We start from the raw sequence: 144,179 nt of genomic DNA on the forward strand, positions 1-144,179 counted from the left end.
ATTCTGTTGGCAAAAAAGATATCTCATTTTCAATTTAATATTAAAAAATTGCTCACATTAATTCTCCTCAGTTTTCCAATATACATGTATGAGCTGCAGATTGAGCTGTGCAATTCATCATAAGTGTTATTTGCCAATATAATGTCCAGACTACTGACTCTGACAAGAGGGAACAACTTACTTGATACTTTACATCCTTCATATTCTCAGTTCCTTACTCCCTATGTATGTTACAGTGTAGCAGTGTTATTTAGTTAATTAAAAAATAAAATAAAATAAAATGTATGTAAAATGGTTGCTATTGCCTGCCAGTGTCTTTTATAAGCAGTAGCGCAAAGAGTATGTGATGTTCAAAGCAAGGGAATAGCAAAGACTAGGAGTACTGCAAATACATTTTACACTGCCTGAATATCAGCCCATGAAATGTGTACATTTGTTTTTCATCAGGTGATTTCACTTCTTTACTCAAATAGTTTAGTTGTTAGTATCATGCAGATAGGTGAGAAAAATGGAAATATTAGTTTAAAAAATATTACACAAACATGCCAAGAATGCTTCAGGTAGACCTCTGCGCAAATGGAAGAATATGGATAAAATGATCTCTTCATCAAATTACAGCTGTCCAGGATGTCTTTTACCTCCAGTTTTTCAGGCAGTGTCCAGATTCCATAGCCTAGCTCAAGACCTAACTCTGCTGTCTGTGTACTTAAAACTTTTGGGAAAACCTGAATAGAACATATTTATTAAAAACCCAATCTGCGGAGTGCCAAAATTAAGTTTCACTGAGACTCCTGCTTGTTGCCACAATGCAAACTTATATTATCTTTCGAAACAGTAATGGGAGAGTCAACATAGACCACATTGAAAGAAAGAACTTGTTTTCTTTTGGAGTTTCACTGGGTATTTGCTCTTCCATAGCCCAGCTGCATCACAGATGCCATCGCTGTGTGTCCTCCAGGTTAATGTGGTCCCACACATTGATTGAAATTTGGCTGTGATACTGTAGATGAACCAAAGAAACTTTTTTAGTCTCTAAAGTAGGAAAGATATTCAGGATATTCAATTTTGGTGTAGAATAATGTGCTTAGAGATTTCAGGCTTCACAGAATGTCACATAAGTGTAGGATTGGTTTTGGGACTGTTTTTCTACTCTAGTGCAGTCTTTGTTTGGCAGAACCATGGTTAGAACTTAGCCCTCCCATATTACAGGCAATATTGTACCAACCCAAATATGGGCCTGTTGCAGTACATACCACAAATACAGCCCTTAATTGGACTACAAAAATCTGTTCAGTCAAGAAGGAAGACATGTTCCAGACACAGGTAAAAAAAGGAGTTTCACAGGGTAGCACAGAGAAGTTACACAGGCCCCAGTGCCCATTTCCACCTGTGCCCCTGTGAATGCCAGCACGGCTGCAGCTGCCACCTGAGAAGCAGCAACCAAATTTATGATCCGATCATGCTTCTCTCAACCAGGTCCAGGTTTTCCTTTCTTACAGACACAGTGACTTTTCTTACCCCTCACTTCTGGATCAATAAAACTAATTTTCTGCCTACTCTACTGAGAAGCCCTGAGTTGCCTCTGCCACCAGCTTAGTTTTTACCACTTCAAAACTATTAAGAATAAATAGATGGGGATACAACCCAGCCTACAGCCTGAATAGCAATTTGCCTTTCTTTTTTTTAGAACTAAATACCAAAGAGATTTTTTTCTGTCCCTGTTTGTACCATATGCTGGCTTCTCATACACAAAGCAATTCACTGGAAATAGAACTCATCTCGTTTTTTAAGTACTTTCATTCTTTACATTAATCAGAAGTTAATCAGAGTGAGTGGGAGTCTCTCATTCCCAGAATGGCCCCAGAAAGCATTCAGGAAGCAGGAGCTACACTGGTACTCTTCTGCAAAAGGTTGCCATGACAAGAGAACAGTTCCTTCTGCTAAGTCTTTTTGTCTTTTTTTTCATTTTCTTTTTAACCAGATTGTTTCTGAGGTCATCTTGGGCAGCCAACACTAAGTGAGAGAAGAATGAGAAGCTCAAAATCATCGTAATAATATCAAAATAGGCTAATTTTCACATTATGTAACTAAATGGGAAAGGAAGGAAATGAAGATAGCATTGGATGAAATTAATGTAGTTGCAGCCCACTGTAGTCAGAGTAATCATCTTGTGTATGATTTAAAAAGGAGAGGCTGTTTTATTTTTTTTTAATGGATCCGGCTGCAAGCAATTTTGAAGAAACTAAGTAGAATCAGTAATGATGGCCTAAAAAAGAAGCAAACGTCTGTTTGTTTCTTTCTTTCTGGGAAGAAATTAAATAACTAAATGACTCAGAATTTAAGATAGTCAGACTCCACAAACAGAGCATTTGATAAGTCAGTTCTCCATGAAGTGATTGAAAGGTGGTGTACAGAAAGATTAACTTCAGCCTCATAATTACCAGTCATCACCATCATCCCCCAAGTAAGTGGGAAAAGACATCTTCTTTCAGAATAGGGGTTTTATCTGCCTGCTGGGATTTACATCCTTGGGCATCCCATCTCTCCACTGTGGGAAACAGAGGAGTAAAAACTTTTGTAGTTAATGGTGGGTTTGATTTACAACCCTGGAAGAAACTTGGGCTGGTGTAATGACAGAGATATATAAACCTTAAGCAAGAGATTTACAAAGCTATGTTTCCATAGTTATAAGTAAGAATAGGCATTGGGTGTTATGGTGGAGTACTTTAAGAATAGTAATGTGATTTTATAGTTTAAGTTAAGAATTTAAATGTTATAATAGAAGTATATGTGTGTATGTGATCTGACAAATTATTGGTTAAAACACAGCCACATTGAAGTAAAAGGTACTACAGGTGATAGGCCATAAAGTCAAAACAAAGCTTCATTTTAATTGCTCATTGGATTAGAGAGTTATAAATTGCCATGTAACTTTGAAACTTGTGACTACCCTTTGTTATGGCGACTTGTTAGTAAATCTCACACCTCTGAGACTGATGTCTTGTTTGTTGTTTTAAGTAATAAATCGTGTACAACTGTGACAGCCCCATCTCTTTAATAAGAACTCCAGCGGCAGTGAAAGCGGTACCTACAAAAGGCACCAACACTCCACTTTCGTCATTTCCTCACTAAGTTATCTCTCGTGCTTATCACTCCTTCTTCACCTTCAACTGCTGTAGAAGTTAATCCTGATGATTCTCACATAAACCTTCCAGTTTATTAATAAAACTACTCCTAACTTTTAAAAATTATCAAATAATAGAACCAGTTAGAAACTACAAGCAACATCCACCAAGGCCCAAATTTAGGAACAAAAGCAGGTCCTGGTCAAACTTGCAAGCCAGTAAAGGGCTGAAATATACTGCTTGTCTAACAGGGATCCCTGGCTGTTCAGGCAACTGGTCTCTGGTATCTCATTTTCTCACACTGAAGTCTCCTTGTGATCCACACACCAGGGAATTATCTCCCATCTTGCCTGAAGTGTACCCAGCCCTTCACCAATGTACTGCCATAGAAGGAGGGGGGGGAGGTGAGAGGGGAAAGGGGAGGAGTTGATTAATTTTTCCCAAAAGCTTGTAGAACATTACTCCTTTTACCCCTCCAACTGAAATAATTTCAACCTGCCTGGTGTGATTTACCCATCCTTAAGGACTACAGTAATCAAGTTGTCCTTCAGTAAAATGTAATTGTCACCTCTCCTCCACTGCCTTGTAATACAGGAAGGACTACCCATAAATGCTGGAGAGGATTTAAGGCTGTGAAACAAATCCTCATGCAGCACCAGATGTCTACCTCTCAGTTAAATAATTAAATATCTCTTTCATTCCCTCAACAAACTGGTTGCCTTTGAACATTTCTTGATTGTCCCTTGCTGTCCTTGTTGCAAGGCAATGATGTGACTTTCATATTGAGTAATCCCACTGATGGCAACAGGACTGTTCAACTGCTTGTACAGTCTTTGCAGATACAGTCTTGACTTGCCCAAATTCCCACATGATAGAGCTGTCACACACTGGACGACCACGATTTACTTTCTAAAGTGAAAAAGGAGAGAGACAATGGAAGAGAAAGGAATTATAATGGCAGATTAATTTCCTACCAGCAGACAGATTATAAAGGGTAATGTTTCTTGGACCTTTGTGACTGCACCACTGTGTAGCAGTCTGAAATGATGAGAAAATACAAACTATTACAGAGAGTGGGGGTCTTTGGCCTGCCTGTTCAATGGCCTCACTTTTTTGTTTTGTTTTGGTTTTTGTTTAAGGGGAGAAAATTCATTGTTTGCCTTGAAGATTATTAATTTTACTCTGAAATTACAAAAGTATGTCTGTCAAAAAATACTCTGGGATTTGTAGATATTAGATTGCTTGTATTCAGAGTACTTGTGACTTCTCCAAACTATTCTGCACATATGAACACTTCTTAGAAGGAAGTATAGAAATGTTTTCTTAATTCTTAGCACTGCTAACAGTTTAAAAATGTCATCCTTCAATAGCACTTATCAGCAGAGGTATCACTTCTCTTTTCCCATTTTAACAATAATTCATCTAAGCCATACATCAGTTGGGCATGGCCATGCTGAAACTAAATGTGGAGAAAACCGTAAGTTATTCAGCTGGAATATGTTATGGGTAACTAGTTTTCAACTAAACATTAGTTTTCATAAACGTGTTCTATCCAGTGGGTAAATCAACTTTTCTCCAAAGGATACTTTATGGATAAAGTGCATTGTCAAGAGGTTGTTCTGCTGTGTTGCTGAGATAAACGGTATGAATTTTATTGTACCAAATTCATTATTCAAATAAGACAAACAGAACAAAAGACCAGAGAATTTGCAGGTGATTTATTCCATGAATTGCAGCTGTGAATTGTTAGCTACTGGAATGTTGCTTTGTTGCTTTCTTTCATTGACTACCTGTTGGAAATATTCTGATGTTAAAAAAATCATTCTTAATCACTCTTAGTTTTCCATTTACTCAGGATTCTTTCCACTGAAGTGGAATGAATTTTATTGGACTATGGCTAAATTTTCATGTTTAGGTACAGCACCATACTGACCTTGAGTTTACTTATGGTTTATAGTACAGATTTTTATTACAAGAAATACAGATTTCACTTTTTTTTTTTGGTTTTTTTTTTTTTTGTTTTTTTTTGTTTTTTTTTTTGTTGAGTTACCCAGACCTTAAAATCTTTCATTTGGACAAACATTCCTACCAATAAATCATTCACTAGAATGATCAGATAAGGTGTACATGAAATATGCATGAGCATAATTGAAATGAGTTTATTTAAGAGCTCCAATGTGTATTTGTAGACAGCTTTCTGAAGCATTCATCCACCACTGCTGAAAATAGCATAATTATTGAATAAAAATAAATGACACCTGATAAATGTAGCGCTGGAGGAAAATTATACAAGATATTACTGGGATGACAAAACTTTTCATGGAAAAGAAAAAACCCACCAATTAATTCACTGCATATCCCATGCTGAAAATGTTCTTACTTGTCTGGGCAAACACAAACTTGTGTTGTTAAAAGGGGAGTTAAAATCGGAAGGAAAAATGCATGGTAGAGTCATCATAAATGCCAGTAATTCAAAATGGGGAGACTGAAGATTGTTTGATAGAATTGTGAATTACCAGGGTGTGTTCCAAAGGAGATTTATTCAGTCATTGGTTCTTTATACTCTACAGCAACACTGATTTCACATTCATCTTGTTTGCTCTTGTTTCTGAGGGGGAAAAAAAAGAATGTTTCGTTTATTATATTATTTATATGCTTTCACCCTGGATTTGTCATATTCCTCACTTAAAAAAAAATCCAAACTAGTTATTTGGTGAGACTTCAAAGCCTTTTGCAGACATTAACTAGTTAAATTTCACAACACTTCTCTGAGGCAGAAAATTATGTTTTAGAATTCCCAATTGTTGAATAAGGAAACTTAGGGACAAAGGTTAAGTGATTTACTGAGGCCACAGGAAACAGTATAAGCAGTGGAATAAGAACTTGTTCCAACCCATTCCTGTGGCCGGTAACATACCAGAGCACAGGACAATTACAAAATTTCACACACTTTATCCATAATCTCCCTTTTTACTCCTTCCCCTTTCTACCCAGATAAAAAACCATTTTCAGCGAAGCATTATTCCATATAAAGTACTTCTATTTCTGTCATCTTGTTTCTTCAAACAGACTGTTTTTTTACTCTTTTGTTTAAAAGGCTACATTATCTTATTAGGTAAGTTAGTCTTCCTCTCAGGAATATAAAGTGCCTGTGGATACTGAAAATGTGACCACCACCAAAGTGTCCAAGAACCACACTAACAGCAACCACAAATGATGGCTCCACACCTTTGTTGGAGCCTTTGGAATGATGCAAATCAAGTTGTAAGTCAAACCAAATAGCTTTTTTCAAAGCTAAAATGTCATTTCATTGAAAACTGTTCCTGAAATAAACTTAATTTAAGAATATATTTCCAAATATTTTAGACTGGAAATTTTGAAGTCAGATTAAATTTCTGTTTTCTGACTCAAATGTTTACTTATGGATTTAAAAGACCAATATTAATATATTAAATAAAAATCTTCCCCTCTCCTTAGTTTTATTATGTTTGTTATGGTTGTAATAAATAGGATAAGCTCTGGATTTATTTCTGTTACTCTTATCTTTGCCTATGTCCCCCCTCCTTCCTTTCATGTGTCCCTCCGTTAAATTTTCAAACCTTCCTTGACTTCGGAAGGCAGAAGGGAAAAGTGAAATAGTGTGAATAAGCTACCACACATCCTGAAGTATTGAGAAAATGGTAAAAAATTACAAAGACAAAAAAGAAGACAAAAAGCGGATGCTTCATAAATTAAAGAAGGTTTTGAGGTAAAGTGACTTAAAACAAAAATTTTCCCTGCAAGCACATTTGAAATGAGTATTTTTAAATTGTTGGGGGGGGGGGAGGGGGGGGGAGAGGGGGGAATCAGGCAGGGTGTCTATTTAAAATTCACCTTGAAACTTTCTTGAATGGAAAAGGTGAAGAGTATTTTGGGAAGCTTTTTCCATAAAGAAACCTAAGATTTTAGGTGAATGGGGCAAACTACACAACACCTTTTAGAGCATTTTTACTACGTTCACCAATAATAACTTTCATTTTTCTACATTCAGGTAACTTAGTTTGTTTATGTAGGGCACATCAAGAAAAAGCAGTTATCAAGAAGTTAATTTTTCTATAGTCTTTGCATAAACTTGTTCTAACAGGCCAAGCTTACTTGAAAAATTTCCCTGCCCTTTCTGCAAGCGTCTTTAAAATACACAGTTTGTGTAAGCAGTGTGTTTTGTCAGACAGTTCAGGCTGCCTAGAAACAGCCTTTCCTGAGCAGGAGCTGGAGACAGACCCTAACTCCTCAACTACATGCAACCTGCACCAGGAACCTGAAGCATTCAGTGAGGCAGTGCTATGTGACAAGCACAGCAAACATAGGACTGGAGTGAGAGGAGCTTGCAGCAGACATCCCAGGAACCCCTAGAACATCAGCTGGGCTTGCACACATTTCAGCAGTGGTCAGGGTTGTCCTCATGCAGGCAGAGATTTGTTGGGCTCTGAGAATCTCTCACAGGATGCACAGCCCCTCAGTTGTTTCTCCCATAGCTTCCAAGACATAGTAAAAGCCACTGACAGCATATTTTAAGTTTGTACTGGATATATGTGGATCTGTCAACAGCAAAACAGGAAAAAAAAATGCTTTCACATAAAATTCATTTTTATTTCAGTTAAATTGGAACATTAATTTCTTGAATACCTTATCACAGCAATATGACAAATGGGACATAATGCTTTCAGTACTTGGTGGACTTTCCCACATGATTCACTACAACATATTTTAAATAATAGCAAATTCCTTTTAAAAATTGATTCATTTAGATAATACCACCAACAGAAGAATCACCTGAAGCACACATGAAGCACTTGCTAATAAATGTGTTGGTTAAATCCAAAGATTTAGTTTTAAAAGGCATCTGGAACATGTGCCAGAAAAACGCAGCAGGCTTCCATCTGTACTTTGCTTCGATCTGATACAATTAAATGGACCTTTGTGTGACCTCCCTGACCTATCCAGAACTCCCACTGGCTTTCAAGATTGACAGTAATGCCAGGGAGAAGCTTATAAAACAGGGCAAATCTGCTAAGGCACGTAAACCCCTTTTTCAATAGTGCATCAAGCATTTTGGCACAGATCTTGGAAGGGATCTTAGCAGTAATAAACTTCCTAAAGACCACAGCCTCAATGCCTAAGTTTCCCAGTCTTTGACATAACCTACCCAGCCAGGGGTCTTAAGAGTCTAAATGATAAACAGGCCTAAGGTGCTTTGAGATCCACAGGCAGAGTGTGCCATAAGCATTTAAACAAGTACATCCTTGACAAATCCCAAAAACATGCCAAAATCCTGACTTAGGACTCTACTGAGTAGAGTTTATAAGTCACAGAAAATGGACAGTGACTGCGGTAGTAAGACAGTGTTTTGTTTTGTTGGACTGTGGGTTTTGTTTTGTTTCTTATAATGCTTCACATTATGGCCTTCCATTGAGCTGCTTTGTGTCCTTAGCAGCAAAAAGCCAGTCTAACTCAGTATTGGGGAATTATTAATCCCAGGGCACCATGGAGTTAGTGTGGTCAGTCAGGACCAGTGACTATTCTGTAATTGAAGGTCTCTAAGAAAAGCTTTATATGGTTTTGACCTGCCATGAATGCATCTCAAGGGCAGGGTTATCATGCTTTAACTAAACATTTCACTTATGAATGCCTCTGCTGTTATCTAAGTTGTTGATATCAAGTTGAAGAGTGAACCCAGGGGAGTGTAGTCAGAAGAGAGCAACACAAGAACATGGAAATAATGGTGAGAGATAGAAAGAATATTAAAACAGAACAGAGAAATTGAATGGCAAGAGATGAAGAGGAATAGGATATGCCTTGCAAGGGGCAAGTCACACAAGGCATGAAGAGGGAGGTTATTTTGGAAAACGCATTGAACCCACCTCCATTTCTATTTACAAGCTGATTCAGCAGTGCCTGTCATTCAAATCATGTCTCAACAGCAAAGGAATTGTTGTGAGAAGCAAATGAGAAAACCAACAGGTGCAGAGAACATGCTGCTACTGCTATGTTTGAAAAAAGAAATAAATTACAGGTCTCACATTTAACATCAACTACAAAAAGTTGAGGTGGAAGAAACTGCCATAAGAATGTGAGCCAGCAAGCTCCTATCCCTACAGTGGTTTGGTGGTGCCTTTTTTTTTTTAACTCATCACACTTTCCAGGTAGAATCTCTGTCTGTGTGTGTGTATGTGTTTGCATGCATATGTGCATTTGTCTTTTGGGTTTTTTTAATCCACTTTGCCAAATTTCTCACTGGTTTCTCTAATGAAAGGTCTACTACTGGAAGATAGAATCTACTTTCTTCCTCTTATTATTTTAAATTACATTTTGTGAGCTGCCTAGGGACTTTGTGGCCACAACTGTCCTATTTATTTATTCTTCCTTTTTTCTTTATTATTATTACTATTATATAGTAGTAGTAGTAGTAGTAGTAGTAATAATAATAATAATAATAATAATAATAATAATAATAATAAAACCACCCAGTGAATGCTGTGACTGAAAATACAGAATGCCTTAGCCCACACGACTGGGGCAGCAGAGCGTGTCTGCATGTGAGGGAGCATGGCTAACCTCACTAACTAGCACATTTTTTGCCTTTTCTACAGCAAACCGGTACAGATTTCATGTGAGCTGTGCTTCTCCAGCAGCAATAGCAACAGTCACCGGGTGCCAAACTGATATCGCCGCACAAGTCCCCGCCCTTTAGTCACGGCAGGCACCCACACACCCGCACACCACTCGGGCAGCAGGCAGAGGAGTCTCAGCCGAGCCCGCCAGCCAAATCCAGAGGTAACACGGTGAGAGGAAACCTCACACAAGCTGCAGTTAGCGAACTGCCATATGCCCTGACAAAGCTACTGACAGCAGTGGCGAGCCCAGGGAGGGCTTTTATCATTAGCCCCTCACCCAGCAGTGGAGGAAACTCATTTAGCCCCATGCTGGACTTTCATTAGGAGCGACTTGCATCAGATGGTCGCAGCGTTCTGGCACTGGTGTCGCCCGGTCCGTTGCTGGAGACGTGGCCATATCTCACCCCAGCAGGGATCCCCAGATTGGAGTGGCTCTTTGTCGACAGATGCCAAGAGAGCAGCAGTAGTAGTGACAAAGGCAGCTTGGTTTGCTGTTATCTTTTATGCTGGCATGTTGCAGCCCTGAACTTTTCAAGAGGTGGCTTTTTACAAACTACTTATTCCTGTTGCAGACAGAAAGGCAGGGAATTTATATAGATGGGGAGAAATAATCTAAAATAAAATATGCTTGAAATTACCACTTGAAGCTGAAGCAAGCAGCAAAGCAGATGTCACTGACAATCATTATTTCTAACCTTGGGACTGTAATAAAAAATCAATGAAGCAAGAGATGTCAATATTCTAGTAACAAAGATGTGATACCAGCACCCTGTCCTCCCAACATCCTAGCTGCTTGTGTTAAAAATATACAGAAGTGGAAGCATAGATGTCACAAAGAAACACTTTTCTCTTTCCAGAAGTATCCTATCATTTCAGGACAACTGTTTGCATTGCTTGCAGGAGAGGATTTTCAAGGAGAAGTGAACCAAAACTGTATTTTTTGACACTGAGCTGTAAATTCTTTGAAGAGCATAGTGACTCTTGTCAAATGTAATTAAAAAACCACCAAAACACCTTGACTGTTTCACTGCCTTCCTACCTGCTTCCCAGACATGGATATTCCATATTTAAATCCCTCACACATCTTGCAGTTGACTACCTTACCGTGCAGATACATTATAAACTGATACGGGCTAACAAAGAAACCTCTAAATAAATCTCTTGATTTTTATCAGTGCGTTTTAATGAACTTCTGCATTTAATTAAAAACAAACACACCCAAAGAAGAAAATGAGCTTTTTAAAAATCTATAGCTTCCCTCCCTTACTTTTCCCATCACCATGATAGAAGGCTGTCCTACACCGTTTAATGGGTTTGACTTCAGGGAAGGCAAAATATCAGTAGCTCCTTTTTATAGTCATGGAACAAAAAAACAGTATGAGAGACGAGGTCCTGGCTTCTTGAGCGGAGACTGCAGCCCCGATTTGCACTCAGAGGGGCTGATACAGCCTGTGTGAAAGGCAGGTACTGCGGGCCATGGGACGAGGCAGTCGGGAAGCTGAGTTGGGAGCTCTGGGGAGACTGGGCAAGGGGCTCACATTGACTTGACCTGGTGCCTAACTCCTCCCTGTTTCAGGCGGCGACCCACAGCCCAGCACCCTCTCCTGAGACAGCAGCTTTTCATTCCCGAAAGGGAGTGCTTCACCTTTCCATTGAACCAGTTCTGTGCCAGTACAGCCCTGCTGCACCCACCGTGTGATCCCACGGGATGTGAAAGCCTCTAATGTCCGGGCACCGACTGCAGCAGTGACCGGTGCTGAGCCGGGCAGGCTCTGTCAGGCCTCGCTGACCCAAGACTAAATGGTTTTAATTCACTTTTTTTTTTTACAGCTCTTCCGTAAGCCAAAAGCCCATCGAGGCGGACAGCCGGGCAAGCCGAACCGTGGCAGCGGGGTTCAGGCCCATCCTGCCGCTCCGCTTTTCAGAAGAGATCGCGCAGGGGGAGCGACCGGCGGCTTTTACCATCCGCTTTATTATTGCAATATTCTATTTTACTCCGTTCTCCCCGAGCAGGCCGGGCCGGGCCGGGCCGGGCCCGCGCAGGTGGGCGGTGTTGAGGCGCCACCTACCGGGCGGAGGCGGCAGCGGCCCCCCCTCAGCGGGGCGGCGGGGCGGAGGTGGAGCTGCCGGTGCGCAACCCTGTCCGTACACACGGACATTACGCAAAATCAGTAAATACATCGCTCCTTTATTTCAGCAGAAAGACTCCCCGAGCCCTTCTGCCTGGCCGCGGGGCCCGGCAAAGGTCGGAGGCGCCGCCGCGTTAGGGACTGGGCGGCGGCGAGGGGGGCGACACACGGGCAACGTGGTTCCTGGTTTTAATTGCTTCCATTTGGCCTCAGCCGGGGCTGGGAGCGACGCGGACGTAAGCGAGTGTGTCCTGACCACAGGAAGGAACAATGTTAAACATTTTAATTATACGGGGAGCGAAACAAAGTAAAAGCAGAACAATGAAGAGCAAACATGAAGAAAGGGAAGCTAATTAATGGAACATTAACGTAAGAATTTAATGCAAGCAGGCTGAATCTGTTTTGCAGCATGAAAGGAAGGAAAACAGTGCTATTGTCCTGGAAAGAAGTGAGCGCAGCCCAGCTCCCAGCCTGTCGTACGTGGCAGGGCTGCCGTGGCCCTGAGCTGGTTGTTTTTACTGCAGAGATGTTTTTAATACTCAGCATCTTTAGGAATCTGGGAACCAACTATCTAGCCTTGAAATCCGTGGAAATGCCAAGTATGCAGCTGCTCATTCTGATCTCCACTGGTGAAGTGTAGCTCAGGGTATACTCTAAGCTACCCTTGCCGCTTGCCACAGCTTGCTACCTGTACAATAAGAGACGTTTTGAAAAGGGCCATCCAGTTTCCAGGACACAGTTTTTAGCACATACCGTACTTGGTTATTCTTATACCCCCAATGTGGGCATTTCATGAGGGTCAAGTTAGCCCTGGTACCCTCTGTGGTCAGCAGAGAGGTGAAAAAGAGGCTATGCTAATGATATATTGATATAATTCTAATATACTAATAATACCAATGTGCTAGTACTGTGCAATGTGCTAATATGACTGTAATATATAATAATGTGATGCTAATGCCAAAATTTGCCTTTTGCTCTTCCATGGGGAAGAGCTACTCTCTTCCACTGGCCTGCTGACCACAGAGGGAACCCGGGGAGACCACCTGGCTGGTTTACCTGCTCAGCATTGGACCACAGAGCTGCCAGGAACAAGTAACTTCCCTTCGAGGACCCCCTCTAAAGTCTGTTCAAGTTTCAGGTAAACTCTTTCCTATTCCAAGCCTCTTTGGTTTTCCCTCATATGTGCATGAGTACAAGAGATGGAGCTCAGGTTAAGGATCCTTTGCTTATTTGTCCCAAATGCTGTCTCAGGTTGTGTGATAGTTAGTGCTGTGATGAAGTTTTCATTACAGTCCCTGAACTTTAGCCAGGTTTGCAGACCTGCTGGTGACACTTAAGAAAGTGCAAAAAAATCAAAGCATTTTCAGCAGAAAGCATTCACATGTCATAAGAGAGATACTTTAACCAGAAACTTGCAGTTCTTGGCAGACTGTGGCTGGTTTAGTTAAGTTTCCATAAATCAAAGCACAATGCACAGACTATGAACATCAAAAACATCAGAATCCCACAGACAGGTATGTCAGTGCCTGGCAGCTTTGGCCAAAATTTGCAAAAGGGGATCAAAGAGCTTCTACTCAACATTTAAGATTTAATGTAAATCATAGTCATCCTAGTGGGGGTTTTGCAATTGCCTTTACTAGGAAGCAAAGTCATCCTTCTGTGGGGAGGCAGGAAACAAGAAGAGTCATCCTTAATATAAAAGGGTGTCCTAATATATTCTGCAGTCACTTGAACAAGTAGTTGTTTCGTGTGTTGTTTTTTAAAGCAGCTAACTAGCAAGTATCACTAAGTAGGTATACAAGCAAGTCAATAAAGCAAGCAATATGTTATTTCATAGTTGGTTTTTAATCATCTTAATATGCTTTTATAAAATGTATGTTCATAGCAAATACACTATAGATTTGAGGAAGTACTGCTAGTGAACAGTGAGGTGGTAAATAATAGAAACTGCACTTGTTTAAAGTTATAGCATACTTTTCCAAATTTCATTGTGATGGGTAGACCTGAATGTTTTCCACTGAATAGTATGCCACTTCAGGGACAAGTGTTGGGCTTTTTATGCAATGGATGGATCAAAGCTTGAAGTCTCAAGTCTTCAACCTTTGAATTTCGCTTGATACTAGACCTAGGCCAGGCTCAAACTAACCTTCCCCCAAATCTAAAAAACTTGCAATTTAAAAGCTGACTGTTGCCCAGCTTCATAAAATTTTAAATCCAGAAACATATGGAGTTCTGATTCTTTCAACATTATCACCCTAATGCAGTGTCCCTGGATATGGGAGGAATACTTAAGCATTGGAGACTGATTTCATTAACTTTTTTGTGTCTCCCATCTTTTAGTTTATTGCATCATAAACATCTGTATTGTGTAACACTCTATGTAAAACTTCATTAAAATAAGCCATTGATCATGGAAACCAGAGTGGATATGGATAACCAGATTTTTTCTGTTTCTACTGGAGATCTTAATCCACCAAAATTAATGTACCACCACAGAAGGCCTGCATTTGCTCTTCTGCTCTACATCTTCTAACCATATTCACAGTCCATTTCAGAAATGAAACTAATTAACCCAGCCCTTGTCTTTTCCATTCCATTATCAGAATGAATGAAGGAGGGTGCATAAAACTATTTGGAATGATGGCTTTGTCAGGAACATTTCTTCTGACTCAATGTTAGAAGATATGCCAGTGAAAACAGCTGTCAGATGAACACAGTTTTCAATCTATTCCTCAGAGGTTTACCAGCTTCACCTTCTACTATCCTACTATCCAGAAATTTTCCCTTCGAGCCACCCAGTGGAAGACTGTTTTGACCATTCCTCTCTTCCAGGAGTTCTTGAGAAGGTTGCAGGGGCCAGACCAGTTATCCTGATGGTAAATGGAGAAAAATCCCTGCGCTTTTCAGAGGAGTCTAAGTGGGAATGTATCTGAAATCTACAGTGCATCAATGGTCTCTTTTGGTGCCGGGTCAAAGCTTTTGGGCCCAAATGTTCTCTTGCATGTAAATATAGAAGTGCTTGCAAAAAAGGGAAGAAAATTTCTTCCTAGCGCAGATCATGTACATAAGCAGTAATTCCAATCACTCCTGGAGACTCTGTGGTGTCAAAGCCTTCCTTCTGGACAGGATTAGACTCACTGTATTCTTCATTGAGGATAACAGATTTCAGGTACAAATACAGCTGGTAGGGCAGAGGGCTTGGCATCACTTCACTGCAGGCAGCCCAGCTCTAACGAGAGGCTCTTCTAGACCCCAGTAGAAGCAAACTGGTTTGCATTTTCCTTGGTACATGCTCTGTACCATAACATTATCACAACCTCATGCAATGAAAGTGCAGAGTTGATGAAAGCTCTGCAATGGCTCTGTGGAGGGTAATGAAGTGTCAGCAGCAAGAAGCAGGAGACATGTATGAAAATATTCATCTCTGGCCTCATCTGTTGACACCTGGCAGGACTGATGCATGAACATGGAAGGTGAAGGACATAAGCAGGCAAGAGACTAGCAAGGATCTCATTAATAGCTGACATGTGTGGCATCTTCTTTTGGAAGACAGATGAGCAGAAGGTCCCAACATTAGGGATGCCAGTAACAGCAGGTAAACTATAGCAAACTACACAAACTTTGGTGGTTAAGCTTGCTTCAAGTCCAGAAAATGTAGAAAGACTAGGGAATGTTATGTACTGGAACATATATCTGTGGTCTTCATGGTTTTCTCTCAAATGGGCCATAGACTCTCGACCACTAGAAAATGTCTGTCTTCAGCCTAGCTCAGATTCTGAAACTGATAATAGGCTTTGAGGCTACAGTATTGAGGAGAAATAACAGATTTGCAAATCCATTTTACCATCCATCTCACACCTTTCAATGCTGGGGAATAAATGCAAGAGATGCAGGGAGGGTGAATATATTTTTAATGCTTTTTATTAAAGTGCCACTTCCATTCATATGAATGAAGTTTAGCAACAAGACGTGTGTGTGTGTATGTGTCTCCGAGTCCATGTATTTGCATAAGGTATCCTTCAAGAAGGATACACTGAATGGGCTGTCCAAGATGATGAAATAATTCAGTATGGTATCAAGACCAAAAATCTCAAGTGATTACCACAAATAGAGATTCCAACCTTTTGTTTTTAGTGCGCTAGAAGCAATTTTGTCTGTACGTATGATTTTGCAATTTCCTAATGGAATGATGCAATGATCCAGAAAAATCAGGATATAGCAAAGACCTGATTCTAATGTTATTAATTTAAAAGTTTCTAGAGTTTATTTATTGGGATCTGTAGGGATTTTGAATGCAATGAGGTTTTTCAGAGTAAATAAAAGGTACCTCTTAAATGATATTGGCAACTAGCATCACTTATATATATGGGGGACTTCACATGACATCTCCATGGGAAGGACCAATAACTTTCAAAATGCAAAAAACTCTTATCAAATATTCAGTATATTAGCAAATTTTTGTACAGAACTTAAAGCCTATTTCTGGAAAAAAATTTAAAAATAGAGCCTACAAAATTTGGGGCATCTTTGGAGTTTCTCCTTTAGTGTAAAAATAGTAGCAATGGGAGAAATAACCTGGGGAAATATAGATGTATAGATAACATGTAAATTCAGGACATAGTGATGAAAGCATCTCTTCATGTTTTATATGGTTCTAATGGAAAGCAATTGCTAATAAGGAGTGACTGGTTAAATTGTGTCAATGACCAATCCTATTCTGCATGTTCTGCTGAAGCCAAGCGCCCTCTGAGGACAGCTGGAGCTCAGCGAGAATGTCATGACCGTGGTCAAGGTCATAGGTCCTCATGTGCCAAGCAACACAGTCTGTTCCTTATCTTTACAAATTCTTTTTTTTTTCCATGGGGAAACAGACTGGAATATACTCAGTTAGACACCGTTAGTATTTTTAATCCTTATCTCCTTTTGATATAAAAATAAGCTACCAGTTATTTTTTGTTTCATTATTAAGCCCTTGGTTTTTACAAGGATTTCAGAACTTGGCCTAGATTAGAAACAAAAATAGTAAGAGCTCCTTTTCACAAGAAATAAGATTTAAAGGTATTAGGGGGCATATGCCCTCCTTTTTTAGCAATCAGCACGGGGAGTTCTTTTTTCTGACCCTGAAAAAAATCAACTACAGCAGCTCAAAATATGTTTTTATGGTTTATTTTTGTAAATGCTGTTTGTAGTAATATTCCACTAACACACATACACACGAATCCTTTCACAGCCTTTTTCTGGCTAAAATTTGACTTGCTATGAATAGTTGGTAGGCAGCCCAGTGCAGGGGGATTGGTCTGAATGTTGAGACAGGTGTATTTTTGGCTCAGCCAGCGCCCCAGTATGTAATTGTGGTCTCTGCATCAGTTTTTCCTTCTACCCTAGTTTTTCTGTTCTACTTAAACAAAAGCTTTGAGTTTTAAGGCATGACATCTCACTATGTATTTGTAAGTAACCATACCCAAAACAATGGTTTGTACTTGAATTCTTATGCTCCATTAGCATTGAAATAAAAGCAGCCTTTCAATGGTTGCCTCTTCAGACAAGTTGGGCAGTTTTGACATCATGCTTTAATATTAAATTGGACTTTTTTCGGAGCTGTAGCAGTCAGGAGAAAACTATTATGTGTGGGCATGTGAATGAAGGAACAAATGGAAATGGCTGCATCCAGGACTCTGGAAATCATTATATTCATACCATCACAGGCTACCACATTGCACAGTTCTTTCCAGAATCAGAGCCTCAGCTTGAAGGCCATTAGACTCTTCAGATTTTGCAAAAAACAAAACCTGGCTGATTTTTTGGAGGTTGATTCTACATCCTGAACAAGTGCTGCTGCTGAATGTTCAGTGGCCTCATCAGTCTCCAACACTGATGCTGGCCAGTTCCCTTTCATTCCTTGGTGCTGGAAACCGTGGTCTGATGCAAGATTAAATCTCTGTCCTCAGTGAGAGTGTTTTTTGGAAAAGGATGAAGTTCCAGACAATACCAGATGACACATGGCTCAACTACTGTAGCACCTGCTCTCTGGCATGGAAGCAGTTTTCATCTTGATCTCTATGTTAGAAGAATTAAATGTTCACACCCAGTTTTGTGCGGTTTAATCTGCATTTCAGAAGAAAAGTGAAATAGTTTTGCATATTTTTATTACTGTTCAGAGAACTTTCCTCTTCACATTCCATGTCTTCTGTGCCTCATTGCCTAGGCACATTTCAATCTGAGGTGCATTTTTTATCTGGCAGTTCAACAAGGGCCTTCCTTCTCCTTGCACTGTGAGACACGTTAACTCCTCCCAGCCTTTCTTATGAATACACACTATGTTTCCTAGTCTAATTTTAAAGGGGAAAATTTATTTCTTTGTTAGATGTTTGAATTACCTGAGGCCCCTTTATCATGATCCTCTTTCTTAAATATTCTGTAATCCTGCAATATCCTTTTGAAGCATATGACCATATACCGCAGCTGAGATCAGGCATTGCTAGTGATTTATGTAACAACGTTCCATTATTTCCCATATTACTGTCCAGTCCATCTCTAATTCACCTTGGTTGGGTTTGCCAAGAAAAATGGCAATATTGATCATTGCTCTTCTAGCAATTGTCTGCATCTGTTTTGTGTCTCGTATAATCATTATTAAAGGCAGCAAATGAAGCCTAATGAGTTTCAGAAAGCCAAGTTTGGAATTCATAGTACTTTTTTTGTGCAGACATGAAGAGTTGGCTTGTCCACAAACTCAGTTTAGATGCACAAGACTAGATAATTTTCAAAAAAAATTTCATTCAGACAAGCTGAACAAGTGACCTATGACAACATTTTCCATGACCAAATTCCCTGAATCTCTAAACCACATGATACTTTTGCTACGTCTTCCCCATTAGTATCCCTTAGAAAATATATATTTTTTTGTGAACTCTGCCAATCATAGCAAATAAGTTCTCTTTGCTTCTCTTTCTGCACTCCCATCTTACATGTAGCTGATTCACAAGTAAAGTAATCCCAGCTAGAATTGCTAGTGCTGTCTGCTCATTCATTCCTAGATTTTTTTTACTTCAATGGCCATTTTCTTACCTTACCTGGACATGAGGAAAGCTGTGCAAATTGCCTCCAGTTGATGAAATGTGGCAAAAACATGAAAGACCAACAGAAAGACTAGTTTACCAGTAGGCTGCAAAAGAAAAGAGAGCTACCTTACTTTTGTATTGAAAAAATATATATGCCTATAGTCCATAAAAATTGACTATTTAACCTGCTCTTAAACTTCCCAAAAACATTCCCACACCAAGCATCCATATGTGAAGGATTCTGGTTGCTTCATATTTGAATTCCTGAGCTTAAGCTTTGGTCTTCTGGGACAACTGGGCACAAGCCCAAGAGCCTGGCATTTTGTCCCTCTTCCCACATCCAGATAAAAAGCAACTGGGACTCCAGTCTTGCCCTGGAGACTCTTAACTGTTCTGCATGCATGAAAAAGTAAGTTCCAGAAAACAAACTGATTGAAATAAGCTATTTTTCCAACTATGCACAAGATTTTTGTGCACAGTCAGCTGTGTGGTGGGTGCATGCCTGCCTACAGAAATGTGAGCTTGAGAGTTGTAGACCTAGCTAGTAAAAAGGAAGAGTTAAACAAGAAAAGCTTTTCAGGCCTCACAGGTTGTTTTTAATAATCATAATGTAGTTGGCTTCTCTGGAGAAACTGAACTATTTGCCTCTTTCTCCTCAGTGGTTAAAACTACATTTCTTGGGAAAAACTAATAAAATGAACAATAGAACCCTGGAGCCTGTAGAGCTTGGGTCCAGTTTGTACTAAGAGAAAACAAAAAACAACCCCAAAAAAGGCTGTCTTCTTAAATTTTGCCACAATAACCTCATGCCTAGAACCGCAGGAGGAGGTCCACACATAGCTTGGCCATTAATTACAATTTTTGCATCCTTTTGGTTGTATTTTTTGATGACAAGAGCAACTAGAGAAAATCAGAATGGAGAGTTGGGGATCATTCTGAATAACTTCTTGCTTTCCCTGTCTCATCTCTTGGGGTAGAAGCCCCTGGACTTATTTCTTCAATTTCCTGAACATTTTCCATGAAGTGCTGACTTGCAGTCTGCAGTCTGTATCACTTAGAGCAATATTCAGCATCACAAAGGATCAGATCCCATAGCTGAATCCAGCCAATCTGGACTTACAACTTGTCAGCAGTAATCCACAGTGAACAAGGTGACAGAGTACCAAAGATCAGCATGACTGGATGGTTGGCACATGTGTCCCACATTTTTGGGGGCACGTGTATGACTGTGTGTTACATTAATATGCTCTGACTTAGTCTTACGGTAAAGAACTATCAGCCTCCTTCAATAAATTCATTGTGGTTGAGTGCTCACTGATTATCTGTAGGAGTGCAAATACAGCTGTTTGCTAGACATGAGACATTCATTCAGCTCTCTGTATTGTCAAATACGTTATTAGCTAATTTATAGCAGGAGAATCTTTACCTCCAGTATATGTGATGAACCTCATTTGAACCTATTTTGCACCTATTGCTTGCTCTGGATAATAGGTACTGATGTGTGTGAGCCAGAAAGGACTGCTAAACTTTCATAAACATAATGAGCTTCCAAGAGTGGCAATTAAAAAAAGAAATATGCATGAATTAACTTCTAATTTCTTACTGGTAAATGCAATGTATTTCGTGTTGATTAGCAGAGACACAATGCCCATGAAATCCTACAAAACCATTTTTTCCCCAATCATGTTTCAGAAGATAAATTTGCTTTAATACTTAGTGTTTGAAATAGCTCAAAATGAGACATGACAGTCCTAGAAATCCTAAAGCACCAAATATGAATTTCTCTGAAGGGATTTGATCTCAGTTTCATATTCAGCATTTTTTCTCACTGGTTTATTTGGAGCATATAAAAGTATTAATTTATTGCTGCATTTAAAATGGAGAGTGGTGAGTAGCTGTGTTTTCAACCAACTTGTCATTGCTGAAAATGTCAGGGCCAGTTCTTCAATACTCATTGAAATTTTTAGCTAAACAATGACAGATATTTATAGCAAACAAGCAGTAGAAGAAAAGCATGCCTTACATCAATGAAACAGTGCATAACATCACCTCCCTGTGAGGACAGAAATTATCACTTTTAAAGAAATCACGCTGATTTTTCAGGTTTAAATCAAAGATGTGTGATAAGCCATATCTTTCCTTTTCCACCTAGAGGCCACAGGATATAGGAACATATGCCATCCTCACGGGGAGGGAAAGGTTCAGATCAGATGGAGGGAGTCCAGGAAAAAACAATGAGAATTCAAAAAGAATGAACCCAAAGCACATGGAATGTAAAGAAAGACTGGTAGTCTGCTGGTGGTGGTCAAAAGCAACTGCTAAATAAAACTAAGCAGGGGGAAAATGGTAACAATCTGGCTACTTACAAAGGACTGAAAAACATCTTTTCATGTCCACTGAGGATAAAGGAAAAAGTTATTTCAAATAAGAGCAGCTTAGGTTTAGATTTCAGGTAAAACATTTCTTGTGATACAAGTAATGAAACACCAGGATACATTGCCAAGAGAAGATGTTGAATTTCATGCATCGGTCAAGATTTTTAAAAATGCATTGGGAAGACACTTTCATGTATGTATAGTTATTCCCATCAGAAAGGTGGAAGGACAGACCAGATGTTCTGAAACACAGGATCCTATAATGAAGCCTATTTTCTATGCTTCTGTTATGGCTCTTTTTTTCTATGGTCTAGGAGTAAATTAACCAGCTTTAGACCTGAAGATGTTGGAAGGAAAAATTAATCTTACTTTTTTCACATTTTCCTTCTTCCCTTTTAGTTTCTCCTTTCCTGTTTTTCCCTTCTGGATCCATTGAAAATGGAATGTTTTTTGTCTGACTGCTAGACTAACCCTCTGTAACCTTTCTTCCACGAGCGCAAAGCTACTCTTCTTTTCTTTTGTGTTTCCAGAGTACGTCCCTGCAAAGTTATACTAAACCCTTTCTTGATTGTGCATTGGAATTACCCAGTTTACAATGACAGAAATAATTCTATTCCTGCAGAAAATATCAAGATTTGTTCCCAGCTTCTGATCCTCAAGTTAGCAGAAGCAAAGTTTTTATTATATGCAGCTTTGGTCACCATGAACTTGGCAGTTAAAGAGGATTCTCAGTCACTGAACTGCTGTGAATTTTTTTAAGAATCAGACTTATAAAAAAGCTTGATGTTACTTGCTGTTCTTCCAAAAGACCCCAGAAGTTTTGTTACACATTTCAGTAGCAGTAGGACTACTTCACTGTACTGGGAAAAGATTATTTACCCTCCTTTTTTTTTTTTTACTTTGCATGACAGTTCTCATAGAATACTAAATAATGCCAGCAGGATTTAAAATTGAATTCAGAATTATTTTAATTACCTTAAATGTTTTACTTTTTTTCAAACTAAATGCATAAATAGGATCTGCTCAAACATGCCTAGCAGGAGGCATTTAAATGCCTCATGCAGATAGGCTGTTCCCTGCTTCCTTGTTTGGTTTGGTTTTCCCTTTCTTGTTTAAAAAAATCCAGTAGTGAATGAATGAAACATAATTATGCAAATATACTAAATCCAGTTGACAGGCAGGATGCAGGCAATGCTAAAGCAAAACTGGTAAGCTGAGGGCAACATCTACATTTCATTATTTATTAGGGGCCAGATATGAAAAGGCATTTGAGCACCCAGAGAGACAGCCAGTCAGTAATATTTACAAAAACACCTAAGTGAACTAGGTGCATTATTCCTGTACAGTTTTACTAGTGGCAATGTGGGGAAATTAGTGGGGGAAATTAGTGGGGGAAGTTGGTAAGCAGTGGCCCTCCAAATTAATCTACTTTATGAGTCAACAATCGTATGCATTTCTTTGAATGCAAATCCCAAGTGCAAAACAAGTGTCATGCATACATCTACACTCCCATTTTTTTAAATTACTGTATGCTATATGTAAGAAAAGAACATTTTGTGCAGTACATAGAAACTCTGCTAGTGACAGTTTTACCAGTTCATATTGAAATGCTGTAGGAAATTATAGATCATGAGCTATAATTTCAGTGGTAAACCCAAAAGTTATTTCCAAGTCTCTGCAAAGGCGTGTCATAAATCTGGTCAAAGAGAACATGACAAAGAACTTACGTAGTTAGCATTTTTCTCCTGTAAGGAACTGAAGAAAAAATGAAAAGAAAAAGCAGTGGCACTATTGTTTCTATGTGCAATTTATGAAAGACATGATTCTGACACAGCTACTTATGGATGCTGACCTTTGTAAAGGAATAAGGATACAAATCTTCATATGTTGCTGTAGATTGGCCATTATGAACAAATGAATTGAGTGGAGGATTCCAATCAAAATAAACTCTAAAATTTGTCAGTTTTAGCAATTTGCTATAAAACTCTCACAACAAATTTGTTGTCGGGTCCAATCTATTGAACAGTCACATTACTGACTTGGACAATGAATTATGGAATACACATAAAACTGGCAGATGGCATCTTTCTGGGAGGAATTCCAAGCACTTGGGAGGACAAGATTAGTACTCACAGCCATCCTAAAAATGTTACTGAAATACTCCAAAACCAACAATATGAAATTCTAAGGAATGGGAAGGAAGAAAACCAACAGAAAATGTGAAATGGCTGAAGAGAAAAATATCTGGCAGCAATGATGAATTAAAACATCTTAGTATGTTTGAACGTTATATCAAGTCAAAAGACCAGTGTCATTCTGGAGCATGCTAGGTGGCATGCCATAAGTTAGAGATGGATGTCTTTATTCTGTCCTGTGCAGCAGTAACAGGACTTCAGTCAAAATGTATCATCCAGTTTTGAGAATGGCACTTTAAGAAAAGATGCAGACTAACTAGAGTGGAGGCCAAGAGCATAAACACTGCTAAGAGGTTTAAAAATGTGACAGAAGGTTGAAAGAAATGGGTTTGTTTAGTTTTGAAAAGAGCAATTTTGAAAAGAGGAGCAATTCAGTAATCATCTAATATGTAAAAAGATTCTACAATGAGCACAGTCATGAGTTACTCTCCATGCTCACCCAATGTAAAAAAGAAATCACTGCCTTAATTTTTCAAAAGGGAGAAAAAGGTTCGATTAGATTAAATTAGACATTAAAAAACCCCAACTTTCTAGTTGCAAAGGCTTTTAAGGACTGAAAGAGGCTGCCTAGGGAGCTTCTTTACTTCATTATTGAAGACCTCTATGAACAGATTAGACAAAAATCAGATGGTCTGAGAATACTTGACAGTCTCTCAAAGCAGGGGGAGCTGAGTTTTAAAGATGATTTTCATTCCTGCATTTCTATGATGCTACTGCTAAATCCCTTAGAAAATAATATTCTTAAATTACCCAAAATCCATATTTACTTTTTTATGTAACTCACATTTATAGAAAAGATTCAATGCATTCAGAAATTCCTATTGATCATGTCAGTGTCAGATAGTCCCTTTTGGGACACTGTGATTCCAGTTTGGAAGACTGCATTAAAACAAACAAGCAAACAAACAAAATATGGATAAACTCTTTTTACATGTCTCAGAAAATGGAGTAACAGTACGTATCCCTTTGAAATAAAAGGCATGATTTGTACTGATTACAAGAAGGGATTCTGTATTATTCAGGATTGAGATCTATTATGTTTCTTCCTGGAGAAGTGCACTTGGATTATCAGCAGATTTGCAAAAATTGCAAGTCAAATTAAGTAGCACTGGCTACCTATTAAGCTCATAAAGCATGATGTGTACACCAATTTCATGGTTTTTTTTAAATATGAAATGCAGGTGTAATGCTATAATTTTTTTGTTGTTGAATGTAGACTTTTCAGAGCTATTTCTAGAGGTACTGTGTATAGCCTTGTCACTGTATCCTCTTAAACTCATGCAAAACAATAGCATTTTTAGCCAAGAAAATTCTTAAACTTGCACTCTTTGTGATTACCATTGCCAAAAATCCTGCTAAGTAGCCTTATCTGAGCCTTAAGTCATGACAGACAGATTGCAAAGATTAACGTGTCTGTAATCTACATGCAAGTCATTTGATTTAAACACAGTAGGACATGCAGAAGGAAACTTTTCCCAGGTGCCAATGTGCTTTAACTAGATGTTAGTAGGTAATGTTGTAAATATTACAACTACAGACATTTCAAAGGGAGTCAAATAGCCTTTTCCTTTAACCCTCTGCCAAGTTTAATTCTTCCTAAAATTACAGAGTGTCTGTTCTTCAGACATTGAAGTGATCTGCCACATAGATACCAATATGCAGTTAGTAACAACAGCACCATGCAGATCCATGGCAAAAAATACAGCAGCCTGCTCAAAATCAGGTTTTATGTTTATGACTTTCTAAGATCAAGAGCTGCCTCTTCCTCCTGTCTCACTGTCTTTTCCTTCTCATACCTGCTGCATTCAGATCACTTTTATAATAATGATGTTCTCATTGGGAGCATGTGCTTGAGACCTTACTTATAGCTTATAGGCTAATGATTGGCTTTACCCCGCCGAATGTGAAGGTGTCAGTAGGTATTAATAATACTGTGAAAGAGATAACAGTATTTCCATAAATTGACCTTCTTGATGATGACTTCACCCCATTTTCTTCAGTTCAGTTTAATGACTTGAAGAGTGTTCGGTGATGAAACCATTCCCAAGCATAAATTATTCACCACAGGAAAAAAGTACTACTACTTCCATTTTGCAATTTTCCATCAGTGGCTGAACCTCTGTAGGTGAATTGTCTGCAGAGGCAGAACAATTCTCCTGACCCTTTTAAACTTACTCCTACCCTTTTTTAAAACAAGATATCAATAAAAAATTAAATAAGTAGAAAAAACTTCTCTTCAAAATAAATGTTGACCCATCCATTTGTGCTCTTAAAAATTTGTGTGTGTATATATATAGCATGTAGAATAAAAAAAAGGTTATTAAAGGAATTTCATGTAAACGGTATGAGTAGGAAAGATCAAAGAGCTGGACTATAACCAACATGACCATAAATATTTGAAATGCTTGACATTACATACCACACACAAATAAACAGAGAAGTAAATTATAGCTAGTATGTCTAAAGATAAAAATATTTACCATCTGCATCTTAATATTTGCATATTCAGTACTAGTTTTTTAGCTACTTTTCTGAAATTATGATTTTCCTAGTATCTCTCTATTGCTTATTATGTCACACTGCCACATTCACCTGGAATTCGATGCAGAGAAAAAGTCCCTGCCTTTTTGCAGAGAGAGTTTTTCCAGGTGGGATGTGCAGTATCTGCTGTCCTTTTCTGGTGTTTTTCCTGATCTGTTTCCTTGACATCTTGCATCTGCCAGAGGTGGTGGGGTGGAGGCAGCCTGCTGCTGGACCGCAGTGTCTGCTGCTGTCTGAGAGAAATGTGCTCAGAGATGAGTCGTAAATTCTCAGCCAGATCATAAGTATGGGCACCATACAGGGAAGCCTGTTTGCAGCTCGAGGATGCCTGTTTTCTGATTTATATATATATTTTTAATACACATTGCAGCCCTAACAGACTGCAAGTGTGAACTTTTGGGATACAAGGTCTGTTTAAGCTTATACACTATCATGAATGGAAACTACTCTTGAATTTATGCTATGTATAAAGTCAGAGAGCAGAGATTTCATTCCATCAGCACAATTTGGTCGTATGATAATAGGCCTGTAGAGGATGGAAATTCTGCAGAGGTTTTTGTAAATTACTTTCCCACTTAGGCGCATTAAAAGACCAAAACATTTCCTTTCCTTTTACAATGTATCCATTCAAAGATATCCCTTTCCCTAATGCTATTGGGGCAATCATTTTTAAGCCACAAGTCAGAAGGCAGGATATGAGGAAATAAAAGAAAAGCTGTTGTATATATGCATCATAATCTTCTGATATTCAAGGGAATATAGTCTTATATTAGGAACTACCTGGCTGTTCCAAGAGGTCCCAAATTATGAAGATCTAAATCAAACCTGGTAGACCATCATATTTTAGCAATTTGATGGATTTTCTCTAGCCTTTTAGCCTTATTACTGTGTAACCGCACAGAAGTTGTAATTCCTGAAAAGTCCCAGAATAGTAAATGCAGTTCAGATCTGGGCACTTGCTGGTTTCTCCTCTTTGAAAGGTAATTGAATGGGAACAAGTACAAGTGCAATTGAATATGTAGGCTAGAGGCACTAAGTTGCAGCCTCAAAGAGGTCATGCAGAAATGAATTTTTAAAAAGGACTATAAAATTGCATCTAAGATAGATGGGGCGCAAAAGCAATATTTAAATGAAATTGTTATGGATATAAGTCACTTGCCAGGCATTCTAACTATTTCCAACATAAAATATGTTTTCACTTCATATATAAAACATTGTTATTATTCACATCCTGTGTCATGTTAACATATTAAAACTTAAATGTTTAATGCATATATTAAAATTTTGTGTCATCATTAACACCGCTGATGAATACCCTTTAACAAAAATAATGGAAAAGATATGTCAAGGCAGATAATTTTTACAATTAGAATAAAAATATGTAACTTAAAGTGTGATAAGATAGAACCGCTTAATTCAAAGTTTCACAATCCTCTCTCCTTGCTCATGGGAATCCAACTGCCATTTGTTTTCCTATTAAATGACATTTCAAATACTTTATTATAAACATAAATCACATCTCCTTTTGAGAAGGCAAATGACAAACTAAATTTGAGGTCTGACTTGCATTTCTATGCTCTAGCCAGGACTAAATAGATGAGCAGTTGCTATATAGATTGTATTTGATGGATAAACAAAGAGAGGCAGTAAGTTATGGAAAACATGTCACTTGGAACTGACATCTGCCCTCATAACTCGTGAGTGTCTTACCCTGCCGTGTCACCTCCGTAGACATCAGTTCCTCATCCTGGTTCACAACATCCAGGGGAAGAGATTTACTTTTTTTTAAAGTCAAGCTGCCTCCTGTAAAATGCATACCTTTCCCTAATGGGGGATGTTCTGTTCTGTGTGGTCAGGTAGCCAGGGAGAAATGCCCTCAGTACTGGGGATGAGGTTTTCAGAACAACACACAGTTGCACAGGAGTAGGAGAGTGTTGGCAGGGAGATGGGATCAGAGGAAGCATGCTCAGGCTGCCCTTTTTGGGGATGCCATAGTATGGGTGAGACTACGCCAGCCAGCAAGGTGCCACCAGCATGGTCCCAGCTTCTTGGTCACTGAGTGTGTTTAAATGGAACCTTCCAGAGAAATTTTTCTCCGTCAGCAATGTTTTCCTTCCCTGACATAAAGGAGGTGTTGGTGCTGGCAATCCATCAACAGTTCTCCCATAGACCCACACAGACCGAGTGCACTCACAGGTGCCACTGAGGCAAAATCTCTGTTTGACCAGCAGGGAGATACATCTGGGCTAGGTATTTTAATATAGAGACACGGTTAGGTTTGTCTGTACCAAATCTAGATGTATCCTTGGACCCCACTGAATTCACCTGAATTAATGAAAAAAGAGTTCACTAACTAAGGCTTTACAAATGGAGAAAGGAAATCAATTATCTTAATAAAATTGCTGAAAACTACCTGGTGCAACATACTAAAGTGGAAATCCCTAACATTTACATCACATCATTTTCAGCTCTTACATTTTTATTACAATTTTTATAAAGATCAGGGTGTTTGGGTATTTTTTTCCTAACAACACATTTTTACAATGAAGTGGTTGAAAGATTATCTCTACTTTCAGTTAAATATGGTGCACTTATTGATCATACAGCTGTAGAGAAAAAATTTAAGGATGTGACTCTTCGGAGTCCACAGTCAAAAAGAAAAGTAAATAAAAGTTTAAGCTTTTTCTTTTCCTTTGGTAAACTTCTTGGGTTGCAATCGACTTCAGTATTTTGTGACCTGAATCAGGATTTCTGAAAGTTCGACGTTGGCATAATCAATGCTCTTGTTCTGCAAGACATATTGTCAGCACATATTTGGAATGATGCCCATAATTCATTCATGAGTTACACATTCAGCCCAAATATATACTGAAAAAATCCTTTACCACATCATTCATTTTCATGTGGGTGATGTGTATTTATAATGTGTAATGAAGAAACACAAGCCGCTCTCGTACTGTAGTACGCTTTTGAGTTTCACCTGTTATTGTGGGTGAGAAAATTAGTTTAGTCTGATTATTAGCCAAATTAATTGTAATGGGGAAGAGAGTGTCCCACTAGAACAGCAAGAATAAACTTAATTTCACTCTCTTTTTTTGTGATGCAAATCAGTAAATGAGTTTAGATATTTGCTTTCTACCTAGTATCTCTCTGTCCTCCACTAGCACAAAATTATTTAGGAACAGTTGTTCAATGATTTTTTTTCATATAGACAGATCAACCACATTTATTTTCAGAAAGAAAGAGCAAGAGGGCTTTGTAGAGCTTTAAAAATTCCTGTGCATAACTCTCACTTTTAAAAACCTACCTCTTAATATCTTTTAATCTTTCCTCTGTCACTTAGAGACCTTTTTCAGTTGGATCTTTCTTAGAAAATTAAAGTCTTTGAATGTGCTTTGGTTTTGATTTAGGTTTTAGGAGCATCAGGAATATTAAATTTTTCCTTTTGTAGTTTGGCTTAAAAATAGGCTTTTTAAGTCAGCTAATGTGATGGCGATATTCACGATACCTTAAAAAAATCTACAGGAACAACTAATCATGAAACATGTAGATTTTTCCTCATCTTTTCTATGATCAGTTACTTAATGTTAGTCAATCTGAATTAAAAAAAAACCAAACAACCATTATTTTTCTAATGATCAGAGGATGAAAGAAGTTTTGAAGGAAGATTGTTTCTGAAAGAATTCCATGACATAGAAAATGATCCACCAATAGGCAAGAAAACAGGAATATTCAGTTCTAATAACTAAAGATAAAAATGCCAGGAAATGTTTAAAACACCCTGACGTAGCAGAACACATCAGATTCAGGTGAATCTGATAAATACAAGGAATAAAAATTATAACTTTATTAATTGTTTAACATGTCATTTTCTGACACTGAAATCATAAAAGAAAAATAAAAAAGGGCTGCTTTCTATAAAAAACCTCTACATCTTTAATTATCTGTTTTTAATCAGTTAGGCATAAATCAGTAGTCTTAAAAACAAAAATTTCATTAAATATATCTTTATTGTTTGAAATACAAGGGTTACAACTATAACAAATTCTCTGAAATTAAGTTAAATTGAAATTGTCTTTTACCCTGTAATATGTCTAAAAAGGATCACCTGAAATACAATGTAAATGTCTACATAATGGAAAAATAATACCTGTGAAGTTATGGCAGATTTAATAGCATTCATATAAAAATAAATGCAGAAAATTTGACTGTAACTTCCACCTAAGTCATAGAATATATACTTTGGAAACAAAAAACTTTCATTAAAATGCTGAATTAAAAAAAAAAAAGACAAAACCCAAACATGACAGAGCTTATAATCATGGTATCATCATGAAATTAAGGGAAATATATTAACTGTTACACAATTTCCTATAGTCATGCCTATTTAGGAAAAAAAAAAAAAAAACAAACCATGATTTGAAATACTGTAGATGTACATCATGGATTACTGAATAAAAATGCATATGCATGAAAGTGTAGTGCAATTTCAGCTTCATAATGTTTTGTCCTGAGATGTTAATAGGGTAACTTTAAAAAGAAATCAGTCAACATTTGATTATAAATATTTTTCTGGAACATTTATATACTGCAGCAAATAATATATTAAAAGGCTTTTCAAAGGATCATAAGGGAGATACAATCAGCATATTTTATTGAATTCGGTTATGCATTCCCTTATAGATTATCTTGGAAAATCCCAGTGTACATGATAATACAAATCAAAACAGCTGCTGTTTTATCCATTGCACCACAAACAGAGATCTACTGCAGTCAGTGCTGACTACCAAAGTTGTCAGATTAACACACCGGGGCAACTGAGCCAGGGAGGTGATTTCCTCTTCTCAGTGTGAAGCTCATTAGTGTTTCACAAATCATTGCTCCGTATCTATTTTCTACTGTTGAATCTAAAAACTACCTTCTGTATTCATCTGTATATATCCATATGGAACCAGATACACATAAATCGTCACTTTACAAATCTCAGCTTCTTAAATACAGCCCTGCATACCTGGCCTGATGACAGCAGCCCTGAGCACCTGGCAGCTCCCACTGCTGCCAGCAGCAGCAGCTGAATTATTGACGCAGCTTTGGAGTCAGCTCAGGTACCAATGTAGGCACAACACAGGCAGACAGGAGACCATACTCTGGTGATGACACCAACTAGCATAAAAGTCCTAGATTACCTGAAATAAGATCTCTTACTTTCTAAAACAGGACAGTTGCATGCAGACAGGGTACTGGAAATGATCTGTGCCCCCTCAAGTCTCCTGAAACATGCCTTGGAATTGCTTGGGATGATATCGGCTGGTGCTGCTAGCAAGTCCAAAGCAATGGAAGAGCCCAGACTAACAATTAATAGCACAGAGAGTCAGTGTCCAATCCTAAGGAATGTTCCCTGGCAGGTTCAGTACAGAGCGTTCTGGCTGCAGAAACCACATTTACTTTCCTATCAATAAAGTATTAGAGACATATCTTTTCTTCACCAGCCACAGGAAAGTAAAACCAGAGAAAAGCATTTGGATAAGATGAAAAACTGTGTTTCAGTGTTTAATGGTAATAGACACTGAGAGTATAATAAATATTTTTTCCAGACACTGTATATTTCACTCACACTTTAGGCAGCCCAGTGTTTCCTTGGCAAAGCTCTAACCAAACTTCACAGTTTCATCTCAGAATAAATGAGTGTTTAATTAAAAGCTTTCAGTTACAGACAAGTTTGGGTTTACTTCTATATGAATATTTAGTCAGTTAATGTGCTAGAAATTAGCATTCACTGATGGAAGGGTAACACATAGTCCTGAATGCCATCAAAATAGAAAAAAAAGGAAGGAAACTCACAAATCATTATTTCTAGTGAAATGGAAAACATGAGGCATAGTGATTTCAACTAGTCTCCATGTACCAAGGCCAATAGGCTGAGTTGCTCTAAATACACATAAACAGGAATGGGGAAAGAGCCTTTTCACACTCCTGAAGCTTTCTTTACTGGTCTTCTCACATAGGCTTGGTGTGACTTTTGTTTTAAAAGGCTGAGGTCAAATATTCCGTTTCAGAGTTCAGGCTGTTTCCGCCTTTCCCGAAGAGCAGCCACTGTCTGTTATTTCCTGCGGGGTGTGTGCCAAGCCCATCTCAGCAGGGCTGCCTGTCCTCTCTAGAAGGCTTTCCCAGGGAAAGGTAGGCTGACCACCCTCGTGATGATAGCTGCCACTTCCACCACTTGCAGTGAGGAAATTCAGCTTGACTCAGGGAAAGGGGCCCCCTCCTGATTTCCACAGACAGGGATTGCAGTAGTAAGCAATAAATGAATGGGGGAAGCAGAAGGCATTCTGGAGTGCCAGGGGGAAAGTACTTCGAGAGTGGTTGAAGAGGGCTGAAGGGATGGGTCTGAAGCGACTGTGAGAAAAGGGTGCATGAACATGAAACATGGGGGAAGGGTGTCAGAAAACAGACAGCACCATGTAAGTGTAGGCTAAAAGAGAGTATGGGGTGTCCAGGCAGAATACAGGAGGCATTCTGTACATAAAAAATTATTGCAGTGCAATGCCTCCAAGAATAATTGCGGTGCAAAACCTCCGATGAACATGAGGTGCTAATGTGTATAAATTGCTAGTATGTACAGATATATGTATGCATTCTTTTAAAATATACTTATCATTTTACTATCAGTAGGTAATACATATACACTACATAACACATTTTTTATGTATATTTATATTTCGTGATTTTCAGGGTTTCAGCAGTACAGTGTGTTAGCACAGTAGAGCTGATCCACTCTTTCTCCATTGTCCACTGAACAAGCAGAAGAGAAAGCTCTGCACTCTTTTTAGAGTCAGAACACAAAAATAATTTTTAAAAAATGGAGCATCAGTGAGATTAAGAAAGTATGTCTGTCTCTAAAACGAATGGAAATCAAAGGCTGTCCTGAGGGCCTTGAAGACTAACAGGAAAAGGTAGAAGACACCACTAGCTTAAAAAAGTTACCCAGGCTGGGGACAGGGCAGTCATTTCACCTTCCAGTACAGCTGGATATGGTATTAGCAGCTTTTTCACATGCAGGAGTGTGAATTGTCCAGACACCCCAAAATGTAAAATTCAGTGCACTGTTGTAGCCATTTTTCTTGTGTGCATGAGCATTTTATCCAGTTGTCTACCTGTGTACAGGGATATAACCGCATACAATATACAAACACATATAATAGCTAGCTTAGTGCCTGCTGAGCTTGAATACACACACATATACAAAGTATTTATTGAGGGAACCACTGCCTCTTAATCTCTTTTTGCATTTTAATAAAATCAGCCTTTCTGAAGAAGCTAATTGTGTAAAGCTTCTGTATATCATAAATCTCACCCATCTTACTCCAATAAAAAACTGGAACACAACTTGCTTTTAGATTGCTCTGACCAGGAAGACCTGAAGAATGTTCCCCCACTCAACATCATTTCAATTCATCTTTATTTTACTTTGCTAGAAAGTGCGTCTTTGTAACTCCTGGTGCTGGGTGAAGTGCCCTGCTGTGACATGAGACGTCGGGTTCTGTCAGTCACATCAACTGATGTGATGTGACGGAGCCTAATGTGATGGGACCAATGCCCTGCTGAATGTGTACTGTGTCACTGTGGTATTCAGGGGCTGGTTTCTCTGAGAAGAAATGCAGTGAAGAAAGCCAGGCTTTCCACGGCTGATGAAGCTAAATGATTTTGTAAATGAAAGTGCAATAAGGTGTTTGCTGCATATGCATGCACAAGTAACATATTTGGCTTATTTTGTTTTTTTATTTGTTTGCGATGGCAAACAAACAACATCCAGTCGTGAATTTTGCATAAGTTTTTTGTCAATCCTATAAAACTCTGACTAGCATCTACCTGAGGGCAGGACTGGAGTGCTGCCTCTTGGAGTGCTGCTCTGCTTGGGACAAATGCTGTTTCTGGAAGACCCATCCACTACTCCCTTGTCGATGCCACAGTGCGAATCTGCAGCCCTCCTGCAGCCCCTCCATGGTCAGAGCCAACAGCCACTGCTTTTGCTCAGAGCTTTTTCACACCAATCCTACCTTATATCCCTGATTCTCAGCAACAAAACATCTTGAGGCAGCTTGTCCTAGTGGCAATTCCTCCCAGAATGCAAACTAGTCTCTGAAAAAGCACCATAAAGATTACTCAGATCTTAAAAATGTTTTCAGAATACTTCCAAGGAAATAAACCCAGTAATCACCCACTAAGGCATCACACTTAGCAGAAATGTTGGCTTTTAAGGATATGGCTTTCTCTACTCTTTTGGCAGTGACAGCCCTCAGATCTCTGTACCTTGTTCCCATTAGCAGTCCTTCCACATGAGACAGCCACAGGAGCTGGTGAAGGCCATAAAAGAAAGCAAGTCAGTCCTGTCCTCATCATCCGCCAGTAATACAGCTCCCAGTGAAACTGGATGGGTTGTGAGAGTAAATTATCTCATTCTCAAGTCAGCTCCAGGTGAGAGCTCTAGCAAGGATTATTTATATCTTTTGGCCAAGTGCTCCACTCTGTGAAATGTTGACCATCCCAACACTGCATTATCACTAGTTTCGCCATAGTGATCTTAAACAATCACTCTGGCACTAAGCAGCTTTTTCATTTTAAGATAAAGCAAATTTTACATCAATTTTTCAAGATGGCTTTGAGGGTCACCTCAATCACAAAGAAATTGCTGATTAGCTTGTCGCTCCTAACCCCCTCAGTTTCTGTACATACTGGTACCCCTGTTTATTATTCTCATTATGGAGTAGTCCAATAAATAGCATGCAGCAGTGTTGCAGGAACAGGGAAAGCCCTTTGGGTTACATATAGATATGGAGGAAACATCATCTGTCAGGATCCACAAAAATGTGCAAGAAAGATGATATATATCTTCTGGCACAATTTCTTAGCAATGTCAGCCATGTTGCTATTATACAAAAGCGCATTAAAAAAACCCCAAAAAACTAACAAAAAAGCCCCAACTCAATCAAACCTATCAATTTTTATGTAGCTAAACAATCAATTTATGCTCTCACTCTATTTAAGAGTCTCATGAGTATTGTAAGTTCTGTCACTGGAACTCCTTTGTTTTTATTTTACACTGGAAATTACTGGCTTAGGGAAAGGTGGACCAAACACATCAAAATGGAAAAGCAAACCAAAACGTGTGCTTTTAAGGAAAGCAGCATTGGGATTATTTGTTGCTAATACAAAATGTTTTATCTTGGTAGAAAACAAAAAAATAACTGGGTGGACAAGCACAGAAAGAGAGACAGAGAGCAAACCTAAGAACTGGAAATTAAAAGGGACTTGGAAAATATCCATTTCAATGAGCAGAATTCACAAAGACCAAGGTCCACATAAAAAAAAAGAGGAAGTTGTGCATCTCAACAGTCTCAACACTGAGATGGGTGGCAGAGGGTTTATCAAAATGAACTCATACCAAATGGTGCTGCATGGAGCACATGAACACCTTCCTCCACTGCCATACAAAGGTGCCCACCCACAGCACTGAGTCAAGCAGGTTTTTAAAACTCTAAGCCAAGATATGGTTTCTTGTACTTAGAACTATAAATCAGTCTCTTGAATGTAGATGACTGTCTCATTCCTCATGATGGGAAGATGAGCTGGCAGAAATATCATTCCTCCTGAGAAGTAAGTTCAAACCCTTTCAAACTGGGTACAAGGCTCAGGTTTCCCTGTCATGTGCAAGAGCTCCAACCTACTAATCAACTCCCATTTTCCAAAGGGAAGACTTTCCTTTTTGACTGCACCACACCCTCTCCCCCTCAGGCCTTCACACCATGTCTCTGACTGACAGTGACTGTGCACTTGGGTAATGACAGTGCTGCTGGGTGCACTCCTACCTCCCCACACCCATCACGAGGTTCAGATGTTGGAATGGTAAGGCTGCAAAGCACTAGAGGGCTTTGGCTCCACAGTGCTCTGTCCAACTAAGATAAGGGCAACCCTGCACACATGTGGTAACATCACTTCAAGGCTATAAATAAGCTTTGTGGTGTAAACATAGGTTCCTGGATAGGCTCTCCTACCCTTAATAGTTAGGCAATGTAATGTTATTTATTTTTTAATCATTCCCTTTGATTTAATTGCCTGTATGCTCCCTAGGGTGCATTTTAATTGCCAAACTACTACTTTGGATCCTGGGTAAGTAGTTCCACATAAAAGTGAGTCTTGAAATTCAGGAAAAGGTGAGTTCCTCATTGCTGGACAGCAGCTGGCAGTGGTTCACATTTTAAAATCCAGGATTTACAATGTACAGGTGAAATTCTCTCTCATTCATTGGCATAAGTGGAGATGGTTGGTGGTGAGGAGGTTAAGAGGCTGACATCTACCTATTTTCTCCTTACCCATTAATGTGCACACATAGGTGTGGTGGCCATGTTCCAGCACATGGGGCAATCACAGTGCACTGTGTCCCACCTGCATTTCTGCAATGGCTGCTGGGGAGATCAAAGCTTGCAGGCAGGAATTTCCAGGATTGGGCTGTTCGATGCCAGCACTGCTCCTCTGGGATTTAGGACTGCTAGGTGCTGACATCACATGTGCTCTAGTGCTCCAGCACTTGAAGGGGAGATGGCAATCCTGTATGAAGAATGTTGTCAGAGCATCATCAGTCTGTCTCCAGAGGACAAGGAAATATTTTTGTTGTGGACATGGTCTCTGACAGGGTGCAATGAAATCACCACCATCTGCAATGGCTGAAAAAGCTTTGGGAGTTGTTCAGCAGGAGGGTCACTGGAGGGAATGTCTGTGCCTGGGCAAGGAGATGATTTGCATGGTTTCCAACTCCAGTATTTATGACTCTATGATTATTGGTAAGGAATGAGGTAGAGAAAGACACAGCAGTTGATGCATTAGGATGCTACTTAATTTTCATTACGTGTCTCTTCAGATGGAAAATGAGACCTTTTAACCTTCTAGCAAGCTCCCTGCTGGAACCTCCATTGTGGATTCTGTAAAAATGAGGCTGTTTAGACACTTAAGGATGCTTATTCATCCTTTGTGTGAGTGGCTGTTAAATGGTGCTGCTATGTTTATATCTAATATTTAGATACTTGGATTCTGCTTGTGCAGAGGCAGTAGCAGCCCCAATGGGATAGGCAGTACTGCGGAGAGCAGTAAAGATGCTTCTGTCAGGGTATCTTGGCTAGTCTTTGTTCAGAGCAGGATAGCAATTATAAACATAGACTTTGAGGGGTAAGTATGAAAATTAAAGGGTCAGTTACATTTGCAAGGGAAAAGAAGATTCTGTAGCTTGATTAGTCGTAAGGCCATCTCAGATAAATATTTTTTTTCTTTCTGTGATTATTTCTAAGACACTTGACTCTTTGTTACAAGCAACAGAACAAACTCAAGTCTTACTATGATATCCATTCATTAAGTGCAACTTTTCCCTGCTTCTTCCTAAATGTGACTCCTCCTTTAGTTTCAATCTCGAAGCAGTATCATGTAATAACAGAATAAAACTTTATTTCAACTATCTGTGTGCATATAGGCCCCAAATGCTTGGAGGAGCAGCAGAAAATACTATTTTGTCTGTGACTTTTAACAGGCAAAAGAAAAAGTGACATCAATTATATTTGACGTGTGGACATTATACATCAAATAATTACATTTCATGGCTTCTCCTTTTGTGGAAAAGAAATGCCATTATAAAAATAGTTTCCATGGGGTGAGATTTTCAAAAGAACCAAGCATCCACAATTGGGACCAGATTTCTAGAAGGCTTTAGCTTTGGCATAGAAATAAGTGTCCAGATGTCCTAAGAGCTCTAAACACTAGATTGTGAGCATTTATAAAAATCTGGCCTGTATTTAAGAGCATAAATGGGAGCTGAGCTCTTTGGAAAAATCTCACCTCCATGCTGGGTGTTGAGCTGGCTTGAAAAAAGTCTTGGTCTGAGGCTGTTTTGGTGGGGGGATTGTTGTTTGTTTTGGGGTTTTTTGGTTTCGTTTTGTTTAGAGATTTTTTCTGTTGTTTTTAAAAGAGAACTGGTCTTGCATGTCATTAAGTTGTTTACTGGTTTTGTGGAGCTTTTCACTTCTAAGCACATATTTCAGTTCATCCATCCAAACAGTCCAGTTGCCTTTAAGCAATATTGATGTACTTAAAACTAATCATGCCCTTTTCTGGGCTGGAGATTGAATTTACCATTTGAAATACCTCCCTGTTTAGCTGTGAAATGTACACTATCTTTACCAACATGGCCACATGTGTGGAGGAGGTGTGACTGAATGGGAGCCAGTCAGAGTAAAGAAAAGCTTTTTTCAGTGCCTGTGTAACTCTGATAATGTCTTTTCAAAAAGCTCTAAATATTGCAGTTGAGCCACAAATAAACATAAGAAAGTTCTTCTAGGTAAAGTAGTGACAACATTTCTTCTGGACCTGTGCAGCAAGAGTTGAGTAGGCCGGAAATGTGCTGGAGCAAGTCCAGAGAAAGGCAATGGAGCTGGTGGAGGGTCTAGAGAGTAAGTCCTATGAGGAGAAGCTGTGGGAACTGGGGGTGTTTAGTCTGGAGAAAAGGAGACTCAGAAGTGGCCTTACCACTCTCCACAACTACCTGAAAGGAGGCTGTAGCCAGGTGGGGGTCAGTCTCTTCTCACAGGTAAGAAGTGACAGGACAAGAGGAAACGGCCTCAAGATGTGCCTGGGGAAGTCCAAGATGGACATCAGGAAGAATTTTTTCCCTGAAAGGGTGGTTAAGAATTGGAACAGACTGCCCAGGGAGTTGGTGGAATCATCAATCCCTGGACGGGTTCAAGAAGCAGCTGAACATGGCACTCAGCGATGAGGTCTAGCTTAAAAGGTGGTGATCAGTCAAAGGTTGGATTCGATGATCTTGGAGGCCTTTTCCAACCTAGATGATATTGTGATTCTGTGAAAATGGACCTAAACCAAAGGAAACAGGATACTTGTATACCAAAAAAAAAAATACTCAGGCTGTAAAGTCTTTTCAGAAAGTTGTTCTAAAGAACAATGAGAATGGGCACCCTCCATTCCCTCTGAAGCCCGAGTGTTGGTTAGAGCATTGAAGGGTAAGGTAATATATCTTCTATTTCTTTTAGAGGAATATATATCTACTTTAGGTATCAATTCAGCTTTACACAATAATTTAGTCATACTTGTAAATGGCATTCCAACAAAAAAGGTCATCATATTTGACAGCATTGGATTGACTTATGGAAAACTAAGGCTGACTTTCTGGTGTTAAAAATGTTAACCCTTTTCCAGCGGCTACTGATGCCAGGAATCTGCTACAAGTTTCCATGAAAGTGGGAGGAGATAGGAACGTATAACTGCCTATACAGTAAGCAGTTCTTTCAGAAAATCACAGCAAAACTTACTTTGAATCTTGCATCCTATACATAAGCCTAAAAATGTTATCAGATATTGAAAAGGCATGGACAACAGCTCTTGTACAGGATTGAATGGATTGCAGGTCAGGTGATCTCAAGGTTGGCTGATGGATGAGATAAACACCTCTCATCACTATGCTGGATCAATCCTTGCTTAAGTACTAGATTTATGACTGCTTCTCCCATCCATTTTCAGATTCTATCATTGTTTCTGCTTTGGCTCTGGGCCAAATGAAGTTGTTCTTCTATAAGTCAATGTTTAGAGCCCCAGGTCTTGGAGTAGAAAGTGATTTCGCAACCTCTGCTCTCAATTAAACGAAAATACAATTTTTGTGAATCAGTGTTTGTCAGTGTATAGCACGTACTACCTTCACATGTCCACTCCCTGTTCTCAGGGCTTTCAAAAAATGGGTCACTGCAACATATAATCCTGACTGGAATATTTTCTGGAGATGACTTGACCTGACTCTTAATTTCTAATTCTTCAGATCCCAGCTTTTGGTAACAGAAAGAATAAAGGGACAGGATGAGCAGTTCTGTCACAGGCATCCAATTTCGCTTCACAGCTGAAGCCACCACATCTCACAGCCCCCATGATTTTTTGGAAGCATTGCAGTGTTTTCCTTCCACAGAAAACCTGAAATTTCATGGGCTGATGGAGATTCCAATTCAGCCGGCAGCTACTGTGTTGAAATGCCACCCAGGTGTGGGTGTGGCCAAGCTGTGACAGAGAGGTCAACACCTTCCAACATCTCCAGGTCTGCCAATCTCAGAGCTAGAGAAACCCACAGGGAACATTTTTCGTCTTCTACGTAAACTTCTTTGGGAGCAGTTTTTTTCCAGCAGAAAGTTGCTAAGCATTTCCATACAACAGCTTCATTTTGACCATCAGCAGCACTGTGCAGGCAGACTGCTGTGTCAGGCAGCTACTATGAACACGTGTCTTGGAGCTCCACCAAGCTTTTTTCCCTTAGAGATATTGTTCATTTCTGCTGGAGGTACTGAATAGCACGGTAGCTCTTGCCAAAACACTTCCTTGTACATTTACTTTGCATGTATGAAATAACTATTCCTCTAGCATTTATCCACCCCTATTCACCTGCCTTTTCTTTTTTTTTTTTTTAGAAATATATTGTCAGTAGTGAATTAAAAAGGCAAAAAGTGTTGTTTAGCCTATCTGTAGGGAGAACACCACAAAACAGAAAGCATATGCAAAACTAACCCAGCCCAGCACTGACAGCCGAACTAATCATCATAAAGGTATTCAGCATGAATGTCTTTCAGTAGATGGGTCCACAAAACTGTGGTCCACAAAACATGTATGCACACTTTTTTTAACCTCATGTGCCAACAGAAGTCCATGCAGACTTTCTGTGGTCTGGTAAGAAAAAGCTTGGGTGCAGCAGCATGACTCCTTATTTGAGTATCCACATCCACTGATCTCCCTCAGGCAACCACTACTGCAAACTCTCAGACAGGAGCAGAACCTTGCAATTCCAAAGCAGGCATTTAAGTGGGAGGAGCAGCCTTCTCCGCGTCTCCTAAATTCTTGCACAAAACCTTTACTGAGGAAAAAGTGAACCACAATCACAAGTTCTGAATTCAATAGAATTTCTAAATCCAGAGCAAAGTAGTTCTTCTCTCATGCTAAGAGCCTGTGAAGATTATTTCACTAAGCAAAAATCTTGATCTCTGAAAGGCCTGTGAATAATATCACAGCTGAAAATTTTTCGGGGATATTAATTTGCCATCTGAAAACAGATTCACTGATGTAAAAATATCTTGAAAGACAATGATACAATATATCAAGGCAATAATGCAAAAAAGTATACTTAGCTGTCACCAACATGAAGCAATTTGATAAAATAATTACCTGAAATTACATTTACTGGAGTTTTTAAACAGGTATTTTAATTTATTTAAGATTTATCTGGGATGTCAGTGTCCCAGTCTAAGCTGAAATAAAATTTCAGTTTAGATTTGTCTCTTGCATGGAATTTAAAGACTAATTCCTCAGTATGAAAATTACTAATGGAAATAAAGTTTTTATTCCAATGTGTAGATGTGCAGCACTGGGGCCTGCTAGGAACTAACAGAAATGAAGCACTTAAGTGCTGACATAGAGGAGGGGACTCACTTCCTTCTTCTGTGATTTAATCTTGAACTTGAAGAGTATCTTTAAAGGACTGCATATATAAATAATGATCACGTAATGCACTTAATAAGCAGTCATTTGCTGAGTGCTGTCTATACAGTTACTTCTAGCTGGAATGCTGGTCCTGAATATTTGAATTCCCTCTTTTGCCTTTCACCTCCTTCTTTTCTGCCAAGTTGCAATTTCCATACTGGGTTATATCAACAGTGGTGGAAATAATGCTTCTAACTGCATTTCCACTTCTATTAAAAACAAACGTTTCCACATAAATCTGCTAATGTAAGGCATGGTATTACTTACTTACTTTTTTTTTCCCTGTTAATGATGAAAACAAATGAGTAAGATTTATCTCTTTGACAAGTCATGTGGGTGTGAATCTTTAATTAGCATATAACAGGTTTAGACTTCAAGTCCCTATAGGCGTGGGAATCACTTAAAGAAGAAAATCCCACTTGGTAAATCTTTGGCTTAGGAAGCCAAGAATGTTATTTTAAGAGATACCTGTAAAGATGAAGATTGCAATCTTTGTGCATGTCAAGGTAAAAAAGCAAGCTATTTCATCTCCCAGAAACTCGGTGACCATACTTTGATGACAGGCCAGATGGCAGCTGTTCCCCTAGCCTGGTGCCAAGAAAGATGATTGGAGCTGCAATTTACCTTCCGTGGTGAAGCTCAATGCTGGAGCATACCACAGCTGCGGATTTGGCTGCTGCCAGTAGGTGTGTGCACAGTTGGTTTCCTCCCAATTTGGATTCATCAGGTAAGAGGCTGTATCAGTACCCAGCAATTATGAAATTGGCATGCGTTGGATTGTTTACTCACAGTAATATTCCTACTGGACTTTATTAAAACACCATCTGTTGTCAGTACAGACAAAGAATCAAACCAGAAATATCCATGGAGAGAAAGTGTGTATGTGCACGTGTGCATGTGTGTGTGTGTTCAGCTGTGTTGCAGGATCAGGTCACATTTCATATTCTCTTTTCTTCTTTCCTCTTCCTCTACAGGTAGCTTTTCATAAAATGCCTACATTCCTAATCAATTTTTTTCCCCTTTCCTAATGTCACATAGAAAAAAAAAAATTAGAGTGGAAAAAAATAAAAGCTGGTCAAAGGGAAGTTATACCTCTGTGAGTCATGCTGGAATGGAAATAAATGAGTCTTTGCATATGGGTGGAACAACATTAACTTTACTACAAATTAAGGCTGAAATCGTTGAAGAAAAAGTCATCTGACTGAATGATGTTCAGTTAGAACTTCTGAGTTAATGTGTAGTATACAGGGTGAGTAATAAAGGATATTTGCCAATAATAATATCTTTAGGGCTTGAGAAAAAAAGGGGACTAGCTTTTACAATCAGCTGTTTGCTCTTGATTACTTTTTTTCTTTAATCTTTCAAATGGGGATCAGATATTCTTAATACACAGCTGGTCTCCACAAATGGCCAAGGATAATTTTTCCTATATCTACATATAATTCCAGGTGAAATTAATTAGTTGGAATTCTTCATCAGGTAAAACACTAATAAAATATGATGCAAGTAATTAAAAATGCAAATACAGGGAAGAGGGCAGTAAAACTTAGATATGTCATTTCAGTCCTACAAAAAGGCATCTGTCAATTTAGATCTTTAGTGCATGCACTCACACATACACATACACAAAAAAACCCTTTAAAAATAAAAATGTAAACAAGTCCCAGTTCACGTCGTAAGATTAAAGCTGTAATAAAGGCAGAGAACACAAGCCAAGAACATCCCCTGGGAGAAGGAGGAAAGTGCGTTAAAATGCTTGGGTTGTTTATGGACTAAGTGTTTGGAGATCTCTCGGTGCTGAATGAAGGAGTTGGGATATTTTAGAGGACCCACAGGGAGGTTATTTACTACTATGGGGAGTCACTAAAGCCTGTTTTGCTCACTATACCCAGCCATCAGAAAGAAAATATTAGTCCTAATATAAGTGCGTGCAATCTACCACCTGTGGTGGGATTGTGCATAGTCGAGAGGGAGGGGATTTGCCCCAAATATGAGCCCATCCTTGTTGCACTATTTAATTTCATCCTCATGTGGACCAAAGTTCTTCCCTAAGTTAAAGCCACATAGCCATTGCAGAAGTTTGCCTCTGGGCAGGGTAGAGCATAATTTCCATGCCTAAGATATAATTCCCTCCCTTTGTTTTCATCATCATCATCATCATCATCATCATCACTGCTCCTCTACCAAATTACTTAAACCCTGTATGCTTAAGTCTTGTAGCCTACTCTGCCAAGCCTAAAATGGACCCACTGCATTAAAGCAGTAATCTCTCCAGCAGTAATGTCCCCAAAATCTAGGCCCTTGTTTTTTGAAGCTCACGGAGGACTAATCTCCTCAAGTTTATACCAATATTCATGAAATCAGGAGTTACAGTACTTTGTTTTTGTGCTTCAGTTTTATGTATCTATTTTTAATCCTGATGAGAGGAATGTAATATTTTGCCTTGACTTATGTCCTATGTAGAACCTTTTTTTTTTAATCATCTTAATAGTAATAATCTCAGTAGTTAGACACTAGAAGACGTTGCCCAGAGAAGTTCTGGATGCCCTGTCCTTGGAAGTGTTTTAGTGATTTGATTGTCTTCATTTGCTCTGATAATACTTACATGCAAAAACAAAACTTCCCAATAGTGTCAAGCTTTCTGAAGAAGAAGGAAGACAGTTCCCGTAGCAAAATACATTTTTATTCTGTGTATCCAGTCAGTCTCCAAGCCTCCTCTGTGGGGGTGATAGGCAGGGAAGAGAGGGGAAAAAAAAGTAGACTTGCAAAATGGAGCTGCCAACTGTTCCACAACAGATAGATTTTTATGGCCCACAGGTCCATTAGAAATTCAACAGAAGCAACTAATTACAAGAACCAAACAATCCTCCTCCCCAAAGTGCAGCATGCAGAAATGACCTGTTAGGAAGATGGATGCCAAATATGTTTGCCAGCAGCAGGGCCAGAGTTTGCCCCACATGGGAACTGGGAGGGCACCGCTGGCACACAGGCTGCCTCCTGCCCTACCTGTGCATCAACACTTCCAGAATAGTCTGCCACGCTGTGCACTGCAAACATGCTGAGGCTGTATAACATCTGTGCCAGCACTTCTGCATCCTTATAAATCATTTCCCAGCTCTTGCCGGGACAACAAGGAAGAAAATGTTGGCATATAAATGTGAATCACTGTATGTCCTATGGAATAGAATAATAATTGTGTTGATTTACCAGCCATGCACTGTTCCCAGGGATGGCTGGGAAATATTGGCAAAGAAAGGACTGTACATCCAGCAAAAGAACAGATTTGCTGAACTTTATAAAAATGGTTGGAATAATCAGATGCTTCTGTCTAGGAGACTTGTTTCCTGTTAGACTGAGTGTGAGGGCTTCACCTCACTGCTGGTTGAAATGTAATGACTTCACCTCTAGTCATGTTCAAAATAAAAGTGTCCAGAGACATTATTTAATCAGTTACACGGTGAGCATAGATGGGCAATTTTTTCCCCCTCCTATGTGTGGTTGTGGATACCTCTGAAGTCACTGGCTGCATGCATTCCCTGTGCATTTAATCTCAATTGAGGTCAACGTTAAAACTTTCACTGGGACCAAGGTTTTATCCACCAAATCTAAAATAATTTTTTGACCATAACTGTGAAGCCTATGACCCACTTTGCAGGCTTTTGTATAGTTTTTTCTCTCAAATTTTTATTTAAGATAATCTCACTATCATGTTTAGTATCTCACCACCTACAAATGTGTTACGAAAAGAATGTGGTAATTCTAGCACACAGTAAGAACATCAACCTAGAGCTACACCAATGGGAGGAAATGCACTCAATTCATACTTTCTCATTAGCTTCCAGCAAGAACACTTTGTTTAATTTTCCATACCGTATTGACCACAATAAACTATGTAAAGCAATTTTACAAATGTTTCAGGATTTTATGGAAGACTGACAGACTTTTCTTGCATGACAGTTACAATGCTAAAAATTCCTGTCAAGATATACAATGACATTTCATAATACTTTATTCTCTCAAAATTCCCTATGTTCTGCACCTGTACTTTTTGAACACACAACCACCCAAACACACTTAGTCTAGTACATTTCATCACATTATCTGTTCCAGTTGTACTGCTGAAGCTGAAAAACTTTCTTGTCACACCATGCGCCAGGGGCTGAATTCACACCTCAAAGCACAAGCATGAAATATCATGTGATACAAAGTTTTGTTCTAAGGCATCTAGACCTAAGTGTGAAAAATATGCACCACCTGTGAAATAGCACATTGTATTTCAAAGCAATACTGTAGCATTAGTTTGAATACCTTTAAAGTATTTTTTTCTGGTTTTACTTATATTTTTATGACAGATATTTTTGAGGATTTTCTTAGGTTCCAGTATTTTTTCCATGTATATGGCTCTTTTATTGTGAAAGATCCAGACACTTCATAATTTTTGAGTGTGTGCATGGCTGAGAGTAGTAATGTTCCAGATCAAAATTAAAAATTATGCAAAAATAATAAGATTTTTGTCAAAACTATGTCAAACAAAAGCAGGTATTAGGCTCAGTAACAAATTTTCCATAATTATATACACAGAATATTGTGTATTACATGCTACTTTATACTAATCTTATATACTTCATTCTTCTACATTATACAGTACTATTATATACAATTATTATATAGTATTTCATGAACAATCAGTACCTTACTGTGAAGAAGATCACTAAAGGCCGAGGAAAGCAAGGCAAAAAGCATGCAAAGCCAAATATCAAAATCTATTTTTACAATTAAAATAGTGTCATAGTAGCTCTAATGTATAGCACCCTTTATTTTAATGCCTCAAGTGAACAATACCACACTGTAAATTGCACAGCAATCAGGGTATCCAGAATGATAAAAAGATCATATAGTATTTCAAGAAGTTAAACCTTAGACTTTCCAACACATCTCAGACCTAAAAATATTCTTCTTACTTGACATAAATTACTTGAATTCCCATCAAATAATCTAAGCAAATTATAGAAGATGCATTTCAGGATGGGACGAGTCATCCTCTGGCAGTGCTGGCCTTCTCTTTAGTGGAACCAAGCAACTTGTTTAGGCTAGAAATTAAGTTCAATCAACTTTAATTCAGACAAGCAGCTAGGATGCAGGAAGAATGTATTTGGGGTCATAAAATGGAGAGTTCTACAGAAGTTACCTTGCTGTTCACTAGAGATGCAGACTAACACAAAAAAGGAGCTGGGTTTGTTGGGGTTTTTTTGGGAGTTCCTGCTCAAGGTGGAGAAACTGTATACAGCTTGGGGTTTGCAGGTTCATATGCCCAAAGTGAACATAATTTTTAAAAAGGTATGCCAGATACACATGTTCATGACCTCAGAGTCCATGCCCAAGAATTAATTAAGTACAGTTGAAGAAATGGAAGCTAGGTGTATGGGTCTTCACTCTTACCACATCAAAGAAACCTGGCTGACTAGCGCCAGTCTCAACCCATCTTCTCCCAAAGGAAGATGCATTTCCTACTTTTCCTGCAGTTCTCCTACTGTTGATGATGAGTATGTCCCCCTATCAACCACTGCATAAAGAGGTATTCAGTACTTACGGTATCACAGCTATAATTCAGACTTCACACTCTGTTTTCTAATAAGGAATAAAAATAAGAAACCATCAGTGCCACTTGGAAGATGTTTGAAAGCTCTGACAAGCAGATTTAGAGCCAATGGTCAGGCATTTTTGGTTCTCATGTGGTCATAAGTCTCCTTCGTAAGAAAGACACAACTGCACACATTCTGTGCAACACATGGAATGCTGCCTATCATCTAACAGTCTATTTCTACCTCCGAAAGACAACAGGTGAATGAAAATGAACTTAACAGCCTCAGGTTTTCCTACCAAGCCAAACTCACCAGCATATCAAAGATAGGTTTCCATTGGCAATGCAGCCATCAATGAATTTCCAGCTCTTTTCCCAATACCTTATGCGTCAATACCTAATGTCTGACTTGAAATCAAGCTGGTGAGGTAATGTATGCAGAAGTTAAAGGAAAACAATGTCTAGATAAGGCCATCTGGTAAAAGTAATCCTCAAATCCACACAAATAGACCAAACCTTATAAATACTCAATAAGATAATTTTCATAAATGACATAAAAAAATAAGAGACATTGTTATTTATTGTTGTTATTCTAGCTATTTTAAAAAGTCATGGGTTTTTCTAAGACAAAAAGGTGCTAGGAGACACATAAAAAGAGAGAAGGAGAGAGGTAGAGAGAGGAAAAAATACAGTGTTTTTGGAAACAAGTCACTTTATTGAAGAAATAAATATTTCCTACATAAATGAAAATACTAATCACTGCAGTTTGCATAAAAGCTCTGCTTACGGAATCTGAATAAGAGATATTTCTCTAACTTCTGTGTTTTCCCTGTTCTCTTTTTATTCATCATTTATTTGTTCTTCTGTTCTACTGATCAAAATAGAAAAAGGAAAAGAAAACCCAAAAGGTGGGAAGTCAGGCAACTAGGAACTGTAAGCTAAGAAATAAAGCTTTTTTCCGTTTTAAAAAAAACCCCATACAAATCATTTTAAGGAAATCCCAGAATAATCCCACCCATTACCTTGTCCACATTCTCAGCCATTACAAATGGATTTGCTTCTGTTGGTGAAGCTGTGCTTTGCACTGGGATCTTTTAGAAGAACTAACTCTGAACCCTAGTATTCAAATTTGCTACAATTCTCCGTGGCATTCAGGTATGTGGCCCTGGTTGTCATGTCTTCCACCTCTATAGGCATAATGCCAGTAGATACTATTAATAATATGCCAAAATCAAAATGCATTTAGATTCTTAATTATTTTGGTGTTCATATTTTTGTATTTGTTTAAATACAGAAACATGACACGAGATTGAGATGACTTTGAGCTTTAAAAAAAATATTTGTCACTCCATTTTTACGTCTCTTGATCCTCCCTTCTTGATTCCCTGTTTTGTTAATTTATACTTTGCCTGATGCTCTAAGTTCAGCAGTGAAGATATTTCCAGCTTTTCTGGACTGATGGGACCCAAAGTCCTGTTTTACTTTTCTATCTTGTAAATATTCAGACAATTATTGCAATAAAATATGTATATATGTAGGTACTGCACGTTCATTCATTGACTATCTGCAAAAAGCCTAGAAACTCTCTCATGAACATACAATAGAGAAGGGACATTACTTGGTGTTTTCTCTTCAGCATCTCCAATTTTAATGAAAAATCTTTTAATGTGGAGTAAATCCTGATCAGCAATGGAAAAATTCTGCTTCAGAGATTGTTTATTCTGCTTCTGCTACCCCAACCATCAATTTTCATTCTGAAGTACAGCTGAGTTTAGCAGTGCTACAGGGATTTTCTCTGAGGACAACAAAACATCCTGAAGAGAAGCAAATAGCTGTGGTATATTGCTGCTTTGTACCAAGCAGGCACCTAAGTTCACCATTTCTGTTGTATAAGCAGCATTTGTCTGTGCTGTGTGGATGCAGCCTAATGACCAGGAAGCAGATTTTTACCAGCAATTATACTAACATGAGTCAATGGTCATTGGTCAGAGACATGGCAAGGCTCCTCAGATCCTGGTGTTTAACAATAGGCCCTTTGCCTTGAATAATTACAAAACTTATATGGCTGACACATCTTAATTCATGAGATCCTGGTGTGTATAATTGGATAGAAGTATGAACTTGATTACACTAGTGAACTTGCTTTCCAGAGGGGGAAAGAAAGTGATAACAGACTTCATTGTCATCAAAGGGTAAAGAAATGTGACAATCTGGGAACCAGTTTTAGGACCCCATCTGCTAAACCAGAGAGAAATCAAGATTTTACAGTTCTATAAATATTTTAGTGTATGCCATCATTTATGAACTCTGGCAGCTATCATAAAATCTCTCTGACTTTTGTTACAACTGCATATAAGGCCAGAAAATTGCATCTCATGGTAAACCATAAAAACCTAAGTAAAAGCACCATTCCTTTCAGTATATTCTAAAAATATACAACCTCCCTGTCAGTACATGGCAGGGTTGTTACCATCCCAAGATGCCTGTTTCTCTCTCATTTTTTTTTATCTGATCTTACCCTGGTCTTTTCAAACCCTTTTGTATTTCAGTATCCTTTTATGTTCCATAAATAACAGCCATCACAGTATAACAGCTGAAATAGCTTTTACTTTGTCACAACGTACTGTAAGCAAGAGACACTTGGGTGATGCTAATGCCCTAGATACAGGAAGAATTTATGCGGACCTTTTCTCTAATTGTTCCTGAAATGATTTTCATTCAGTGGTGAGTTTCTTTAGAGCCCTGAAATAGAGCTAGCCTCAGAGCAGGTTTTGATGCTTTAATCACCCAAGTAGAAAACCTCCGTAAAAAAAAGGATATAAATATAGAATTATCCTGAGATTAACAATGCTCCTTCGAAACTTAAACTCCCAGTCCTGCCCTGTGTTACAAAAAGTCTCTAAAAGACACAGAGATCATGAATCATCAAGTTTTTGATTGCAGAGGCTATTCTGACATTCTAGGTAGCATCTGCACAGCTTGAATTATAAGACAATATTGTTTAAAATAACCTGCCAGTCTGAATAATAGTAATTTACATTTTATCTTTACAAAGTTTCTAGAACACATTTACTTAAACAGGTTTGGGGGAGGTGGTCTGGGAGGGGGGAGGGTGTGGGTGTGTGGTTGTGTGTATAGCCAAACAAGAGAAGAGACAATCACTCTATCAAAAATAAATACAGAAGTTGTCAAAGACCCTTAATTCAAGAAAGGTATTTACCAAATTTAAGACTGAATTTCAGAAGATGTCTAGACAGCACAAGATGTGAAACTTCTGTCATCTCATTTGCAGAGGCAGAACAGAATGGTGAACATTGAAGTGACTGCATATGCAACTATTTCCAAAATAAATGCACAAATCAGGTTTCTGACATGTTCATTACACACCTGATCTGGGCGTATGCCTTTGCAAAGGAAACTGGCTAAAACACTGCACATGTTGCTTCCCCTTTTTGATCCAACAAGACTTCCTGTAGCTCCCAGTATTAGTATGTCTTAAGACCAGCATTTCTTTTAACCAAACATATGCTTTGATCTTTCATAAAAAATACAGAGTTGTCTCACTTGTGTATAGATGGATATATATGTACATACATGTATTTATAGATGCACATTTTGTGCTGTATAAATCAATATATAGAAGGTATTTTTGGACAGTATGGTAGCTATCAGGCTGCATACTTCTTGTTTCATAGCTCTCACAACAGCACAAAACTCATCTACTGAAAGAGAAAGAGGTAAAATTTAAATTAAGTGCTAAGGGGAATGGCCAAAGTGTAAATAGGTAAAAACTTTATCTGTAAACCAGGAAGCTCCAGTATATTCCATCCTGTGGGATCAGTTCCCACTCTGCCTTTAGCAAATTGCTTTGAACTAGATACCAATTTCAGAGCAAAGTGGTACAGAGTTGTGCTGGTGTTGGCTGGGGTAGAGTTAATTTTCTTCATGCTGGCCAGCATGGGACTATGTTCTGGATTTGTGCTGAACACAGGGTTGATACAACAGAGATGTTTTTGTTACTGCTGAGCAGGGTTTGCACAGAGACAAGACCTTTTCTGCTTTTGTACTGCCATACTGGAGAGGGATTTGGGGGTTGGGAGGAGACACAGCCAGGACAGGTGATCCAAACTGACCAAAGAGATATTCCCTATCATATGTATCAGTATGTAAGGCTGAGGGGATGAAGGAAAAGGAGGGATGTTTGAAGATGTTTGTCTTTCCAAGTACCTGTTGCTTGTGATGGGGCCCTGCTCTCCTGAAGATTGCTGAACACCTGCCTGCCCATGGGAAGCAGTAAATGAATTCCTTGCTTTGCTTTTCCTGTTAAATTGTCTTTATGTCAGCCCACAAGTTTTCCTGCTTTTACCCTTCCAATTCTCTCTCTGATCCCACTGGTGTGGAAGTAAACATATGGCTGAGTGGGACTTGGTTGTTGGCTGGGATTAAACCATGACAAGAGTGCAGGAGCAACACTGGTAATAATCCTAATGGTGATGAGAAAAATATACATATGAAAATATATGTGTGAAAATTATAAACAGCTTCACTTAATACTCTCAAGTTTATGTATATGCTGTTTAAGCAAGAGTATTGTAAGATACAACACTCATTTCCCTAAATAAAAAAATTTCTTAAAAATATTAAAATAAGAAATCAATCAATCCATCAATCAGTCTTTCTGCTGTTGAGAACTGCGACCTTTAAAATTAAGATCACTTTTCCCCAGCTCCTACAGGTTCTAACTCAAATGAAGATTGAACCTTCAATTCTTGGGACCTTCAATTCAATAGGACAAATTCTTCGTGTCCCAGGGGTGGTGTTAGATCACAAGTCCCTCATCATTACACTCTATGCAGAAAGCGTCTGCTCAGATTGCTCTTGGTTTGTGGTTAAGATGGGAAGGTGTCCCAACTCATCTGCTAATGTACATGGGATTTCTGAGGAAGCAACAAGACAATCATTCCAGCTTGACCTCATAACACTTTTTATTGTCCCTTCTAGCTTCAACTTCTTTCATCATCATCATCAGCTCCTGCACTACATAGTAAGCAGTGGCATCCTCATTTGCTTATAAGGCCAACACTGTAGTTGACAGTCAAGAAACAAAGAGCACAAATAAACTTTCAAATGTTCTTCATTTCAGAACAAAAAAACCAAACAAACCACACAAAAATCAAAAAGCAAGTACCAAGTTTTCAGGTGAAAATGTGGTTTACTTTGCTTGTTTAATGATATGGTTAGTCACATTTATTTCTACACTTCACTTGAAAAGCAAAAAAGAGCATGTTTAGTTGTGGAGAAGTTTGTTCAGTCCTACTTTAACAAGATTCCAACCCCCAACTCTTTTCCTTGCTGCAATGTCACATCTGTGTGGAAACTACATGGAAACACCTTTAAAGAACATAAGAAAGAGGAGCCCATGTACTAGCTCACATCACCAGCAATCACTTTGAACTGACACATAGTAATGGGCTGGTGTGAAAATATTAGACTGGGAAATGATGCTGGAGCCTGGAAATGCCTCCACCAGGAGGACAGCAGCCTCAGTCTGGAAAGCAAGCAGTCACCTCGGCCAGCATCTGTGGGTTGGATGGTGCAAACCCAAGCCTTCACTTTATGAAAAAAGTCAGTACTGGTTTCCAGCCAGAGAGGCATTGCCTAAACCAAGCACGATTATTCAGCTTAAGCTTCCCTCTGCACCTCCTGCTGTGTCATGGCTGGACCATCCAAATACTGGCATATCATGTTGAGGCAACTTATTTGGCAAGTGATATCTTGATATTTTCATATGTTTCCATCATCATGAGACCCACCTGGAGTCCTGAGTCCATGGACTTGTTGGAGTGAGTCCAGAGGAGGCCATAAAAATAGAGGGCTGGAGTGCCTCTCCTATGAAGACAGGCTGAGAGAGTTGGGACTATTCAGCCTGGAGAAGAAAAGGCTCCAGGGAGACCTTAGAGCAACTTTCAGGTACCTAAAAGGGGACCTATAAGAAAGATGACGACAAACCTTTTAGTAGGATATATTGTGATAGAACAAGGATAATGGTTTAAAACTAAAGGAGGGTTGGTTTAGATTAGATGTAAGGCAATTTTTTTTACAAAAGTAGTGGTAAAACACTGAAACATTGCCCAGAGAAGTTGTGGATGCCCCATCCCTGGAAATATTCAAGGGCTCTGAGCAATCTGGTCTAGTTTAAGATGCCCCTGCTCATTGCAGGGAGGTTGGACTGGATGACCTTTAAAGCTTCCTTCCAGCCCAAACTGTTCTGTGATTCTGTAATTCTATTTTATTATCATGCTGATAGTACCCAGCGAGGGGAGAGGTCAAGTTTATGTCATGTGTCATTTTTACAGGTGATTAAAAATAACTCAGAAATAAGTCAAAAGATAGAAGTTTTAATGGCTGGGGAGAGATTGCATCAAAGAAAACTGTACATGTGATAAAAATAGATGCTACACCAAAGCTTATGTAAAAATGGCAAACATAATTTAAACAGATAGAGAACAAAATCAGAGCTCATTCCATATTTGCATATTTGCACTCTGGGTGCTGTGTTGAGGCACCTTATTCATGAGCTTTGATCAGAGGATGACATGCGACTTCACTACATTCCACTATTTTCTTTGGGTGAATACCACTCAGTGTAACTGTACTTGATGATCTTTTTGCTAGAAGGGATGTTTGCATTGAAATCTCAAAAAGATGTTAATAGCTGTAAACTGCATTTCTAACTCTCAGACTTTCAAGAGGTTTGGCCTACTCAGACCTGTTTAATTAAAATGCCCCTTCTCGGTCATCATCTCCAAGGTTGTTGACACCAATACATTTTTTTTTAAAGCTTGATGAAATTTTCCAGTTTTGCTTTGCACGGCTTTTGATTTATTGTTAGTTTATTTCGACACTTTCAGAGGCAGATCCCCACTGGCTTTAACGTGGTATTCAGAGAAGCTAGCTTCTTATCATAGAAATTAATTCAGTTTATGTTTTCCAGAATCCAATTGTTTGATGGCAAAATTCAGCATAAAACTCACAGATGTTTTCATCTCTCCATGGAGAACTAAGTTTATGGTCATGAAGAGTAATCAGCTGATTGCTGTAAAAAGTTCTGTCATGTGAAATTACTGAGATTACAAAACTCAAACCAGAAGAATTTGACCCTTATTATTGCTAAACCAGTAACAGAACTTTTTTCATAGATTCTGTTTAACCATAAATGTTACATATACTTTTAGAAAATTTTCATGCTACCAGGTTTATTTTAGTAAAAATTGTTCCAGGAAGTAATCTTTTAAACTAAATGTTTAGCAAAAGACTACAATAAGAACATAAACATTTCAGCCAGTGTAACTAAACCATTCAACCAGGACAAAGAAAATGTTCTTCTAATATTTAGGTAGAGAAAATTAATATAGCATGGCATTCCATTAATTACAGCTGATCATATTTCCTTATAAATCCATCAAGAATGTCAGCAGTCCAAATTTCATCATTTCAAAGATCTAAAAGGAAAAATCCTACCCTGAAGTTCAATAAGACCTTCTAACAAAGCAACAAGAACCAATGAAAATTACCTTTTAAAGATTTATTGAAAATGGTCTTCCTGAAATCAACAAAAAATTCCCTAGTTGACTATTCAAGTCTTGCAAAATTTTCCAAGACTGACCCCTATTGACTGAATATAATGGGAGCCTTCTCCTTGGTATATGTGAACAATGGATCAAAACCTCACTTTAATCAAGTCTGTTGTCTGAACCAGCTCAGGAATCCAACCAGGACATAGATAGAACAGATTTAAATGTAGTTATCTGCTTGATACTGGGAATATGTGCTTCCATTAATACATAATGTCAGTCTTCAACTACTGGAGAGCATGAGTGAAAAACTTTGAAAGAGGGTGCACAGAAAACACTCAAAGCCCATAAAAAAAGAAAATTCTGTGTATAAAACCACAAAGGACATAAAGAAATAAAAAATAATAAACACCTAACATCTGATATTCAACTATGACATTTAAAAGGTATGAAAATACAACAATGAACTCAGCAACAACTGGGAATGGCAAACACGGGCTTACAAAGACTCTCAGCAGGAAGAAATCAGTGTACGTATATGATAATGGCATAGGGATTGGTGGAAACAGGGCAGTTGGGCTTCTTGGTGGTGTTTAAATTCCTTTCATCCACTCTCCATCTCTGTCTCATCATGGGGCTTGGTGTTTTTTGTTTTTTTTCCTTAAATATCTGTGCAGAGTGGACCTGTAGCCAAGTTTTGAGTCTGCACAGATCGATTGCCCCATCCTTTGCCCTCAATGCCCAGACGACTTGCAGACACACTGTACTCTCACCTCAGCTGTTAGTTCCCATCCGAGATTTTTTTCTGGTTTGGTTTGGTTTTTGCTCCAGAAGTAGTGTGCCATGCCACACAAACACTGCCAAGTGGTGAGTTGCATTCTGTAGCTCCCTTTTGTTTCAGTACATCTGTGGTCCTTAGACTACATTTCCTCTTTGCACCATTAATATCTCCAGATTGTTATTATTGGGTCTTTTCTACCTCCTATCTTTTCCAAATTGTATTCACATATTATTTATTCCATCTTCCAGACTGTTAAAAAAGATGCTGTAGAAAAGTAGGCCATATGACAATTCCCGCAAAAACTCAAACTCCCCATGTCAGAAACCTGTTGTCATTCATTCCTACTTTCACTTTAGAAACCTTTAACCACTTTCAGCCCATGTAGCAGTGTTCCCATCCCTACCACCTGGCATTGTTTTCCAAAGGCAATTTTGTGAAGCACACCTTCTAATGTTTTCTTAACATTCAGAAATATGACCTTTGTTCTCTTCCTTTTGTCTGCCCTTTCTGCCATAAAGCTGAGAACAGCCGCACTACACAAGTTGTTGTGGCACAGTTTGTAGCAGGTACTTCCTATACATGTAGTATTGTTTGCTACCATTTTTCAGATTTTCTGCAGCTCCATCATTTTACTGGACAGATTACATTTACTGGATGCTAAATGACTGTATTTCTCTATCCTGATGCTCACTCCCACTGCCCTTTACAATGTAAACTTTACATACTCTATTTTATGCAGGGCCCAGGGGTCTGGCTTTGAAAACTACCTCTTAGTGATTCAGTACATTCATAAATTTCCTTAAGATAAGTAATTGCTGATCTTTGCATTTAATTTTACCAGGTATTTACTTACCTGCATTTATCAATAACCACACCAGCTATGATCTTCATTGCTTCTTAATTGCCCATACTCTTTTAAATTTCCCTTTAAATGATAGATTCAAAAAAAAGCAGCTTAGTGGTTCAGTCATATTAAAATCATAATTGATTTTGCCTCACTCCTCATTTATTAATGGACTTAGACTACCTTCTTGCTAATAAACCTCCCAGTAATGAGTTTAGTCCACAGAGGATACGTTTCCTCCTCAACAAACCACCAAGCAATTTAGGACAGTTGGTAGTCTCTGCTTAAGGGAGTCCGAAAACTGGAATAGAAATTTATGCAGGCCATAATTAAAGTACTTTCTGGGAGCTGTGTGGGGAGTTTACCGACATTCTTTGCACCGTGCCCATCTGTGGTCAGTGTAATTAATCCTTGACTCGCAATCCAATGAGAACTAATCCTCACTTACAATTTTTGATAAAGATAAGGCCTCAAACACTTATGCAATGATCAGACTCTGGTTATTTTCTTTCTTTGAACAGAAAATGTTTGTGAAACTGACCACAGATGGAACAGATCTTTTTAGACCTGCTCAGCACTGGGGAAGGCATGAAGACAGCAGAAAAGCCGTTTGCTAGGATAACAGCTGTTCCAGATGTGTGAAAAGCCCAGCACGCACAAAAAAATCAGAAGCAGAACTTTGCCAGTGCACACTTACAAGAGAAGATTACCTCATGGAAGTAAAATATAAATTGTTTCTACTGGAATTACTTAATTGAAAGTACAATTTTACATTTGAGGGAGGGACGATCTTGGGCTGAGGGATAATACACTGCGAGACAAGCCGAAACTCTGAGATTGCGAAGGTTTAATCATGTCCCTGTCTGTGTTTAATGACAAATCCCTGTGACCTCCTTCCCTTCTGGGACTTTAAGATTTTAGGAGCAAGAAACTTATTTGTCCAGCACTTAAAATACTGGGTTCATGATACGGGATGGGGACTCTCATAAATCTAAGCTTGTAGTGCTCCCTAGCAAGAAATTCCTGTAATAATGCAATTTTCTCCTTTCTTCACACAGGATTACTTAGCGACAAGAGAAAGAGGATAGTGAGATAAGTCTTTCTCCCTGCTGCAGCATAGCTGATCTTTTTCAGACTGATAGGATGCTGAGGGGGAGAAAATGGGCTAAAACTGGGGGAGAGGAGAGTCCTGCTGGGAGCGATCTCATCAGAGACTGTCGACTGGGAGTGAGACACTCCCTGTTTTCCGCCTCACAGGGAGAGTAAGGCTGAGGACTTGCCTTTTCAATTTGCTGATACTTAATGATACTTTGCTAAGTAAAATACCATCTAATATATAAAGGAGAAGCAGGTCTAGAAAGAATAACACTTGCACAGAAATTACTTACTTTCTTCTGGACCTCTTCTTTTGGGATCTTTGGATTCTGGAGGTATAATTGGTATTTTTGGTGCACTCTGGGAAGGACAGGGAGTATTTCTCTTCCTGCCATTTTCTTACAGTTTTCCCCATTTTCACACACGTAAATACAAATGCTAAAGGGAGATCAGTTCAAGACTTTACATTCCTCTATACGCAAGTAACCCACATACACTTTCATCCATGGTATTTTATCACCAATGATTAACATGGACACACACACTAAAATGCGGGTGCCATCCAATCAGAATAACAGCAAACTGAACTCCCTTTGCAAGACAAAGATAAAGAATTCTACTAAGTGAGGAAGAATGTAGAATTTGGGAGCAGTTTCAGGGAGAGAACGCAGGAGAGTGTAGCTATTCTAAAAGCATATTTAGTTGTCATTAAACACAGGCGGGGTTTCCAAAGCTAAAATACATGTTAACACATTCCAAAATACTTCTAATAGAATATGTTTTCACTACTTCAGTACAGCAAATGATGCAAAGCCAAAATTCCCCAGACAATGCACAGAACATTAGAGAATTAGTTTAACATTCTTACAACCCTGCAATTTTATTTAAACAAATTCTTCCCTACCCAATTCCCTGCAGAGAAGTATTGTACCCTTTTGTTGATTGTAGTGGACATATTGCAGATCTCCGATTACCTTCCCAAAGGACCACCCACTACAAGAACTTTTTTGTGTTGCAAGCACAGCTTAGTTCATTCCCCTCCTAGTCACCTTCTTTTTTCTTTTCTTCTTTTTTTTTTTCTTTTTTTCCCCCTCAATTTTAATTTTCTTAACATTCTTACAGGCTGTGGATGAACTGACAGACTAGCCTGCCATCTGTTCTTTCATGACATGGTGCAACCTAATCAATTATCCCCAAACCACTTTGGAGTAAATACATGTCTACAATAATAATAATTAGTCAGTTAAAAAGAAAACAGCATCATGCAACTCCCGGTGGGAATTAGGTAGATTTCAGAACACAGCATTTTATTAACTGAGATTTTCAGACCAGGAGAAGACAACTTTGGATGGAAAAAAAATCACCTTCAGTAATTTATTTTGAGATATGAGTACAAGACAGCATCCCTAGGCTTTAAACATCTTTGACCCTTTTTAACCAGTGATGCCAGATTCAAGTTAATGTGCCACTCATGAGGTTCTAAGATTTTGCTATTAATATATGTGTTAGAATAAGCTTAAGCACTTGTATTTGTATAGGAACCATATTAAAAGCATAAGTATTTAAAAAATCACCCAATGACAAGGACATGACATTATTATAGTGTTATAATGTAGTGTAATTCCTCACACTCATGTGTAAGGCCAGACATCTTCGGGGAGAGATTTGTCTTCAGCAACAAGCACAAGTAAAACTCCTGAGCAAGAAGAGCACATGACACATGCACCCACTTGAAGAACAGGCAAAATGCAGAAACGCAAACTGCTAAGACAGAAAACAGGTTTGCAATAAAATAATAGGACTTAAGAATTTCAGGAAGATTGCAGTTAATATCAGTCAATACCAAGATCACAGAAAGCCATTCCTTATGAAGTTAATCTGAACATCATTTTTCACAATGGAACTGTTTGCTATTTTAACTCTATGACATTGATTTAGACAGAATACACTAGAAACTACACAACTGAATCTACTGATGGACATTTAAAATACATCTTAACACTTGAGTGCTTAGCACATGCTCAGTATTTTCACTTTTGCAACATGATGGAAGCAATAAATAAATCAGAAAGATTCAATGTTCCATTGAATTCCTTATCAGCAAACTGCCAACTAAAATTTCAGTCAAGGAACCAGTGCAATCTCAGTGAATAGATCACACTGATGGATCAGAAGGAAGAATTTCCTCATTACTGGCTTTACTTTGAATATGAAAGTATTGGTATGGTGTACATTCTATGGGTTCTATCCTGAAAGAAGACAACATGTGTAGATGTGCTACCGAATGGCATTTCTGCCATGTTTTTAAGAGTTAGGGATGTGGCAATAAGTAAAATAACTTCAAGTTGACAAGTTCTGTCCCAGATCTTTTCTAAATGGTCAAAACTTCTCATCTTAACCAGGTTCCTTTAACCTTCCCCCTGGAAAACCAATTCAATTTTACCAGTAAGTTGGAAAACAACATTGCAATGTGAATCTGGACATTTTACCCAAAACTGCCTGATCTGCCTGAGACAATGTAGACCATCTCCTGCAAAGTAAGGAGCAAGAAGAGTTGTAGAAAATATCTTAGAGGCTATAACTTTGACATATATAAATATCAGACCACCTTCTGTAGTATATCATAATCGCAGTAACTCTAAATGAGAATACTGAATACACTGGGTATGTGTGTTTGCTGGCATGCTGCCTCATCTAGCAAGGCAATTATCCATAAAATATAATGCATGGCAGCAAAGAATCTCACACTTTATGATGCAGACTTTCACATGCTAGATTTTGTCTGTTCTTACTCATAGATGGTGAGGCATGAGGCAGACTCAAGCTCACATGCCTGTGGCCTTGTTGCAGCTTTGCAGAAGATAAACAATTAGGTGGGAACATGGAGAGAGAGAATGAATAGAAGTCTCTGCCATGATGCAGGCCAGTGAAGATAAAGCAATGAGCCACAGATGATTTCCACTGGTCCCTTTGTGACTGCTCCGCTGTGATTTCTGTGACATGTATGTATCAACATATTTGCCTGTTTAGGTTCTCGTACCACTCCTCCTCCTGCAGAAGCCAAATGCTTCTGGCATCCTGACAATTATGTTTCACTTCCAATTTTCTAGGTCCTTCAAAGGAGCATTCACCTTTCTGTTGCAGCTGCTGACCTCTTGCTTCTGCCTGTTTCTCCATGTTTTACCATCCACTTCAGAAAGGGGCTAGCAATTATGTGCCTGATGTTTCCCTAACCTTGACCACCTTGAAATGTGATTTTGTGATTTTTGTTGAAATGTAGGACATGGATCCCTTGCAGGCTTTTACAAACATGAGAGTTCCCATGTGTCGTTGACACTGATGAATTGCTAGATCACTACAGAACAACTTGGAAATGGCAACGGAGCTGGCTCCACTGCAGCTAACTGGAGCTCCTGAGAGGGACCAGAGGGGTTTTTTGATTCTTTTTATTATGTGATATCAATTAAGCATTTAACAAGTTACAATAAAAAGCAACTTTCCAATGGAATTTTTAATGCAATGAAAACAAATTACCTTCAAGATGGTTATCATTTGGAATCTTGAGGAGAATGGAAATAAGGCAAATGCCAACACATATTCATCCAGATTGCCCATAACAACTTGCCAGGCATCCCTGTTTCAAATCAAGTAAATCTGTGCAGCTTCTCTTTGACAGCAACACAAAATCCCGTGTGAAATGCACTGAATGGCACAGCTGAGGCAGAATGTTAGCAGAAGATACTGCGCCAAGCAGCTTTTGTTTTGAAGTGGGTACTTCTGTTATGCAATCCTCTTAGAATTTGCTTCTTTCAAAGAAAGAAAGACCAAAAAAAAAAAGCCTCAGCAAACAAAAACCACAAATCCCATACATTTCTCAACTTGGTTGAAATTTCTGCAGTTGGACACAGTCTATTCACAGCAATTCTAAAATTCTGGCATTGGCTCAGAGACTATATTTGTAGCCCTCAGCTGGAGTAAAGGACCAAACAATGCATGATGGTGGGGATGAAGGTGTTTAGCCAAAGACAGAAGCTTCAACTCTCTACACAAGAATGATGCCCATAGAAAAATAGGGGTGGAATTCACTAATATCAACAATGTGCTGATTAGGCACATGAACAGCTTTAACAACTCACTTTAATTCTGAGCCTTTCTGAGACTTTTTGTAGTCACAAGGAAGACGAGACTATGAACAGAACTTTGTGGATATGAAAACATTAATTTACTATGCGTAAGATCTTGTCCATGTATTTTGCATATATCCAAGAAAAGAAAACCTAAACTTAATGCTAAAAACTTCTGAGCTGTTCATCAAAGACTCAGTTGAGCAACAGGTATGAGGGAGAGTGCAGGCAGGGAACTCCGTGTATCATTTCTCACATAAAACCCAGCCACAAATGCACTCTCAAGGTGTGGGGATGAGTAAAATACTTGTCCTTTCTCTACTTCTTTGCCCTTGGGAGAATTGGGGAAGGAGGCACACAGTGGAGAGAAGATGAGGTGTGGACTCTGTTTCCTGTCCATGAGGCACACCGAGCAAAACAGAGTATGCATGAAGGCATGGACAGCATTGCTCTGAGGAGTGGTCTGAGGAGTGGCTCTGCAGGCCACCTGTTTGGAAGGGAGAAACCGTCCGTCCCTGAGCTCTCCCACATTTGTACAACATCTGACACTATGCTTTTGCAACCTCACTCTACATATGTTTTCTCACCAGTATACACAGTGTTACAGGCACCATTCCTCCTCCCCCAAACACAAGGATCCTTTCTTTTCACTCAGGCACATTGTCATAGCTGCAGATTCCCGCTGCTTATTTCTGGTGTGATGTCCATATGCACAGCATTTCTAGAGATGTGTTGCTGTCTTTGCAGTATGGGTAGAGAAATATCATCTTTGCCATCTCTCTTGACCAATGGTCCCTCCACACTGCACATTTTTTGGAGATTACTTATTTTCTGTTCCCTGTGTTCTCTGCAAAGTGTACCCAACATGTCACAGAGCAAGAATACACTTGGTGCTTCCCAGGACACATTAGCAACTTTAGTATCTTTCATCTTCTCTGACCTTTTCCATGATGTTCTCAGAACCTCATAAAGTGTCGTGACAATATGGGAAAAAACGCTCCAGTGCTCTTTGCACATATGTGGGCTTTCTCTTGTGTTGCACTCAAGTTCAGTTAGATGTTCTTCACCCTTTGATCTTCTTTAATCAGAAGAAGGAAGGAGGCTGAGGAAGGAGAATATGAGCTTTCTTTCATGCTTGTTCTAATTCTTAGGTCCAATAAAGAGAACAGAGCAAGGATGCTCAGGGAATTAAGTGCAAGACAATCAAAGAAATGACTGAGAGGAGTCTGCACCCTGCCAGCTATCCTGAGCTTTGCCCCTCACTCATATGGCTTAGCTTTGGAGAAGGAGGGCTTCTCTGTTAACAGAGGTTAGTGTCTTTACTCCCCCCACCCCCTTCTCTACCACCTCATGCTCATCTTTATTAGCTTTTTCACACTACACAGTCCTCTCATCGATTACAAGGGCCAGCACAAAGCAGCCTAATGATGGGTCAGCCTTAATGAGAAAAGCGGCTGCTCTTGAAGTGGTGTGGCTTCGTCCTGCACCCTGCCGAGTCCTGGCATGCAGAGCTTTGCCTCCTTTTAGAGAGCAGCGCCATGGAAAATCAACAGTCAGCAGCCTGGTGCCTCAGAACAGAAAGGGCCATGTGCATGGCTATTTAGTGCTGTAAAAGAGAGAGCATTTGCACAAATGGGAGTGAACATAAGGAGGCCTTCAGAGAAGAATGGGGCCTTGGCAAATTTATAGACTCCCCTGAAAGAAAGTGATTACAGATCATTATCCAATTGAGGCAGATTGATGGGTTAGGGTCAAAGTAATACTGCAGAGCTCACTGGAGGGACAATGCCTGCTTGTCAGTTCTGTCCAGTAAAAGAAAGAGAAGGGAAACTACCACACAGAGAGGAAAAGCTTAAGCTTTTCCAGCCCTATCTGAGAAATTGTTTCTTATCTTAAACATGTGTCCTTTAAAAAAAAAAAACAAAACAAAACAAAACACAAAAAAACCAAGCAAACAAAAAAACCAACCTGAAATTGCAGGACCAGTATCACCGAGTTAAAACTGCACATACAGAATTTTGAAATAATTGTGCAAATAGTGTGCAAACAGTGCACACCGAAAGTCTTGTGATCAGTACTCTCAGAAATCACGAGTACTAGCATGAGTAAGGGATAAATTGCATCTTTGCTTCATTTATATTAAAAAACCCAAAGAGATCTATTAAAATAAATGTGTATATATTTTTTAAATTTTGATGAAAGAAGAATGTTTTGTTAACAGCTACGGTTGAACAGATTTGAAACTCTGTAACATCTGGTCAGGCGAAACTCAGCAACACTGACATTGAATAAAACAAGAATAAATGTGCTTCTATTGTTTCTTCTATATTAATTTTTAGAGTGTTTAAAAGTGCTTTGCATTCATGCACTTTTCAAATAGCCATAGAAATGGAAACAGCATGGCCCAAAGAGAAGCTCACAGCATTTGCTGTGTATTTGCCTTACATTTTCCAATACGATTTTGGAATGTAAAGAATTTGAGCAAAGAGAGAAGACAATGCATTCATGAGAGACTTGATTTATTCAATTGTGTTTATTTATTAACTTCTCTGTTGTTCCCCATGTGTCAGAAGTAGAGCACCACACACGTTTCAATGGCCGTGTCCTCATGTACCAGTGGTTAGAAGAGTAACACTGGCCTTGTTTCGAGTAAAGGCTCAGTAGGGCAGTTTGGCCTTGGGGCCACTGTCTTGAGAGTTTAGCAAGGGTTCCCTCAAGTTTTGTTACAAAACCTCCACAGACATGAAAGCTACAGCCCCAGCACTCACTGTGTCTTTCCCAGAAACTTGTGTACTCTTGCAGAGGGTGTTCAGACACCAAAGGACCTATCCTGACTCAGAGTCCATTGGAGAGAACACAGCAATGCTAGAGTCACCTGATAAAATCTGTAGGAATACCAGGTACAAGTACTGGTACTCTAGTTCCTATCTGTTGCAATGACAGAAATGATCTGTACCGCAGCCATTAGATAAACTCTGGCTCAGCTTTGCAAATAACTCTGAGTCCACTCCAACTTACTAGTTCTCACCTAAAGCAGTAAGGATAACAAAGGAAATAAAAACATTGTTGGCGTCATATTCATCTGCAAGTTCTAAAGGTGTTAAAAGCATCAGGAGAGACTCAGACTCTCACTTCAGGCAGTATCTCTTGCATTCAGCATGTGTTGGGTTTTTTTCATTTGGTAGCAGCCCAGCTGCAGGATGATCATGTGCCTTCTACAGAGTACTCCTACCTAAAGTGAGTTCTCTAATATTTTTGCTGAAAGGAAAGAGATGACTCATCAAATTACTCTTTCTTTTTGCGGGGGTTCCCCCAGATTCTTAGCACCGCTGTTGTTATGTTCTCTTTTATGATTCTCAAAACCACTGAATTTTCAGTGTAATTGACAGCCTTTCTCCACTGCCCTGAGATAGATTGTCGTCTCATATTCTATCTATAAACCAAAAAGGACCCAAATGGCATTCATCTCAGAAAAATTCTAGAAAGAGCCATGGGGTGTCTGTGCAATGCCAGTCCGCATAAGGCACCTTCCCCCACCTTGGCGTCAGTGAAACCAGAGTGATATTACATGGTTAAAAAAAAAAAAAAATCTGTGGTTGGTTGCCTACCTTACTTTGTTGGCTAGGCTGGAGTTTTAACCTGAACATGTAATCCCTGAACTAAGTTTAACTCTTTAAATCTTTTCCCATTTTCCTCGTTTATCATTTTGTTATTGGGTGATTCCATGTCACACATTCTGGAATCTCTCAGCATATGATGGAGCTGTAATTGAGACAAGATAACACCTATAAGATGACATACATTATGCTAAAATATGTTTTGTCTTGTCTTTCCTTCCAACTCTTTTCTGTCTTAGACTAACAATATTCTTTCTTGCTGTTCTTGGTTTAGAAACAACTTGTATCTACTCTTTTCCTGAAGTTTGCTAGCATTTGTTTCCACTTGCTTCCTCTAGTTTGGCAGGAGATGTGCATATGTGCAGGACTCCATATGTTTTCAGAGATAATCTGCTTTTTACTACCAGTAAGAATAACCTTGAGTACATATTGCACTGTCACAGCATATTTTCTATAGGAATCAGAAAGTAGAACTGGTGCGTTGGAAAAGCAGACCATATTTTTAAAGGCAAATTCATAAACCCTGTTTTTATGAACAGAGCAAGCTGAGGGATGGGGGTGGGGAATATCACAGGAAAACAGATGTGTACTTATGATCCGAACTCTCTGTCCTACTAACATCATGTTTATGTTGGAGCTGATCCATGGAGAAGTCTCCCTCTAAAAGGAGGCTGGGTGCTGAAATGTCCATACCATTTCAGTGAATTCAGCGTGAGCGCACCAAGTGGAACACAGCACAGAGCAAGGTCGAAGGAGAGAAATGGCTGTTCCCTTCCACTCCAATCAAAAAAGCCATCAGCTATTCAGAGGCAAAAAAAAAAAACAACAACAGAAACCAAACCACAAATCCTAGAATCACTCAGCTGGGAATAAGGGAGAAAAAAAGAGCATTTCTCTTAAGGTCACTTTCCATTCTATTTATAGCTATAGTTTGTATGGTGCTTAATGCTTGACCCACGGGGTTCATAGGTAAGTAAGAAATGCACAGATGTGTGTATTCTAAGTTATATTTCATCCATATGTGCAAAATAGTCAGAGGAGAGCTACAGAAAACTACCCACTTGGGGTAGCAACCTTCCTAGCCCAGGAAAAACATCTGATTCACGCTAAGTCTATCCACTGGCAAACCCTGAGTTTCAATAATGATTGAGTAAAAAGTCAGAGCAAAATCCTGAGACATTCGGCATTGGTGGAATCTTTGTCACAAACTTCATAGGATGCATGAGTTTAGCATGAGTAAGCCTTGCTCTATAATTGTTTTCATTGTACAAGGTTTACAATACTGTAAAGTGGCAAAGAAGATACAATCTTCCCTCAAAAAGGATGTACATACAGCCTCCCAGTGTGAAAAGGGTAAGAGGAGAATCAGGTCTGCTTCAAATTTTGGTATCCTGGAAGAGTTTCCTTATTTTTAAGTTCTTGAGGCAATGGGAAATAAAAAAACCTAACTTTCTGCCTAATAAAGCTTCCTCTGTTTCCCTTTTATTTTTTAAATAATTTTTTATTGTTGTTGTCTGAGTTATTGGCTTGGTGTTCTTTAGAGAAGGGAGGCACCTTGGCTGTGTGCATGAATTGGACTCACTAAAACATGTTTCTGCCTGCTGAGTCTTATTGTAATGGCTTCCTGTGTTCTTTCTGGTGATACAGCATCCCCTCTACACAGAGTTGGCAGAGTACTGACAACAACTTCAGATACATAATTTGTTTAAGAAAAAAAACCAAAATTGGGCTGTATTATCCATGATGAGTTTCTCAATTCAGCCTACAAACAACGTGAACTACAAAATAGGTTTAGTGCCTTTCTTCCCAGGGAAGATCATCTCCCTTGCACTCTCAGGTGGAAAGACTCTTAGGGATGTTGGCATAGCAGGTGCCTACACCTGTTGTGTAAATGGAGATTCCTACACAGAGCAAATCTCCCTGAACCTCTGAAGTCTCCTCTTTACCAACAGAGCAGCTCTATTACCTCAGTTATACAGGGCTACTGCCTTTGATTTATCAGAAGATGTATCCTGGTGTTACATTACATATGGGTAGCAACATTTTTGTAGCTATAAAGCCTAAGAACATGAGTCACATCATATATATATATATAATATAGTTTATATGTAATTTCTATTTAGAACAGCATAATCAAGTGCAATATTTTAGGAAATATTGACCAAATGAAAAGTATAACCCTTCTATAGGAACTTGTATTTATTCATAAAACTATGAGTAAAAGGGTATTTAATTTTACCAGTTAAGTAAAAAATGTCTAAAATATACTTTCACATTCTCTATGATTTTTCCGTCCCTAAAGACATTTTTGGCTACTGAAATCATGGCTTTATGCACAAAAAAAAGCTGAATAACCTCTCTACACCAGGTCATTCCCTCAAATCAAACCCAGGTCTATAACAGGGCTGAAATTTGTTACCACATGCCCACTCTTTACAGGCCTGTGTAAAGGACAAGGTGGACAAACTGTAGCAGACAGGCAGGCTGTAACACCCCAAGAAAAATACCATGGAAGCAGATTCAGCAAAAGAGGTCTGAACACGAAGGATTAATTATATCCTGTACCCTTCCAAGTGGTCCTGCACTATTGAGACTGAGAAAAATGAGTGATGAAGATGCTGAAGCCTGTACTTTTGAGCATGTGAAAACTATTCTGTGACTAGAACAAGGGTCACGCATTTTCAAAGTCAGTTCAATTAAGCAAAACACCAGTCCCAGTTCCTTGGACCCACCAATTAAACTGCAGCCAAAAATGTTGCCCATTTGCACCACAGAGGACTTAGTGTATTTATAGTCCCCAAATGCCTATGGTCTAATCAAAACTGTCATATAACAAGAAGCCAGCCAAGAAACTCAGACAGTTTGGTTAATGAGACAAAGAGCAGCTTCGTATTCATTCCCTCCTAAACAAAGATCTGAGGAAAGGGTATGGACTGGTGGGGGAGAGAGAGCACAAGTACAGCAGGCCCAAAGAGAAGGGCACAAGCAGACAGTCAGTTAGGCAATGCATCCAAGCCTGATCTGAAGACTCATGGCAAACAGAGCAGCCATTCATGCACTGACATGCAGATCAGCAGAAGTAATCACATGCTTGCCTGGTACTTATGGATGTGTCTGCAAAACAGCACGTGGCAACATATGATGAAACTCAACTCCTGATCACACACTACAGTGACAAAATGAAAAACGTCTTTGAATTTTTTCCCATTAAAAAACAACTGTATTTTTTTAATCCAAAATACTTTTTTCCCCAACTGAATAATTATCAGTAATGTTAAAAAACTCTCCTTGTATTGTGCTCCATATCTGAATTGTTTCTCTTTCTGGTTATCTGACATTTTTTATCTTCCAAGAAAATATATCAAGCTCTTCCACAAAACCATAGATGTTAACTATTCTTAAGAACATGACAAATGCATTCTCTGTTTCAAGGCACACATTGATCAAAAGAAAACCTAGAAAATAATTTTCCTTCCTATTGGGTGCTACTTCCTGTTTGGCCAGATGCATTATCTTGTTTGCATTCTCTGTTTTTGAAGCATCTGCTAGCAGTTACTGTCAGAAATGTGATTATGACCATGGTCAACCAATAGCTTTAGCTGGTGGATTCTGTGCTCTGAGCAAATTGCAGATATTGATGCCTTAGGTTTTAACTTTTATATTTTTCAAATTTTGTACTGCTTGGTGTGCGACTCTGAAGTTTCTTGTAGCCTGTTAATTTCTGCTCTCTCCTGCTAGGTAGACATAACAAAGCCTCTCCGGCCCTGCTTTCCAAGGACACCAAGACTGTCCTAGGCCAAAAGTATAAACCAAAAGCCTCTAAAGTGGGGGGGGCAAGCTGAGGGGAATTACATCATTAAACTGAAGCTTTAATTGGAGAATTAACCTGCTATACAAATGAACCAAACCTATAAAAAAGTGAAGAACTCATGACCTGTCATCCATCTTGGGGTCCATTTTGAGAACAGCTTGAGGCTCCCAAGGGGTACCTTTGAAGGCCTTTCAAATAAATGCCTGTTTTATTCCCTCACTCCAGTCTAGTCTCTGTTTCTAGGAGGCCTCTTAAGGTATCAATATTGCTTTCACTGACTCAAGCAACACATGCCAGCAAGCACAGCAGAAGAGTTTGGGCTCTGTTTTCTACAAGGACAAGATCAAGCCTATCTACAACAGATCAGAAAGCCGCAAAATGGAATAAATCCAGGCTAAAGGTTTCCCAACAAATAATCACGCTATGGGCTCCAGCAAGGGCTTGTATCTTTTTCTTTGAGAGCTGAGTTAAGCCATTCAACTCACTAGCAAGTTTGGGCAAAGAGGGTGCTCACAGGCCAAGACCTAAGAGCTTACAAGCAGTTCTGCAACCCCAAGGTTGTCTAGAAGCTGCAGTAAATTTAAAAAAAAAAAAAAAAAAAAAAGAAGAAAAGAAACATAAGTTATCACTCTCCTGGCAGGGTTTTGGAAGCATTTGTAATGTTGGCAGGGAAAGGAGCTGTTGAGTTGTACCATTGTCTTTAGGAGGTAAGATAGAATGGGATTTCTTCACCTCTCCCTTTTTTCAGGTGTCTGGTGTGTGTTTTACACCAAGAGAAAAAGCAAAGAAAATTAGAAGAAACATCAACATGGAGCATCTGTTTTAAATGGGGAAGCTTTCTCATATATTTGTTTTTCCTAGCAATACCTTGGAGGGAAGGCAGTCAAAACTCCAACGTATCCCAAGAACCTATTTTCTGCCGATATGATATGAAAGCAAGAATAGTAAACATGAGGAGTACAAATGAGCTGGTTGGTTAAATGTGGCCACAAAACAGCGTGTTAATAGGAAAAGGGACAGTGGGTGGCGGGGTGAGAAGAACAAAAACATAGTGTCACCTAATTTGTTAAATCTGTGAAAACCTCACACTGGAAACTGTTCTGTTACATCTGCCTGGGAATCTCCAAAGATTAAAAGGGCAACACAGGCAGTTTTAGGATTGTTGGTACAAAAACTTCCTCAAATAAGGAATACAAGTAACTGTGGCTTTCATACTGGTCTAGAGGAGCCCTCAAAAGTTATAAATAATTTGTGCAAGCCTCTTATCATCCTGAAATACGTGTGATTAGAAATCTGCTAGAACTAAGCTGCCAGAGGCAGCAGTCCCGTTGCATACTGTTGGCCTGTATGTCAGATACACGGCATTTTCCTAAATGCTGTCGGGGATAATCTGCCACATAACCATCTTTTAGATGATACTTTGAGACTGTGATCCTTTAGTACAAATAGAAATATGCTTAAATTATTATGCTGCCCATTAGGAGGATGATCACTGTTCTTGTACAGAGGAAAATATTACCAGATATCCAAATACATACTAAACACCAGAGCAAGGTATCAGGGGTGAACAGAAGCACAAACCAGCCCAAAGGTGGAGACACAGAAGTGGCTATGGCCTAAAGAGATTTTGTCTCCTCTGCTTCTATTCAGGAAATCCAGGTTTGTTTTTCCACTTATTTGAGAACCATAAATCTAATGGAAAGGCAATACACTTGAGTAACTGTGCCACAAACTTGTCTCCAGGAAATATCCAAACGACATAGTAATTTTCTTCTGAAGTCATAAGACATTCCTGAATGCTGTTATTTCCTTTAATGTAAAATGGTAAGGTCTTTCAATTAGTTTTTTTTCCAATAATTTCATCACCTCCTGCTCCAAATCAAATAATTTTCATTAAGTTTTGCATGTTGTCACATGTGGGTGGAATTTGCCTTGAATTAATCTGAAGCCCAAAGTCTTCTGATCCTGATTTTTTCTGTGAGAATAAAATAACACACTGGGTTTTGGCATGGAAGAAACTGGCCACCAGAAATATTGCTCAATAGCTCAATAGTGGAATAGTTCAAAGGCTAGCAACTTGAAAATTAGATCATTATAGCAATGATGAGAAATTCACATATTCTATAGTGAATTATTTAATTTTGCTTTACTGATAAACAAAATACATTGGATTTCAGTAGCATGAACACATTATGTGGGGCGAGCAGGAGTGGAACACATTGGGATTCCACTGAACCTATTCTGCAACATCTGTTGTTCAACATACTCATGGATGATTTGGAAGACAGGGTCAACAATGAGGTGTCTAAGATTGGGGCTGATACAAAGTGATTTGTGGTCATCAAACTGACTGTGAACAGCTGCAGAACGATATCATGGCATTGGGTGCCTGGGTAAAAAAATGGCAGATGGAATACTTTGGTGGTAAGTCCAAAATAACACATATGGGAAAAACATATGCCACTGCATATAACTGTGCTGTGTCCGATACTGCATCTGCTTCTGGATAACCAACATCTCAGGAAGTATGCGGGAGAGTTGGAGCAGTAGGGACAAGAGCAGTGCAGATGACCCGAAGTATGAAATTGCTTCCTTATGAATAAAGACTAAATAATCTGGGACATGTGAAAGAGACACCTAAAATGTTAAAGGTCATAAAATCATGAATGTCATGAAGAAAATTATCATAGATAATTTTCCTTTTAAGTTATGTGTATATATGTGTGTGCATATTATCTTCCATAACGTAGGGCCTACAACTGGTAGCAACAGGCATAAGGTTTAGAACAAAGAAAGAAAGTGCTTGTTCTCAAGAGACAAAGTTTTAGCAATGGGATGCTTGGGATGTCAAACGTATAAATGAGTTCAAAACATCCTTAGACACACTCATGAAGGAAAGATCCATTGGGACATCGCAAACACAAAGACAGAAATACAACACCCAGCTCAGGAAGGACAGGTTTTCAGGCATGGAAGGCCTTGCCAGAAGCAGCATCACTCTGTGTTTGCCCCGCTGACACTCTTACTCCCCAGGCTCCTCTTACTAACCACAGTCAGAGACACTTGGGTTTATATTGCACCGGAGGGGAAAGTCTGCATTAACATGCCTCTGAGGAATTTAATTCTAAAGTGAAACTAAAACACGGGGTTGGCTTTTTTATTTTTTTAGGAGATCTGCTCAGGATTTCTCATTGTATCGACAAATATTTGTTGTATTCACCATTTTTAATAATTATATTTGTAGTTTAATCCTCTGATTTAGTAAATACCCTCCCAAGCACTCCAGGTCTTTGAATGCAAAACAAGCTATACACAAGTAAGCCAGGAGTGGACACGCTTCGTTGCCTGGTTGTTTAATTAGAAACTGAAGCAAAAGGCATCCTGCCGCAGGGAGACAACCGGGCTGCAGATTGTGACACTTCCATAGCCTTGCTCTGTCTCTCTTTAGCCTTAAGCAAATCTGATCTTGGGCATCCTGACCCTGACTAATTGCATACTGTTTCCTGTGATGCTGTGAAGCTCCTTCCACCCATTGGTGGACTGTTAAGCTTCTCTGCTCTGTCTGGTAATTAAGCAGCAGAATGCCAAACTCTTTTTTGTTGCTGTTGTTTTGGGGTGGTTATTTTTGCATCCTTCTTCCTCCTCCTCCTTCCCAATTCTCTTTTATACAAAGACCAGTTGTATTCTTCATTTGTCATTTTGTTACACCGGTGAGGGGCAAAGATGTCATATCACCTTTCAAGAGACGAGGAAGGTGATAAATGCACTAACTTGAGAGACAACATGTCAGGACGCTAATGAAAATCTCTAGTGACTAGACAGCAAGGAGGACCTCATTTTGAGAGACTCTGTAAAAGAAGAAAACTTTTTCAGCCTATGCAAATGTCAAGCCTAAAGTACACTGGTTTAATGCAGTAGCATATTTTTCTGTCAGGAACAAAAGTATAGGCAGTATAGGGAATTATTTGCAAGTAATTATGTAAGCAAGTTTAAATGTCATCTGTAAAATTAGTGAGGTAAAAGTCTCTCCTAGCGCATATCTTGGCATCTAGATTTACAAAAAAATAATGTGACCTAGATTAGACTTGTTTTTCAGATTTGTTTTTAAATTTAATAGGAACTGTGTGTGAGAATGACATGCAATTTTAATTTTTTTAATGAAAATGGAGACTAAAATAATCCATCAAAATTTTAGCAGCCATAAAGACTTCACTGGGTCATTATATTAGTTTATTAGATAAAATTAAATAAAAAGACACTTTAAATGAATCACAACCAGCTTTCAAAATAGCAAGTATGTTGTGTATGGGAAAAGTAGCTCCATCTGATGTGCACCAGCCACCATGTGTAACATGGTCATTATTTGTCCTGTCCCTTTGAAAATCATTTTATTGGAATGTATCAGTTAAACTAAAACACATGACCCTCCTTCTTGTGACATGAAAGAAACCACTGAAGAGAAGCCTCTGTTTTTTTCCTCCCTTCTACTCATGTGAACTTTCTGGGAAAAAAGTAGCTTCAAGGATTTTTATCAGTGTCTGTATAATGACAAGTGCATCACATGCATCCTGAACCATTAGCTGCCTACATCTGAAAGAATTTGCTCAACATTTAGGAATTCACTTAATGAAAGGCTGGCCTATTAAGCTCTGCTAACTTTGGAAGTTGACTGAGCCTTTCATTTCAACTTCCTGCATCGTTGTAAATGATGCTATGCAGTGCCCTCATGTGATCTATTCTAGACAAGTTTGCTTTGTAATACCAAAAGAATCCAAGTACCAGGTGATACATTTCTGATCAGAGATGCAACTACATGGTACAAGACTCTTCACAAATCTGTGTGAAATCACAAATTTAAAGAGCAACAGCTCCAAAAAGCATCCCTTTATATTCTCTGGAGATAAAGGAACAACACTTCCCTCATCTATCCACATGACTCCTGAATCAACAATGAGATAAACAAATGGATAATCAATCAGTAAAAAGAGTCAGTGGATGATATCTCTTCTCTCACACTACTGAAACAAACAAAGACCAGAATTAGGTCCCCTAACTACTTGCCTTTAATTTTTGGCTAAAAGATGAATTTGTTTTTTTAATGAGTCAACACTCCCGACATTTAAAGACCATTGTGAAGGGGGCTGTGAGAGCAGTGGGCTCTGCACTGGGTAGGCATTGCTGCCTCCTGACACCTGTTGATTAACGTAAATGCCTGATGTGGGGGAACACATAACAGGATGGTATTAAAGGAAGGATTTACCATGATAGGACATATGAGAAGGGAAGCCCACAGGCACGTGGAGCACTCACCTGCATCCCAAACACAAATATATTATCAAATTTATGGGATGAACAAGACATGTTTTCTCAAAATTGCAGAGAAACAGGTTTCCTTTCTATGACCTCATTTTCTCTTCATGGTGAGTGTAAGCAGCACTAAACAGTGAGTGGCACTGGAGATTGGAATTCCTAACAAAAGAAGTTTAATCTTGTTTTGGGATTTTCAGGCAGAGTGCCCATGAGTGAGGATGGGACTGGGCTCCATTTCCATGGGATAGGTAAAGCACAGGGAAAAACAAGCAAGAGTTATTCTGCTTTTGAGGCTTGGGAAGAGAGCTGTGTCACATGAGTTTGGCACAGGGTCCCTCAACAAGACATCTGATGAATAGCTTATGAAATTACATTTATGAAATTAAATTTAATTTTAGAACAAAACTACAGACAGCATGCATTCCAGTTAATTTTTCTTCAGGCTCCAAGGACTGAGGGGTTGGGTTTTTTGGTTTCTTTTCTGTTTCCCAAACTGATTACCTACTTAATTCTTCAAATAATTATCCTTGATGACTTTGATCTACAGTTACTAGTGAAATAACACCTTCTTCTACTGGGGCAGGTTGCCAGCTTCCTCCAAATGAAAGGCCTGGGCTTATGAAGTCATTTCTTGATGATCTCACTAATTATCTTTTTGTCTCTGATCTTCCCTTTTGGGTAAGGTTATTGGAAAAGCTGAGTAAGGTAACTGTATTCTCAGGACAAATTTATTCTCATCTATTGTATATCTTGCCTTTAAGAGTTGTTGCAGCACAGACTTTATTACACGCTATGAGGAAGAGCTCAACATAGTGACAGACAGGAGAGGGGGCAAACATAGATATTTAAGTACAGGCAAATCATAGCTCTTACACCAGTGATGAGGAGATTTTCTTTCAAATTGTGTGTGAGTTTGGTGTGGAGTACAGTCATACTAATCCTGAATTGTTCTGCACCTCTAATTCAAAATAAGTCAATAAAGTACCCATTGGTACTTGTTCCAACATCCCCAGGAGGAGGGCTTCTCCAAGATAAATTCCTTTAAGTGTAAATGAGACCAATGACAACAGAAATAAGACCTTATAGCATGTTCATAGCACTGTGCTTGTATTACTGGGGTCTGGCTGACAGCAGAATACAGAAGTTGCTTGTCATAAAATCCAATTTTCATTACTCCCACTCTGGCCAGATGTAAGCAAACTCCCAGCCAACAGAAAAATAAGTGGCTAAAAATAGTGCCAGTAGTCATAATGGCTGGAATTGGACACTGGAGGGAGACACAGTTGCACACACTAACCCAAAGACAATCCTGTCCTTTCTCGCATGACTATTGAGTGCATGCCCTAAGAATGATGCATTGAAACCCCAGCTGATCTGCCTTGATTCCTCATTCTCCACATCAGCAAGGAAGGAAAGACAAAGAAAGCCTGGGCCAGTTAATGAATCATAAAGCCCTACTCTTTGTGGTTGGGGGAGGAGGAGTGTGAAGTTCCTGTAGAAAGCCTGCAGGAATTCATCACCACTGGTGTGGAACTGTTTTTTGAATCAAGCCCTAAGAACCCATCATGATTTGCATTCATGTAAACACCTACATTTTTTCGTTAACTGAACTGATTTAACTGCTAATTAAAACTAGTCAGTAAGCACAACGCAAAATTAATTAAACCATTTAGTCAGTAGATGCAAATGAGGCAAAGTTATGGCTTGGACACAATGAAAGAAGTACAAGTACTACTCATCATCTGGCAAAATAGTAAATAGTTGTTGAGGTAAATACTTTCCCCAGAGATGATGTAAAGCAATAAAAAAAAAAAAAATCACACTGCTGACTACATATGATCTTTTATTGATAAAATGTGCTGGAATCCAGCTTCTTCTCTTTGAAACAGTGATAAAATGGGCTCAGTGGATTTTAAAAATGCTCTCCCATACAAGAAATATTTCATAGTAAGGTCTGGATTCCCAGCTCACTCCACACAGGCATGCAAAGTTGCTCCTGTCTGACACTAGCAAGTGTTTTGCCTCAACCTGGACCTTATATTTTTGACAGCTATTTTTATAGCTTTAGATTTTCTCATGGGGAAAGTATGTGCTTGGTGAACTATATTGTCTGATGATAAGTGGAAGTAGTGTTTTCTCAGAGAAAAAGCCAGAAATGTGTGGCTCTGTCTGCAGTATCTCTGCATTCTGCCTCCTCTTTTCACATGACCCATGTGCCTCACAGCCCTAATTGTACTTATTCTGCTAAGATCTGTCCTGGGACAGGGACACACACAGTTACCCATGTTGTATAAATTGTGAACTGAAATAGCTTAAAAAAAATTAGATTAAAAAAAGAACCAAGATGCACAAAGGTGTGGTCTATCAGCTATTCCTGTGTGGAAGCCTCAACCCAGGAACAAGTCCAGTCCTCGTGAGTCACTGGGCTGCCTATGAGGAGCTTGGCAGTGCCCAGCTGAGATTCCTTAGGCAGGTTCAGGTATCTAACAGGTGTCTACCCATGTGCCATTCAGACCTGTGTGATGCCTGCAGTTAGAGAGTGCAAATCATCCTTCCACCTTTTCCCTTATTTCAGGTGCCCCACAATGGCACTGAAAACAAGAGCCCATGGAAGGGGAGATGTCTGCACTCAAGAGACTGTCCAGCAAAAAGTGCCAGGGACAGAGGTGGGATTTAAATCTTTCCTCTTCCTCCGGCTCTCCAAAGCAGCTCTCCCCTCTTCTCTGGCTTCCATCACCCAGCACATGGCTCTTCCTGCTGAGCACACACAGCTCACACCTCACTCAGAAAGAGTGCAGGATTCATGCTCTCCTTTTTGTGGCACACAGTTGCTGTCGTGGTGGCTTTTTGCATTCAAGCAGTCCTTAAAACGCTCATCCAGGATGCAGGAGACCTTGCTCCGTGCTCTCCCACTGCCTGAGGGAACGCAAGCTCGCACACCCTAATCCTAGGAGTCCAAGCCAGCAGCCTGGTGGCACAGCTGGTAGGCACAGGAGAGCGAGGGGACTTGCCTCCCTCCTTCTGAGCACATGACGTTCCACAGGAATATTCTTGAGGACACTTTGGGCCAAAGACAACTTCCCAGGGCAGTGGCTGGGGAAGAACTGCTCTCAGCTGCCAACCCTGCTCACAGGACCACATCCTGTACCTGTTTCACAGACAGCTACTGAGCTGGCCCCTGAGGGGTTTTTGCTAGCAAAATGTGCAATTCCTGACATCCCAGTGGTGTCAGGTAGGAAGGTTTTGCCAGGAAGGCTGAGGCATTTCTATCAATGAATGAAGTGTGATCTGTCAGTAACTGGAGACAGGATAGTGTAAAGCACCTTTGGATAGAGGCTGTATGAGCAGAGAGCTCAGACTCTGGCCAGGCCTAAGGCAATGTGCTTGAGGCCTCCAGTGAAGCAGGCAACAGTCCCCAACTACACCCACAACCCCCAAAACCCTCTGCTGTCACTCCAGCCTTCCTCAGTCTCTTCTGAACAGCAAAACCAGCTGAGTGCAGGAAGGGCTTCACATGCTGGTGGGATACAAGAATACAGCAGCTGGAAAGGTCCCTGCTTGGCTGGATCTTTCCCAGGCTGCAACCAGCCCGGCAGCCAGGCATCCTGAACACCAGCAGTCAAGTGCCGTGCAAAGCATCATCCGTTTTGCCAGAACAATGCTTCATTTTTATATCTGTGCTACCAAACTGTTTGAATGCAGTTGGAAAAACTAAAAACAACAGCTTGCTTATTTTTAGCTAAGTAAAGAAGTCTGCCAGGCCCACATCTGATTGCTGGTTGGTTTTCACTTAATAATAGTCTTCTGTTTCAGATGTTACCACATCCTTTCTCATTACTGTTACAGTTATGACACTGTAAGAAGTCTTTGTTTCTTTAACCTTTTTTTCAGCCACCTTTAGATGTATTTCTGCCTTTAGCCGCTTCCGTTCTAACACAGAAAACACATCTTAAAGGAAAGAAAAAAAGAACAAGTGAGGACACTTCTCCTTTCCTCGGATGATTCTGGAAGAAGGGGGAACAGCGCAAGGCCAAGACTGTGTTTTAATATTCCCCCTCTTCCCTTGTGATTTCTGCTGATTGTAACAACACCCCCCACTCCTCAAGTGTTACAGTCAGGGTGTTGCTTATCGTGCTCTGTCTGTCCTACTTCTATATAGACCATTATGAGCTGTGGGAGACAATACACCAAAGAGTGTGTGGAGCTCCTGCCACCACAGCACCCCTTACACAAGACACCTGTTATGGCTGCTGTGCACCAGGCTTGCTGACTGTTAGCTTTGAGGCAAACCTAATATAGTTACACTGTCAAAGGTATGGTACTTATCTGCATACTGCAAAGATGGAACTAATGCAAGCCAAAATAATTTTTCTTTTCTTTCTGTAAGTACCATTACTAATATATTTCACATGGTTAAAAATTCATTATATCTAGGCTCCTTCTTTAAATGTGCATGCATAAATTTAGCTTGGATACTGTTAAATATAATTTCAAGCAGCAGAAACAAAATAGCATTTTGTAAAAAAGCATTTAAGCAGAAACAAATTCATTACAGTTAAAGTTTCATGAACACTGATAAGATTGCTGAGTAAAGCTGCTTAGTAAAAACAAAACAGAAACAAAGGACCCTCTACCTCAGTTAGGGCTGTGGGAGGCAACTTCAGTTTACAAAATCCTGTAGGGACACACTGTAGGGAAAACTCAACAAAGAACTGTCCCTTTTGAGTGAAGAGGGCTACAAGGCATGTTTTACTGAGCAGATCTTTAGCTATACAGGTGAAAGGAGTTGGGCTAGAGGTGCTGAGGTGCAGCTGCTATCTCAGCTGTGGCACAATGCACAGCTCTGCAAGGTCACTTAGAGAACAAGTACTGAAGAACTCAGCACAAGTATGAACAACCAGCTCTCTGCTTGGGCTTCTTCCTCCTGGCCCTTCTGCCAACAGCAAACCCTCTCCCTGTCTAAGGCAGTAGGCTGCCAGCACAGTAGATGCCTATTTTACCTGTTTTCCCAGTCCCTGGAAACTCTGACTGCTGCAGCTGCCACCACCAGTGAGGACATAGTCAGGATGCATGGTATGTCCAGGATACCAAGACCGATATCCCAGTAGTAACTGTATTTTCTTCACTCTTTTCAATCTATCCCACATCCCATAGGCTGATATAGAAGCAGCAAGCCTGGTTCACTAGGCTCACTAGGCTTCTCCATCCTGCCTCTGCTACTTTCCCTTTCCCATCTCTGTTGACTCCTGCTCAGTTTTGCCAACACAGCTGAGCTGGATAAAGGCGGCTGAAGATATTGGCTGGATGTAATTGTTTTAGAGTCCAAGACAGCCCAACAGGGCTGCACATCACTGTACTATATAGGTACATGCCCTGAGTTAATCATCTCATTGGCTGCACAGCACAGGCCTGCATCAGCCATTTGAGCAAGTGCCTTTCTACCAACTCAGAATATGTATCATTTAGTTTGATGGTCTTTGGAGCAGGGATTTTCCTCTACCAAACACCTGCATGGTCTGCTGAATAGAGACTGGCTTCTGGTCAATGCCTTATGGTAATCCTGTAACCCAAATGATTTTCATAAGAAATAAACATAATGTCTCACATCAAATGTTTAATGATTGTGTTCAAGGCTTCCTGGGGGTGTTTCTAAAATGTTTTCTTATCATAATAAAAATGTAGGGTCTTGATATAATTTCATTCCCTTCTACAGTATTTTATATGACCAAGAGGCCTTTTTCCTCCTGGTTTCATCCACTTATAATCTTACGGCTATTGCAGGGGGAACAAAGAGAGACTAGAAATCATACATATGATTATAAGAATCTACACTTTGTCACAAACAACCCTATCTCCTTCCATCTCCCTGTGCCAGCATAATATTACTTGGGTTGCAAAACCAGGCTTTCTAAAGTATGGAAGTTCAGATTTTATCTACATATCTAATTCAGCCACACTGTGTGTGTTAAAACAGCATGTGAGTAATTAAAGTCTATTATTATCAAGTGAATTTCACCTTATCCAGAGCAGACTGGATGGTGCGCATTTAATGAGTGACTTTGCAATAACTCTTTCTCCTTATTTCTCTGTGTGAGGTCCCCAGCTCTGAAGCTGGAACTCTATTTAGATCTTAAAAAAAATTTTTAATAATCTTTTCTGCGTTTTCACCGTTATTGTGCTCTATGGGTATCAGTGCTTGGTTTGTTTTTGTTTTTTTTTAATATCCTCCTGAGACAACAATTGATTACCTGTGTTTTACAAATAAGGAAGTGGGACACAAAAAGGTTGAGATCTTATGTGAAACCATGTTTTGGGTACCTGATCTGAGATGCCACTGGTTTTCATAGATCTTTTCAAATGCAGAGTGCTACCATTTACCTCTCTAAGCATGATACATTTCTCCTGACCTTGTTCTAACCTCTCATCTTGGGTGGACAAAAAAAGTAAGACACCACATTCAAAAACCATCCCTGAAAACAACAGTGAGAATCTGATGGTAAGGGCAGAAGAGGAATCCTACTGATCTGGGCAATGCCTAAGTGCCTTTACTATGAAGGTAATCTCTTTCACATGCAAACCCCCACCCTGTGCACCTACATGTTGCAGGTCTATCAGACAAACAGTCAAGCAAGGGTCCCTCAGACAACTGTCTCCTTCATTACAAAACCTTGGTTCAGGTCCAGAGTAGCCTGAATAACAAGGAGCCCAGCAGCCCCACCTATAATTATGAAGTGAGCTTCCAAATAAAATATCAAACTTAAGAGGCTTAAGGAATGTTAACTGTGGCATGTAGAACAAGCTCAAGTTAAAATACTGACAGATTTATTTGTTCCAGTTGAAAACCCAAACAACATTCACTAAATTTAGTGTGGGATGGTAGCAAACAGCAAGACTGCTACAGAGCACACATCAAGCCTCAATGTGTGAGGTTTCCTTGTTGGCCATCTTCTGTGCAGAACAGAAGGTCTGCATCAGAGAGAGCAGACACAGAGTGTCACCAGTCTTCCCATTTTATGTACCAGTAAAACATTCACGTCAAAATCATTTAGCATGTAGTTTGCAGCAAAACCACAACACGTGTTTTTGCTATAGCATGTCTCTACATTTGCTATTTCTTAGACAGCAGAGCATCTCATCTGATAGCTGGTGCAGTCTCCATGCTGTCAGAGGTGCCTGGAGCCACAGCAAGGCAAGGGCAAGAAGGATCCCCAGGAGGGTGCTAAATACACCTGGGCTGTGCCATCGACACTGCCAGCAGTGCCACCCAGGTCTGTGGTTGAAGTCTGTCTACACTATCAGCATGATTAACTACACCAGCAACTTTTAATTACCTGCAGATGGGGTGGGAGTATGTGGGGAAATTGCTATCTTGTAGAATAAATCATCACCTCCCTTCCTTTTATCCCTTATGCAATAGAGGACACTGAGTCTGCCTACTGACAGCAATAGGACCAGGATTTTCTAAGCCTGCTATTGGGGATCTAGTTCTGAAAATGATGGAAAATTTTGGCAGCATTTCGGGAAGAGTTCTTCCAGCTGGAAATCTTCAATTTTGATAAATGCTCTGTATGTGTTGGCTCGATAGAAAGCATTAAACCAGTGTAGGATCAGACCCATCACTGAGAACAGCAACAGTTTTCTTCTTCTGTCTGCTCAACATATTTTTTGTCTGATGCCATCAAGCTTTTTGAAAAGAACCTAACCTTCTACTGGAGCCAGTGAAAGGGAAGAAAAGCAAAATGCACTAGGAATGATGTGGTAAGTTTTTGAAAAAGATTAAGCCTGCACAAAATTATCATTTTTAAATACTTTTAATCATGGATCAGTTGTAGCAGTTGATACTGAAGGATGACCTTAGAAGGAACTGAGGCCAATACCTCAGCTTTCTCATGTGGAGGCTAAATATTTTATAAAAACCAAGATTCTTCCAAGATTCATGTGCATTCATATGTATCTCTCATTTCTGAATGTTTGAGGCAGTAATCATTATAAACATTTTGCTAGCTTGCAAAACAGCAAGGAACCTTGATTTCAGTCTTTTAAACATTATTCTAACACAGTTAAATTCTGTTCTGTACACTGTTTCTCTTTGTCAACAAAGAGTTTATTCTATAAGCATTGATATTAATTAAACACAATTTCTCAAGGTTATTTCAACTAAATGCCCAGCTCTGCCCCCTTAATTTCTATGACCCCTACCATCAACACGTGTGACAACCGCTAATAAGGAAGGGTTTTGTGCCCATCTTCAACGTATTTTTCTTTCTTTTCTTCCATATTTTCAATCAATTTTGTCAGCTGAGCAGAAGATGCGTGTGGACTGTCGCCTGTGTAAACTGCCCAGCCACATACTGGCCTCCTGAGTGGCCAGCCAGTTTCTCATCCGCTGGGTCAGTCAAATGCTTTGGGAAAGGGCTAAACTTTATGCCATGGCTCTTTCTGGATAAAGGAGAGGACAAGGTTTTCCTTTGCGACCCAGCCTCAGTTTTCATAAGGCATCTGCGCCTCTCTGCAATTTGGGAAATGTCCTGACTCTCAGGTTCGAAAGTTTCTAGAAGAGGAGTGACAGATGGACATGGAAGAGTTGCAATTCCTCTAGCAACCAAGCCACAAGTATACTCTTCCAGGAATACTATGTGTTGATGAAAAATTTTATGAGGAGGAGCTCACACATATCTGAAATAGAAGGAAATATATATCAAAAAGCACAGCAGAGCCAGTATAAAGAAACAACATATGCAATTACTTCAGTATGTACCAAGAGAATTTTGTATACCATTTAGGGCACGCCATACTGGTATTTAAAAAGAAAATCCTTTTAGTTTTTATCACGCTAAAAATTTACCATCTGTTATACGGAAGTTTGTTTTTCCCTTTCGTTGTAATTAACTTTTTATTGAATTAATTACTCCAGGTGAGCTGGAAGCTGCTCCTTCTACCTCACCTGGTGTGGCTGAGTGTACCCACACCCAGCCTTGCCATTCACCATTCAGATGCAAATCGTCCTGCTCCCCACACGAAATCCTTGGCACATACCCAAAAAGCCTGCTAGCAACAGAAAACAATAACATGGCAGGCAGCTGCTGCTGCACAGAAGGGAAAAAAAAGTTTTAGTAAAAAGGACATATATTCCCTGCTTGGTCATTTAAAAATGTGTATTCTACTGAATAAGGCAGGTGAGAAAATATTGGAGATAAAGACAGAATGAATTTTAAATAACTTGCACATGGCACCTACAGGACACTGACCCCTTTTCTGCATGACAATTAATATTTTTGCTAACTTGATACATTATGCATATGTGTGTGTCTGTATACATGTATATACACGGGCACAAGCAGTGAAGCAAACCTGTCAAAAAATTAGAATAAAGCAGTGAGCTGAACTAGATTATGAAAGAGTTCTGTTAATTGCAGTAACATTGTACTTAAACACGCAATAAGGTAGAGTCCTCATCCGAGGAGCCTGTCTGGAGATGATGAATTAATTCCATGCACATTTATAAATTGAGGTCACAAAAGAAATAGATGAAAGCTGCTTAAAATAAAATTACATATTGCATTCATGATTATCTCTCTATAAGACAGCAAGAAAGAATAATCTGTTGCTAAATTTTATTTATTTTAGCTATTTACTAAGTGTTCCTTTGGTGGAGAATAGAAGAGAAGATAATAGAATAGAACAGAGAACAGAGTGGCAGAAGCCAAACCCTTGTGGATTGATAAGTACTACACCATATGGCACAATCCATATATTTTGAGAATATCCTGAGACACTGTGGCAGCTTTTTGCAGTAAAGGTGGCCTCCACCTTGCAATGATTCTCATGCATGTGCAAAGCCCAGCACAGCAATACGGCCTTTCTTGCCCTTGAGACAGCACACACTGTTCTTTTTTTACCAAGTCAGGACCTGTTCATGTAATTTTCCTTTTTGTTGTTTTGATGTACTTTTCCTCTTCCTCTTTAAAACCTAGTTAAAGCTCACCTTGCTGAGAGACAGATGCAGGGATGAGGTTCCTATTATCTGGGTTGTTCATAGCCAACAGAAGAAGCAACAAAATAGGATCATGCAGAACAGGCATACATGTTATCGGTGTTAGTGAAGTTATTACACATTTGGCGCTACTACAGGCGTTCTGCTTGCCAAAGCACTGGGTGGAAGTTTAAGAAGAAAATGATTATCCCTATTCAGAGCAAAGATGGTCAATCAATCCTTTATCAATTCCCTTGACACAGCAGCACGAGAGCGTGGTTGACTTCCCAGAGAGTACATGGGATGCCTCCAGTTAGCTGAAACCCACTTCTGAGCGTATCTATCCTGAAACCACATGATCTTTGGAGACAATGAGCTCCAGGGACTTGCTAGAAGGAGTAATTCCATAATAAGATTCTTTTCTGGTCTGGATGCAACATTACAAAATGGGAGAAGATGCGGTCAGGAGAATCTCTAATCGGCACAACAAACTTAATAGTAATAGGTTTGCCAACCACACTAACTTTTATACTTTTCTGAGTACTGGTGTGGAGCTCAGGTTTTGATAGCAATTGTCTCAGTAACTATTTGCTGGCTTGAGTTTGTGTAATTGTGTCACAACTAAAATGGAATAATGTGCTGAAATGATCAAAAATGAGAAATGTGTGAGTACTAATGACCAAACCCACCACAGAAAATGTAGGGAAGAGTTCTCAGAGCTGGTGGAACAATACTATTGCAATACACTGTTGATGTGACTCCAGCCAATATCTCCGCATGATGCTGCAACACACAGTGTGCACGTAACAGCCCAGGGCAAGTTTAATCCCAACACCTCTGCACCACATCATTGCACAGCACAGATATGCCAAAGAAGTCAACATGGGGCCAGTTGGCACAGCAGCTGGCACAGACACTCTTACCTGGCTGACAAGCCCTCAGTGGCAGTGTAAGGGAAGATCATGACACAAGGTACACTGGCCCCCACCATGATTACAATCAAACTCCATATCAAATCTCATGAAAACTCTTACATGCCTCCTATTTGTCCTTTGCTGCCCAAGCTACCTATAGCAGTTATTTATGACTTCATTTATTTTAAGGAGATTCATCCTCTGAACCAGCTGTTAAACCAAAGGCGACCAAGCAACCACTCAGATGGGGAATAGGATCAACAGGATTACAGATCTGGTTGAAGTTGAGCTATCAGGAGCTGCAATAATTAGGTTGTATGGGGACTCAGCTTCATGCCCAGACCAGCATCATCATTGGAGGAAATGGTAATTCTGCTGGAAATTTGTCATCTCTTTCTTAAAAACCACATCAGGAGATTTCTCTTCTCTCAAGCACGTCTTGTGATTGTAGCCGCAGAAATACCATCTAGCGGGTGGAGAAAAAAGGCAACCTTGAACTAAATCCTTCTTTGTTTTGTATAGAAACTGGCACACGAATGGTAAACTATAATTTTTATTATATTTAAAAGCTACTTAAAGATCATATTCACATGCTGTTAAATGTGTTATTAATTTTGATAAGGCAAGTGTGAATACAATTTCACCGTTATTACACAAATGTGTGAAAGGACAGCTAGAGCACTCATCACATCAAAAATTAGTCATATTTATTTCTATGTAAAAGTTATTTAAATGGATGTGCAAATCTATGTGACTATACATGCATTCTATATATTTAATATATATTTCATATATATTTTCATATATATATTGTATCTATCTCTACAGATAGTCTCTATACTTATTTAAATAGTTATTTATATACCTGACCTATGTGATTTTTGCTCAATCTTTCTATTCTGTGACATACTCAAATGTGACTTAAAATCACTATGATTTGCCATTTGCTTGTAAGAAAAAGTTGTACCTAATTATGAGCTTCTCATCCTAAAAAAAAAAAAAAATAGTGTGAATTTGACTCTGAAGGAAACAAAATAATTCAATGGCTTTAAAAGACTAGATTTTTCCAGCTATTTATTAATATTAATAGACTACATTTTCACATGCCACAAATAGAATAGAATCATAGAATGGTTTGGGTTGGAAGGGACTTCGGGCAAGAATATCCTGAATGAGATCAGGTTACCCAGGGCCCCATCCAACCTGGCCTTGAACACTTCCAGGGATGGGGCATCCACTGCTTCTGTGGGCAACCCAGTGCCTCACCACCCTCACAGCAAAGAATTTCTTCCTAGTCTAAACCCACCCTCTGTCAGTTTAAAGCCATTATCCCTTGTCGTGCCACTTGTAAATCTTCTATCCTTGTAAGAACTTCTCCAGGGTCTTAAGCTAAACTCTATCAACTTCACCAGAAGTAAGGAGGCCCAGCCTTGAAGCTCCTCTTTGTGGAAGAGTGTTGGATACACTAAATAACAATACCAGCGTGCATTCATGTCTAAACACCACCAACAAAACACAGGTGCAGGAGCAGCTGAACAGAAGCTCTTCAGCTGCGCTCGGTGAAGGCTTTGACAGGCACTGCATAAACTACTGGATGACAGCCACCTCTGATTGCAGTGAATATTTTGAGCTCAATTTGAATCCAGAAAACACTGTCTGAGGCAAGGGATCCTTATTCCATGCTCCAGCTAGTTTCCACTACTCACATGAGTAAAAGTTACTCAGCTGAACCGTCCCTTGGTCTGTTACCATATGCAAGTTACCAAAGTGTGAGGTGGCTTGGTAAGGTTCAGATCACTCATAGATGACGCCATGATGATAAATCTAAGGCACGTGTGCTGTGCGGATGACTTTTTGAAGAGGAAATTGCACAAACTCTAAAAACGTATTGTTCTTCTAAAATCTTCCTTTTCAGAAGTTTATACCAATTTTGGCTACTATCTCTAGCTAAAATGCAGAGATAAAAGAGGGCCAGGGCTATGACAAGAACAACTTGGCTTCTGAAGGAGCAGTGGTTGTTTTCAGTTATTACAAAATTGTATACAGCTAGTACAGCTTATAGCCTTCTTCATTCATACAGATGGCTCTCAATGAAGTGTATTTACATATTATTTTCCTAGAGAAACATTTTGCTAGAACCCAAAACACAGCAATGATCCTGTAAGTAAATAAAATTATTTACTCAACAGCACATGAATGGTATTGTTATTGTGGCAAAATCCACTGATTCCTGGAAACCCACTGGAGATGATTTCCGATATGCAGGGTTTATGGGATGCAGGATGTTTATTTAGATGCAGGCATACCCGAAAAGGTTGCTAAGGAACTAGCAGATATATGCATTTTTTGCAGATCTGACATGTAAAATAGATCCCTGTTTCTTGGATTAGGCAAACTGAGAAAGCTATGTGGAATGAGACACTCACAACAAATTCTCCTTATTTCCCTTAATCAAGAAACCCCTGAGAACTATAACTATGAATAATTCAACCTTTCACTAACATTTGGTGCAATTAATAACAGTACTTTAAAGCTGCTAGCTTTGTTTATCTTTTTATGCATAATTAAAGAGTGTTGATATTTAAGTTTTCAGCCAAGAACCAAACTAGGTTTGGTTTTGCTGGCAGCAGCTGCTCCTGGCCTAACTACAACATGATAACCTGATATTGCCCATCTCAGGGCACGTGGTGCAGTCAGCTTTCTTCTCTGCCACCACTCCTGTTCATGCTTAACTGTGCTGGAATTCTGTGCTCTGTATGAATCAGTAGATGATTGTCTTCTTTCTCCTCCCCTCTTCTTTGCCACACATGCACTAGCAGTTTGGAGCTGTGGTCAGAACTTGCCTAATTTTCTCAGGGGGTACCAGTCACCGAAGGCATGGTTTCTGCAAAGCGATTTTCTGTTTCATGCTTTCCAACAGTTTCAAATGTAAATATAAAATAAAGAAATCTGAAAAACAGACAGATACAGTGCATTAGATTTTCTGCTCCTGTTATTATATGGATCCCCGGCTTCTAAGGCATAAAAGAAATCCAGAAAAATTCCCTTTTTAAAATATGTGCTCCAAATTTCTATGGTGTTACTACATGCTTTGTCATTTGAGTTTCCTTCTGTCTCATCAGAAAATTCCTCTAGCAGATTAGTTTATTACTTTTGCTGAAAGGAAACTTTCCAACAATGTCTCTAGTAAGAGATTTCACATAATTTTACACTTTTCCCAGTGTTTTTTATTAATTAAAAAAAGAAAAAAAAGTGATGTTTAATTTCCAGCACTTTCTGGTTATTGGGAAAGTTTTTAAATTAGGAACCAAAAGCAACAAATGAGTGATTCTGTTTCTTCATTAGGTCAGAACTTAAACTGCTGAACTCCAGATTTAATAAGACTACAAAGGCTTTCCTTTTACATTTTCTAGAACTTAGCTGGTTTCTGACCACAGGGCCCTTTACATATGTTGAAGTGGCATACATGGCTACATTAGCATCACCATTTTAAGTCCCATCTGCATATATGAAAGCTATTACCTTTTTCAGTTTTTCAGACTTTTAAATCCATCTGAACAAAGAGAAAAGTCAAAATATGGCCATTTTTTCATCAAATTAAACAGTCAACTGCAGCCAGCGCCCTACAACCTCAAAACAGCCCCTTCTTCCAGAACTAGAGTGAGAACAGACTTCCTAGGTGTAGTCTCAGCCAAATTTCTCTCATGGAATTCAAACATCCTTCTGGGGTAAACTAGCTAACTGCATTCAGTAATTTCTCATTTTGTTGTGAGAGCCCACTTTGTAAAAGCAAAGTAATTACAGGTAGTAGGGGCATCCAGTTAGGTTCTACAGCACTCAGTTGCATGTATTGACACTCACAATTTGGTTCCCAACTTTTCCTGTTTTCCTGGTGATCACACAGCCCATGTTCCTGAATCCCTTCAAAGTGTCTTCAGAGAGGTATGGATGACTGAGTAGTCCCTGTCAATCTGAGAAAGATTTTCTCAGTAACGGTGGAATAAGGGAGAAGGGAACATGGTGTTTTCTGTGGGCCCAGTCTGGATTTGTGCTTCAAGAAAGTTCACTGAACAGAGAAATAACACATTTTGTTTTCATTCATTATGTTCATACTTTGACCTAAGCTTGGAGAGAGAAGTCTATGTTCAACTATTTATATCCATGGTTCTGTGCTTTGAAAGGTTGTTAAAGGGTCTGAATACCTGTGAAACCAACTGACCCCAGCTGGAACTTTGGGAACAGAAAGTCAGAGTTAATATTTTCAAACATGACCATGTCATACAGAATCAAAAGTCTCAAAAGTTACAAAAGGCCACAGGACCAGAAATAAAAAAAAACCCAACAAAAAAACAACAAAACACAACAAAACAATCAGACTTTAGGGAACAATAAAATTCTGAGCCCTTAGAAGGGCTAAGATGATGGATGGGCTTCATATGGTGCCCTGGTTCCTAAATTGCTGAGTAACATTTGAAATAGTTTTTGGTTCTAGAGGTCACTTAGCTACCTCAGAATATTTTTCTCCCAGATACTAAATATGTGATTAAAGAGTCAGTTGCCTGTAAGGCTATTGGCTTGTTTCCCTAACCCAGGAAGGACTAACATCCTGCCAAAATCTTTTTCAGTCTTTTCCCTCAGGCTGACTTTATTAATTCAGGGGGAAAAAAAAAGAAGAAGAAAAGAAAAAGAAACCATCTCTCACAAAACATGAGCTGCAGGGGCCATTTTCCCATGCTGCAGCTCTCCTTGCTCTAAAGCCAACATCTCTCCTTTTATTCCTCATCTTAATGAGCTTTCTCAACTCTTGGTAAGCACTGTCTGACCTAAATGAGTCAGGCAATGGGCAGAAGTTTCCGCCTCCTGGGCCCCTTGACCCTTAACGTAGCTGCCTCTCCTGCTGTCGTGCCTGACCTCAAACTCCAGGACTGGCATTAAGCTCTTTAGGAAATTAGCACAGTAGACATATAGTTAAGTACCTACTTGGATATCCAATTTCTAGCTTCTGTTTTTGAGAACTTGCCTGCTGTTCCCTCTGCTGAAAGGCAGGATGTGGTTATTGCTGGCATTAAATGTTGTTCTGCATCCTTAACTTCTCATGGAAGGGAAAAAGTGAGCAAGGTAATCCACAGAGTGGAAGCAAGCTGCTTGCATGGGGCTGTCAGCTTGCTTAGTATTAGGTACCTAGAGCTGTACTGGTACCAACACATGCTTTATAAAGTTGCTGCTGCTTCTGTTGTAGCATTTCTGCTCCCTAAATAGAATAATTGGCCAGTTTTCTCAAAACATGGCCTCAGTCTCTAGAGGGCAGGTAGAACAGAGACCACGTTATTACAGTGAGCCACAGTCCAGCACTCTGTCATTTAAATGTCATGAAACACAAAGATGGATGTTGCATAAATATCAGTGTGGGCAGAACAAAGGCCCCATTCTATAGGTGACCAACAGTGCACACAGTTTAAAGGGAAGTGCTCTAAGTCACTATGATGTATGGAGGTAAAAAGCATAAAGAAGGCCAACTTTGCCCTCCCAAACGCTGCCAGTGTTTCCCAGGCTCACGCAAGCAGGTGCCCAGCAGAGCAGTAACAGCCTTCAAAGAGCTACCCTTTCCCCATCTCAGATTCACTGTTACCTCCTACTTTGGGATGCTGAAATCTCCTTTTGTAGGTCTGTTCTCCACAGCCAATATGTCCATAGATCTATATACCAAATATTTCCCTCTCAGTATCTGTCACCCCTATATCACACCTTAATAGCATGACCAGCCACTTGCTTTTACTTTTTGTAGTGCAAGGATGTCACCACCTACAGTCCCAAGACCTGAGAATGTCTCTAGCTTGTTATAGTTTATATTAAAAGAGCAGTTAGGCACTAATGCTCTCTGTAATTGCAGAAGAAGGACTGTGCAATACAGTATTTCATGTTAAATAAACCTCTATGTCTTTTAATGCTGGAGAAAGGAATTTTTTTCATTCGTTTTTGTTTTAAACTGGTTTTGCTGACATTGAAGTTTAATGGGAGGGAAAATTTTAATGCAATTCAAAGCAGGTCTTTTTTAAAGCAGGCACAGGAGATCAAAAAATATACCCTATGCAGGCAATAACTTTTAGCTAGAACAGCTGGGAAGGTTTGATCAGATTCTAGCTCTCCCAATGGGGTAAATAGAGAAGGAAGCCAGAAAGACAAACTACGGGGAAAAAGGAGGGTTTTTTTGAAGGTATTGTTCTAGTTCCTTGCCACATGCATCTGCACAAGGGCAATAAAAACAAATTACTAATCTGTGCTCCTTGTTCCTACCACGAGTTTGAGATTTTGTGTCATTTGACAAGGGTTGCTGTCACTTAATTTCTAGAGTGCATTAGGTGAAAATGGCACTTTGCAAACAATTTGAAAAGATAGACTCTACCTGTCCCAAATGTTCTATAGTCTAGGGACAACTCTCTACAAGTCCTGGGGCTCTGCAGCTCACATTTATGCCAAGGACTCAGGACCTCTCAGGAGTCAGCACTATTTCAGCTGGGTCATTCTCTGAATGAAGTCCATGGGAATGTTGCCAACGACTTCACTAGTTGAAGGCACAAACTATAATTCAGAGGACCAGGATGTCAGAGCCAGCAGAACAAACTTAGAAGGCAGAGAGCAACTCATGAAAAGGAAAAACTGGCAGAGTGCATAACTCTTCTGTTTGAGGTGGGACTTCAGCACCTTGGGACATAATAACCGGGATGTAGCGTGGAGAGGGAAGACTGCGGGAACAAATCCATCTTGTGCTACATCCTTGACTAATTCCTTTGACTTCAGCAGGAGTTACTGGTCTGAGTAAGGCGAGGATTTAGAGGTGCATGTTCCTATACAGCACAATGCATGAACTGTAGACATTTACAAGCATTTCAGACTAACACCCAGCCTCTTAAAACCAGGGAACTGGCCACTTGGGATTAACCTTGCAGTATGATATTCATTATTCACCAGCATGGCAATCTAACAGAGACTGACTATGAAGTCTGCTATTCATTAAATTGCAGTACAGCATCTCTGAGGCAGCCCGTGGTGCAGCCCTGTGTGAACGCTTATGTAAATGTACTATAAAATATGATGGCAGGAGGGAGGGACGTATCTTTTAGAAAGGACACAAATTCTGCACAAGCGGTGGCTGGCCTTGCAGGGATCTCTGGTAAAGATGCCAAGTAATGTTTGGCTTCCAGGTCAGACAAATTTTTTTTATCCTAAATCTACTCATGCAAAGACACAGCTTATAGCTTGCAGATGGCTCATTCTGCTGATCTGCCAGTATTCACACTCAGAGTGTGGAATTATATCACATGAGCAAGGGGATTGCTGTCTTTTTTCATGGCTTTGTTATTGCAGGCAAAAAATACAGCTAACTAGAAAATAAGAAAACGGAAGGTACTAAATCATTATTTTTGGAGAGATTTTAAAATTTAATTTAAAAAGACAAGGCAAACACGAGGTCCCAGTCAAACACTATCTCCTCCTTATATGTTTATCAAGACAGCCAGAAAATGAGGATGGATTATATATTTTAAATAAAGGATCCACTAACACTATTAGGCAAAAGTTTTTTCTCACTCGGGTGATTACTTGCATTTTTCATACTTTGAAAAATTCCCTGAACAATGATGATCATTAAGAATAATTGCTAATGTTATAAATACTAAGAGCCTCGAATTCATTAATAACACCAAGGAAAACAAATTAGTATGAATGCTTAAATTCAGTTCCGGAAAAGGAGAAACACAATCTATTTACACGATATTATAATCAATTTCAAAATCTCAGAAGAGTTGCACTTTTGGAGACCAGAAGCGATTGTATTGATTTATTGAAATTATCTGGGGATTGTACCAATGTAGCACGGGAAGGCTGACATGTGAAATCTGTAGTCTGTAAAAAAGCACACAAGAAATCCATTGATGTTATTTGAGCTAAAGAAAAAGGTTAATCTGTCCTTTGGAAAATTATTTGGTTTGATAAAAGCTATTCACACATTTGTGATGAAGTAGTTGGGTGTTCTCATCTGAAAATGCATTTTTTAAAAGGGAAGGGCTAAGAGTTTCACAACAGTTGCAAGACAACAGAAATATGGAGCCACAAGAGATAGTTCAGCAAAGGGCCACTAAGATGATGAGGGGACTAGAGCATCTCTCCCACGAGGAAAGGTTGAGACAGCCAGGACTGTCCTGCTTAGAGGACAGAAGACTCAGGGGGATCTTATTAATGTATATAAATACATGAAGGGAGGTTTTGTAAAGAAGAAGGACCCAGGTTCTCTCCAGTAGTGCCCAGTGACAGGACAAAAAGCAACAGTATAAACTAAAATACAAGAGGTTCTATCTGAACATCAGGAAACACTTTTTCACTGAGGAAAAAATGAGGATGACTGAGCACTGGCACAGGTTGCCCAGAGCAATGGAGGATTCTCCACCCTTGGAAACATTCAAAAGCTGTCTGCAAATGGTCTGGGCAGCTTGTTCTAAAGGACCTTGTTTAGGCAGAGGGGCTGGACCAGATGACCTTCAGAGATCCCTTCCAACCCCAACCAACCTGTGATTCTGTGATTCATCATTTCACAGCATCACAGAATATTTGGAGTTGGAAGGGACCCACAAGGATCATCAAGTCCAACTCTTAAATGAATGGGCCATGTGGGGATTGAACCCACAACCTTGGGGTTATCAGCCCCATGCTCTAACTGAGATAATCTCTGATTTTTCTGTTTGGGTGGGTTTTTATGTAAGTTTGTTTGTTTGTGAAAGATGTTTTTTAACTAAAATGAGCCCTTTTTTGTTTGGATGAGGAAAATGATAAGAGCAAAGAGATCCTTTTATCCCCAGTCTTAGCATACTACTTTAAGCTTTCTCAGTTATGGTGCTGACACACCATAAAGTTCAATCCTCTGTAGCTGTGAGGGTCACTGACATGTCAGAGGCCTCCAGACAGACAGACAGACCTGCTGATGACAGACCTGCTGATGGAAGATGTAGCTCTTCAGACCACAGGTGGCCAGGAGTTCCTGATGCCTCTTAGCAAGGTTGGGTTGATAAACATTTCTTTTGCAGAAGCTGTGCAGTGGTTGAGGAGGTGTGTCGCCAGGTGAAGGAGCTACAGGTAGAAATGGACAGGCTGTGTAGTATTCAAACAAATGAGCAAGACATCAACCAGTTACTGTTGGAGATGCTACAGTCTCAAGAATCTTGGGAGTTGGGAACCTCTACTGTGGCAGAGAAGCAGGTGAACTCAGAATCCTGCAAGGGAATTAGTCAAGGGTCCGATGAAGATGGACCTGGAAGCAGGTCACAGCATGTGCCAGGAGGAAGGTTCCTCCTCCTTCTCAGAATCTGCCAAGTAGGAATGGTACCTTCTGTAACAGGTGTGAGGCTCTGGAATCAGAAGGCCAGACAACTGATGAGGTGGGCAAAGGTCCTACAGGGATAGTGGGGTGTCCTAAAACGACACTACTTGTACCCCTCATCATGACCTCCTCTGTTCAGAGGAAAAGAAGGAGAGTTGTAATAGGAGACTCCCTTCTAAGGGGAACAGAGGGCCCGATGTGCAAACCAGACCCAGCTCACAGGGAAGTCTGCTGTCTCCCAGGGGAGATAAGGGACATTACTGGAAAACTCTCCAGTCTAGTGGGGTCCTCTGATTGTTATTCACTACAGGTTGTTCAAACTGCCACTGACAAAATAACAAAGTGAAGTGTGAGGGCAATCAAAAGACACTTCAAGGCCCTGGGATGATTGGCAGAGGGACCAGGACCACAGGTAGTGATTACCTTGATTCTTCTGGTAACAAGGAATAGTATTGATAGGAATAGGCAGATCCATCAGGTCAATGCCTGGCTCCAAGGTGGGTGTCAGCAGAAAAATTCCAGCTCAGCATGTTCTGTGATACTGTGAAATTATTTCACCCTCTTTCCTCCATTCATCCAACAAACTGAAAGATTAAACTGCCCCTTCTCTCAGCATCATTGTAATCTGGTGTGATTCCTTATTCAGTTTTCATTTCAAAAAAATTCCCTAAAGTAATTGGCACTAGCAAACACCCTGTTAGATGCATTCTCCTCCTTTTTGCCTGTATTTCCATGTCTTTGGCCTTGATTATATACCAAAGGGAATTAATTTAACTGAGCTTGTGTGCTCAGCTTGAATATATGTGAACTTGGCAACACAGAGTGGCCTAAAATGTGTGAAAGGAACCAGCAATCCCTGTGACTTGCACCGTATAGTCCTCAGGCTCATTAGGAATCTTTAGCCAGGGATCTTTGCATGTAATAATATACGAAAAATAAAGTGTTTTCTTGAGTAGTTAAGAGTGGAGTTCACTTGGACAACTTTGCAGGATTTTGTCATGCTACATGTGGGAAGTAAAGAGCTGTTGAGCAAAGTCTATAATGAGGTTGCAGGATAGATGCATTTGCAGGTGCTTGATTCCAGACAATGAGTAACACGGGACAGTGAAGTGGCATTAACTTTTTACTTGTGTTTCCACAGTCCTTAAGATGGCCAGTCCTAGACTGAGGTCTCCATGGCAATCAGCATCACACAAAGATTAATATGATGATTAGAGCTGCAAGAGATTCCAATTACAATATAAAGAAAGTTATTAATGCTTAACAAATGGAGATTCAGGGAGTAAAAAGAAACATGGAGAAAATATTGATAAAAAGGATAAGCGGTGGACAATAGACAAGTTTATGACATTTGGAGAAATGTAGGAAGGCAAGGAGAATTTTAGAGGAGACTTTGAAATGTAGGCAATGGACTGGCTCTGAATGTTTCTGTTTAATTTCTCCTAAAAATGAAGGGCAGAATAAAAGAGATCATAGGAATAGTTTGAAAATTAACTTAAAAGAAGTAGAACATGAACTAAAAGACCTTAAAAGCCAAAGTACCTGTCCAAGCAATGCAAATAGGAGGGGTGCCATGGTTTAATTAAAGGGATAGAAAAATCATATTTGTAGCATTACCTTTAACATAGGTACAATACAGAAAGTATTTTTCCAATACTTCTCTTTGCAAAAACTGTGTCTTCTCTTACAGCAACCTTGCTAAGAGATCTTGAATGGTGAGAAGGTGGTAGCACATAAGCCTTTAAAACTCTGTTAAAATTCTGTCTAAGATACAAAGATATCATATAGATTCTGCTCTAAGAGAAGAAAATTAACCTATTTGATAAGCAAAAACTACTTGGAGAGAATTTTGGTACATCCTTTGTCCAAGAAAGAAAGCTGCAATAGTCAAATCATTTTCAAATTCCATTAAAAGAAACATATTTTAAGAGAGTATTGGGTCTCCTTTTCCCCCTATTTTTATCTATGCCAGGTTACCAATCCCTAAAGAGGATAATAGTTTCTAGAGCACTCCTTTGGGAGATTTCAGCTAGGTGTGGCCTAATTGTGAGATGTGCCGCCACACGAAAGCTTCTGCAGGGCAAGGAGCAGAGATTATGTTTGCATTTAAATCATTCTGTGGTAGGCAAAACAGTGGGATTTGTAACCTGAAATGGTTGCAGCACCCTTCCAAATAGGGTTTAAGTGACAAAGTCAAGTCGGGATATGCAAAATGAGGAAAATGTTACAAATAATCCATGTGGAAAATCATGTCCAAACACCCTCAACTCCAGTTGTGAAAATTCTTGAGAAGCATAATGAGATACTGGGGATCAACAGGTCTATGGAAAATAATGAACAATGACAACGAGGCAGCCTACTCTAGAGCCAGATTTCTGATCCATAGCTCTTGTTGTTCCTGATTCATGACCCTCTTTACCCATCTGTGAAAGAGGAATAGGGTTATTTTACAGGGTAGGGGATTTGAACCTTAATTTGTTAACATTTGCAAAAGAATTGTGAGATCCTGAGATGAAGGGGCCAAATTTAATGCTCATTGTTCAGGCTCTAGTCTTTCTGTGCTCAGCCAGAACTCCCACTGAGACTGGGAGCTGAACAACGATTCCTGAAGTTGGTCCATTTTTCCTAGGAAAATGAGACAGTTGCAAAGTGCAGTTCGTTTGCCGCATTCATTCAGTACCCTGGAGATACAGCATTATGGTTAGTTACATGTCTCAGAAAGCTTCTTCAGCAATATTGCAGTGGCTTTGAATTCTTACAAGGCTATGCAGTCCAAGTAAAACAAAGCTGCTGGCAAAAGTAATAAGCCAGCACTCCACACCTGGTTAAACAGCATTGTTTTTCAGTCTAGCACCACGCCAAGTTCTCAGTGTCCATGTGGATGCACAGTATCCGAGAAATGCTTAAAGTGAAGGTATTACCACAGCAGCAGTGAGCAACTTGCTCTGCAAGCAGGTATGCCTAACACTGTTTCCAAACTCAGCAGCTTTCAAGAATTAAGCCCCTCTCCACATACACACATACACACACACAAAACAAAACAAAACAAAAAAACCCCAACAAAAAAAAGACCAAACAAACCCTTTCTCAAATCCCAGAGGTGATGGAATGTAAATAAGGAAAACTGAGCCCTTAAATGATCTGCACATGCACACACTACCTACAGCATTTTTGGTTGCTAACTGTAAGCAGCTGCCAATTTCCCTCTATGCTCAGACGACTTGCTAACTGATCTGCAAGTCCCAAAAGTGTGTTATCTTTAATGTGCCTCTAATTTTGCTAAGAGCCTACTATTTATAGTGTGTCGTTTATTTACTTGTTCACCTTCAACTAATTAAAGCTATCCTTTTTTAAAAATGCAGTGGAAAAGAAAAGCACACACACGTGTGGGGGTGTGTGTATGCGTGTGCGTGTGTAGAAAACGCAATCTGTTCACTTAACTGGATGAATGTTACAAAAGTTCTGTTTTGCTTGGAAAAGCAATGCATGAGTAAAAGCTCCAAAACCCTAGCATTATTATCTCTAATTACAATTGGCAATATGTGGCAATCATAATTATTCGTTTATGCAAAATATCTTACAGTGTGTCTCATTTTTTATTCCCTGTTAAAGGATGGCTTGACAAAAGAATTTAAAAAAAAGATTATAGTGCTGAACATAATTGTGCTAAATGCTCAGTCATTTTGTTTAAAAAATACTACAAAACTAAACTGCTATTTCTGCAGAGACAGAAAATAATTTAACAAAGATATATAGTATACTCTGCAGGTAGCAATCCATCTAGAAAACATATTTCCCTGAAAAGGAGAGATATTTCACAACAAAATTAAGAGTATAATTTTTGCCATTTCTGTCTTACTTAAAAAAGGAGGAAGGAAGGAAGGAAGGAAGGAATTCGGAAGGAATTCGGAAGGAAGGAAGGAATTCGGAAGGAAGGAAGGAAGGAAGGAAGGAAGGAAGGAAGGAAGGAAGGAAGGAAGGAAGGAAGGAATTCGGAAGGAAGGAATTCGGAAGGAAGGAAGGAATTCGGAAGGAATTCGGAAGGAATTCGGAAGGAATTCGGAAGGAATTCGGAAGGAAGGAAGGAAGGAAGGAAGGAAGGGAGTCTCCTTGTTTTAATCTAGCATATGCTTCTCCTGTTAGTAAAATGCAAATTTGCAAATAGTCAGAGGAGAGACCGTGACCATAATAACTCGCTACGGTTCTGCAATATGACGCCATTCTATTTTGATTCTACCACAGTACAGTAAGCAATTGAATAAGATCAAGCACACTTCATGACCAAAAAAATAAGGAAAGACAAGTTCACGCTACTCACATAAGTAATCTCTATTTAATGCATGTATTTCTAGTAGAATATCACCCTAATTTACGGTACGCAGCCGGTAAAAAGGCACCGTTCATGAGAGTTGCCAGTCACCCTTTAATCAGGCACTAGAGGTCAGACACTTTAGAGGACCACCTCCCCAGATAAAAAGGACTCAGATTCAGGATGCCAGGTCCAGAGATTCAGTCTCAAGAAAATAAATGCTGAGAAGGCTGCTTATTAGGAGAAACTGGAAAGATACTCTAAAACCTGCCTGAAACAGACAGGGATGTTTAATCCTGACATGCTGCACCAGATGAGCAACCTTTATTTTTGGATCCAATCCCACTCTTTCTTGAGGAACAGCCTTCCCCCCCACCACCCTGATTCCTCTCTCAGAGCAAAACTGAAGGTAATGGAACTATTTCTGTGGAAAGGATCATCCACCGAACCAATGGGGTTTTTTGATGGTTAGACATTTAAAAACTTTTTCAAAGTGTCTAAGATATATAAAAATGTCAGAGACTTTAAAATCAAATAGGAAGCAGATTTTTTTTTTTCCTGTGCTGATGGTGTTGATTAGAGCAGAGGAAATGGAGATCACCATTGGAATGCATGGGAAAACCAGGCTTCCAGAATAATATGATAAGTTGCACTATGTATTTTTACCAAATAAGAATTGGTCAGCTTCGCAGAGTTGTTAAAAGAGTGGAATTTTTCTCCCGACTTAGTAAACGATGACAGAAAATGAGGGAAACACGGCAGAACATCATACATTAAAAATTTAAAGCAAAATAAATTAAATCCAAATCTGAAAGAAACAAAGGACAGTATTGCTATTACTTTCCACTTGTTTTTACCATCAAACACAACAAATGATTAGCATGTGAGCTTGTCTCTTTTTTTCTCTCTTGAGCACCTGATTAGGATGCAGGATATACTAAAGCCCAGCAGTGATTTCTTACTATAGATAATTCATTGTGTCTTGGTCCATTACCACTAGAAGACTTTTTCCACCCTTCACACAGAACCAGGAAGAAACACTCTGTTCCCATTACAGTAAATGTCAAAATTCATTTCTTAATCAGAATACAGAGCTCTGTCCTGTGTCTGCTGTGCATATTGTAGCAGACAGCTCATGCCTGCTCAGAGGTCTGGGTTTGCTGACACCATCATCATTTGCTTAACAAAGCACAACACCTACATGAGATGTCCTGATTACAAAAACCAGACTGTTACATTGTTCCACACTATGATCCACAAACAGATGACTCAAACACTAGGACTCTAGATGTACCTTTGGAGTAATGAGAAAGAAACCTTTCAACTGTCACTGGGATCACTAAGGACTGTTTGTATTAAGTAAAGCAATATGCAGAGTACTAAATTTATTGCCTTAGGAGAAGTGTGCAGAATACAGAATTTCCAGCATGAAGAAACTGCAATTTCTGCATCATTCTTCTAATTTTAGGAGGAAGTGGTGACCTGTCCAAAATTAAGAAATACAAACCAAAGACTATAAAATTATAAATCAAGAAAAAATATTTGGAAAAAATAGTACCATTCCTTTCAACATTTCTCTTTAACTTAAAGCAATAATTTAGGCTTTCTTCTATCCAAATGTTTCATGTACTTCAATAAATTGGTCAGAACTGCTTCCCTGATGGTCAGCTCTGTTACTAAAACTATCTCACGGCAGTCAGAAGAAAACATACAGCATATTTATTTTCTCCTATAGACCTGGCTTCCTGGCCAGGCAATGTATTCCTTATGGCATTCAGAGAGTTGTAACACTCATGACATAAGACTGAATTAAGAGAAAAAAAATCATCAGTGAGCCGCAGGAAGAGTAGGACAATCTCCAAGACCATGACTACAGCACAGACTGCAGACCTAAATTACAATTTCTAACAAGATTGTAGCTTGATACTTAAATTAATTCAGGTCAAATGTTACAATGAAAAATATTCTGTCATAAGGAGAAGTTTCCTCAAAGTTTCCTAAATGAAACTTAAAGTATGCAATACAGTAGACTGTCCATCAGAAAAGCATATTGCTTGGCATTTCTAGGCAGGTTTTTAATACAAAGTATGTTCTTTCCTCTTCCCTTTATAAAATAAAGACTGGCTGGCACAGAATGTGAAGATTCATCATAATATGGATAATAATGATTGTAAAAATAATATATACATTTTAAAATTACAAAAGCCAAAATAATTTCATTTTCATATATCTCAAAATGACCCTGCAGATTACCTGAAAGCTTTTTTCCATCAATATCTCTGTGATTTCTCAAGCCACATTCTTTCTACCAATATTATAGCTGGTAACAGGCTCTACAAGCACTAGTCTTTCCCTCTCCATCCAAGACACTAATTTTTCTAGCCTTAGAATCATTGTCTTAAGCTATACATAAAGTTAAATTCTACCTTATACAAAATACAGTAGTTTTAGGTGAGTTTTTTTTCTATATGTCTTGTTAGTACAGTGTGTCTCCAGAGTATCAACAGGCCTGTTTTTAAAGAAGACTGGTAAAGCAGTTCTCCATATCTTGGAGATGGTTTTCAGAATCATAAATTATATTTATCCAGTTTTTTATGGTATTATATATAATATTTGAAAATGCAATCTGAATATTAACTAATCCATCCTCTGGCTGGGAATTAATTAGTCTTATCTCAGTTTTTCATATGTGGAAAAAACACAAAAGGGCTAATATCAGAAATGGGGAACACTAAATGAAATCCACAGGGGCTTGGTGTAATGAATTAGGTAAAGCACATGGGTTATGTCAACTTAAAGGTGATTCCAAAGCTCAAGCTTTGGACCTTTTACTACAAGTCCCTGAGTTTTACCCATAGGGGCAGTACTACCCAAGTCTGACCTACCTACTGCATTTTCAGGTCTTCAGTCTAGCTCATTCAAACTCTCTCTCCTAGCTCCTCAGAGACTATTTAGCTCCTCTTGGAAATAAGCAAAGTACTTGGTAACACAAGCATACAAAATCCTTCATAACTTCTTGCAATAACTGAGCAGCACACCAAGCAATTACAAACTAAATAAAGGTTAGGAACTTTCCTGAAATAAAATTGACACCTACTTTTTCAGATAAACATCAAATAATGAAGTAATATTTAATTTACTGATTAGTTTCCATTTTTTTTCCCCTGGTAGAAAATCATACGAATGGAATAGCTTGATTTAGCTCGGCAAAAATCAGCTAATGGAGGGCAAACAATTTCTAACTCATAAAAAACATGTGCACTTCAACAGTAAGGTTTTTTTTAATCTTTCCATCATAATTTCCTTCTTCTAGATCCTTCACAATCTAACTTCAAAAGGGAAAACTAGGCACACATTAGGACTGGGACACTCGGTGTATGTAGCTCTGATTTGCTTCCAACAAGTACCACAGTGCACTGGCACTGTTCAGAAAGGGATGTAACAGCCAGGTGGATGTAACTGTGTCCCACTAACTCAAGGGCAAGCCTTCCATGCACTGTAATGGGGCCACACTTTGTATCACTCACTTTCCCATTTAATAAGAAAATATGCCTTTTCTTCTAAGAGGAAACAGCTTCCCTTCAGTATCAGTAGTTTAAGGATGATATAAGAATGGGTATGTTTGCAATTATTTGGCTTGAACTGTACACTGAGGACTAATAAACAATTACTAGCTTGGCTTAACAGTTTCCAAAAACACAAAAAAAGGGGTTCTGAAGAATCATAGGTTACCCAGGGAAACCTTACTATAATTCACTGAGAAGCTTGCAATTTCTTCAGTTTAGAGTTTGAAAACAAAGCAAAACAAAGATTTGTCATGTTTCATATTTCCAAGCCAGTATGTGTACACTCATGTGGTTTCCATCTCTGGCAGAGTGTAAAGAGGAAGTAAAATGTCAAGTTGTTTATTTCTGTGCAATTTTCTTATCTCAAAATAACACCGTGTTTGCTAAATCCAATCTGTCTTTAATAATAGACAGAGGAATTCCTTTGCTCGGCACTCTTGCTTTTACAGAAATCTTATGATCTGGGAAGAAAGGAGTTAAATCTCTTTTGACAATTTTGTCAAAACCAAAAATGTCATCGGAAACAGCAGCCTTGTTTTCTAGGGAAATAAAGAAATTGTTTGCCTTTAGTTCAGTCTATATACCACCTTTTCTTACTATTTTCTCTTTCTTTATGTATTGTTTCACTGCATATGAAAAAGACAAAAGGACACCTAGAAATTCACTCTTCATGATCATAAGCTTTCACTTAATAGTATGAGAATAATGAATATGCTTAAATCAGCAAGTTGTTCTTTACCTCCACAGAACAATCTTCATTGTCAAGTATGTGATCAAAGTTGCCTGCCTAAAAGTCGAGAAGCCACAAGTTTTTATTAGACACCCTAGGCCTGATTTCAAAGTGTAAGAGTCAGCTACCTCTTTCTTTTTGAAAATAAGTATATATTTCAGCATGTAAGCCTGTGCTTCTGCCCTTTTTAACTGTCTGTTTCAGAGATTAATGAAATGTAGGAATACATAAAAGTTCTCCATGCTTCCATATCCTTTGTTCTTAAATCATATTGCAGATTAAAGTTATATCACTTTTATTTTTTAAAAAAACATTTTCAAATCTATCTAATCCAAATTTGATCTATTTATATGTCTTTCTATGTCCATACTGCATGCATTTTCAAATGCACATGTAAGTACCCACTTCCTCAATCCTTAACACTTATTAAGGGAGATTTAGCTGCAGAGCATAGAGACCCAGCAGTCCCAAGGAAAAATGAAAAGAGAAAAACATTCCTTCCATTGTTCCATTTTAATTCCAGTTGCTCTATCCAAAACACTCTACCTATCTCATGCATTTCGACAAAGAGAATAAAAGTTTGTGCCTCTTGCAATCATCTTTGACCTTGTGGCTAACGTTGTCTTTCTGACCTTTGTATAGGGTAGCCTCCGATGACGGTACTAGACTTTAGCACAGGGCTATGAATCTCATTGTCTCTCTTGCATTTACAAACATGTCGCTTCCCACTGAGAACAAATCCCTTAAAAGTGACAATACAAGACTCTAAAAGGGCTGACTAACAGATAGAAGAGGAGCAAACTCTCCTGAGATAGCTAGGAATAAATACAAAACTGCAGGATGAAGTAAAACCTTCACGGACCAACACAGACCTTCCTTTTCATTTAAATTCCTATCCTACTTGCAGAAGCATGATTAAATGATTCAGGATTGGTTCATTAGCAGAAAGGAGTTGAACACAAATGATTGTGTTCACATTTAGTGTCCTTTACCACCTAGTCCAAAGATAAAAAATCTGTGTAGATCATGGATTTTTTTAAACACATTCACAGCCAACAAGAACATTTCAGATCAAATACGTGTCTGTTTCCTTTTGCTCTATATCTCTACCCATAGGGCTAACAGAAAGTGAGAGTACCTTCCCCTGTAAACATGGAAGATACTTCTATATCTGAAGACCAAATCATTCTGTTGGTGTCTACATGTTGAGACTGTAAAGCTTGCGATGTCAACAAACCAAGTTTTGCAAACCACCCACAAATTTCTTGCCCATGTGTCTGTTTTATCATCCCTCAAAAATGGGCTGAATTCCTCTCAGTGCACACAGGCAAATGGGGCACAGGAATACCCACAGTGAAATGCTTTTTACCTTTATTTAGCTTCTTAATACTTAAGCAACTTGTTTAGGCCAGACAGCCAGGCTCCCTCAGTATCAATGGGTGCAGATGCAGGCACCTGCAGGGGGTGATTCATCTTCTTCAAAGATAGGGGTCTAAACCAGGGCTTACAGCTGCCTTCTGGAGGTGCCTATCTCTCAGGTTGAGTATAGTGGGAGCCTAGATGACTAGCTGAGATTAGGTGCCTAATTTTTAGGCAGATAAGTTGTATTGCCTGAGGTTGCATGAGAAATTTGTGGCAGAACCAGGGTTTGAACCCACGTGTTCCACATGTAGCTGGTAACGAATAATTTAGTCAAATCCAGGGCTTTTTATACAAAGGATTTGCGTGTCCACAATAAGTTATTAGACAAGAGACACACACATCAAAAAGTCTAATAAATTCGTTATTAGTCACCAATCTCCCACATAGCTTAGCATATGAAAAACCTATTTTTAATGTCTAAAACAGGCAATAAGAAATTTTACCTGTGGTCTGCCACCTTCCCAATGAGTGTCCTAACCACATTGGTTCTCAGGGATCTTCTGAGAATTCTGCACTATAGTTACAATAATTTGCTATTTATGAAGATGGAAGGACACAGACAGTTACATCAACACTCATAAAAACAGTGATAACAAATTCTTAGGGAAGAATTGCATGGGACATGACTGAGTTCTTGGTAATCAAAAAAAGTCTTCTCACTTAAATGCTGCCTTTTCAGATTAAACAAGTTCAGCAATATCCAGGTAATTCAGAAGGAACCTCTTCACACATATTTAATACTCCACCCAGATTTCTCGCATTTCTGGCCAATGGAGGATGCAAAATATTACCCTGAGAAACCCAGACCAAATGGATAGATGGCCACATTTGTCTGACATGCTTAGACTTAATTCCTACAGTTTGAAGAATTCAGTAGAATCTGCAGGGATTAGTACAAATACAATCATCTAGACACCAAACCCAACTGGATTGTGGGGAAATGGCCAGATTTGTTCACATTTATTTTACACCAGCTGCATATATTATAGTTTCTACATTTCTACATTTTATTTCTCAGCTATTTTTCCCATTTGATCAAAATATGTTGGCCTCTTGGAGAACTAATTATGTGATAAAATGGTTCAATTTGTAATTCCAATATTCAATTATGACTCAACAACGTTATTGCTTCCTATATATCATCTTTTTTGTGCCTGTGTAACTCCAAAATAGGTTCACTGCTCTCTTTTCAGGTTCACAGAAATGCAAAAACCACTGAGAATAAGAAGATTTACATCAGTCTAAAAGCTAATTTGGGATAAAACTTAGAACTCCCTCAAAACAAATCTTTGCAGAAAGAAAGTTCTTTCTGATATGCAACACAAATTTTAAGATTTTTGTCTTGAAGCAGTGCAGATCTTTTATGATATATTAATAAAGTAAGAATATTAAAGAACTTGGAATAATTCACTCTGATATGTTTAGAGGAGACTTTGTCCTTTTGATATTTTTCTACTTTATTTTGAGATACTTTCTACCCTGACACTTGCTCAGTCTTCAAAAAAAAGCCAAAACCAAAACCCCAACACACAAACATACAGAATTTTTCTCTTGAAGTCTTAGTCCCATCACACGAGGATCTGACAAAATAATTTGAAAGTGGGTAACGCAAACAGTTTGCTCTCAGAATCCCATTCACAGCAACCTGAGGCAATGATTTAAATGCTATAAATAACCATTTGATTTCTTTTTCATGCTATAAATAGCCATTTGATATCTTTTTTATCTAACTACTCTGATATAAACAGCAATTCTTAATCCTGTCAACAGATCAGGGAAGTGGCCTGGGAAGGGAAGACAAAGAAGAGAGAAACGAAAAAAAGGAAAAAGGGAAAAGGGAAAAGGAAAAAAGAGAAGAGAAGAGAAGAGAAGAGAAGAGAAGAGAAGAGAAGAGAAGAGAAGAGAAGAGAAGAGAAGAGAAGAGAAGAGAAGAGAAGAGAGAGAAGAGAAGAGAAGAGAAGAGAAGAGAAAAAAGAAAAAAGAAAAGAAAAGAAAAGAAAAGAAAAGAAAAGAAAAGAAAAGAAAAGAAAAGAAAAGAAAAGAAAAGAAAAGAAAAGAAGGAGAAGAAGAAAAAAGTCTGAAAGAAATCAGAAAGAGAAAACAATAAATCCGAACAAACAATAACAAAAAAAAAACTGGGAAAAAATGAGGAGAAGGGAGAAGAGAGAGAAGAGAAGAGAAGAGAAGAGAAGAGAAGAGAAGAGAAGAGAAGAGAAGAGAAGAGAAGAGAAGAGAAGAGAAGAGAAGAGAAGATGAAAAGAAAAAAAAAAGGAAAGGAAAGGAATGAAAAAGAAAAGGAAGGAAAGGAAGAAAGGAATGAGTGAGTTCTTTGGGAAATGCTGCCATCTATGGAGTTCCAGTCGACACTGCTTTCTGCGGAGATGTCAAGGAAACCACAAGCAGGTTACCTCATAACGTGGTTAGACCAGTAAATGACAGTTTTTTTCATCAGTAAATAATAATATAAATTATAGCTTTGGCTATTAGGTTAAGTTGGCACTAGCTTCTACCAATTATTTCTTGGATGTATAAGCAGCATTTGTAGTTATCTACGGCAAGGTTTTCCTGTGATTTGTTGGGGGCATGTATTAATATCAACATTTTATGTTGCTGTGTTTTAATTTACACTGATTTCCAAAATTTCAGCACATACAAGCAGAAGTCCTTCTTGTCTTTCCTCACATACATATCCCCAAGCACATTATTACCTGCATTCTCGAAATGGCCATATAAATAAGCAGCTAATTATAATTTTCTCATGTTACCTATACTATATGTAAAAATTAAAGTATTTGACTCTTTAAAAATACTATAAACACACACATCATTCCTTCTTTCTTAGAATTTCTGCTAATGATACAGCAGGAACTGCACCTGTCGGTAATACAAGCAGACAGAAGGATGATAACTTTGAAGAGATAGAAGTATTAGAACTATTTGTCAGCTGTAACAAATAATAACCACTTCAAAAATCCCAGTTTGGAAGCTACTCAGATCTTCAGGAAAAAATGGTCGTCATTCAATACTGTGAAGATCCAGAAACCTCTTTAACATGCTCACTAGAGGACTAGATACAAATGAAAAGCAGGGGTCATACTTAAATTGTGATTAAGTGACCTATTTAATCATTGAGGTAGGCATAAGCGTAAACAGAGTATTTCTAGGGCTGATGAAAATCTGGACCCCCAAAGCTATCTTGCATCCAGAGGCTGTGATGTAAAGACAGAAGAAAAATAGTACACAGGAATTCTGAGATGTCTCTTTTAGACGCTGCTGCTCAGGCCTGTTTTCCAAAATCACAGAATCACAGAATCATAGAATCAGTTAGGTTAGAAAAGACCTCTGAGATCGTTGAGTCCAACCCATGACCGAATACCACCTTGTCAACTAGATCGTGGTCCAAAATGCCATGTCCAGTCTTTCCTTAAACACCTCCAGGGATAGTGACTCCACCACCTCCCTGGGCAGCCCATTCCAATGTCTGATCACACCTTCTGTGAAGAAACTCCTCCTAATGTCCCTAAACTGTCTCTTGCTTACCACAGCCTTCCCTTGCCACCCACTGCCACTTGTGAAATGTCACCAGCGGAGGTACTTCCCATGTCTGGAAAAGCATGGTAGGAATAAACCTCATTCGTGCCTGCTCTGAAAGAGATGGCCAGTTCAGCTCTCATCCGTGGAGGTCAGCCATATCAAAGAGAAGGACATCAGTGGAATGAAAAATAGTATCAGCCCTACACTCCCTGACAAACAGCAGCAATGTACCTAGCAAAACACTTACTTTCACACTCTCTTACTCTATCCAAATTGCTCAGTGCCAGCAAGTCTTTATTATCCTAGTCATGAGTTAAGCTATATGCAGGAAAAGTGTTGCCTCTTCCACTTTGACCCCCCGCAGTTCCTTTTGCAAGTGTTTCCCATCTTTACACACTATATTGACTTCAGAGGGTGACACTTGTCTAGTAAGCTGTGATGGAATAACTACCCCTTGAGCATAAGTATCAGAGGACCAAGTTACTAAACCTCTCTCCCTCTGCAGGTCGTTCAACAGGAAGATGTTGGAATCAGTGAAGCTACATTAAAAATGAATTGTATTATAAGCAAAATAAGACTCAAAATGAAGTTAAAATTTACCTCCTACAGAAAACTCTGCAGAGGTCAAAGATGAGAAACTTCTAGAGAATGCCCAGAGGCAGAGGTTGTTTTAAGAAATTCATCCTCCCCTGTTTGACTTCCAGCTCCCAAACACATACCCTATACCTGTGCTTTAGTGGTGAAACAGTGGCCAAAGTCCATTAGCAGCAGCCACAGCCACACCAAGTTCCTAAATGCTTCCTTCGTTGCACAGCTGGTAAGGCAGCCAGATCTACCTAAGTTGCTTAGAAAGGTGTGGCAGCTCTATTTGTGTGGCTCTTGGTGACAGAAATTCTAAAAGATGGTCCTTCTGGATTTTCCTATTTGCCAGTTCACAACGATCATATGAGGTATGAAAATATTTGCCAGCTCACAACATATACCATAAGAGGTGTGACAATAACCACTTACTGCTTTTGGAATGATCTTGTTTGCATTGAATTCAAACCCATCTGAACAATGGTGGCACACATAATGCTGCCCGTGTTGCAGTTGGTGTTTTATCGAGAGGCTTGGAAGGGGCCCAGTTTGTTGCACATCCCTGAAGGAACCTCTTTCTCACTGCACCCCAGCACAGAGGCAACCCCAGCATGCCAGGTTATGACCATGGCATGAGGACAGACGGAAGAGCTGCCAGGCTCTGCATGTGCTTTGGGGAGGACCACAAGCCCTGGGGTTTAGTGGCCATTGGACTGAAGGCCACAACAAATGAGAGAGTCTCTAATTGCTCTCCTGTCTACCTCATGCAGAAATGACAGCAAACAGGTGGACAGAGTGGGTTGCAAGCACTAGAAGGGGAGTGAGGCAGTGGTCTCCTTTGCTGAGGAGCGAAAAAACTGAAGCTGTGGTTCAGGTTTATGGCTGGGTTCATAAGCACAGCTGATCAAAGGCAGCCAAGACTCTGACAGTGAATATTCAGCCATGGTCACCTCCTTCATTATTCTCCACTGTTAGAAATCAATCCCCTGTGCTGAGGGGTGTGGACCATTTTTTCCACCATATATTGCCATGTAGGTGCAGAATCACCCACCACCCTGAAATGGAGCATCACCACTGATAATTTGTTTAAATAATGTTGGGAGCTAGGGCTGGGGAAGGCGGAATAAGTCCCATTGAACTCACTGGCAAATAGGGATATCCATTCATGAACAAGAATGTGCACAATTCATGTCTATTCATCACTCGTTGCATTAATTATTTGGCTTTTTCAAGATTTTCTGTCACCAGAAAGGTCAGGAAAAACTGTTACTGAGGAAACCAATCACCACAAATGAGGCAAAGTGAACAGATCACCAAAACCTTGCAGGCTGAGAGAGAACGTCCAAATATCTGTTCAACACCTGTAGGTAAAGAATCATGTATTGCTATTATCTCACCAAGGAGAAGAATGCCATATTTATCATCTAATTCAGTTGAAAAATAATTTGGCCAGTATGAAGAATCTGAGATGCACTCTTTTAATGAAACACATCCTTCCCACACCCTATTTCCCCTGTACTGCAGAAAGACTCCCATTTCTCTGCTTCGCTGCACAGATTCAGGTGTGCATTTTTATGTAAGCAAAGTTTCTTGGCTGACAAATCTCCCTCAGTCATTGAGGGTAACTCCACATTCCCAGAATGAGCCACTAAAGTTCTTGTTGCTGAAGGTACTGTACACTACAGTATATGTCTTGCTCAAGAATTCAGATGTCACCCACCTGCCATTAGGTACAATGAACATTTTTATAGCCAGCGCAGCTGCCTGGAAGGCAGAACAAGATATGAATAACCATTGCCTAGCCCATTTTGTTCAGCTTTGAGTCTTCTACATTGCTGAACTGCTTCAGATATTCAGATAGAATAACTAAGACGGGATCATATGTATGAAATGGCATCCAGCAGGAATACTAAGTGGTAACATACGTGAATAAAAAGTGATTACAATAAGTATGAGCCAAATAAATTAATATTTTGCCTAGGATAGGATTCTTTACATTTGGTAACTATTGCTTGTGCTGATGATATAACACATGCTGACACCAAATATCAATTCTAGGTAAATCCAATTAAGCCCAGAAGCAAAACAGCTGGATTAGCAGTTCACTGCATAAATTATTTTTCTTCCATTTACTTTGTCTTTTTGCAAATGAGCCTTTTAACATAAAAAAATTTAGCACTCAGGCTCCCCTTTGCTTATTAATCCCAGAAGCAAGCCTAAAATGAAGAAGAAGAAAAAAATGTATTTTCTTCCTTTGTTGTTTGTGGTCATATGCTGCTCAGCTCCCTTGTGTAGCCTCCCCAGACTGTAGGTAGTTTTCCTTCTTCCTTGAATAAGTCACTCACATAGCACTTACCATGGTGTCAGACCAAGAAGTTCACTTTTTTGTTTTTAATTTCCAGATGATGCATTGATGCATGGATGGGTTTTTTTGTTTGTTTGTTTGTTTTTTGTATTTTTTTTTAAATTTCCTGATTCTATAGAAAATTCATACAAAATTGGTAAGGCTAGAGTTGAACATGCTTATTATTGCTTTATTCCAGTTGCAACAACATAGACTACATAGGAGTTGTTTTATTTGAACTCTTTTTTTTCTCCTCATTGTTTTTCTTCATTATATGGCTGTCAGCATAAAGGGCAATGTAGAGATTGGGAATCAATACCTGCTACTCCTGTAGATACACAAATAATCACAAATTGTAATAATTGATTGATTTTCAGCATTCTGATAGTGACACATTGAGTGGAAGGGACTCTGATCTCAGTTGTGCTAGGGGAAATCTAGAGCAGTGATTCACAGCTGGAATTGTAATAAAGACCTGCCTGAGAAATGCATCATTTCAGTCAATGAAACATGTAACATAGTGTTGGGGAAAATTACTTTTCCCTTCTGCTCATGATCAGGGCTGAGAACAGCAAATGTTCAAGCAGCAGAGCCCTGCTTCAGCCTCCAAGGTTCAGTGCCACCAGTTCAATTCATGACTTACTCCAGAGCCCATAACAAACACAGCGGTCTTGGCATTACCACACACATGCATTCCTCCTTCCAGTCCCCTCAAAGCATATCAGTTCGAGATTTCCATCCCTCTAAGCCTGGATTTTCCCAGAGAGCTTTCATGTCATGCATACACAGGAGCCTAATGTCAGCTTTCCTAGTAAACAGGTCACACATGGGTATCTACAAGCACCACGCAGAACAGAGGGTCACAGTCCAGATAAAAGATACCCCCGCACCAGTTGTCAGACCAGTAGATGATGCACAGTCCAGACAAATATATCTATGTAGATACCTACCTGTATATAAATATAAAATAATGACTAGAAAATTAATTAATTATGCCTACTGCTGTGAGGTGATTTTAAAATATTGTTTCTGTCATTTGTTTTTATATATATTAAAGACCTTTAAAGACAAAAAAAAATCAGTCCTTTTTCCTTAACTGGAGTGGGAGACGATGAAATATTTTAGCTTTGTTACAAATGCAGAAGAACTTAAGTTTAAAAAAGGAGGGCCATTTTTGTACAAGCTAAAAGAAGGAGATGGACTACTGTTAACAGTATGTTTCTCTTATTTTCCAATAGTAGGAAAACATTTCTGTTTCCTATTTTTCTTACGTAAAGTACCTTCCATATAAAGACTGATACTGCTTCCACTGGCATAAGCAGTAGCTTTGTTGTGGACTTTCCTGGGAGCAGACACACGAGCAGGTTAATCATAGATCAGTTTTATAAATAGGTGTTTTCTCAAGCAGATATAATTTTGGAGAAATAGCAGTAACCTGTACCAGCTTATTTTCAAAAAAATAAACCCTTTTTCCTGACAAACAGTGAAAAAATGGAACACACAAAGTGTCTATGGTGACACAAAGAAACCATTTGGCACAAAATGACAAGTGAGTCTAAACTTCCAGAAATCAAACATAAATGAAGAGCTATGAATTCTGGCAGGAAAACTTCTGTGCCTGATGTGCTTCACCAGCATTCTTGAATTTGCTTCTTTGCAAGTGACTAATGCAAATCCTTTTGTTTTAAAAGCATACATGGAAAAAATGTTTACTGGTCGCCAAATTGATGATTCTTGTGCGCCCCCTCTAACTCAGGATATTCTGTGATTCTAAACTGGCACGGCTTGAAAATCTGCCATTATTTGAAAAACTGAAGAAAGAGGAGAGGAGAAAGAAAAAAGGATTATGAACAGAAGTAGAAATTCTTTTCTCATAGGTAAGAAGCAATGGCATTTGTATTCACAAAAAATGTGATTTTTAGTCTGATGCACCTTCATATCTGATTCATTTGTTTACACAGAAGAATAATTTCCACCTTTCCTCACTGCTTTTGTTTGTAGAAAATTAGGAAATTTCACACTCTATTAATTAGTAAATACAAAAATATCAGCTGACAATCTCAATAAAATTAAACTTACTTTGCAGAGAGAAAATGTCTTCTGCTGTGTTTATAAGCACTGCAATATTCTTGAGGAGACAGGGTCCTGCTGCCACTGCTTTATGAGAGCCAAAGGCCTTGGTTATGGGAGGGAAGGTGGCAGCTCTGTCAAACACCCAGTGTGATACCTTCAGTGGCCATTGATTCTGCCATGGGTAGTAAATATGGACAGCTTCATCTTCTGACACAGGATTGGATGAGTAAAATTACAACAGGGGACACACAAAACTGTTATAATTTCCTTTAAAAAAACTCAGTTTTAATTTGTGTATTAAGCACATCTTGTTATTCATCGAAGGAACTGAACCGTAAAGTTGGGCAAATGGCAATGTATAGAGAGGTGTCTGGAAGCAGTGTAGCACACTAAAGAGATATGCTAAAATTTTTCACCTTGAGCCCTAAACCAAACAATTGATTTTGTATTATCCATATGGACTTGTATACCTTCATGGTGCTCATTAAATAAATATCTCGCTAATACACCCTCAGTAATCATGTAAAGTTTTTATCTTTAAAGAAATGTTCCTGGACAGTTTTCAATATTTATATTTTACATTTTTATCTTTGGATATTGAAAACCTTCAGCTTTTACCTTTGAAGATCCTGATTCAGATGAGAACTAAACACAGCCCTTATGGGGATGTTCTGGTGACTGCACAGTTACCTGGTGGGCCTCAATTCTGAACTGGGCGTTGATACAGTGACAACATCTGAATGTGTGTACTCTTCTATTCCACTGAGTATTATAATGACCTCAAATAGCCTCTCATCCCATTATGCCCCTAATTTTGTTACTGCCTATTCCGTCTTGCTGTCTATCCTCAAAGGAAATTAAATGTTTTGTCAGTTAATATCCCCTAACTTTTCTTTAATAGCATTACTTTACTTCTACAAAGCTGTGCTCAACAAAAAGCAGCTGAAATTGTTTAATTTTCAATTAAAAAGTACCCATCTGTTCATGAGGTCTCAAAGCATAACTAAAAGCAATGGGTTAGGTATTTCTCTAGTATCTGTGTTCTCATGATGCAAGTGTTGGAAGAAAATTGTAAAGTTATCCAGCGCTCCCCAAACAAATCTTCCACAAATGATCAGAATAAATTTTAAAGTCTCTTTATTTAAGACACAAATGTGCAAGAAACTATTTGTGGAAATGTGCAGTGCTATGTGACACTACAAATAATGATTGTGTCAAACTGTGCATTTTCTAACCGTGATCTGGCAACTGAAAATCAGATATAGAAAGACAATGCCATTTGTCCTTGCAGTGGTTGCAAAGAGCTGCAATTTGAGAGGCAATTTTCCATGTTGAATGTCCTTCTATTCTTCTATATTCAGTTCAAACACAGTCATTCTGCACACGAATGGACCAAACAGTTGTGCCAATGTGCGATGTCCACGTAGGATGTCCTTTGAACTCAGCACCAATGTACTGAACAAGGCTCTCAGACACAGATACAGATATACCCTTTCTCCCTACCATTCCTTCCAAACACTCAAAAGTATTTACGTGGCAAATTAGCCAGTGAAGTGGATACATTTCATGTGCATGAACTATGAATTTTCTTCAATGTAGGCTCCAACATAGCGCTCCTCGGCTTTTATGGTCTTCAAAAGAGAGATTCTCCTTGAAGAATGAGGGATTTCTTTCATAGCTGTGATTTTGCCCATCATGAGATATGTATCCATAAGATTTCCTATCCCAATTTTTTAAGAAATCTACTTTAGGCAACATTAACCACTCATTCTTATATTTCGATGAACCCTGAATGGATAACAGCTGGTGATCTTTGATTTATTTTAAAACACCTTCTTGACTGCTTTCTGAAAGTATGAGTAGTTGCTGCTTTTACAAGTTGGCTTGGCAACTAGTACTTCACTCAGAGATTATTAAGGAATGGATTTTTTTGTGTCTGGGTTCCCCAGTGCAAGTGGAATGGAGCTTAGATGGGACTGTTTGCTTGTGATGCTAACCAGACTGGGTAACAATCGGGAGGTAATAATTGATGCTATAAATGCTCAGTGCCTTTTTTTCTTCATGACAGTATCTGAAACAATGCTAATAATGCCAAGGTTGTGGGTTTGATCCCCATATGGGCTGTTCACTTAAGAGTTGGACTTGATGAGCCTTGTGGGTCCCTTCCAACTCAGAATATTCTGAGATTCTTCTGAGAATAACTACTTCGCAACTGCTGTCACCATGACATGTACTGCTGGTTCCTGTCATTACCACAACTCATCATTCAGTATGCAAAGCTATTATTCAAACCCTCTGCCCCTCTGCCACACATATACAAATGTATATATTAATGCTTTTATATTTCACAGTTTTTTCATAAGCCCATCAAGTTCCACATAATACTTCAGAGTGGAGGAATATTCTGCTCTAACTGTGCAGTTTAGAAGCTAAATCATACTGCAGACTTCACTCTTTGTGTTAATTACTTGTGAAAAATATTTTGACTGGCAACAGTAAGTAATTGCAATGCTACCTGTTGTTAATAAGAAGGTTGAATGTGCATTTATCACACACATCAAGAAACAGCCAGCAGATATTCTAACTCATAATTCTGAAAATATATTGCAACAGACTTTTTATTTATAATATGTAAAGAAACTATATGTATTTCAATACTAGACACATTGATAAGTAGCACTTTTTTTCCTTTTAAATAAATCTGGCAGTACATGAATAAATTGAATTTTTTCCACTCACTTGGATAAATTTCAATACTTGCAAAATAACACATAACCTCAGCAAGTTTCAGCAGAGATTTTAAAGGTGTGAGATACAACAAAAAATGCAGCTCACCAGGTTTTCATGTTATGAATGATAAAACTCAACAGTGGAATATCATGAAGCATTTTTAATTGTATTTAAAAATCCCCAAACACTCGAGATCTTTTTTGCAAGTTGTTAACCAATGTAACCCACACTCTGACTTAAAAGGTCCCATCATTCTTCAATTCATGTTAAAATATACTACTACTACTAAAAATAGCAACAATAATAATACACAAAGTTATGTGATGGTGCCACAGCCCTGATTCTTTAAGCTTGCCTTGTGCATTAATATAATCTTGAGGTCCTATGTCACGTGAAACACTAAGGCCAGATCCTTACACACTGTGTTAAATAGATATTTGGAGGCAAAGCACAACTCACGTTACTGAGCTCATCAGAATTTGTCTCCTTGTTAAGGTTTGGGAAAATGAAAAAAAATCTTAATCAATTGCCAACATCATGCAGTTCCACAGCTAGCCTCTGGAAAACATTGCAAAATAAAATCACAGAATGTGATTAACAGAAAACACAAAAGGTTTTAGTGTTTTTAGGAAAAGAGAAAAATAAACAAAAGCTCTTTAGAAAGCTTAGAGACATTATATAGAGCTTTCCGTGGTGGGTTTTTTTCACTAGGAAAAGAAAGAAAATCCAAGCAAGACTGGCTAAGTTTTCATTGTTTTATAAATAACTTTTCTTTACATTTTATTTACCTGGAATTATATTATTTTTATGTCCCAATGCCAAGAAATCTGGTTAGTAAAGTACCAGATTCTTTTATTTGATTTTATTTGATTTCATTTGATTTCATTAGGGACCATCAGCCTTGCTGCTTAAGTGCCCGACTACTGTTTGCAGTTAAACATTCATTAGGGAATCCCCAGTGGGTTCATTCATTTCACTGAGGTCCAATTACAGTGCCACAAAAGCAGTTTTTGCAGCAATTAGCTGATTTTTCCTGTTTATGTTCTGTGTCTTTAGGAAGACGACTATTTTGTGGAGGTCAGATTTTTAATTAGGTGCAATTTAGGGCCGATAAGAAAACTGATAATTTACTAAATAGCTGTGGTGGACTTAACTGCTCAGAGCAGAGGTAAATAACACAACAGGGACACTAGGAATAAGCTCTCCTGGTGCGCAGAGCTCAGAGCCCTGTAGTGTAAAGAATAGATTACGTGTTAAATGGCTGTCAGGGCCCTCATTCCATTGCCTCTATCGCCAGTCAGCCTCACCTCAAGAGCCACCACGTTATCAGCAGTCGGTACCGGGAAACCAGTCTGGAAAAGTACCTGCAGAGAGCTACTGGCTTCTGGTGGCTGCAAAAAAGATCTCAGGGTGAAAGAAAACAACAAAAAATGAGGTTCTGCTCCCTGAATATTTGGCAGCACGTTTATTAACTTCTTCATGCCACGAAGCCGATGATATTAACGGGTGTGTGAGGCATGCTTACAGTCACTGTACGTTCGTCCCAAAGTGGATTACTATGTAATAGATTGTATTTCTGCAAAAGTCTGTGCTCTCTGCCCTTTAACAACACTTTATATTTTCAACGATGTGCACAGGTTGCCTTACACTTTGGGAAACAGAAGTGTGAGAGTAGAGGAAGAGCACCCCTTTAAAGTGAGGTCTTCATGGAATCATAAATATCTTCGGAAAAATTCTAAGCAGTCTCGCCACCCCAAAATTTGCTCATCTAAAGACCATGATAGCTGAATTTCAGGCATTGTATCACAATGAAATTTCTGAAGAGACTCACAGCTGGCTGAAATATCTCTCTCTAACAGGAAATAGGTAAGGAAGGACCAGAAGGTCACTGCATTTTTTCTTCAACCTTTGACCCAGGACTCAACTGCAAAGTTGTAGCCAGGCATGTAAAAAAGCAACACCATCAAGAAGTGTAAGTTACAAACACTGAAATTTCTTTGCCAGTCACCATTCCTGGCAGGATTTATAAAACCATAAAAAAGAGTAGGGCAGAAATTCCTGTACCTTTTAGTGGGAAAAAAAATGTTCAATTAAGCTGTAACTGTGCAAAGAAAATGTATGATGGCTTTGTGTCTGATTGTATGCAGAAATATAACAACAGAATAATTTTGGAAAATCTGGTATCTTGATGAAAACACACTCTACATCATGCCTCTTGCTCTTCTCATGAAATATCCCCATGCTGGCATGCAGTCTATAACCATGGATACAGTTTTTAAGTTTTTTGTACTTGAAAAAAATAAACTAAACCATAAGTTTTCAGAAAACTTTAGATCATGAAAATCTGTTATTAGGCAGTTATTCCCTTTCTTATTTAGATAGCCAAAAAGGCATCACTCCTTTTGTCAATTCATCATTTTTCCTTGTACATAGAAACAAGATTGAAAGATGCTGGCTAAAAAACCCCGAGAAATTAAGCAGTTACATTTCAAAAAGCTGAAACCAATCTCACAGATCAGCAGTAAACCAAAGACGATGTCTATAAGGTGGTCTGAAAGGAATCTATGCTGTGGGTGTATAGACAGTGACTCTATGGTCTAAGCTACTTAATACAATGTGAGTTCTGTTCAAACTTGCATCCTATTTTCAATGAGGGGTCTTAAATCCATTAAGTAACAGAATAACAGGAATGCGTGAATTCTTTGCACCCAGTCAAACATGCATAGAGTTGAGGAAGGCCTGTCTTTTCTAATATTTTTAAAAATATTTTCCACATTTCAGAGAAAGATTTGAGGGTTTTCAAGCAAATGAACAATTCTGTAAAAATGTTATTACAAGAATACAATACAACAAGCAACACACTTTGCAACATTAACTCCTAATTACTTTGGAAAGCAAATTTCATTTGGAGTCCAGCTTGACTTGCAAAGAACACAGGGTGGTAATTAATAACAAACAGCCACTGAAGTAACTTTGTATAAATAATGTGCTGAACTATGTCCCAAAAGGGCTAAAACAAGCACACGGACTTCACCATGAACTCAGCCAAATGAAAAAAAGGGAAAAAAATATTACAAGTGACTCAATTTCATCCTTTTTATGCTTAGCTGTTCCCTCAGTGTATTACACATCATATCTCAAAGGCCAGGTTTTTTGTCATTAACATAATCAGAAATGCAATTTTCATAATACAAGTCCTATAAACAATGAGCTGAGGGCAGCTAGGGGACAGGTGTCATTCGCAGCATGTAGCTCTAGTGGAAAGACAGATACAATTAAGTGACAAGGAAGCATTACTATTACAGTGAGAATAACTTCCAAATACATGACATAGAGAGATATTTTCACAGCTCAGAGAGGCATCCCAGTCAAATATCCTGTTACTTGCCAGTTCACATCCCTCTGCATAGGAAGAACAGTAGGGCAGCAGGAACTAGGGACAGAAATTAGTTGTTAGACCGTAGGATCTTAGGTCAGTTCAGGTCAGAGGAGACCAGACCCAATCTCCTGCTCAAAGCTGGGTCAACTTCATTCATTCTCTTGTGACAGCATATACCTAAACTAATTCAGCTAAAATGACATATATATATATAAAATAACATATAGTGTGTATATATGTATATAGATATATATATGTATATTAATTATGGCTATTAAAAAGTTTTACGAGTTAATCCTGGTTTCTTAAGGAAATTGATGATATCACACTCTAGTTACTGTCAGGTGTTGGCCCATTACATCCCTATTTCGCAGAAGGATTAGAGGTGTGAAGTCTTAAGGAGACAGAGAGGAATGGTGGTGGTGTAAAGAGCCCAGCTGTAGAAAAAGCTTCATACAAAAATTTACCTTAGTAGAGCCAGCAAAAACCAAATATCAAACTTGAAAAGTGGGCCTCATATTACTTCTTTTTACATACCCCACCTCTTCCTTAGATGCAGATGGAAAACAGAATGACAGGCTCAGAAGGGGCGAGCACTCAACACTTGCAATTTAACTAGAAGCCCAAAGTAATGGAAATCCCATAAGAAAGGGAATTTTCTGCCATTTGCAGGATAGTTAGACAATTTGAGGTGGTCTCAATGAGGCCATCTATTTGAGGACCTTCTCGGGCCTTCAGATTTTCTTTCCCTCTGCATAACAACCTACAAATGAATCCAGTACTTCTGGACCTTCTTAGAGGTCAAAGAAAGCTGCTTATCCTAAAGTTTTTTTTCACCATCCTGATTTTCTCCCTGTGAAAACCAAAAAATATTCCCAAAGACTTCAGCTGTAGAGGGACCAAGTCCTGGAAAGCAGCATTGTAATCATTACATGGGCAAGTAATTAACCATTTCTTGTAGGTATTTCTTCCATGTTGCTATACTGGTTTGGAGAGTCCAACACAACAGTCAGGTCGCAATCTGCACTGCTCTGTTCACCTGTTCAGACTTTCCTCTCAAACAGTATTTTGAAATCCAATAGGTGCCAATTCTGCACACAGCCTTACAAAAATTTCTTCAGAACATTATTTAGTTAAGCTTCAAATTATATTTTGCAGATTGTTAGGCCAGAAAACTAGTTGAAGTCAGCTGATATTTAAAAACTAAATGAAAACAGGCAACTGCTTTGTTACTTTAACTGTACATCTCAAAACTGACTGCTAAGCATTCATGTGCCGCACGACATGTACAAGGTGGGCATCTTTTTTAGTAATGGGTCAGCAACCTTTTAGAGAAATACAAAAGGAGAGCAAATAGAGAATCATTCTTAGCACAGTAAGAGCTTTTGAAGGTTCTCCTGACTTCAAACATCACAGGCAAGAACAATCTTAATAATGAATACTACAATAGCACAAAATAACCTGTTACACTGAGCTACACTGCAGGTCTAGCATTACTTGATTCAATGTGTGTAGGAAGTGAAGTGATGATGCTTTTGAACAAAACATTCTCACGTGTAAGAATTTATTGGTAGGTGTGTTTTGTCAGTCACCAAGAAATTCACTCAGAAATTACATTTCCTAATTATAGGACACCTGCGGAGACAGAAGATTTATTAGTTTTACTTATTTTGTCACTGTGTTTTGCACAGAGAAAGAAAAATAAAAAGAAAAGAATTTCCTTTCTCTTGCCTTCCTACTGTCATTGCATAAATGGTAGTTACTGCATTATTATTACTGATCTGCACATTAGAAAAAGAAGACTGGTCAAATATGGTCAAGTAGCCAATTTTCAAATATGATTCATTTGTCTGATTTAATATTCTAAAATTTTCAACTGTGTGAACAATTCTGGGTGAACAATCAGTATTTTTTTAATAAGCCTGTTTCCAATAAAGGAAGAATTAAGGGGAAGGAGCAGAGGGGAATTGAGAAAATTAGCAGTTCAGCTGATCTGCTAAATTTTGAAACAAAGAAAAGAAGTACAGTCCAAGGTGTAATAACCTTTAGATGCAAGCAAGCCAGAGCAGTATTTTGCACCTGAACTATAAAACCACATACTGAAAACTAACTTCACTGCCAAGTTACATGCCATGGAATCATTCCGCATTTAATGAAATCACATGGGGTGTAAGTCAGGCCAGAAATCTAGCCTTAGTTTTAATTTGAAACTGACAAAAATTTAGCTGTAAAAAAGAACATTTTCTATTTAATAGTTTTAGGTACTGTGCATTTATTCCACTACCCTAGTTATTACAGTCATCACCTGGACTCTGTTTCATCTCAGTCTTTTTTTTTCTGAAATTATTTCATCTGTTGTTTCCAAACATAAATGTGACAATGATTTCATATTCAAAAACACAAAGGAATTCAACATTCCTTGTCTTGAAAGTCTCCTTAGAAAAGACAAGCTACAAAATTATTAAACAGCAACTAGATACCAGCAAGCCTCAAGAACACTGTGCTCCATAAGAAATCCCAAGAGTAACAGAGTTGACAGAGGGATTCAGATATTCAGGTGACTTCAGAATAAAACCTTTATCTGAACATCGCCTTTAACTCATCTTTAACTTTACATAAATGGGAGGAGGAATCCCGTTACTCAACAGTCTGCAGTCACACGGACTGAAGGTGTGAAAGAGTACGTACTGCGACACATGAAAGCAACCCAGATCTTTCCTGTAAAACTTCTCCCAAGTAATTGGAACAACAGAAGATGAGAAGACAATAATATGTGTAATACATCATATTGTCTAGGAATAGCTTGTTCACTACTAGTCTAGCAGACGCACTCCCAAAGCTCTCCATGCTTTCCCATCGTTTGCCATGATAATATATAGCATGTAGACTTGCTTTTAAGGCTAGTGAAGACACTCCAGCCAGGAATGCCATGCATTAGATACTTCTTCAGTGCTTAGTTTGTGTGCTCAGTGCTCACCACCTTGAGCTTGGTACTGATGTAACATTTGCAGCACCTCCAGAGAGGAACCTTTACCATGAGCTCATCCCAGGAGCACTTAGGTGGTACCCAGAGGAGTGCTGCTTCTTACACCACTGGTAGCCATCGCTGTGTCAACACCCTATGACTCTGGGACATGTGAGGTTCCAGAAGAGTGAAAAAAGGAAGGACAACAATCAATATAATATATAATATATATTATAATTAATATATATTATAAGTAATATATATTATAAGTAATATAATAGTGCTGTGCACTCTTGAAGAGTTCACTTCAAGCTGACACAACTTGGACCTGGGAAAGGCTCAGTTCTTTATGGTACCCAAGCATACCTGAGTTACTGGGAAGTATTAACCTTGAGTTTATACCTGTCACATACTGCTTACACAACTGATGAGGCCAAGTATGGATGACCATACCGTACTTCGGAGGAACTTTTTAAACATTGTCACGATGGTCAGGCACCTTTTTATGACAGATTCCATGAGTAAAGCCAGCTGGGAAAATATGGGCAAAGTCTTCCTCAAAACATGACTGGTAGCACCAATGCCTCTGCCAGGCTCTTGTCTCTTTTGACCATCTCCCTTTCCTCTTTTAAACAGCTATCCCTGTTCACTGCCAGTCCAGAACCTCTCTCCATTGACAAAACTGCAGGCAATAGTGGAGTCACCAGCTGGGAAATCAGGTGGGAGCCCTACCTGCCAGCTCCTGAGTTCTGGCCAAAAGACCAGGATATTACAGATAGCAATGCAATATTACTAGCTAGAAAATTGATCACTCAGGCACACATTCCTGGAGCCTGTAACACAGTAGAATAGATGCAGCTAGTGAGAGCTATGGCACTTGGCATCATATCTGTCACTGAACATGACAGGAGGAGCTCTGCTTCCTTGCTTTTTAAGCAGAGAAGTGTTTCTCCCACTCTAGGCAGATAGGGTAGGAACGGTCATACAAATGCACTGTGTTTGTAACTAGATCATATTTTTATATAGTATGAATAACCTCCCCACTACAGAACCATCTTTCCTCTCCCATCTCTCTCCTCCATCTGGTGGTCCAGCCTGAATCCTCACGTTGTTTCTGGGAAATTGGCCAATCTAAAAGCATCAGCCCTGAAAAAGTTCCTAAGAAGCAGCTTGACTCACAGTATCCCTTTTTCACCCAATAACAGCTTGTTTTAGCTGTAACAAAATGGCAAGAAAGGAGGGTGTTTGCCACTGGAAACTAATACAGGTGTCTCCAGCTCCTTAGTGGCAGAGATTTTTCCACAAGACAGCCACTCCAGCATCCAGTAGAGCACAATTCCTGTAGCAAACCCAGATCTCACTTGCAGGGAATGCTAGTTTAAAGGCTCAGGTTTGCTACCTGCTCTCCACCTGAATGCAGTACACACTCGAATTATTGCAGAGCAGCCTCAAAATCTGCCAACTACCGTGACAGTGACATGGTTTTTATTCAGCAAAAGCTTCTGTTTGCTCAGGAAAGCCTTCAGCTATCTCCTGCCCAGCTGGGGATCTCTGTTCCTGGGGACAATCTGAAAACACATACAGAGTGCCACAGGGGGATTACTGACAGGCTGGTCTTTCACAGAGTTTTCTTTACCTGTCTGTAATTGAGGATGATTCAGTCTGTCCCTAGACCTACCTTTTCTCCTTTCCCCCCATTCTCCCTTGCAGAAGTAGAAAATGATACTGTTGTGAAGAGTTTACCTCCTGGAAAATGGGGCTTGTTAGCAATTACTGAAAGCACATTGAAAGTTTCATTTCACAAGCCATTACACAAACCAACCCGATAGACTTTGAATAGCCCTAGTGACAAGTCACTCCCTCCTGCTCCATTCATGACATATTAAGTAAGACTAGTGCCTGCTAGAACCACATCAGAGAAACACACTGGCCACTGAATATTCACTGGGAGCCATAGAGTAACCCATAGAAGTGGGCAGTGCTTCCCACAGTGTACATCCTTAGCAATTTCTACCAAGTAAGATGGAGCTGGAGTACACATGTTGGCAACTGTGAAAAATTGGATAATTGTTTTATTCTGCTGCTAAGGGAAGAGTGCTTGGCAAAAGAAACAATTAAAGAGTAATGAGACAGCTTTGGCAAATGGACAATATGAATTGTTGTTTGTTCCGCTTTGTCCTTTACCTTAATGCATACACAAAAACTGCAATCTGAAATTTAGTCATCTTGGCTGGGAAAATAATGCTGAAAACACCGTGAGGAAAAAAGATGTCTTATTATTTCAATATCGTGTATGGTACTAGAATGCTTCTGTTCATGTACCTCAGACTGTTTCTGAGTTATTCATGTAACTACTTCTTAAAATGACCTCGATTACCAATAATATCTATGTAGAAAGTGGAAACTGCTGGAAAGACAAGAAATATGGCACAAACAGGAGCAAAAAGAAATAAAATTAAACCCATTGTTTGAAACTTTGCAAATCAAGAAAGTCTTCTGATGAGCAGAAAGACACTGATCAGGAGCCTTGCATCAGTTGCCAAGCAGTTCATCAAATGGCTTAGATACACATAAAATCACAGAATCATAGACTGGCTGAGGTTGGAAGGGACCTCTGGTACAGTCCGAGCCACCTGCTCAAGCAAGGCCATCTGGAGCTACTTCCCCAGGACCACGTCCAAATTGCTTTTGAGTACCTCCAAGCATGGAGCCTCTCCGAGCAACCTGTGCCAGTGCTTGGTCACCCTCACAGCAAAAAAAGCGACTGATGGGATCACTTGGAAAGGTAGGCTCAGGGCATGACTGTACCATGAAATATACATGTACATGTGCACATGTGTGCTTGCATTTCATGAGAGCGTGTGCAGCCCTGCTACTGCAGTTTCTGGCTGGAGGCCAGGGACACAGTCTGGGGTACAGTGAGAGTTTGCAGGTACTTTCTTCTGAAATGTTTGTTTTTCTTTCTCACTGGTTTCTAACATGCTCAGCATATCAGTGAAACAAGAGGTAAACATGGTGCCGTCTCAGATTACATCTGTTCCCCAGGCGGTCTCCAAAGCAAACATTGGTCTCCCAATGAAAAATACAGCTATTACCCATTATTGGACATATCCAGTCTCTGCCTGACCACCAAGTTGCACAGTTAATGGATCTGCTCATTTCTAATAAAAATAAACCAGACAAAGGAAGTGGCCAGCTTAAGCTGAACTTGAAGAGAAGAAGAAAAGAGATTTAATAAAAAATACTCAAGGTTGACATTTCCTTTTTATTTGAAACATTCCTTTCTCAAGAATGACACGATCACACAGATACTATTGGTAAAGCCACACACTGGTGCCAGATTTTAAGATCTTTACCCATATGGCTTAATTTTGGAAGCAGTAAAAACCAAAAGGGAAAATCCTCTGGCCCTGTTATTTCACAGTTCAAGCTTCAAGTTAAAATATTTCAAAACAGAGCATAAAAGTAAACCAGTCAAAATTAACCAAGCCACTTCTTATAGAGCTAGCAGAAACGATATTTAAAGATTGTACCTGTATTCCCTGATTCCCTTCCTGTCTATTCAAGTTATTTAGGAATCAAGTCAGTTTGTATAAAGTGCTGATCAAGAAAAGCTCCAGTAGAAACAGTCTACAAACCACAGTTTTTTGAAGAGAAATTTTTCCAGAATACATCCTAGACTTTTTTCTTTCCAGAGAGTAAATTAGTTAACATGTAGAAGATTCCTTCCGAGTTGTAACACTTTTTATTAATCCAGGATCCACATTTCTACTGAATATAAATTCAAGTGTTTTAAACTTCAAATAATTTAGTTAAGACATACCTTAAATCTACACAAATTATTTCCAAATGAAAGTTTGAATTTCTTCCTAGAATTCCCTAAAACTGTCAATGAGACTGTCCTTTCCTTTCCTGTAAATTTTGGTTATGAAAACTTATATTTTTAGCAAAAAGCTTCAAACAAGAAAAAAATAATTACCTGAAAGAGATTTCCCTGTCTTGCAAGAGACATTGAGAAACTACAACTGCATTATGCTTTCATTGCTTTTTTCTGCAAAGCAAAATTGCACATATTTTCACATTAAGTATTTTTGATTGACTGAAGAAAAACAGGATGGGACCAGGAGAAAAGAAAACCAGAGACTGTAATTTCACTATTCTTTCGAAAGATTTTGATTTGTATTTTCCAGCAATGACCTTAATGTCCCACAAACGAATTTACCAAATGCAGACAAAACCATGAACTGATTTTTACGTTGCAGAAACTGGCATATTCTCTGCTAATTGGAGATCCCAGGCTTCATATTGTGACAACCCACTGAGAGCTTTTGAAAAGAAACCAACAGTGGTTTTTTCTCCAATTTCTGGAGGGATTTCAGGATTATGAAATATCACACTTTAATTCTTTAATAGAAATGAAGAATTTCAGTTGAAGCAAAATCTCTTAGTCGTAAGGCAGTGGATATTGGTTGTGTTATCAGTGTGACAATTCTTCCGTTTTCAGCTGACCTAACTGCTCTCTTGGCAAGCAGACAACACCAAACCCACAACCAGAATGCTAGCACTCAAAAGTGGCTTACACTGCTTAAAGAGAGCTGCTCTCACAGCTGCAAAAATGTTCCATGTCAGCTAATAGCAATACTGGTAAAACAGAAAAGGGATGTAATTTGGAGGTGTCTGACCTTTAAGAATGTCTTTTCTTCCATCACTGATTGTTCTGATCAGCCTTTATGAATTAAATCAAGCCAGAGTTACTGGTATGGCCTTAAGCCTCCATTAATTTCCGAATGTGTGAATGAACATGCACTCCCCCCACAAGAGCACGCTGCATACCCAGCTTCTGGGTCATTTGATCCTCTGCCCTGCAAAAGGACCTGATTGTGCTACCCACAGCTTCTCATAGACAGAGAGAGCAAGGTCACTGTGTGGGAAATGCATTTTATTTCCTAGTCTAGTTTCAAAATATCATTTGTGTTATCATATTCATCTAAAGGTAATGAATTTTTCCTATTCTCCCTCTCTCTGTAGACCTTCTGTGAATTCCATTTCATCTTTCATAAGCACTAACTTTAAAAATATGAACCAGACATAGACTGTCATGGCTTCTTTGGTTTCAGTGGAACCATCATGAGGAGGTTGAGCCTAAGACTCTGTTTATACAGAGTCAGCAGCAGCAAAGTACACTGTAGTTTCATATCATTCTAATCTAACTCCTCTATGTCTTGTTATCTACTTCAGCAAATTAGCATATAAAACATATAAATGATTCGCAAAAATTAACTGTACATTTCTACTTTAACTAACAATTTGCATGGCATTACAGGGTAGGGGGGTGGGAAGATTAGATTTTCAAGATACAAACAAGCATTATTTTGCAATCTTTGGCCTGTAACTGAAAGATAATAGTTTTAATTTGCATTCAAATAAAGTAAATCTCTCAGTGTAAAAGACTTTTTATAGTTCCCATAAACCAGAAACAGATTAAAGTGTAGACAGTGTAAGGAGGACAGGAGGATAAATCAACTAGACAAACAAGATGATCAAAAAAAAGGAAAAATAATCCTTTCTAAATGTTCACTTATTCAGCTTCACAAATCTTGTGGACTGGACAAAAGTATGTGTGATCTCTCCAGGTTTCTGCCATTAAAGTTTTGGCTTTAGCTCAAAAGGCAAGGACCTTTATTTAGGGATACCAAGCCTGGAAATACTCTTTCTCTTGTTTATTCCAAACCCTTTTACTTGGAGACCCTGCCAATCTACCAGGAAGGACTAAGTACCATCAGCTCCTCAGACCAAGTATTTTGCCAAATATGCCTGTATTGTACCTTTACTGTGGCAACATGAAACATGGTTTTCTGGTTCTGAAAGTGTAATGTGCCCACGGTTTCCTCTGAAGTCAGTGATGATTATCAGTGTCCTCAAACTCTGAAGGAGACCTGCCACATTTTCCCCCTGGGGAGTCACTGAAACAAGGTATGTGTCACTCTCAAAATTATTTTTGCTATTTATTTGGTTATAGTTTAATTTAATGCATGTGAGCAGCTCTGAGAACAGATATCAAGAACAGGACACTCATTTACAGTTTGGCAAATGAAGCATGCAAGATAAATAAGCATATGTCTCATAATATATGATCTATGAGCCAGACCCCTGATTTTTGTCCAGTTGCTGTTTGCGGTCCAATGACACTCCTTCACCGGAATGGTCAAGCTGTTTTTCCCTCACAGCCTGGGATTTAAGATATTCACATGGGAGATGTGCTTCCGGCCTCCTTTGGGAACAGTAGATTACAGAGCCTTTGCACCCAGATGAGCACATTAATCACAAGGCGAATTTACAAAAGGCTTGCTTTACCTGCTGACAATGCTCTATGAAAGTTAACCCAGCTCAGTCCTTTAAAAGAAACTCTTTTGGGTCCCTGCCATCAGGAAGGAATGCCAGCCCGTGGGTCCTGTGGAGACAATACCAACAGGTCAGCTCTGAGAAGTTATAGGAGTTAAACCCAATCCTTCATTGAGAATTTTGTCCTGGTTGGCTGCAATTCTCCCTCCTTTTGCTGTTATTCTGCCCTTTGTATGAGCCCTTCTTTTGCCAGGAACTGCACAGAGAAAACTGTTAACCCGAGGCTTTGGATTCCACTTTGAGCTGGCACTCCCCAACATCTTAACAATGGGCCTAGCATTAAATGGGCTTACTATTGGGTTAAGTGCAAATAATCCATGTTTTTCAGGTTGCAAAATAAGGGAAGTGAAAGTATAAAAGTGACAACTAATTTGAGAATTCTACTTAACACTAAATTATGAGTGCCACAAGTCTTGAAACCAGGGACCAGTTCCATGAAGCTCCCATCTATTTATAAGCATAAATGTATATACCTAATTAGAAAATTATTTACAGTAATGCAGTTATTGATTGAGGTTCATGTCTATACATTCATAGGTATACATTTTGTTGTGAGGACTGTAATTTCAGTACACTGTGAGAAGTATGGAATTGATCTGCCCTGACAGATGTAGGAACTTGTCAGGAACAGCACTTGTATGGCTGAGTCTTCTACCAACACAATATGCTTCAGCACAATTGTTTTGAGGGAAACCATGTAAGGAAATGGCTCAAAGTTTTTTGTCTGGCTTCCTATCTTAGCCGAAAAGCCTTGGGTTTTAATACAGCCAATGAAAGAGAAGCCTAATCAAAAACTTTTGAGAGATCTAAAACCCTTTTCTCCCTAAAGGCACATCCTCCCACCTCTCATTGTAATCAAAGATTGAATTTGGCCTCAAACGGCAGTGTCATCACCTGTGACAACAAAGACTGAGGAAAGGTTGTGCCCTTGTACCACATATTTTTTACACAATGAACAAAAAAAGTAACAGTTTGGGGTTTTCTAACAGAAGATCAAGTTTTAGACTGTGTTAAAACCATTCTGAATCAAACATTAGAAAGCATCATGCATAGTTCCTAAAAAACCATCTCGCAAGAAACTGTGTGTCTTTTGATTAAAAAGCAAAGGCAGGATGGTTTTGTGGTATTTTGTTCAGTTTTAAGCCAATAAGAGGCAGGAGCTTCATGAAGGCATAGTAGCTGAAAATAGCATTCCGTCCTCTCACTACATGACTGATCTTTGTTTTAGAAAAGAGTATTTAGGAACAGCTCTAACAATATGTAAGTTTGTTTCATTTGGACATGAAAAGTTATGAAAAGGCTGTATTTTTTTCTAGGGATATCTCTCTCTGCATATATATATATATGTGTATGTATATATATATGTATATATGTATATCTTTAAGGCTGCTTTGAGAAACTATGGCTTTTAAGGAATGAGAATAAAACTCAAACTCTTTCCATTTCTGGAAGAGTCTGTATTTGAGGACTGTATATTCAACTGGGAAGACAAACTTTTTTGTGCCATGGCTTTACAATTACCAGCTTCACTGACTTTAAAGAGAAAATGGCAATTTTGAAAATGGAAAGAAAATGACAACCTATGTCACTGAACTTTCATAGCAGCTAATGCACCTTCTTATTCTTGGCACTAAGGTTAATGTTATTATTCGTATGCTTAAAGTTAAATGTTCTGATGATCAAGACTACAGAGCACATCTTGGTTCTCTGTAAGAAACTGTGTCTAAGTTTCTTACAATAAAAAAAGACCTTTTCTTTGTGCAAATAAAATGTAAGAAATTATGCAAAAAATAAGGGCAGGGTTAATGCTTTAAAGCAAAGAACAGATGGCAGTGCAGGAGGAGAAAAAGTGAAACAGCCTTGGAAAAAGGGAACAAGTAGGGGTCTTTGGGTGACCCAGAGGACCATTCCTCTTTCTGAGGTGGTAAAAACATTCTAAACATCCCACTCAGTCATGATGACATGCACACACAAAACAAAACAAAATGGAAAAAAAAGAAATAAGTGGTCAGCCTCTTATTTAGCTATGACTAAAGCTATTCTGAAATTCAGAACAAGATCAACATTGGGTTCCTCTCTTGGTAGATAAGGCATTCATCTACAGCATGAGGCACAACAATAGGTGGCAGGATGCAGGTCGCTGCAATAGCAGGCATAAATGCACCTTGTTTGTAGGAAAAAATACCTTTCTTTATATAAATTAAAAATATAACCCTGTAAGTGTGCCTTCTACACTTTATTAAAAGTAAGAATGAAATGCAATCAAAAAATCCAATTTACTTTGAAAAAATGTTAGAGCAATGCAAAACTGACTATTACTTATGTTTCTAGGCACAGGGCAATAAAGTTTTAAGACCCATCTGTCATTGCACCTGAGTGGCCGTCGCAGTACGTATGTGCAAGTGCAGAGGGCTGAATTCAGCACTGACATAAGTGGGGGCACCTGCAATGAAACTGTTTATCCAGTGCCAGTGGTGAACTAAGCCCACAGTGTTCAAAAGGAAAGGTTTTATAAAACATAACAGAATCTGCTGACTATTTGATGACTGGGTATCTTTGAGGGAACAGAAGTGAAGTTCCTCAGTGGCCTTTTACAGTAGCCTCTCCACTAATGAACATCTGGAGTTCTTGCTGCTCTCTCAATTTCATTCAATCTAATCCATACTGCATTAGACCTTTACGTGTTCATGATAAACTGGCAGCAAAGACTTCCTTAAATAGAAAGAGAGGATAAAGACAATTTTTCCATTAACAATACATTTCCCTTTGGAGTCAGAGGTACAATATTGGTTTGCTCCAAAAGCAGAACATAAACTGACTAGTATTTGTGAAATGTTATTATTATAGCTTCTACCTGGAGATGTTTTTTGAACAAAAGCCTCAAGACTATTCCTTCTCACAAATCAAACTAAGATACCACATACAAGCACAGGTCCACCATAAGATACATTGGAAAAATTAATTCACACAAATTACTTGTTTTGAAGTGTGTGGTTCTCACTGATTTATCAACCCGGTGCTCCTAAAAGAAGCACTGCTTCAGTTCAACCCTTCTGCAAGGATTGGGGTATGAGCCAGCAGTCACTACTGTCTGCTGGGACAAGGTGGTGCTCATAGTCCACACTCCAAAATGCTCACAGTGTCTGAACCACATAGTTTTTTGACTGTTACAGTCTCATGGAAGTCAAACAGGAGATGATTGCTTGTTCTGTCAGAGCTCCAACTTTAAACATTTCCATTCCATTTCTTTACTAATGCCATCTTGCAAACATGGCCTGATTGCTAGGCAATTCCTCCAAAATACCACAGGATCACCTACAAAAATTTTTCTGAAAACGTGCTCCACTTCCCTGCTGCCAGCCTCCAAAGTCCGTCACGGACAACAGAGTCCTTCTCCTGCATTTCTTTAATAGCAACTCACCCACAGCAATCTGGTAACACTCACTTCTCTCTGAATCATTGTTTATGCTCTTCCTTTTCAGCAACTATTCTATAAATAAAAAACCATTCACATGCTCATAATAAAGAAATAAAAGCCTTGTAAACCTACTGATACTATGCTGAAGATTATATTTGCAAGGATGTTACTGAAAACTTCTGTGTGGTACATTTAGCCAAGCCTGTTAAATCTCTTTCTGCTCATTGTTTTTCTCTGCTTTTAGTGCATTGGTGTTCCTTCCAAAATGGTACTCTTAAATGACTTCCCACTGCATTTAATTATTCAAGCATTTCCCTTTTCCCTTCAGCCTTTTCCCTTCATGAGTTTTTCCACAGCTTTTAAAATCTGTCCTTTGAAGCTTATCCATCACCACTATACCTGTTTTTTGTGGTCAGACCCATCACATTCCTCTGACATTCCAGGTGAAGCTCCTAGGCTGATGTAAGTGCTACTGACTGTCACAAACCTGTGCTCCTTTCCCACTGCCAAGAGCCCCCAGGCTTTGATGTTTCATTATTGATTTCTCCACAGTTTTCAATAATCAGCCTTTTTTTGAGCTTCAGCAAGTGCCTAAGACAAGTCTCCTTCCAAACTTTCCAAACTTACTTTTCCCCTATTTTTTTTATTATTTGGCAGGTAGAAGTGTTATGAGTCCTCTACTCTGAAGCTCAGAGGCAGAAAAACTTTCTCTGTATGGGATAATGCTGTGCTGGGCTCCAGCTCAGAGCCTCTGATAGTAAGGAAGAGAGCACATTAGTAGTGTATCTCTCTGCTCCTTCTTTTCTTTTTGGCAAGAACTGCTTCTCTAAGCCAGCAGGTGTTTAATGCTATTAAATTTATGGGTAGTGAAAGCTGTTGAATTTTAAAACATCTGGGTAACATAAATTATCAGAACTTCTTTTTTTTTCAGTGTAAAGCTGAAAAATGGTTTTGAGATCTGCAGAGAAGCATTAGCAGCACTGACAAAAATGTGTTTATTTTTAATATTTGACCATATGACTCTGGGTTCCTACAAGGATCCTCATATTCGTAGTTACAGTGCCATAGATTGTGAGCTAAGAAATTCCAGGTAAATCTCATCAACATTCAATTTTTGGGGTGTTCCACGTGGATCATGTAATATGCCAGAAAATGTCAAAAGCCATGCTGTTTCTCGCATGGTGTGCAACCTCCTGGATCTCCTTCTGCAGGGTTTGACCCACATTCTTCTTCCTCACATAGGTCTGGCTGCTCTTAGCTACAGTATATATTGAAAAGTGTAAGAGGGGGAGGGGGCAGAAAAGGGGAAGGAAGGTTTTAATTTAGAGAAGTTCACTGGTTGCTATGATGTGAAAGAACTAGTGAACAAAGTGAGCAGGTAATAAGAAGCATGCAAAATGCTTTGAAGTGTTTAATTTGCTTCACAGCCAACCCTCTTGACTTGAGTGGAAGTTTGAGTTTCTGAGACACTGAGGATCCGTGGCCCAACAGGACTGAGGATGAATGACAGCCATTGGATGATGACCTGCAGGATGCTTTACATCTTGGAGAGTCAAACCCTAACCTGAAGGCTTCTGAAGCCTCACTGATTCATCACAGACTTGTAGGCTGCCTGAGACAAGCCTTAGGACTACCATTGTATTCCCAGGGTCTGGCATCACTGAGCATGGGATGTACTCAGGCTGTGAACAGAGACGCATGATTTGACAATGTCTGTTGGAGCAGACCCAAGTTTCACTGACTCAGCTGCTCCCACAAGGCTGATCACGAGCTCCATGCCACGTAGGAGACAACAAGTTTGCACCTATGGGGGCAAGACTGACATCCAAAAAGAAGCACAGGAGATGAAACATGAGGTCCCTGCCCAAGCTAGAAACATAATTCTGATAGCCTGTGTTTTCTTCTCTACAATATTCTTCTGCCACCTATTTCCTCTGTCACTCATACTTTCATTATGATTTTTTTTTCTCCCCTCCATCAAGGTTTCCTAGAGCTCAGAACTGATCAACTCTATGAAGAATTTCAAGCCCATAAATTTAATACACAGAAGAAATACTGCAGTGGATTTTCAACAGTTATAATCATCAATGCATGAGAAATAGAAGCCAAGGAAAGAGAATGCTTCCCACAAATGTTTTTGTTTTGTTTTTTCTTTTAACAGCAGTTATTTTAAGCTTTGTTACACTAATGTAGTCTGTATAAACTAAGAAGATACATTTCCGACGTGGGTGATCGATGTCTGGTCTACATTAGCTGTAACACAGGAGGTAAGAGAAGGAAGAGGAAAGACATAACTACCCTATAGCACAACATAGTGTGCATTAGGTAAACATTTCCATTAAAAGTATATACTGCATGCACAACTAAATATTTTCTCTGATATGATTCCCTGATGGAACAGTGACCTATTTCCAAGCACTTCTGATTCAGAGGAAGGTCAGATACAAATTAAAATGTGATTTCTGGCCTCCAGCTTTATAGTAAGCTGTGGCTGTTTAGGAAAAAAAATTTATATTTGGGTTAATATTACTACTCTGAACAAGGACTGAGTTGAAATACCGGTTAGGTACGTTATCCCCTGACTAGCCTCAGTCATGTTACAGCTCTGATTTTCCCCCACAATGGAATAAAAAAATTATTATAATAAAATAATAATAAAAATAGTAAGCCTGGAAATGTCCAGGTCACCTTGGTTTGAGTGATGGTTAACCAACCTGAGTGCTTCCCTTCCATAGTTTTGCAGATCTCAGCCAAACACTTTCCCTGCACAACCGTGCTTTTCTCAATGAAGCAGCCTATTCTGGCTGCCCTACTGCAGCTGTGGAACATCTGGGTGGGAAGATCCTTTGCCCCCAGGACTCCCCACAGCACAGTGTGGTTATTCGAATGGTGCACACAGAGTAATTTGGTTCTCTACAGTTCCTGTTGTGAAATTTTAACCTACTCTGATTAATGTTTCTTTTTCTATGACTACCAAGTTATTGGAAGTTCTTTTCCTCTTACCCTCACCTTCCCTGGATATCATGTATAAAGACACATACACACACATACATATATAGGCATTATTAGACTTATTATTATTTCAAACCATTAAAACGCATGCTTTATAATAAAAAAATCTCCTCTTTTCCCAAAACCCATGGAAATTCTGTAGGTTCCATTTCATTCACTATCAAAATCCCCAGTTACATAAATTTTTACTTTTCCTATTTAAACTGACTTTTTAACCAGAAGCAAAACAAACACAGGCAGTTACTGTTGGCACATGTTCTTAACTTTTTTTAAACATTTTTTTTACCAACCATTCCCTTAAGCTACATTTCAAAACCACAGCTTATTTTTTCTCCTGTACAAAGGGAAAGGTTCTATGTGTCATTTTCATGACTACACAAGGAAATCTATCATCATTTTTACTAACCAACTACTTCCCTTCATTCATCCCCAGATCTATCTCTATTGTTAAATATAGCACAATATAGAATAAAACCCTACACAATAAAGTGGTTACTCATCTAAAAATCAGGTTTCTTTGTTAACTAGTGATTTTCCATTACTCTCAGTGCCTGAATAATATCTTAAGAGCTTAAGGCAAAGGAAGTACTTAAAGACAGCATTCTACTTATTAAATACCAAACACTCTCAAAATATTCAGGGAACAAACTAGAACAATATTAGACTGCACGCTATAAATTTACATTATTTTAAAATTGTTTCCCCTCCAAATTTCACAGATTATTTTCCAATTGGTGGATGTTCCCCATAAAAAAGGGTGCTTAGTGAGGAATAAGGTGCTGGCAGCACATTATTTAAGACGTGGGACTCTGTGAAAGTGTCTTACTCTTCAAGAGCCCTGTTCAGGGCACTTCGAAAGCGAGAGAGAAATACCCACTTCAGCCCTCCAGACACCAGCAGAATACAAGCAACTCAGAAGAATGGCTGAAAACATTAATTTGTTCTCTAGGACTGTTTTAGTACAGCAAGATTTAACAGCTGGGCTCAAGGGTTAATCCTAAATTGGCTCTTTAATCAGAGGACAGTACAGCTGGGAAACTGAGGCACAGATGCACAGGACACTAGAATAGAAGCAATTCAACATCATCACAGAGACAATTAAAGAGTAGGGAATTTAGGAATCTAATAACCCATATTGGAATTTAGCCAAGATGCTGAAGCAGATGCACAAAGCTGTTGCAAGGATGCTTTGTGTATTCTTTATCATTTTAATATCTTATGTTATACCATATGGTCCCACATTTCAATCATTGCGATATAAGCCTCAAAAGAGGTAAAAGAAACTGTTGACAAAACATTTATAGAGATTAAATTCCCTAAGGATCTTTTGGGTCTGGGATTTTATAGGCATTCCATTTTCAAAATGCTTCTAGACTTAAATAATCCTGGGGAAATATCCCTTTCTCCAGGGCACAGCTGGAAACACAAGACAGATACTGTGCCCAGTGATAGAGCAAAGTCCACAGACCAAAGAAAAATAGGAAAGAAAGACACTCAAAATCACTTAAGAAGGCCTGTGGCAAGAAAGAGAGGTACTCAGAGCAAGGGACATCAGGCCAGGAAAGAGCATGGCCAGGAGAAGCAGCCAGGAGAGCTACCACACAGCTGTTTCCTCTTCTGCCCCCTCTCCTAGATCTTTGTCCTTTAGCTGACTCTGACTGTCTGCTTCAGTAGGCTTCCTGCTCTTTGTAGATTTAAACAAATTCTTTGTTATTCGCTTATATGCTTTTGGCTGTTTGCTTTGCAAAATGCCTTTTAGTATCCCCACATTTCTGTCTCGTATTTACCTGCCATTAGTTATAATCCTCTTCATAAGCTGAGATTTTCCCTTCCGGTACAGAGACATGTTCAGCTTTTCCAGAATTTTGCCTTTACCTATACGTATTAATTTGCAATCCTACTCTTTGAGTTGCCTTTTTTTTTTTTTTTTTTCCCTCCTAGGGGTAGTCATTTATTACTCAGTTTATGGGATGTTTAAGTAGCCCCCATGCTGAGCTGCAACACTTTAATTTCCTCACTTTTCACCTTAACATCTTTCTTACTAGCTTACTCATTTTTAAGCCTCCAATTTAGTGCACAATTTAGCATCAGTATACTGGTTCTCAGTACAATTCATCCTCTGAGGATACTGCTCAGAATTGTACTATTACTTAAGCACATCTATGTTAATGTCACTTTTGTGTGGCTGCATTGCAAGGCAGAGATACATGACCCTGCTCTATGTCAGCTCATCTACTGCTCATGGGGATACAGCAGCACACAAAGAACGCTAAATTTGCCCTGATTTTAAGGGTGGTCACTGGGAGCTCTGCCCCAAAACCAGCGTGTCCTGATAAGCAGTTTTACACACAGTAGATTGTGAGGCTCCTAGTACAGAAAACTCAGCCATGAGCAGTTGCTTAAGAGGGGTGGTGGTGGTGCTGAAGTTCAGTTGTTTTGCTTGAGGGGTTTTCTTCAGTTTCGTGGTTACATGTGTGTTCTGTTGAGTTCTCCTTTCCACGGGTATAACTATACAAGAACTCTTATGAAAACAAAAACTGATCTCATTTTTTAAACTCCAAGGTAAGATAAGAAAGGGGAAGTTGGGAAAGGCTTTGTAATCACCTCCCTTATGAAGAATACAGTCACTCCAAGAGACGGCAGGAAAACATAGATCACACAAAAATTCAGGGATACTGGTAGCTTTTACTGAGGGTTTACCACACAATGCATGTGAACAAAATATCCCTTGACAGAAAACACTGATAACATTTGGTGTCTTCCAGAGAAAATGTTGATTTCCTTAAAACCTGTATTTGTGATAATTTCAAAGGCTTTTTAGTCTTCTGTACCTCCATGGTCTCTTTTGGGGTATGGTTTTTCTTTGTGGGATTTATGCAGCACCTGTTATAAGATGACATTAATCTTTGTTCAAATGCCTGGACCTCATTCTAATTTTGCGTTTATAGTAATCACCTGTTTCAATTATGGCTGCATCTCTTATTTTTCCTTTCAAATGTGGAGGATAAATCACCAGAGTGCAAAAAAACCCCAAAGAAAACGATGTTTGTTCTTCAGACCATAATGTGACCCAGCAAAGTTGGTTACTTTATTTTTTGAAGCCAAGACCTGCTGAAAGTTCAAATATGTATTTATCACAACAATGGAAGACAAAAATTGGCTTCATTTCCTTTTCCTTTGTATGAAGCCATTACCAAACGTATTGGCTTAGAACCCTAGGGATTTGGAAGCAGTCAGATTTCGAATAGGAATAAAAATACTAGGATGTTTTAGCAATAAAAGAGCGAACCTGAAACTGCAAAGGAAAAAAAATAGTGAGGAAGCCAAAAACAGTCATAGAATTGAGACTGATGACTTTGTAATTGGAAATAATACAGTAAGGAAATTAACAGACTTGGGAAATGTGTTAGACTCATGGAGAACATTAAAAGTTGATTCTTTTTAGTAAGAAAAGGGAAAGACCAAAGATGTAAGGACAATAAATTCACATTTTCTTCAGTAGGAAAAGGGTTAAAATACAAGTGACAGTGCAGGAGAAGGAGAACAGGGAAAATTACAACTTTGCTCTAGCCTTTTCTTAACTCCAAAACTGAATAACTCTGAGACATCTTAAAAAGCTCACTGTGTGGAGAAAGTATATTTTCACTCCTGTTGGCATCTGAAATGCCATGAACTGGGGGTTGGGGACTGTAGGCAAAAGCTTTGGTTCAAGTCTCAGTGGCACAGAGGGCATGTGGGGTGAGGCAATGCAGAGCAGTGGGAATGGCAGGCTCTCCACCCTCCTTACCACCCGCATCAGCTGCCCCAGCTCACTGCCAGCACAGAAAGGTGAGCCTTCAGCCTGTCTCTGCCATCTGTCCCTGATTGCCCCTTGCTTCTTGGGCAGCTGTTGCTTTTCCAACTGCATGTTGATGAGTTTTTTAGCTTCTGTAAGAGGGGAAAGATAACATTCCAGTAGACTTCTGCTGCAATATCCTTCCCTGCTCAAAATATTCAACAGGAAACTAAAGTTATTAAGCCATTCCCTGTCCAATAATCTCCTTAAAAAGACATCCTGGATCCAGTTGCTTTATGATGCTTCAGGTAATGCACATCAATAGATAGCTATAGAGTTATGTTCCAAACCCTATCCAAAATGGCCCATAATCAATTTTTTTACCTCATAGGAGATTCAAAATTCAATCGTCTGGAAGCCAAGGCAAGAGAAAGCTATGTTTAAACATCATCCCCTGCATGCCTGCAGAGTATAATACTTTTTAAAAGCTCATTTGACATATAGAAAAACATTTCACTATCTATAAACACAGTAGCTCTGTGTATAAAAGAGTGGGTAAATTAAACTATATGAATGAAAAAAGAGCTGAACTCTGGGAGCAAAAATCAGCTGGGTTAAAATGAGCAAAAGTTGAGGTTCTTTGTATCAAATACAAAGAGTGAGGAAGGAAAAATATTCTTCTGAAATATTCATGTTCTGAAAACATGCTTTAAGTATGTATAAAAATCCCAGTTTTTTAGTTTTATCAGGTCATGACTTAGTCCCTGGATAGGCACATTTTGACCCAATAGCTCTCATTCTGGGATCAGGGCTTAAATGACCTATTTGGATCTTAGATAGAGCAGCTGCTCTGGGGAGAAGCAGACTCTCTGCAGCATCTGTCTTCCTTAATGGAAAGCAACTTCCTATTTGTTTACCTGCAAAAGGCTGCAAGTGCCATTAAAAGAGTGTTCAGGACAGTTTCAGTGTCATGTCCTGAGATATAAAATTTTCTTTGGTGTTTTACATTGGTTTCAGTCAGAAATTTTCAACCTACTTTAATTTTCCTGTATTCCTTGCACCAAACATTAACAGTAGGAAACCTGAAACATCCCCAGTGTTACTAGAGTTGTGAAAAAAGGAGATACTTGGCTTACTGAATTATTTCCAAGTACTACTGTAGTTCCCTATGCATCCCTAGTATAAAGGGGAAAAAAGTGAAACGTAATCATGAAAAGAAAACCTGTTTGGATTGTTTGAAGTGTGAAGGTCTTGTGTTTTGTAGTTAGAAATTACGCTTCTTTACGTGTTTCTTAATCTGATGCAGGTTTTTCCTTTTCTTTCCCTCTTGCTTTTAATTTGAAATGCCAGTCAAAGTTAACATTAGGAAAAACAGCAAATATAAACCTGGTAATTTATATGCATTCATGTTGTACACCTTAATAGCTCTCATCTTGGCAAAAGTTAGCAGATTGTTCTCTACTCTCAGGAGGAAATAGCATTCATTTTAGGTTTTAATGGAGCTTTAGGGTTATAGTAACTCAAATTAAACTAAATCATCATGAATTATTTCTGAATCCCATGTTATGTGCTCTCCTTCCTTTGTTGGTTTGTGAACATGTGAGTTTCACACAGTGGCAACTGGAAACTTGTGCCCTCGGTAATATACAGCCCCTCAGTTTGAAGAGGAACAACAACACACCAGACCATTCCTGAAATGACAGGAGCCCTATCCCAGCAACAGTGGCACATGCAACCTCATGTCTGTTACTGTGCAGATTAATAATGATGTTATGGATGCAAAGAACTATGTCACCACAGCAACAACAGCTACGAGTATAAATTCTCATGCACAGGTACTTCCACCAGAACACTGCAACTGCACTGCCATTATGTCTCATAAATAGATGAGAAACTAGAAGCAGGCATTGGCAGTATCAACTAATTACTGCTATTCGGACAAATGTAATGTAAAGTTCCAAAAGTATTTTAGAATAGCTTTTCTGCAGTTGAAAGAGCAAGACATTCAGATCTGTGAGTAGAAAATTTCAGGTTATGTTTCTCCATTTAATCTAAAACCTGTTCCAATCTTAAATGGGAATGCACAGATAGTCAAGCCAACTGGTATGATAGTGGAAAAGGGCATACACCAGTATGAGAAGTTATTTTTAGCATAAATTTCTGTGACATTACCCATAGCCACCAAAACATAAATCTTATTTTAATGTTTTTCTCAGGAGGTTGGAATCCTTTCTAAGCTATCTTCCTGGACGATTTGTCTGCACTTGCCCTTGTGCTCCTACAGCTGAGAGATACACAGATTTGCAGTACTTTTCAACGAGGTTTGTCAGTTACTCTAATGAGACAGTAGATTAACTCCACAGCATTATGAAGAACCAAGAGTCCGATGATATGCCAGATGGCTTTGGGAACTACTTTTGATCCAGATAATTCATAATTTCTCTATCTCTTTGATACATTTGGTCCAGAACAAAATGTTACCGGACTTGAACCACGGAAATTCCTTTTTATTACTACAACCTCATCAGTCAGAAAGATTAAATGTTTTTTGGACAGTACTTGTTTAGAAATCATAGGAGGTTCAGAAATTCTTCACATTTTGAAATTTTGATGTGTGTGATGCAGTGATGTGAAGTCAGTGTCATTTCCATTTTAAGTGCCAAACATTTAAAGTAGATCACAGGTACTTACAGGTTCCAATTTTGCCACTTGTGGTTTGCTGGCATATTTTCTTTTTGATTAGGATCCATCTGGGATGAATAAGAAAAAGGCTTAAAATAAAAAAATAACTTCTAGGCTATCTACACTTGACACTTTTGTAATACATAATCAGCTATGGAAAAACAATTGAAGAACTATATATATATATATAACCAGCAATTTATTGGTAGTTGTGGCTCTTCAGCCACTTGGCATTCACTATGTATGTGGTGAACCACGTAGGGATAAGGAAGAACTGTTAGCTTCCTACCAGAAATAAGATTTTCTGCACTCCACATATCTTCTCACACAGAACATACTCTCACCGAGAGCAGAGAAGCTTCAGATAAGGAAAACGCAGGCACTTTGAAAAGCCATCAGGGAGGCAAATACCATGCCCAGCATTGGTAGTTCACAGACTAGAAGAAAAAATGTAGTTTTGACATCCTTTGGTTAAATCTACTGATGTAACTTGACAAAAGGGTGCTACTGCAGTGGCAGTGACATTCCTGACTCTTTAGCTCCCTCCTCTTACCCCTTCTACATAGTTTTATCTTCTGCTGTCTAACAACAGTATGCTTTTACCTTGCAGGACATTGTACCTGAGGCCACTTACCAGGAAAGAAAGAATGACACTATTCTGCAGCTGCAGGTGCACTGCATAAATTAACAACCACTAGCATCTAATAAAGACAAGGATATTAAACAAAAAAAATCAACCTTTTGGCTTCCCTTTATGATTTTGTTTCCTGAAAGAAACTAGACCAATGTGATCCTAGACCTAAGAAGGAAAACCAAAATGAGCTTTGGAAATAAAAAAGGTTTATTCTGAATTTCTTCAGTTTTCCTGACAAACTCTGGAGGTTAATAGCTGTAGATGTAAGATGCTGGATAAAAGGTATATGCAAATCTGAGGGACATCCTGAAATGAGAAGGCATGTATAATGGAAACTGCTGTACCATCTGTTCTGGGTATACCAGCACCCACTCAAATACACAGCCATTCTTCTCACTTCCTTCCTTCACACTATTTCATTTCTCCTTAAAGTAGTAAGTCTGATTCCTTCCTTGTGCTTCAGTGTCATAACAATGGCTCTCCTTTTCTTTCTGTTCTTTCTCCTCTTTCCTCACACACTGAAAAGGCTTCTTCTGCCCATGATTCCTACTGGGTCTCTTTCCCTACATAATATTTTCTAAGTCTACCCATTTTTCTTTCTACAAAGTTTAATCTTTCAACAAAAGATTTAATTACCTTTTTAACCCAAGTATCTGAAAGGATGTTCCCACAAGTCAAGGTAGTAAAATGCAAGAGTTGGGCCTACTGTGTTTATTTTACACACAGAAGGGAGAAAGGGAACCTGTACGATTAGAAAAATACAAAAAGGAAAAAAATTAAAACTAACACTTGCAGTGATTTCAGCCCCAGTGGAAAACACACACTTATTGGGAGGAATTCTCAGCAGTAATGCTGGAAATCTAACATTTTCTAGTTCAATTACAACATCGGATCCTAGATATTGGTAAGAGGCTTGTTTCTCAGAACTTTGATACTGAATCAATACTGTGCTAACTTGTGATGCATTAAAACAGTGCAGGAGGTGTCCAAATGTTATTAATAGCTTCATAGCCTTCCCATCTATTCTGCCAGACATACTTAGTTATTGTCAAAATTACTGTTTTATTGAAATAAAAACAAGCACGTTATGGGCTTACATGAAGTTGCACTTTGAAAGACAGCCTAACGAATTCCAGGGAGTCTGACTGCGCGCTCAGTTTTTTCCTTCTCTCTGCATCGTGGTCACAGAAATCCAAAGGCTTCACTTTATCTGTGGGCTGCTTTGGAACAACAGGAATGATGCTGACCCCAAAACCACCACCATACTTTGGGCCTGGTGCAGGGTCAGTGACATTTAAGAACCAAGTACTTGGCAAAGTCCCCAGACAGGACAGGCAAGCATTTCCATATGGGATTAATCTTCTCCCACTACACAGATCTGCAGGGGAGATCTCTACATCTCATCTGTTGGTACAGACTCCCTTTCTACTCAAAGCAGAAAAGGAAGCGCTTGCAGAGTGCTTACAAGTCACCTTCTGTGCCTTAAAAGAGGAAAAACAATACTAAGAATCACCTGATTTTTATCACAGACCTGCAAAGCCAAGCAGATGGAGGTATGGACACTATCGATTTCTGCATTTGAACAAACAACTCCCAGCCATGGTGTATAAAGTGAGTAATATGGATGGTCTCTTCAGCCTTGTGTCCTGGAGCTATTCCATTCCCCTTCATCCTCTGAGAAGCCCTATATGATGGCTTTCATATTTTCTTACTTTTTTCATCAGTGTTTTAACTGCTACTTCATTGGACTGAGTTTCCATGCTGCTTTCACATTTAGGCAGCTCACATATCTAATTCATCCCTCCTCACATTTTCTAATTGCTGATTTCCAGTTTCAAAGAAGGACACTGTTGTTATAAGTCTCTTGATGGTTAGGTAATTCAGAAAATCCCATCTCACATTTCTCCCTTTAAAAACTTGACCTATGATTCCCTGTCTATTCACACAGTCATAGGCTCTATTAGGAGCCTACAACACTATAAATT

At 39.0% G+C, this 144,179-nt stretch overlaps 1 long non-coding RNA gene across 3 annotated transcripts; it reads left to right on the forward strand.

Moving 5' to 3' along the window:
• Window positions 1-11,096: 11,096 nt before the first annotated feature.
• LOC109145054 lies at window positions 11,097-63,947 on the forward strand. 3 transcript variants are annotated; one of them, XR_002046198.3, is made up of 6 exons: window positions 11,923-12,276; window positions 12,931-13,045; window positions 42,182-42,373; window positions 56,948-57,145; window positions 60,320-60,523; window positions 60,632-63,947. It is a non-coding gene; the product is annotated as an uncharacterized LOC109145054 (long non-coding RNA). The 3 variants fall into 3 exon arrangements; XR_002046196.3 differs by lacking the exon at window positions 11,923-12,276 and adding an exon at window positions 11,097-11,242 and having other exon boundaries at window positions 56,948-60,523; XR_002046195.3 differs by having other exon boundaries at window positions 56,948-60,523.
• Window positions 63,948-144,179: the final 80,232 nt, after the last annotated feature.

The sequence above is a fragment of the Corvus cornix genome, chromosome 2, assembly GCF_000738735.6.
Source record: "Corvus cornix cornix isolate S_Up_H32 chromosome 2, ASM73873v5, whole genome shotgun sequence".
In the NCBI taxonomy this organism is placed as follows: Eukaryota; Metazoa; Chordata; class Aves; order Passeriformes; family Corvidae; genus Corvus; species Corvus cornix.